The 136,431-nt window shown below is 42.7% G+C and overlaps 4 protein-coding genes across 6 annotated transcripts; 3 read left to right on the top strand and 1 right to left on the bottom strand.

Moving 5' to 3' along the window:
- Window positions 1–7,962: 7,962 nt before the first annotated feature.
- Window positions 7,963–45,919, bottom strand: LOC139330226 (uncharacterized). The gene is made up of 3 exons (XM_070961011.1): window positions 45,900–45,919; window positions 33,237–33,796; window positions 7,963–8,360 (listed from the first exon to the last, which is right to left on the bottom strand). The coding sequence occupies exons 2-3, from the start codon at window positions 33,761–33,763 to the stop codon at window positions 8,063–8,065; spliced, it is 825 nt and encodes a 274-aa protein (XP_070817112.1). The 5' UTR covers window positions 33,764–33,796; window positions 45,900–45,919; the 3' UTR covers window positions 7,963–8,062.
- A 1,297-nt stretch (window positions 45,920–47,216) lies between these two features.
- On the top strand, window positions 47,217–78,883 carry cep350 (centrosomal protein 350). Of its 3 annotated transcripts, none has more exons than XM_070960230.1 (38): window positions 47,217–47,512; window positions 50,062–50,144; window positions 50,332–50,375; window positions 50,524–50,632; window positions 50,726–50,891; window positions 52,341–53,002; window positions 53,117–53,230; window positions 53,893–54,021; window positions 55,662–55,778; window positions 57,160–57,899; window positions 58,046–58,164; window positions 58,920–59,935; window positions 60,118–60,259; window positions 60,487–60,656; window positions 60,821–60,998; window positions 62,634–62,824; window positions 62,980–63,143; window positions 63,588–63,698; window positions 63,876–64,016; window positions 64,177–64,316; window positions 64,489–64,596; window positions 64,703–64,920; window positions 65,126–65,340; window positions 65,519–65,797; window positions 65,907–66,056; window positions 66,273–66,433; window positions 67,786–67,908; window positions 69,951–70,195; window positions 70,327–70,526; window positions 70,899–71,049; window positions 71,590–71,750; window positions 71,839–71,966; window positions 72,080–72,141; window positions 72,242–74,175; window positions 74,648–75,208; window positions 75,752–75,898; window positions 76,289–76,411; window positions 76,814–78,883. In XM_070960230.1, the coding sequence occupies exons 2-38, from the start codon at window positions 50,066–50,068 to the stop codon at window positions 76,979–76,981; spliced, it is 9,666 nt and encodes a 3,221-aa protein (XP_070816331.1). In that variant the 5' UTR covers window positions 47,217–47,512; window positions 50,062–50,065; the 3' UTR covers window positions 76,982–78,883. The 3 variants fall into 3 exon arrangements, with proteins under 3 accessions (XP_070816331.1, XP_070816333.1, XP_070816332.1); XM_070960231.1 differs by lacking the exon at window positions 47,217–47,512 and adding an exon at window positions 48,599–48,614; XM_070960232.1 differs by lacking the exon at window positions 67,786–67,908.
- Window positions 78,884–84,800: 5,917 nt separating this feature from the next.
- Window positions 84,801–111,687, top strand: qsox1 (quiescin Q6 sulfhydryl oxidase 1). Its single transcript, XM_070960233.1, has 13 exons — window positions 84,801–85,165; window positions 86,071–86,171; window positions 87,518–87,566; window positions 87,868–87,970; window positions 89,073–89,163; window positions 89,415–89,560; window positions 93,041–93,175; window positions 93,258–93,387; window positions 100,479–100,601; window positions 101,889–102,027; window positions 103,309–103,485; window positions 109,376–109,537; window positions 109,699–111,687. The coding sequence occupies exons 1-13, from the start codon at window positions 84,874–84,876 to the stop codon at window positions 110,535–110,537; spliced, it is 2,487 nt and encodes an 828-aa protein (XP_070816334.1). The 5' UTR covers window positions 84,801–84,873; the 3' UTR covers window positions 110,538–111,687.
- Window positions 111,688–120,998: 9,311 nt separating this feature from the next.
- lhx4 (LIM homeobox 4) lies at window positions 120,999–131,889 on the top strand. The gene is made up of 6 exons (XM_070960813.1): window positions 120,999–121,077; window positions 124,965–125,136; window positions 126,778–126,980; window positions 127,478–127,632; window positions 128,421–128,592; window positions 129,463–131,889. Exons 1-6 carry the CDS (start codon window positions 120,999–121,001, stop codon window positions 129,849–129,851), a joined length of 1,170 nt encoding a protein of 389 aa, XP_070816914.1. The 3' UTR covers window positions 129,852–131,889.
- The last annotated feature ends 4,542 nt before the right edge of the window (window positions 131,890–136,431 follow it).

Consider the following 136,431-nt stretch of genomic DNA (forward strand, 5'->3'; position numbering starts at 1 on the left):
CTGACCTACGTTGTGTATCTGGTAAAGTATCTTAATTTAAAGGACAGGGCTGGTGATATTCTATACTTTAAACCTTGAAAAGATCAAAAGGTTCATCAATTTCTCCAAACATCTGGGCACTGTAGTTTTGGGCAAACATTACACAAAACAGAGTTAATAATGTTTTTTTAGGGACTATTTCAGCTGCGGGTTTGGCGCAATAGTGAGTATTTACTGGAGTAGGACAGTGCATGTGGGATCAACTCAAAATAAGCAACAGTGCTGATGTTCATGGTAACAAAGGAACATGTCACCCAGTGCACCAATGTGGCTCATGGATGCGTTTAAAAGTTTTTTTCATTCAATAACAATAAAAAAGAAAGAGTATTGCCAGTCTCGCCCTTTAAGTAATGTTTCTAGGCGACACATGGATTGGTCACAGAAAAGCAAAGAGACACAAAGAAAGCTCCAAACAGGTTTTTAGAGGTTTTTAGGCCACAGTCAAGTGTGATGTGTCAATAGTAGTTGATCTTTTAATGATGTCTATATGGAGCACAGAAAGTCTCAGCACTATGAATAGAAAAGATTCAGATACATGATTGGGAAAAATAATTGAGTTAATTACAGTACATCGATCCCAGCGGCACTGCAATTACAGCGTCATGTAAGCACAGACAGACAGGCTGACATCGATTCCTCTGAACGAAACAGAATTAACCTGGCATGTTATAAAGCCCGGGGCCATAGACACAACCAGACACAGGCCCTACCTCATCTGAGGTCAGCTACACACACACACACACACACACACACACACACACACACACACACACACACACACACACACACACACACACACACACACACACATGCACACACACCAACTGCGTTTCCATCACTTTTGGGGACATTGTGTTTTGTCCCCATAAGAAGGGTAAGTCCCCACAATGTGACTGTTTAAAAACAGATTTATGTCCCCACAACATGAGTAATACATGTCCACACATAAACACACACACCAAGGCAACAGAGGGATAATCGAGGTAGGATGAGTGGGTGGGCCTGAGATGTGATCCTATAAACAGGGTCACTCTGACTACAAACTTCTCTGCCTGCGCCGTGGGACCCGCGGTGGTTGTCGGTTCAACTCCAGCCGCTCTGGAGTTGAGCAAAGCCAGCAATGTGCTCTTTATCTAATGCTCCGCGTGGGCAGGCCCCCTTTCTCCTGGTTATGTGCAGAAGAGGTAGGAAGGAAGGGAGCTTAAATTTGCAGAGTGGAGACAGGGAGGGAGGGCGGAAGGAAGAAGGAGGCAGAGATAACAGGCAGGAATGACACAGGAGAAAGTGATAAGGAGGATGAAGGGTGATCAGTGGGGGGGGGGGGATGATGGTTATACTGTATGGAGTCAGATCCCTTTGAAAACCAGTGGGTGAGGAGGAGGCAGACCAAATATGGCTGACATCGATGTTGTGCAGGCAGCTATAGCCAGCAGGGTTACTCAGGGACAAGTGAGTGATGAGAAGCTAAATAAACACAGCAAATACAATCTCACTCCCACCACCCCTTTCTAACTTAGACCAAGGCTGCACACACAGACTGACTCTGTAATTTCAATTTAATCGCTGAGAGGTTTTGGAAAAACAAAACCATAGCAGCCATCAGCAACCAGTAGATGATGAGCATGAAAACAAATTGCAAAAAAGTGGCTTAATTGCAGAGTATCAGCCTCAAGCTGAGGGCTTGTTTTCAAGCCCGTTTTGTTGCCTTTTCAGGAAGTGAAATGTATCCTTTGATTCACTTCTCGACGAGAATCACTTTAGCCTCGCTGAGAGCTCTCAGCAGCAGCCAGCCGCCACACCCTACGTTCACTCAAACACACAACAAACAGGAGGAGGGGGGAGACAAGATGAAGGGAGAGAAGGAGGGGGAGAGAGAGAGAGAGGTAAGAAAGGGGAGGAAAGGGAGAAAATGAAGACAGAAAGACAGAGGTATCCAAGGCAACAGGCCTCTCTTCCAGCCAAAAGTCAATTCTACAAGATGTTTACTGGGCAGTTGAACTATCTCTGCCACACACACACACACACACACACACACACACACACACACAGAGGCGACAGTGTGACTGTTGTAATTTCATTGGGAAAGAAGGAAAACCCTGACCTGTTTATTGTCTATATAGAATTCCAGGTTTAATCACTCTGTTTTGGAAAAATATTGCAAGAAAAGTTTTTACATGCAGCGGTGCACACTCCAATTACCAAACACAGTCTCCCTCTCTCCACAACCTTCTTGAAAAGGTCAGAGTTGCGCATATCCACAAAGCTGTTGATATCTGTCTTTCATGATGCTTAAAAGTATGTGTTTGGCCTTCCAACTCCATCCCAGCCTTGCAGACGTTTGGCTCGGCAATGCAAAGAACTGACTACAAACAGGCAACATACCATGTGTCTCTTATGTCTTTATGTGTTTAACCATGTGTGGTAAAAACCCCAATTGAGACACATATTTGGAATGCACTGCATATATGTCCAAAAATTGCTCCTAAAACCTGAACAATATGAGCACATGTGTTGATCGGAAAATTATCCGAATTTGGAAAATCCAACCGACATGATCTGCATAAGATCTGCCTGCTGCAGCCAAAAATGACACACTGAGAGCGATGAGAGTGAATCAAAATGGCAAAACCATGACAATGAGCTGAAAGATGCTAAAGAGCCCCGCCGAGAAGCCTCCTTTATGCATACAGGGTGATTTTATCGATTGATATTACTGAGTTGACCTTTGCAACCTTTTTGATGCACCCTTATACTCCACAATCACACAAGTGTGTCGACTAATTAGCCCTCAAACAACAGATGGTTTGTTCCTGATACGAATGACATTCCCTGTCTTCTCCTGACATTTTAATAAATTCCCTCCATGTAATAAAACTAGTAAGTAAAACTCGATGTTGCATTCACTGTACATTACACGCTCAACAAGTGTCTTAAACCAGAACCTCTGTGCCGTTCTGGTGTGTGGCGCTGATCAAGGACCGTCTACCAGCTTTAATAGCAAAGCGTCTCGTGAGCAATCCTGTGAGTCACAGTGATGCTGGCACTCTGCCTCGATTCCTCAAACATGCGTGTAAAAATAGACATGGAGACAGAGTGTGATGCCCCGTGCATCTGTGAATGCGCTCAATCCCAGATTGGATCCAAGCCCCTGTGATTATTATTACATGGAGGTGAAAATCAAAATGAGTCACAGGCATCTGAGCCTGGCTTATTGGAAATCTGTGAATTATCAGCAGCCCATGCGTGTATGAATGTGTGTTAAAGGCAGAGAGCAGCATTAAATATACAAAAACAGAGGAGAGCCAGGGGTGTAATCTCCGTTGGAGTAAAATTAACTCTATTTAAACCCGAGGAATGAAAACACTGATACAGTACAGCTCAACTGAGAAGTCAAACTATGTTGCTATTAAAATATGTGTAAGATAAAAGATGCTGTCAGCTGAATGGACTTAACAGACTGCTGCATCACACATAGCTCAATCTTCCTATAATTCCATATCAGCTCCACACCTCAGTGGTCTGCCTGAGCCAGCCGATCAATTTTGAGGATAAATGCGGCCATGGTTCAGTCAGCCCTGCGAGTAAACCATGTCAACTCCAAGCCACAGCCGGCTCTTATAAACACCCCTCTGTCAGAAGGCAGGCGGACGTAAAGCCATCAGAGCAGAGGCCCTGAGGTAAGCGGAGAAGGATTGTGGAACGTACCTACAGAATGGGGACCAGTGCATACTTAAGGCCACAATTACTAATGTAATTTTCTTCAGCTACAGTCACTCTAAAAACTGCTCTCAATAAAGAAGTAAAAAAAAAAGCAAACGATAAGTGGAAAAAATGTTTTTATAATTGGATACGAATAAGAGTTGTTTCATAACCACACTGGAGTCATTTCCCTTCTAATTTTGCATTTCCTTTTTTCATACAAGGATGCAATTCAGTCAGAGGGAAATTAATTGTTCTCAAGTATAAGCTGACCCTAGAGGCATATGCAAAGAATGTACAGAAGAATGCATCTTTAATTAAACTACCACTTGTCTATTTTAAATCCTGGTTAGGTCTCTGAGTGAGAAACCAGAATCTAAAAACATTTTCTGTCTAGTACCTCCAACATTTCTCTGTTTGACTGTTTCATGCTTAAAATCTAACAGTCTGACAACCAGCAAGCACGTGCTTATTTCTGTGTGCCCTGATGAAACAAACTCTATTAAATCCATCAATCAATTATTTAGAGGTGTATCTTCTCAATGGGAAACTTCCCGCTGCGGGGGATCCCAGTGGGGATCAGACAGGAGGAGCAGCTGCCAGTCCTCACCAGGCCTGCCACACTAAACTCAGTCCATGTGCTTAATTAGCCCTGCCTCTTCCCTGCCAGGCCTCACTCAGCCTTCCATCGACCTCAGGCAGGTAAACACGCAGTCAGACACGCACATACACGGACACACGCACTTGACCTCCTATCCGTGAGGTTTCACAGAGGCACATAAGAGAGGATATGTACTCAGATAAATATCAAAACATAGTGTAACACGCTCTCTTAAGCCCACACACACCACTCTGGCTGCTCAACGGCACACACCTCTGGACGAATCCTGAATTGATCATCTGCTGTTAATTGAGCACTCAGAGAAAAAAAGTGCCTCTTACGGTGAGATGACAGCGGCAAGTTGTGCTCCAAACACAAGGCTGACCTTTTACCAGATGTCCTGCAGAGATTGTGTGTGTGCGTTTGTGTGCGTGTGTCTGAGAGCGCTTAGATTTCTATTTCTGTGAGGACCAATTTGAGTTTTACATGATGAGAGCAAGGACGTTTATGGGATGTGAGGAAGTTTAAAGGCCATTTTCACTTCTTCAAAGGGCTGTTTAAGAGTTCAATCTTTCAGGGTTAAAAATAGATTTAGGTTTATGGGAAGTTCAGAGAAAGAGGCACCAAGAGGCAACCGCTGGGCCTGGAAAAAGAAGCCAACGTGGAAGTGGAAAAAAGGTGCAGTTCCTCAAATGGCCACTTGAGGCTGGCTCCAAATGTGAGTCAATCCCCATAGACCTCCATATTAAAATGTTAGCTAGGCTTCAGGAACCAGGCTTCATTCGGCAAATCCACCCACCCCCAGTCGGACACTGCCAAGATGGCGTCTGAGCTTCGCAATGGGTCTTCCGAAACCTATGGGTGACATCATTGACTGTCCATGTTTCATACAGTCTAAGGTTCACACCCACCCCATTATATCAAATTGCTCCTTACGTTCAGTTCTCCATTGCACAGAGGAGAAGTGAAGAAGACTTCGCCAAAATCTCTGATGGTTGCCTGAGTAATAACAAGACTGGAGGGAGTCACTGCTCCTGGCCAACAAACAGTCCAGCAGAAACCCCCTAAAATTATGATGTGTTAATTAGTGAGATTTAGAGGTGTCGTTAAGTGATTTTTCTTTTTTTTACCTTTGCATCAAGCCAGACTAGTTGTTCCCCCTGTTTCCAGTCTTTGAGCTTCGCTAAGCTTATGCTTGATTAACCTACAGAGAGTTATCACCTAAGTCTGCAGCTCGGCTTTATGGAGCTTTAGAGCAAGTATCAGCTCCTCACTTAGCTGTCCAGCCCACAGCTGTTTTGGTTCACTCTCGCTATAGCATCATTGTTGGACACAGCAGGCAGTTGATTTTAACAAAAAAGCTCTGAAAACCCACCATACGCGACCTGCCCAGCACCAAACGACAGACAGACGACTGAGAATTTAGCAGCTGAAGGGCCAGATATTTCTTCAGGAATGGCTGGACACCAAAAACAGAGACTGAGCATTGGACTTGCATTCACTATGTGGCCAGAAACATGACTCCAAATGAATGATAATGTTGCTCAGTAACTGCTGGATGTGTAAATAAGCAACTGCTAACAAGCCGTATTAGCATAAAAGTGCATGATATGTCAATGTCTAAAACTTGTTTCCCTGCTCCCAAATAGGCAAAATAAATAAACAAATAATCGTGTGTGTGTGTGTGTGTGTGTGTGTGTGTGTGTGTGTGTGTGTGTGTGTGTGCATTAACATTGCAGGTAGAGTATGTGTTGTGTATTTACTGTGCATGAACCTTCACAGTCCAAACATGATTCCCATATTAGAGAGAGAGGCACTCATCACAGCCACAGTGGATACTGAGCAGAACACAGCGACACTCAGCTCAGCAACACTCCCTTCAAAACTGTATTAGCAAACAATATAATATAGAATAACTCAGTGAGTAATGACTTGTTGTAATAGCATGTGACACTGCGATTAGACATCATTACATATAATTCCTGTTAATGTCTGTTAATCAGATACAGTAGAGCTCATTAGGTGTAATGAGACACTCCCTCCATTACAGCACATTAACCTGGAGGTTATTCAGTCTGACTTGTTTCCTTTTGGTCTCATACACTATTTTGATTTAAAGCTAAGTGTCTCCTTGATGCAGAGTATAAGATGTGCCTGTGCAATTATACTGTAGTATTGTTAATGTAATGATCCAACAAAATATCTGTAATAAGATAACCAACACACATGCGCTCCAACCCTTTCTCTCCAGCGGTTGATTGAAATTCATCCCATTTCTATTTTTAATCACCTCAATGTGCGGGCAAACCCAGAGAAAACAACAATAGACAGCGATCAACAATAGAAACACACTCATTCTCTTCCCTGGGTATTTAAAATCAGCAGTGGGCCAGTCAGTCAGTCAGGAAGCTGTTGAATGGGGCAGAACAATAGCAGTGAAGAGGCCACACCTGGCCCGGACACCTGGTGAGCTGCACAGCAGCAGCACAAACACACCACCAATGGACATTTGCGTGTGGTCGTCCTCCTCAGTAACAGGCAGAGGAAATAATGCAGTCTCTCCCTTTTCAGTAATAGAGGAGTGACTCATTAGGTTTGAGAAAGCAGCCAAATAACCATTAATGTAATAGCACTGCTGAAAGTTAATAAACATGTTACGCAATACAGATTTGGAAAATGGCAGTCTCTGATTTAATACAAGTATTTAGGCAGAAAGCAGGGGATATGGATGAGTTGTCAGGTTGTGATAAGTGGTTGAGTTTAGTGCTGCAACTCCCCACAACATAACATAAAACAGAAGAAAAATTCACAGCTTCCCATAGTCCAAGAAGAGTCCGATCAACAGCCCAAACTTCAAAGACATTCAGCGGACAGTCATATAAATCAGAGAATAGCGGCAAATCCTCACACTGGAGGAGTTGGAGTGTTTTACTTATTATTCTCAAAATAATAATCATCATCATCATCATCATAACTTATTGTCAAAATATTTTGCCGATTCATTCTCTTTCAACCGACTAATCGACCAATCATCGCAGCTCCAGTTCGGTTTGACATATTTACTGTTCACAACTGGTCAGGAGGGACAGTGGGCTGTCTTCACAGCCGTTTGTTGACAGAAAAGATTCACGGGCATAGACAAAGAAACTCCTGTGTGTTCCTCTAATCCACTTTCCACTGACACCCCCACCCCCTCTGCAGTAGTTTTTGTCCAGATATAGCTATTGTCATAACCTGAGTCAAACTCATATTTAATTCCCACTGCCTGAGCTCCTAATTTCCTCTTTTACAGTCATGTATTTGAGTTAATGAGCCAAAAAAGAATAGAATCACTCAAACAACCCCCAGAATGTACTCAGATCCTCTCTCTCTCTCTTTCTCTCTCTCTCTCTCTCTTTCTCTCTCTCTCTCTCTCTGTGTGTGTGTGTGTGTGTGTGTGTGTGTGTGTTTGGTGCTTGAATTTCTCATGTACTGCTCTATATGTGCTGTCCATGGTGCTGAAATCCCCCGCACAGAGAAACCAAGGGCAGAGCACTGAAGAGAACCTGCTGTTTAAGGACTTCAGTGTCACTGTGCACACTCTTACTCCGTTTGGGGGCCACAGACGGATTATGAAAAACATTTCTGGCCAATGTTTATTTGTGAAACTGGAACACAGTTTACCCACCTTCCCTGCACGACATCCCTGGTGAATGTGTTTGCACATTTCGCTCCTTACCCGCTTCATTTGCACCATGAAGCAGAAAAAGGATATGGCCACTCTGTGATTTTCTTGGCGTACTTCCGCACCACGTTGTCCTCGCCAAAGATGAAGAGGGACCTGTTGACGGTGAAGCAGTTCTCCCTGACCGGGATGGGGTTGTACAAGGCCATGGTGCGGGCACGCTGCGCTTTGGTCTGCTTAAAGGCTGGGGAGATGCCACCTGTGGACACGGCCGCCCCATCGCGGTTCCGGTTGCGCTCGGACCCTCCATCCCCTGAGCTCAACAAGCCCGGGACGTCGTCTCCAAAGCGGGCCATTCTGTCAAAAGCAAACCAAACGGGAGGAAAGACAGTGTGAGAGAGGAGACAGAAGAAGAGGTTATAGTCTCCCAGAAAGCAGGGCGCGGTGCTGCGCTCGGTGTGACGGCAGCGGAGTGGCGAGATCCCGACCAGTTTTAGTCCATCATCAGTTTCACATACATGTTGTTCAACTTAAGCAATTTGTTCAAAACATTCACGGCTTTCTCTCCAGTGAGGATCCCAGTAACAGAAGCACGTCGATTCCCTCCTTTCAAGTGCGCTCTGCGTAATAATGATAAAAAAAAAAGGACACACATCCAAAAAGTAATTCAATCCCGCCTCATTTAACAGTCGGTCGTGTTAAACGAAGCTGGGAAAACGGACTCATTTTGCAGCGTTTTATCCATCCGAACACTAACAGCTTCAAGAAAAGCTGCAACAGGTCACGTCTTCAGCCATCCTCCTCAGTCCCCTGAGCGAAAAGCGGGTTGATCCACGGATTTTTCAAAAAACTAGTCCACTGAGCAATTCAGAGCACATCACTCCTGTCTCCTCTCTCCTCTTCTCTGTTGACCACCTACCACAAGAGCGCTATCCTACTGCATGCGTAAGAGGACGACTGGAAAAAAAAAAAAAAAAAAAAAAACTTCCACGACATTTTCCCCGAAACAACGCCAACAAAACAAGCTGTCAACTACGCGTCACAGGGAGGGAAAGAAAATCCCCAATCCGCCTGGTCTGCAGTGGGATGGTGGAAGGACGTGTCTCCCTTTCCCCCGCACTGGAAGAGCAGGAGGACAGAAGACAAACAGTGTCTCCTAATGCGACAGGATCAATACACCTCTCCTAACCTCTGTCCAACCCCACACATGCCATGCGCGGATCCAGTTAACAAACCAAGTGTGAACAGAAAATGAAGATAAGGGGAAAACAGAGCCATGCATTCAGTTGATAAAGTCACAATGCAATAAAAACACGTTAAATGCCATTGCCTCCATCTTGAAGTGTAGAGATTATGTAAAGCAATTATATTGACAGCATCTGTTATTCCAATATTAACGCTGACTTCAGTGCCAATTCCTGTAAAACAGGCCTACTTTACGTTTACTGCATGGTCACTTTTATGTGCCTGCTCAACTAGCATTTGAAGAGTGGGCCATGCTGTGATATTGGCGTTGACATGTGTTGTTCACCCTGCGTGGTCACTGAATGCTGGTCACGCATCGGATCTGGAGGGGTGTGAACACCTGTTGTGAAATACCCAGAGCCAGCAAGACACTCTGGAGGACAGCAGCAAGCGTCTTTGGGTAATTACAGGGTTCAGAGCCTACTATTGGAAGGCATGATAGTGAGGGGGAGTGGTGCTGTGTGCTGGCTGGAAGCGATCATATCTACTCTCATGAGGATGTTTTCACAATGACGGAGCAGGGGCTGGTGCATGTTGGGTTGGAAGGGTGGAGGTGAAATGTACAAATTGTCAGATATGAGAAATTTGACCAATAATTAAGAGAAATAGCTTTGAAGTACAAGGCCAGAGATACAGTAGCTTCATTCTTTGTGCCAAAGTCCCCCATTATTATGCAACAAGGCTAAGATATAAGAGACATAGCTGTGTCTGACTAGCACTAAACACAAAATGCAGCTGAAGAGGTGACCGTCATTAGCTTTGCAGTAAAATGGTCACAAAACGTCTGACAAATACAAATGCTGACCAGGGCGATAAACAAAATAATCATCTATATAGGTACACCTGCAGCAAAGTTCATGGCAATCCAGCTGATAGTTAAGACATCAGAGTCACAACCTCATGATGGCACATGTGGAAGGATCACCAAAGGATGGAGAACAGGAATTTCTGTTTCTGCCGTTATGATTACTGTAGATGTTGATATTTTGACCTGTTGGTGGCGCTACATGAGAGGAAAGGGGGTCACTGAAGTCAAGTGGGCTTGAGGAGGAGTGCCGCAGACAGTGTAGGTATGGTAAGTCTTGACAGATGGACTAATAAACGTCCTTTAAATGAGACACAGAGGCTGTACTCCAAAAAAAGTCCCAAACGATATATGAGTGGGCAGCAGATGCCTGAAAGAGAGCCTTTATTCTCAAAGAGCATCAAGCTGAGAGAGTCTCTGTGTCATAAAATTCATCTTCTACCATCATGTAATTTCTTAAGCCGAGATAGTAACTTGATGGAGACGGAAACAGAAGACAAAGAAAAGATGAACCACAGGAGAGAGTTAACCACCATGCTGACACTGATGGGTATTTAGTGATGGCGGTTATGACGAAGGCAGTGATCAATGGTGTGTGGCCTCCAACTCATTAGTGCCCTGACACATTATGAGCATTAAAAATAGAACGCATAACAGACAGATTTCTGACGTCTCCTCATTATAAATGGCGAGAAGAGACGTACAAAATGTCCTGTAACCCTCTCATCCAGTTTTACAACGTAAGAATCACATTTTACTTGCTTGTTGTTCTTTCAGTCTCAGCTGAGTGTGATAGAAACGTTACTTGTGCTGCTTCCTCTGTGCAGCAGGAAGGGAGTGACACCACTGCGTTGTTTTCTGCCAGGATGAGAGCGGGCGGCAGAAACAGCTTTCTTGGCTGAGAGGTGAGGGGTGAATTATGGTAATTATGTGTTAGCAACAGGGATGATTAGGGTGGAAAGATGATGGTTCTTTGCTGGAAAAAGCCAGAGAGCGAGTGGTTAAAGCCTCTTTGATTGGTGACTCTAAATTGCCCCTAGGTGTGAGTGTGAATGGTGTGTGTATGTGCCCTGCGATCGGCTGGCGACCGGTCCAGGGTGTACCCCGCCTCTCACCCGTTGACAGCCGAGATAGGCTCCAGCCCCCCGCGACCCCAAAAGGGATAAGCGGCATAGAAAATGGATGGATGGATGTTGCGAAGGAGACTTTACAACAAAGATTAGAAAAATTAAATAAAAAAACACCTTGTGGAGTCAAACCACCAGTTATTGTGCTGAACGACTGTGACTGAACCAAGTGAAACGTGACTTTAGGGTATTTGTTCAAAAGCTCAGAGCAACAAATTACTCAAGCTTTGATTGGAATAGTCAAACCAGTAAAAAACAAGATTAGCTGATACCACTAATAAGGCACCCTCTATGAAGAGCTTGTAACTAATGGCTTCATCAATAAGTACTGCTTTATAGATGAGTTATAAGCCAAGACAATGGCTCCCTTTGTCTAATGTTTGTAGACAAAGGGACAAATGTTAGTAATCCATTAATAAATACTTACAGGTTTCTCACTTTCTAAAAAGCCATAAAGTCTGCAGTTATAAATATCACAAAGTCCAGATTCTCTGCAGCCCTTTTCCACAACGTGGTCAAGCAGTCCATTAAATGTTCTGTTGATGCACCATCTGAAGGCGAAGGTGCTTATAACTGATCAGTGTTTTATTAACCGTTAATAAGGTCATTACTTACAGCTTCTAAAGCTTTTAGGAAGGGTGACGTAGCAGAAGATTGGTGTGAAAATGTGCCGACTTTATTTGAAATTACAAAAGTCCAAATGTTGGACATTGAAGCAAAAAGGTCTTTTTTAATCAAATTAGGCCAGCACTTTAAGTTCCCCTACTTAGCATTTAAAACCAGCATATAAACATTTAAAAAACGGTTTATAACTGACAATAATGTAGTTGTAAGCATATACACGTGCTTAATAATGTCTTTGTTAACAACACTCATGAGTGGAGGCTGCTGTATGAACTTGGTGGACCACAATATAAAACGAAGTTGAAATGATATTAAAAATAATGCATTATATAATAATTTATAGTTTTCCTAAGAAAAGTTTCTGACTGTATATCTCCTTACAGCTGCCTCACAGTGTGTGACAGTGACAACAGTTTCTTAAATGCTTATGTACTGCTATACATGCTGAATAGGGAGACTTAAAGTAAGGAGATCCTCCAAAATAAATTGATATTTCAAAATGAACTGCAAAACACTTAAAAATAACTGATCATATTTCTCATAGAAGTAACAGAAAACCTTATGAGATGTGTAGAAATTTACAGGAAACCTAAAATATTCTAACGTGGAAGCTAAAAGTCCCATAAAGGTTTTGGATGAGAGGCTGAGGGCTAACTGTATTAAAAACATCGTGAACAAAACAATACACTTAAGCCTGATAACATAAAGTTCTGATAAACATTGGTGGAGAACTGACATTTAATTTGACATGGCAGACATGTTGGAACATCTTCTCCAAGCTGTAACAGATGTCTAGCTTGCAAAAATCCAGCCGAGGAACAGCAGTTTTCGAGGTTAGTTGCTGTGATGACAGCAGGTTGACAGCGCTTGCTCTGGTAATGGGACAAGTGCCACGAGACTCAGGACTGAGGTGCGAACAAAGATTTCAATTAAAAAATGGACCGTGTGAACAGAGATGCCTGCTAGGCCTGTATCTGACACCTGGTCATTAACACGCTCATGGCTTAGTAGTCTTCTAACTAAATTGGCTACTCACCCCGAGGGAGAGATAATCATGTGAAAGCCCACATGTGAATTCACAGTGCATGCGTGTTTACTTGTGTGTCATATGTGACTGTTTTAACAGTTTCCATCGTCACCTGCCAACATCTTTCCACCGTGCTCCCACATTCTGGACTCATCAGCTGTTTCTGTGAGAACTTGAACTATTTTCATGCCACAGTGTCGAGTTAACCCAATTTCTGGCCGCACAAACCCAGAGATGAATTGTAACTGTAATAGACACAACCAGGATGTGGCCGGTTCACCGTCTGTGCACGTTTCCTTAAAAAAGAACAGCTGCTGATTTTTCAATTGCTGGGTTTTTGTTTGTTAGTTTTCTCAACCAGGAAAACAGGGCCACTTTGTAAAAGAGCAGCACACATATATCTGAAGCAGATAATTAAAAAACACCCTCAATAACAAGAAAAAAAAAGACACATTCATGTTCAAACACATCTTAAGAAACATTATCTTAAGCTTGTACAGTCTGATCCTATGGAACAAATACTCAGGGACAGACTTGGATTCACACACACATTTGTCTGTTTCTAATTTTTGCTTCTTTGTGGAGCAAAGGGAGGTGAAAAGTGACGGGGAAAGAAAAAGACATGATAATCAGAGACTAAATGACAAGCAGTGTAACAGGAGGAGTGTGAGTGCTGGCAGCTAGTGCAGTGAGTAACACATAGAGCAGAAGACACTTTGTTTACACAGTGCTGGAGACAGACAGACAGAGACGTCAGATAAGGAATCTGTGTGTCTGTCTGAGTAAGACGTGTCAACACATTTTCATCAGCGTGGAGGATGCACTTGTTGACAGCCGTGGGCGGGGCTTGAAATGTGCAGGTATAAAAGAGCAGATCAAAACAGGCACTACGGTGTGAGTTTACTTCGTTTATTCCACTGAACCTCTGCTCTGACTAGATTTCAAAATTTTCAATTTCAGTCTTCTTTTCATGTCGTTAGTAGATCTGAACACGTCAGACAAGAATCCTCACACCAAAGGATCAGAGGAGTTAAAGTTTGCTTGAAAGTTGTTTTTTTTTTACTCTTGCCAAGCGAACATAATTGTTTTCTGCCTGTCAGTATCAGATTAGTCTCTATAGCAACAAGACATCCATGAAGAAATGAGCTTCCGCACACCGCCTTGAATATAATCACAATACATTTTATTTGTATGGTACCTTTCAAAAAAGAGTGTGTCACAACAGCAGAATGAAGGGCAAGGAATAAATTAAGTAAAAGCACATTTTAAAAAGTGCAAATCTGTAATTTATTCCAGAGTGACGGGGCCCTGATGACAAAGTCGGTCCCTGGTTTTCAATCTAGATCCTGGGATCTCTAAAAGGGGCCCAGTGGAGGATCTCAGAATTCACTTTGGCTCAATGGGATTAAATGTTCTCTGATACACTGTCCCATCCAGACCTTAAAAGTGATCATTTAAATCTTCAAATCCAGTCTAAAATGCACAAGTAGCCAGTGAAATGAAGCTAAAGTTGGGGTTGTATGTACTCCTTTGTTAGAATTTGTGATGTCTGGAAAGGTTGTGTTTGCTGAAGCATGAGCAGAGCGAGTTACAGTCGTCTAGACTGGATGAGATGAATGCATGAATGACGATTTCCAGGGTCTTGGGAGATAGAAAGAGATTCGTCTAGCTGGGTAAAACAAACCAATTATCTTAACATGCTGACTGAAATTAAGATTATCATAAAAACTGACACACATACAACACAAAAAATAGTGTCAAATCGATAATTAATACATGTAATACAGGAGCTGGATGTAAAGACATTTGCAAACCTATCATCACTGAACCAAACGTATTATCTAAGCTTTCAGTCACAAAGACATTTGTCAGAGCAAGCTTTCAAAGTGAGCACACACTCACTTGGATTTATCTTAACTCTCACTCTAATTTATCTTTCACAATCACAATTTCACTTTTCACAATCTGAACACAGAGGGTGTCTCAGTTCAGACAGTTATGTGCATCCCTCCCCTTTATTTCTCATGCATTTAAAGAGGACTGCGCTAATAAATGGAGAGGATGGCTGCACACTCTGCAGGATTTACTAGCCTCACTTCACACAGTCTGCAAGAGGCAGCTGCAAATCCAGCAGGTGCATTGACAAGGAAGGTCGTGGTGGGGAAGAGAAGCTTGGACTTACAATCCAATCAGCCAATCGCCAAACAAAGAGGGTCGGTTGTTTTTGAAGTTAAACTTTAAGCTGACACTCATTTGATTTTGAGCTTTTGAAAATACATTACATACGTCCTGGGAATGCATTCACCCTCAGCGGAGAGGCAGCAGCTCGGTGAACATCACATTCAAGTCGAGGATAAATGACCACAGAGCCACGATTCCCTGTCCGCTCTTTGTTTGGTGCTCTAACACAGTCAGATTCTGTGTTCATTTATTATGAGCTCTCTCGGTGCAGGTCTCCAAAGAATTCCAGTTGATTAAATTTGTTTCTTCCCCACCACAACCCTCCTTCATACCTGTGTAAATTTGCACCTGCTCTTTAGAGGCAGAGATTTCAACACACAAAACCGATAGAATGAGAAATAATCTCTTATTTTTCCTTCCTTATTCTTTCCTTATTTTTTCCTTATTAGCATGGTGCTCCCTAAAAACACATGTCGTAATGGGAGGGGTGGACCCTGCAAGGCAACCTTACAGGGACGTGTGTGTGTGTATCAAATCAATCATCATTTCATAGATTTGGCTTAACACACAGTAATCATGGACTGGTGGAAAATATAGAAATGCGTCAGCACGAAAACAATCTGTTCCCACAGTCTGTCCGCACAGCTGATGTGCGTCAACAAACACGTTCATGTGAGTGAAAACATAACCATGCTGGCAAATGTGAAAACAGAATATCTTGAAAACCAGGGACTGTTTTCTCTGTTTTGGAGGTTACCATACCTACATTTTTTGGGGTGTCCTCACTTGTATCAATATTGGAGATGCATCAGGTGATTAAGCAAATCATGGGGGCAGAGCCAGCATTCTTTATACTGGGACAGACTCCAGAGGATACCTAAAATCAGACATTATTCCTTGTAATCTCAGTGGAGGGCAAGTGGAGTTCAACTGGTGCAGTTTACATGTAATTGGAGCCATGCGTACAGATGCAACTGTGATTGTGTGTAAGCGCATGTATTGTGATTGAACTGGTCACAAACTGGTTAGAGATGTTGGTTAGAATGAGATTAACTGGGTGTCTGTGAACTGAACTTACATTTGTTATATGATTTGTGTATCATGTTTGTATATTCACCTCTATATGATTGCATATGTAGATTAAGTGCGAATTACACTTTGACTACAAACACCCACTTAACATATTGTCAGAACTGTATGCGTCATGTGTTGTTTTCTCATTCATCTGCTTGTACAGTATATCAGGTGATGCTCAAATCTCCCCCATAATAACCGCTGTGCTGGGTCAGTGTGCCGTCGGCCAGACCCCGGCGTCCAACATGACACAGATGAGCTCAAGGCAAACACAGAAGGACGGACAGACGACAAAGCCAGACGTATTGATGTGGCGAGATGAAGGGGCCGGGGGGATTGGACTATATTTAGCTTCATTGAGATGGTAATGGTTGGAACATGAGAGGACTTTTGTGTCTGTGTGTGAGTGTGTGCGGTTTGTGTCTGGGTGTGTGTTAATGATGAGCCGAACAAGAACCAACATTTGAATTTCTTTGCTTTACGTTGGGAAAGTGTTTTTGATCATAGAAACAGGAATAATTACCAGACGGATTTGGCAGAATCAATAGTCATCTCTTTGTAATAACACATCGTGGAAATAGCAGCACTGTTGCTCTCTTTCCTGGCCTTGATCAGCGCCCGAAGGAAATATGATGAAACGCATTTACCCTGCGGCACGATTTCTCTGCCTGTCTCTCTGTCTTACCCTCTCTCACCCTCCTCTATCTCCCCAGCTGTCTTACCCTCCCTCTCTCTCTCTGTACCCAACCCAGATTTATGCCTTCCACTGTTGTCTTCCTCTTACTGTTTCCTAGCAACTGAACTGACATGCCCCCTATTCTCAGCCCTGTGAATCTGTCGCCGTAACCCTAGATTTCATGGAATAACCTATATACATCATCGTTCCCTGCAGGGACTTGAGTTATGGCCATCGTCTCCAGACAAACGACCCCTTCCATGAGCATGTGGTTAACCTGGTTTTCCTGACATATTGCAAGTTTTGAGTGGTCAAAGCAACAGTTGGCCAGTGAATGCTGCACCGCAATCATCGACCAGATAACAAAACAAACATGAATGCTGCCATTTATTCAGCTGCTCGATGAAGTTAAGCAACTTCATTTAGAAAGATAAAAAGGAGTGTTTTAGGGTTTTGTGACACTAGTTGCAGGCGACTGTCTTCTTCTTATTCATGTACTAAATCTGCTGTCGTGAACTTACTGACTTGGAGGAGGATTAGCTGTACACTGACCAAATGATTTTGAGAAATTCATTCATATAGGGTTTATGCAGATGTTTGAAGCCCAAGGAAGCTGAGCAGTAGATGAAAACACTGCAATGCAGTCTGTGGCAGCTCGCTGTCCATGTCAAGATGAGCATAGTCATGCCCTAATAATAACCGTGAAGTGGAAAAACATCTGAAACAGCATTTACAGTTCATAAAAGCCCAATCTACAATTTTATGTATATATATAAATATACATAATAAATATATATATATGTAACTGCAGAGCTTGACTTTCGGGGGAAAAACAAGCATTTTATGTTTCCTAATTGGTTTCAATTTAAAATATACAGCTGCTTCACGACTGTGTTTCTAAATATTACTGAGGAAAACAAACCTTTTAAAGCATCAGAAAGCATTAAAAACTTGAATGTAGTTGTTGTCTAATATCCTTTAGCTAAAAAAGAGATTTTAAATATTATTGGGACAACACTTGTTTCAATGTGGATCAAAGATTGCATCTTAAATTAGCTGTGATCTTTTATTACAAGTACACATCACACCAATGATAGAGAAGACTCTGACGAATGTCAAGTCTTTAAATGAATAATAAATTCACAAGACATAATTAAACAGTTAATGGAGATTCAATTGTGCAAAGAAAATTGGATGTCAGGTTTATCAGGCTGTTTAAATGTATGTATCAACAAAGAGGCTCTGTTAGTGTACAGGTGGATGACTTTACCGGCTGATATCTATTTAATAAAATGCCAGTGTCAGCTTCAGATATCAGTCTGACACAAATTTCTATGTGTACTAACATTACTGTCATATTATGCATCTTAAAATCTGTCTAATGCTGCACAACACTTGTATTTAGTCAAGAGTGGTGGGAAATGGAATTACCGAACAATTATCTCCATCTAGTGATAAAATGGTGGTACTACAATATTTGATATTCCATAATTTAATGTCAGAGAAAATTCACCAATGTTCTATTTGGATCATTTGAATAAAAGATGTGATTTCAGCATTTACAAATAGAGAGTTAAACAACAGGAGATGTCAATCAATCAATATTGTCAGACCATCATGTGCATCATGTGCCCGCTACGATCGGATCATCACTATGTGTATTAACGTGTAATTCCCCATGAAAGCAGACATATTTTCAAAAATATCTTAAATTTGTAAGTTGTTTTGATGTTATAACCTATACTTAACCAGATTTAATAATGCAGTGAGATTAAATAAAATTCTAATTGATATCACTGATGAAGAAAAAAGAAAACTTTGGGTTTTGTTTTGTTTTGTTTTACAATGTTTTATATAAACTATTAACCTTAGATATATACTATTTTCACGATGATGATCATTGAGGTGATCTGTTTCTATTCAACAGAAGTAATGTGGAGCGATTTTGAGACTTTCTTAGTCCAAACATTTTAAAAAAATGTGGTGCACATTACAACACATTAAATCCTGATGATGGACATCCATCATAATGTACAGAGAAACGGAAGCAGGAAGGCTAATCAAAAAAAAAAAAAAAAAAAAAAAGAAGTCATGAATAAGGATTTTTCACTGACTGCTCGGCACTGCAGCCATTTACTTTTTAAATTGAACCATCCGGCAGTCCATATATCTATCTGGCTCAAAATTAGAATGAATGAAAGGAGCGTTAATAACCAAACTGGCAGCCTGACAGATCAATATTGTCAACAGGCAGCAATAAATTTATCACAGAGGTGTGCAAAGGCCCACAGAAGGTTGGTAGGCCGGCAGATGGCGAGGAACCAGGAAAAGTAAAAGTACTGTGCAGTTTGCAGAGAGGGTCAAAGCTTCAAGCTGTCTTCCCTGACCTCATAATTCATAACTCTGCTCCAACCAAAGACCATAATGAATATCAGATAACTCAATGATTATGTTTATGTTTTTCTCAGACTTTGCATAGTAAGCCCCCAAAACTCTACAAGGCTAAAATGAAATCTCCAAGACTCAATCCAAGGTTACTACTAAGCCTGTCCCAGCAGCTGCAGACTGGCTATGCTTGATTTTTTACTCCTCATGACAGTATTTCCCCACATCATTACCTAATGGCTTCTTAAGTGGCAGCTGCTCTGATCTGGAAAACATACTGTGCAGACAAGCTCGACTGAAGCAGCAGTGAATCACTAAGACTGCAGATTATGAATATCCTCTGGCAGGCTAAACAATGTTAATTTAACACTCATAGGATCAAATCAAACTTTGGCTTGAAATGAATAGGATGGAAGAATGATTCATCAGTTCTCCATGTGTCTGCAGTCTCAGCCACCGCTTCTCTTTATCAATGTTTCAGCATGCAGAGGGGGGCTCCAGTGTGCCGAGCTTTAAAACTTTAAGTATGTGAGGTGTCACTTTCCTTTTCTCCTTGTACCTCTGAAAAATTCTCAAAGAAATCTATTTTAATTATCCCTGTTCTCCTACAGCTCATTCCAGTTGGATTTTGATACCCATTTAGACACATTTGCTCATTGATTATACAAACAAACGATTGCTTCCCGGGCTAAACACAATCTGTTTGAATGCATGCACGAGCCTGTCTGTGCAGAAAGCAGTTCTCAGCAGCTCCAGTAGGGGTCACAGACATGCTGCTGAAGTTGCAGTTTAAGGCCATATCGGATATTGATGATGGCTCAGTTTGCTTACCCAGCATCCTTCTCCCCATTTGTCAAACCTACTCCATCCCGGAGCAAAATAAGTCACGCAGCTGCAACATTTGGGCTCCCTCTGGTTTTGTGGAGGAAGTGGATGTGATGAATACTTCACAGACTTCACTTTAGATGTGTCTCTGGTTTGTGTCCCTGCACACTAGTCTCAACCGTGTGGATCTAGACGTGGACCACATACTACACAGCCTATCGCTGAACCGTAATCCTAAAACAGGGGCCAAAAAAGGCAACTTAGTTATAGCTAAGTGTCCCTGCTAAGCCCATTTGGCTTGAAAGCAACAGCGGCTGAAAGAAATCCTGCTGAACAACAAAGGTATTATTTGCTCCAGTAAGCTAACAGCATTGAACTCTGAGAGCACGGCACAATCATCTTTGATATTTAAATCAGAAGCTTTGAATCAATGACAGGGCGCACATTGATCTTCCTCAGGGTGTCAGGACTTTAATGTCTAAAGAAGCATGTGACAGCTTGGCTAGTTTCAGCATGTGTGCATGCAACACATAAACACACTGCCTTCCCCCACAAACACACAGCCATTAAAGTACAGCAATTTCTAAAGCTTTGTTCTGTAATGGTGAAATCAGCTCATTGGCAGAATAGAAAGACGCATGGAGGACTACTTATTGCTGCATTTCAGTGGATATATACAAACTTAACTCTGCCATAAAGGTATAATAACTTGCCAAAGAAGCAATTATTTTTAAGAATTATTCCTTCAATAGAAATGGACGTTTCTGAAATAGATGATTTGGTTGCATTTCTTATTTATAACTTGCCATTCTGCAACCTGGACCGCCGACGACCCGAATCACTTCCTTCCACATGTTAGCCGATAGCCTGCTCCTCTTTTAACAAGCGAGGGTTAAAGGTGTCACGTGTCTAGCCAAACACATTTACATGAAAGCCTTTTATTTGTCTGTGTACATGTGTACATGCTGGTGGAACAGGTTGACAGGTCACACTGCTTCCTGTGCTAAATGGTTTCATATCACAGGGCAGAGCGGGAGGTCAATGCAAAGTGCTGCTTTTTCTAGCTGAACCTGAAAAGCAAACCAGCTGCTCAAAAAAAAAAAGATCTCTCCAGCAAATATGTGAAACAGAGAGCAAAGAAATCAAGTAATTATCTAACACGACTCTGTTTTTATTTTGACAGAGGCTGATAGAAGATGCTTTGAGGTCCAGGCATGATGGATTTCTTAATCAAGGCAGGCTTTCTGTTTCGCTTTCCAGAATTTCGACAGTTACACTTCTTACAGCGCACTCACTTACTTAAAAATAGATGTAAATGACATAAAATTCCATCCAGCACAAAGCCTGAAATATCATTTTAAGATATTACTTGCATGAGGTTAGTTATCAGCACATCTACAGCCTTTAATTATTAAACAGATAATAATGTTGATCTATGCAAGTGCCTGCAAACCATATGCAGTTGGATTCACAGCTGCGCAACGTATGTGTGTGTGTGTGTGTGTGTGTGTGTGTGTGTGTGTGTGTGTGTGTGTGTGTGTGTGTGTGTGTGTGTGTGTGTGTGTGTGAGACCTGGTATTTATCACGGTGTGGGGACAAAAAACTGTTTACACAGTCACATTGTGGGGACTCACCTGCCTTATGGGGACAAAATGCAGGTCCCCTTAATGTAAATCATTAAATTTTAGGGTGCAGACTGAGGATAGGGTTACGGGTTAGGTAAGGTTAGATTAGGTTAGGTTTAGGAATAGGCAAATAGTGGTTATGATTATGGTTAGGGTTAGGGTAAGGCTCCAGGAAATGAATGTAAGTCTATGTAATGTCCCCACAAGTGATAAAAACATGTGTGTGTGTGTGTGTGTGTGTGTGTGTGTGTGTGTGTGTGTGTGTGTGTGTGTGTGTGTGTGTGTGTGTGTGTGTGTGTGTGTGTGTGTGTGTGAATGTATAATAGTAAATGAGAGAGCACGCTGCCGTCATATGGTGTTGAATGGGGAGCCCGGAGGCCATATTTCATAGAAGGCTCCCCAGGAGATGTAGCTGGTGTGAGTAAAGCAGGCCAGGAGCCAAGAGATGCATGGTAGTAGTATTTACTGTAAGGCTGTAACACAGGAATGGGGAATGGGGACATGCAGATTATATAGGCCATGTGAGAGTGTTGAGCTCTGAACTAACATCCCTTTTGAATTGAATAACAGTCTGTTGATCCACCACTGTGGTCTCAACAACTACTGGAGGATACAGACGTTCCTGATTCCCTCGTCATTGGTGATCCCCTGACTCTAGAGCCACCATGAGGCTGACAATTGTGGTTCTGAGCGGAAAGCTGGACAACTATTGAATGTTTTGGCATGAATTTTGGGAATCATGCCTCCCTCCAGATGAAATTCGGCCTAATCACTTTGGTGATCCTCTGCTCTGACTTTTCCTCTTGCTTCATCACCAGCTCAAAATTTACATCTGTGCAATAGTTTGGTTTATGATTAAATAGCTACAAAACTAATTAGCGATGTTATTGTGCTAATATGCTAAGCTAAGATGGTGAATATTGTCATCATACCTGCTGAACATCAGCATGTTAGCATTGTCACCGCCATTAGCGTGGCTGCAGACTCTTGTTTTTCAGATTCTTTGTTACCGTTTTTGTCTTTATTGATGTGACAACAGAGACTGACAGATTGTACATTGGGACAGAAAGAGGGAGAGATGACATGGAGCAAATGTCGCCAGCCAGAATCGACTTTTGGACTTTTGGAATAAAATTTTTTATACACTACCTAATTTAATCAATTTTTGCAGAGTCTTCAATCAACAAAACCAAAGAGAACAATGACTATATGGTAATATATTCATTTTGATAATCAGGGATTTTATATAAACCACAAATAACACCCCCAAAAAGTTCATACTACTTCAATCTGTACCCATCTTCCTGCTCTTTGCTGAAGTCCTAAACTCATTCCAATCCCGTCACTGTCCTCATTTTACACCCAAGAGCAACATTTAGTCAAACTCGGACACCATCATCTCCTGACAGATCTCACATCTTGGTAGCTCATGATCTCTCTCCATCTCTGTGATGGTCATCAACAGTGTCAGTTTGAAACATTTTGTGCCATCTAAACGCAGGACGACAGAGAGAGAGAGAGAGAGAGAGAGAGAGAGAGAGAGAGAGAGAGAGCAAAGAAAGAAACTAAATAGGGAGGGTGAGTGTGAGAATGAGTGCAGCAGTATATCATTTTATCATTTAATGACGCCTCCCTAAACGCAGCACAAACAAATACATCCTTGTCATAAAACAAATATACCAGCTTGAATTAAATGAAAACATTATTATAGCTAGCAAACAAACACTTCCACACTTTTCCCTCGACACACATTCTCTCTCAATATCGCCGCCTTCTCCATTCTGCGTATTGTTTGACAGACACATGGTTTTGTGGCGCGGAAAATGGCTTTTCAGCGTGTCATCATTAATAATTCACTTATGACAAACAGCTCTGACATTTACACTGCGCTGGGTGTCTGTCTGACGCTGACAGGGAGACAATAATGAAGGAGAAGAAGGCTGATACAGGCAGAGACAGATTCTCTCTCAGTTGTGTACTGATGAAATTAGAGAGGGTCAGGCCGAATAAAGTGTCAAACCCTCAGTGGGAAAACACTGATGGAAGAAACAAAGCTGCCTGTGATGACCTTTCCATCATCCATTGACCTCAAATTGATTTTAAGTGAGTAACCGTAGCTCAAAGAACAACGGACAATAACCTATGAGTACTATAAAGCCCCTTAAAGCAAAATCTGATATGAATGAGCAAACGTGTTTGCATGACATTTAGATTGCATGCGTTGTTGTCCAATTATGCCTCTGTCTGAAACATCAATCACACATTTTTCAAGAGACAAATGTGAATAAGAAAATGTGTAAATGAGCAGCTGGCAGACTTGCTGAATGACTAAGCGAGGGACTTTGTAAATCCCTATTTTTCCCTCCTGAATATCTGTCTGACTCGCAGCTCAACAGGTTGAGAATAAACCCAATGTGTGAAGCTCTGCAAGGGCAGCAGAGTGCAGACGCTTTCTCACAGCTAATGCTTTGTGGGCTGACTAACACTGAAAGAAGCAGACAGATTGAAACGAGAGGAGGTGTCACTGTTTCCCTTACTAGATTATTGCTTCTGCACTCTGTCGAGCAGCTTCGCGAAACACAAAACAGTTTAATCAAAAGTAAGAAGACATGAAAGCACCAAATTGCTTGGATCAAATTGTGCAGACATTTTTTCTGTAGATGCCAGAGGAGGAGGTCACAAACTGACAGCGTACAACAGTCAAGCCTGTGTTGGCTGAAAAACAGCTTTCTTCAAAAAATGAGGAAGAAATAACAAATATGGAAAGACAGAAAAGTGCTGATAAGTGTGTATTCTGAGGATTTAATATTATGCCTATTTGTCACAGAGATATAGCCAAAATCAATATTCATGCTGAATATCGTTCAATGTCTGAGTGTCTTTCAAGGCTTATAACAAAATTATTTTGACTGAAGTGTTTTCATGAAATGGTGATGGTGACGCTTTGAGCTAAATTCTTACAAATCTTCCCATGCTAACATGGAGTCAAATTTATTTCTCGAGCACATTTATAACAGCATGAGCTGACCAATGTGCTAAACAAAAAAAGGCAAAAGAAAACAAGATCAACAGAGCTGACAACAAGAAGCATGCATAAGCATGTGTAAGTAAAAAATAATGAGACATCCATTATAGAAGCCCATTTAGCAGAGGCAACTTCAGCACATTCAAAAGTTAAAGCAAAGACGTGGGCCTTGAGTGTCACAGCCTCTTACCTGCTGCCATATTCTCTCTCATCTGCTCACATGTCCAGCCAGTACTTTTCCACCTTTTTCACGCCCACCTGCTCACTCACCTGAGTGCACACCTGAGACTCATTGCAATTAGAGCAGTGCTTGAGCTGCTCTCCTACACTCACTCTGTGCCTGATTGTTCTTCACTACATGCAAGACTCTTTCTCGTTACCGGACCTTCCTGCCTCTGCCTCTGACTATGTTTGTTGCCTTGCTCTTCCTGGATTTGTTACTGATTTGAACTGTCAAGTGTTTTGTCTGCCAAACATTTTCTGAAGCTGTCATTCGCTCAGGACGGAGCATCGATCCGACTTCACCTAAGACTCAATGTGACCTCTGCGTTCAGGTAGTGTTGCATTTGGATACTAAACATACCTGTTGCATTGAGCTGTGGAGCAGTTTTTTTTTTTTCCACAGACTGGGGCCTACAACTGAAAAAGAGCAGGCACCCCTGAGCTTAGAGATGAGCCCTAGAGATGATTACAAGTGATTGGTCAGAGGACCTGAGTGTTCTTGGTGGGGTATAAGGAATTAAAAGGTCCAATGGGTGAGAGGGAGCCAATCCGTGAAGTACTTTAAAAACATAAAACTTAAAAATGAACTCTACAGCTGACAGGGAGCCAGTGAAGGGAGGCATGTATGGAGGAAATATGCTCTTGCTTGAATCAATTAAAAACCTAGCAGCAGCATTCTGCACATACTGACGTGAGGCAGAAGACTGCCTGACTCCCATGTACAAGGAGTTATGGTAGTCGAGGTGAGAGGTAATAAAAGCATAGATTATTTTTTCAGAAACGTGTAATGATAAGAAGGGTCTGATTTAAGCTAAGCTTCATCCTGTAAAACGGATGAATAATACAGGTAACACATAAATAATGCTGGTGGATTCAGGAGGACCAGAGAGAACCATCTGAGTTTTCAGTTCATTTAGCATGCAGAGCTTCTGGGACATCCAGTCTTTAATTCCTGGAAACAGTCGAATAGAGGCAGCAATGATTAGCGTTTTAGCAGCAGATTTAGCTGGGTATCATCATCAAAAACAATGGAGTTTCCTAATGAGGGGACCCACTGGTGGCATATACAGAGAGAAGAGAAGGGGTGCAAGAACAGAGCCCAGAGGAACCCCACAGGTAAAGCTTACCGAGGATGAAGAAGCACTCCCTGCACAGACAGAAAAATGTCTGTCTTCTCAATAAGACTTAAACCTATGTATAGCTGTTCATTGGATCCCACCCTACTGTTCAGCTCCAGTCATAAGCAGATTATAATTGGCCACATAGATAGCCCCCATTGTCTGCTGCCGGTCACAAATCATTGTGATTTTTTTTTTTTTTTTTTAAGAGCTGGTTCACATTTTTCATTCTTCAAAAGGGCTGGAGTTGCTGGAAAACAAGTCGTTTTTTTCAATAGGAAACATATTTTTTGGTAAAACTGGAAGCTGACAGATGTCGCCTGAAATTAGATAAACATTAGGGTCCAAGTTGTGTTTCTTAAGGAATGGCTGAATCACTGCCTGTTTAAACCAAGAAGGAAAACAAGCCATGAAAAGGCAACAATTTATGATGGACAGGATGCTGGGGCCCACAATATCACTTCCCACAGAAAGGAGAGAATCACAGGTTGAACCTGATTAAAAACAGACAAGGCTGATCCAACAAAGATCAAGAGGTATTAAAGAGGAACGTGAGATGAGCCTAAAAAGTCGAGGAAATTTTCTGTGAAAGGGTCAGGAATAGTAATGCCAGTTGGGTCAATAACAGCATTTATAGAGCTAAAAACACTTTGAGTCTATGGCAGGTGCTTGATATTAAGTCAGAAGTATCTCGCCCTTGCTGCTTTAACAGTAACCTGGTATTGAATCATGTTTTCAAGCATCTCGAGATTTGTAGCTTGTCTTATTCCCGTTTCCCGGGAATCCCGTTGGACTCAAATAATGATACAGTTTCCTCAGCACTCAGGTGGAGCGGGTACAGGGGGCAGCTGCTTCACCCCTTTACCATTATTGCTAAATGATTTTATTAGTTTAACTCCCGCAAATTGGGGTTGAGCAGCTGCAATGGTGCTATTGAGGTCAGGTGGTGCCAGCGACATCAAAGGTAGCCACATTGGGGTCTTCAAGCCAGGGATTCCCTGCCAGGATAGCCGAGTCCAAAGCACAACTACTGTAAAGCCTACACATTTAGCACAACTAAATGCTAAAACTGTAGCATTCTTCCTCTGGGCACCACGAATGTGTGTACAACAGCTGTTGAGATATTTCAGTCTGGACCAAAGTGGTATTGCTGTTGACAGATCTATGGCACCAGCATGGCTAAGAGCAAAGTCATTTGGTAATGGCCTTACTTCATGCAGTGCTTCGTACAGACTTCAACTAAAATAAGATCCCTGAGGCACTGAAGCAAAAACCGAAGAATCTCTCTGTTTCTTATGCAAGTGGATAAATAATGAGGCTTGTGCTTGGTGTGTGAAGAATGAAAACACGGACACTGCTGTAAACAAGCAATTTTCCAACTGCAGCTGTGAGCAATGAAGCTGGGCAGACGCTTTATGGATAGCCAGCAGCACAGCCAGTGTGCTCCAGTCAGGTTGTGATCAGAAGACACGAAGATCCAAGTCTGTAAACACCCATGCAGAGAACAGAACCAACATGGTTCAACACTGCATAAATAACCACTGAACACACACACACACACACACACACACACACACACACACACACACACACACACACACACACACACACACACACACACACACACACACACACACACACACACAGTAACTACAGCAGTGAGGATGTGCTGGTGTCTTCATCTTTCATCTGTAACCACTGAGGCCTGCAGCATTTACAGAATACATCACCTGTGAAGTATTACATGAATTGTTGATTTGACATCCCCCAACACGTCTTTAACGTGCTGATTTTTATATACGTGCGTGTGTGAATGGCCGGTCAGCATGGCAGCCAAGGCACTTCATCAGCACACACAGCATGACAGCATGTTAGGCCACAAAAACATTGGAAATTCCTGTGATGTGGTGGCGTGTTGACGCAAAGCAGTTTGTGGACGTGTGAATGATTCAACTTAAAAAGTGGTTTCAAAATGCAGCTCTGAGGTTAAGCAGCCAACAGGAGGAGAGAAATGACAGAGCAGTTCCTGCTTTAAGTGGTAGGAATCAGGTGTTTCAATCAGGTGTTGAAAATGTGTCAATGATGCTCCTGAAGCTGGTTCCACCTCACACCCAAAACTTTATCCAATGCCAAGTTAGCAAAGCTAAACAAAACAACACAATGCACTTTCATACATGTAAATGCATGTAAAGTGCAGGTGTATGTGTGAAGAGGAGACAAATGAAGTGACATTTATTCTTCCTTTTTTAAATCTCTTTTTTATTGTCCAATTGAATCACTTGGAGACCGAGGACTACTGCCTTTGTGTCATCACTGCACTCTGCCAATGAAGTCTCATTTGTCCTGCATCCCTTCACTGTAAATGTGCGCCAGCAGAGCTGAGGAGTGTGTAACAGCCCTCATCAGAGGAGTTACTCAGGGCAGAAGATAACAAACACACAAATGCCAGTGTGACATTGGACCCAGAGGGGTGGAAATCGAAGCAAGTCGAGGAACTAATTCAAGACTACAGGCCTACTCCTAGTATACACACACACACACTAGTTGTTCCAAGAATACATTAAAAATCATCCTGGGGTAGAGCCTCATTCAAAGTGCTGTCACATATGGAAACTGTCCTCATGCTAGAGAGCCTTGCCACTCTTTCAGAAGTCTGCTCTGGCTCAATTTCCAAGTTCAGCTTAATGACTCATGGGTTTAGCATATGCTGCCATTAGTTTAACAACTCTAACTGCCTTGAATCTCTGGCTTGCAACATTTAAATTAACCACTTCTCCCACACAGCCAGGAGCTCTTCTTTCACTGCCTCTCTTAACTTCAACAAGAACATTCTGGTTACGGGGCCTCCGATACGAGGGGTCTGTCTTGGGGTCTGAAGAATTATTCTTTAACACCAGGAATCATAGCCAGACTCGCCTTCATTGCGTTGCACAGAAAAATCCCTTTTTATTTAACCTGAAGAATTTGTATTTAGTTTTTTATTTCAGAGTTTTATCCTAAAGCTAGTGGTGATACCAGCGTTTCCATGGATCCCAAATTCAAAGTAATATTCTTGTGCACTGAACATCAAGAACATTTCCACTACCCTAAAAATCATGGCATTTAGGCAGAGCACTCTTGAGTTTCCCTTTTTTCCATCATAAATGGAAACACACACAAACACACACACAAGGGGGTTTTCATCACTTGTGGGGACATTACATAGACTTACATTCATTTCCTGGAGACTTACCCTAACCCTAACCTAACCCTACCCTGTTGACACATGACTATGCCTAAACCAGCACCAGGCCGTCAACCCATGAGTGTGTTTCTATTTTTTTTATTTCCTTTCATTCCTATTCTATTTTCTTATTAACCCATTTTTATCCCATTTCTTAACCACTTTTTTCATTTTCAGTCACTGCTCTCTAGGTTTAATCCACAAACCAACTTTTATCCCGTGTTTGTTTATAGCTTCACAGATTTCCTCTGCAACTTTTAGTGTGTTTTACTGTGCCCTCTCTTGTCTATTGATCCTTGTGATTGCTTTTTATTGTTCTTTGCTTATTGAATTATTTTATTGTGTTTTTTATGGTGCTCCCCTTCCTCTGCTCTGCTCCAACCCCCCCCCCCCCCCCCCCCCCTTTTGTCCCCCCCCTGGGGTGGTGTCAGACCATTCACTATTTCATCTGTGGCAGCGTTTCATCAGCTGAGACCCAAACCTAACTCGAAACCCTATCCTCAGTCTTCCCCCTAAAATGGAATGATTTAACTTGTGTCCCCACATGTGACTGTGTAAACAGATTTTTGTCCCCACAACATGAGTAATACATAAGTACACACACACACACACACACACACACACACACACACACACACACACACACACACACACACACACACACACACACACACAGTGCACCAAGGTCAAACATGACCAAAACATGTTTTAGAGCTCTCCTCTATTTGTGACCCACTTCAATGCCCTTAAAGGCCTGATTGATTCAGCCTGATTACTGTCATTAGAGCTACCTTAATATCAACTCGTAAGTACTGTTATTTCATCAAGCACATCCGAAAGGACGCCTACGCCTTTATCCGGATCGCCATGTGCCAAATGCTACACACACACACACACACACACACACACACACACACACACACACACACACACACACACACACACACGTGCATCTGCAAATACAGACTCAAAAGCAGAGGAAGATACCAGAATTGGAGGCTTTAATTGCTTAAAGCAGTGTTTGCTGCTTCAACATGTCTTTGAAGCAGAGCTCCGTATGTGGCATGCGACTCTTTAAGATGCTCCCATTGGAAGCACAAAAAAACAAGACTAAAAGACTAAATAACAATGGCACATAGAGGTTGTGTTGTTCATTACCATCCACAATACAAAGGGTTCAAAACAAAACAACGCATGATGTTTTCATCATTGTTACACCAAACCAACGGAGGGGCTAAAAATATGCAGACCAGGTCGTGGAAATGCCAGAATCCAACAGAGCAGGAATACACTCAACAAAGGTCATGGCAATCAGACTACAGTGTATATATCTGTGCATGTGGGGTGTAAATATTAATTTTAATGTGAGATAGGTGCAAGAGGAAAGGTTATAGGGCCACTCAAGTCATGAGAGTTCATCCCCTGGGAATATGAAAATCTACAGCAAATTGAACATAAAGCTAACCAGTATTCATCTTGTGTACAACGGTGATAATTTGACACTGGTGTGTGTCACAAGGAAGGTCGCGTAATGGCCAAATTGGACTTCTTGGGGGAATGAATCTAGGAATCTGGCTGGATGATAACACCACAGAAACCACCACTAAGACATAAGAAGCCATCTGGCCATTAGATTTCAAGATACCTTGTCTTGAAGAAAAGTATTGATCATGAGCAAATTTCAATGTGATGGTAGTGCTCTTCGACAGGTCGGGGGGTTACTACAATTTCGGAAATAGTTCACTTGGGATTACGATTATCAATCCAAATGTCATGGCAATCTGGCCAGCAGTTGTTGAGATACCTTGCAGCAGACAAAAGTGAACCAAGGGACAAACTGAGCAATGGACTGAATGAACTCACCATGCTTTAACTCTGTTGATTGCTGGGCCAAAACACCTGCAAGCTTTATTTTTCATAACATATTTCTCTCACATGGTCTGAAATCAGACTAATTTCCTTTGAAAAACAAAAGCAGGTGCACACTTTGGCTCAGGTGCAACATCTCATTTTCCATCCTTCTGTCAGGTGGCTGTGGCTTTGCCGGTAAGTGGCCCTGAGAGGTGGATGTTCATGGTTGTAATGCATCCTGACTCACTCTGGTCATTGTCCTCCCAGCAGCATAAGTGGATATCTGTCATTTAGTATTGTAATAATTATACTAGGCAAGGCAGAGAGTAGTTATCCAGTCCATGACCAAACATCTCTACAGGATGATGAATCAGTATTGAACCACACCAATACTACTGTCACATGGACTCAAATATCAAATGCAAATTAAAGCATTCACTGTCGTCAATCTCCTCTCCACCTCCCATCTACCCTCTCACTGTCTCTCTGCCGCCACGGTCCCCTCTGCCTCTTTATCTATAGACATAGCTCAGCTTGGAATGTGGCATCCTGCACCTGTGGTGAGGAAGGTTGGGGTGCACAGAGGGTGCCAGCACCACTAGAGGTGAAGCCCCAGCTTCAGCAGGGAAACAGGCGGGGGCATCACCGCTATAATCAGCTGGAAATTCCACAGCGCTGCAGGGCAGGAAAACCACTTAATATTGTACATAGACAAAGACACACAAGCACATTCATATCACGCAGGCACGTGGTATGAACATGTGAATGAGCATAGAGTAAACACTCAGACAGTACGCTGCTACAGTAATCACCTAAGTTTGGATCCCATTTAAATTAATAATTTCAACATTTTGTTTGCTTTCAGATGTAGAGATACCATTCTCATGTCTGTGCATTTAGCATGAAGTTACAGCCAGTTAGCTTAGCTTAGCATGACGTTGATGGTAGAGGGAGCAGCTAACGAAATCCACCTACCAGCACATCTAAAGCTCACTGACACTAACATGTCATATCTCATATGTTTAATCTGTACAAAAACTGAAGTTTAAAAATTTGAATTTGCTCTTTTATGGGGGTTTATATTTCCAACTATTTCTTGGCTGTCAGCATTACCTTGCTAGAATCTCCGCTGGCTGCCTCTTAATCGTTAGCAGCCAAGAAATAGTCAAACATTATTTTATCATATTATTTTTAAACCACAAGCTTTTACTGCCAGACTGAAGAAACCCGATATGTTAGTGATGTTAAGAGATGCTGGTAGGTGGATTTTGATACTGTCTGGCAGAGTCAGACTAGCTGGTTCCCCTTGTTTCCAGTCTATGCTAAATTAAGATAAGTGGCTGTATATAGACATGAAAATAGTTTTGGTCATTGAATCTCTCAGCCAGAAAGCGAATAAGCATACTTCCCAAAATGTTCCTTCAAAGCTGCAATCATATCCACTAAACTGTGCTGTGAACATACACAAACCCATTCACTGAATATTGCTGACCATGTTCACATGTGTAACTCCTGTCAACACATCATATTTCTTTGTTTGTTTGACATTACTAATGAGAAAACATTTTTGTATTTCTTACATCTCCTTTTGTAATTGTTCCTCAAAAAGAGAACTCTAAGGCCATGTGTGTGCACTATTTCTCTTCTCTTACTGAGACTTTTTCTGTATTATTAATTGATTTTGTAGAAAATGTACAATATCAGAATAAAATTATTGTGATATGAGATGTTGTCTGACTCAGCAAGCCCTGACCCCTCAGTGAATACTATCACTGGATGACATAAATTGTTACCCAAAGTGTGGCCACAGCAAAGCTGAACATTATATCACTTTTAATTGCATCTCCATAGATTTGCATTGTTCAAAATAAAGTTTTGCCCCAGTTCTGATTTGTAGCCACCGACATGCTGAATATTGTCTTTTTCACAGTGAAGTTAAATAAAACAGTGTAACAGAGAAATTAACTGTACTGTACTTTATTGTAATAACTCTGAATGTGATGTTTAGAAATTATGAAGACGTTATTGTATGCAGCTGTGTTGCTGTGGTCTGTTTCTGAACTCTATACATTTCAGAGCACCTGATTTCAGAAAAACAGCCCTGAAGAAAATCCTATGTTTAGGATAAAGTTCAGGATAATTTAACAGGTAGGAGAAAGACAGAGACAGCCTTCTATATTTATATCAGCATCATACTCACTCCCACTCCTTGCGTCGTGCCTGCGGTGTGCTTTGAATCTTATGAGCCTGGTGGGCTTTGACGATGTCCCTCTGCTCAATCAGGCCGCCCCGACGTCTCTTGATCACATTGGGACTGACCGCCAAATCTCCGTCCACCCCCAGCATTCCCCCTCCCTCAAAAGTCGAGGCCACATCAAGAGACAGGCCGAGACGGTTTGGATGTAGGGGGGGAGTGTGGCCAGACATGTGTGGGACGTACAGTGTGTCATAGCTGGTTGAGAGACTTTGGGGTTCCAGGAGGGAGTGGGACTGAGAAAACAGGCTCGATCCTCCGACCAGTCCTGCACGATGTTTCTGCCAGTTCTCACAGTCCGCTGGGGACGAGGGAAGGATTTGGTGCATGGGGGTGCTGCTTCCACACATGGTCCCCATACCCAAACCAACCGCTGGACACTCCGGTCCCACTGGGGCTCTAGGTAGCCCCAAAGCATTGTGGTCCCCTGTCAGAGACTGAGAGCTGACCGAACAGGAGCCCAGTTCCAGCATGGTGGGAAGGCTGCCCGAGATCTCAGCATAGTGCTGCAGGAAGGAAATGCAAAGAAAAGTGAGACACATCATATTAATGTACAAACTTTAATTGACATGAAAGATTCACAAAACAGCTCATTCTGGAGCTTTCATTTAAGTTTCACTTGACTGGGAATGTAGGAAAAAATTATTATTCTGCCGTCAAAAGAAAATGTGCTTAGATACAAACAACACCTGAATTTGTGACTTGAAAGTAGACAAGAAACTGATGAGCTGCCGTTAGGGAACATCTCAAAAGTGAATGCAAATTGCCCAAAAGAGTTTTTCCCATTTTTGCCAATAGATTTCTGACTTTTTATCACACCAACCATTCATCTGGGCTCCCACAACCTGACATAAAAAAGAATCATGCAAAATGATCCACTGCCATTCTGACTTGTATTTCCTGACTGTTAAAACCTCCTGTTCTATTTCTATTCATTTCCACCTGCACCATAAACAACTGCACAGCAGCTCCACAGACAGCTGTTTAAATCACACAAATCTATCACTGTTCACATGTTGTGAACTTATTAACAGCATCTGTAATGATTGATCAACCAGGCCTGCGTCGCCATGAGCTTTCTCGTTTCATTATAGAATGAAATCAATGAATCAATAGACAGAAATAATGCTGTTTTCTTCCTGTGGAGCCTTCAAGAGCTGCTGCTAACAGGACAGCTGGTTCTGAGGACAGGGGTGGAGGTCAGAGCTGGTGTGGACTGAATGGACCCCACACTTCAATAGCACTTATACACCGTTCTTGTCTTGCTTTTCATGTGAACACAGAATATGAGGCAGTAGGTGATTTCTAACTTCCAATGTCCTGTAAGTCAGTAAACAGCAACACAAATACAGATTTTTTTTTTTAACTAACAACGACAGATAAAGATAGTAGCTTTGCATTACACCCCTCGTGCAGACTTAATGGAGCAACATCGCTCACACTTACAGGTGCCGACACTCAGTTTGTGCTTGGGTATTGGATTATAGCTAATCAGCCAATAAGCCTGAAGAGATCCAGCGTCTGTGAAAGTATGAATTTGTTCTGCTAACTCTCCAAGGCAATTTGCCAATGGCCCAATAGCTCTCACTGTCTTCAGTCAGTTTAAGATATTACCTCTGAGACTCAGAAATAATTAGATAAGCTGTAACGTGGGCCTCAACACAAATAATCATACAATACTGCCAGTGCTGTGCTTAATCGTGCAATTAGGAAGAGGGAAGAGCAAAAGGGAGAGTCATTTTGTCAGCCCATCTTGTCCTTTATCTGGTAGGAAATTTGTGGAATAGTCTGTAGTTTGGAGTACATGCAATGCATCTTATCAAGAGATGTGCTGTGAAAGGCTCTGCTTTTCTACTACTCCTGCTCCAGCTTTATGGAGCCCTCATCATTTTATTTAGCCAAATGATAGATTTCTGGTTTTACAGTCCCTCTGAGAGAAACAGCTATAACAGCAAATAACCTGTGCAGTGAAGATATTGAGCAGTATAAAGGGGATGTTGTACAGTTCTATAGAGCAGATACGAAAGAACAAAAGCTATTCAACTGTCTTGAGTATCTGCTTAAAATCCATCAGACTGCTGAGCCACCTTCAGAGCCATCAATTACACTGCTGTCAATGAGTGTACTAACTGCCATGAATGGACGACTGATGATCAGATTCTCTTCGGTTGATGACGTTGATGGTATCGCTTGTGCAAGAAAGCTGCACCTCCTTGATTGCAAGAGGTCTCCACCTCCACATATTAACATTTTTACACAAACTGAAATAGCTGAATAAGCCTGCGTGATTTGCCACTATCTTGTGAGCACCAAAAAGGATAAAGCCTCTGGAATAACTGAATTTTGAATGAGAAGCTGTAGCACAAAGCCTGTTTTAGCATAAAACAAATGAACAAATATGGCAAAATAAATGTTGTAATTTCATCAACACACTTTTCCTCAGGCTCAGCTCATGAGAGCTGAAGTGACTCAACTGGTGACAGTGCTGGTTTAAGTGTTGCTTTATCAAGGTCAACACATCTCCCGTTTACCATCTTTATACACATTATTTCAGCTTTAACTGCCCACAGCTTTACTGTCTTTAGACCACTCTTATCATCATCTTATTTTAACCTGTTAACAGAGTTAGAAATATGTTCAAGAAACCGTAGCCCAAGTAGAGCTAGTGGCTAGCTTGTGAAGATAGTGTAGCATTTAGCTACTAGCTAAAGAACCATATACTTCCCTCAGGTGTTGTTGGAGACAAAAACTGAGCTAAAATAAGATTAAATGTTGGACTTTTGTCAGGTAACCAAAAACACAACTTCAAATGAACGCTAATGTTGCTCCATGTCTGCTGTATGCCTACATAAGCCACTGCTAGCCAGCACATTCACCACAACAGCTTTACAATTCAGTGTCAGTGTTGTGCTGCCTGGCGCAGCACATAGTGTGCGTGCCTCACAGCAAGAAGATCGCCGGTTCGATCCCCAGGTCGGGCAGGGCCTTTCTGTTTGAAGTTTGCATGTTCTTTCCGTGCATACGTGGGTTTTCTCCGGGCACTCCGGCTTCCTCCCACAGACCAAAAACATTCTCATTAGGTTAATTGGTGACTCTAAAATTGTCCTTAGGTGTGAGTGTGAATGGTTGCATGTCTTTGTATGTTGCAGGGTGTACCCTGCCTCTTGCCTGTTGACAGCTGGGATAGGCTCCAGCCCCCCACAACCCTGAAAAGGGATAGTCAGGTATAGACAATGGATGGATGGATGTTGTGCTGCCCCCAAGTGGCCAAAAATAAATCAATTAATGCAAGTTAAACTGAGCAGATTTAACCCACAAAAATACTACATTTTTTGTTTCACTTTTTTTTTTAAATTTGTGATTGCCTCAGAACACACTCAAACATTATAATAAAAGCCACCAACATTTCCAGAGATTCAATTAAGTTCCAACTGTCATTTTGCAGGGAAATATCATACTCCAATTCTTTTCACAACTGTTTTATAAGTCAAATTAATTTATAATAAGCATAGTAATTAGAGTCAAACAATGAAACAGTCAGACAGCAGTGATTACAAATACAACAGACAACAGGTTCAGTGCCTAGATGAGGCAAATTTTCCACCCTGCCAGTCGTTTTTAATTATTTCTTCTTTTTTTTAAAAATTCCACTTAGGATCCTTACTGATTGGAGTGACCTAACCTGCAAGAAATCAATCTTTTATCAATAAATACATTAAGCACACTTTAACATTTTCTCTATATAAAGCAAAAATCAGTGATGTTTCTAGTGTTTGACTGACCATGAGCATTACTTCTGACACCTTAAATCCCCACTTTCTGCGGGGTTAATGGTATATAATGACAATGCTCCAGCTCTGGAAACAAGAGAGCAATGGGACCGTACGTAAAGTGGCTTTAATTGTAGCTGTTTAATGAACTGCAGTTAGGGCCCTTGCTGATTGGAATGACATAAACCTGGAATAAGCCAATTTATTATGAATAATATATACTTGAAGCACACTTTTACAGTTTCTCTTTTTAAGGCCAACAATTGGTAATGTTTCTAGTGTCTGACTGGCTATGCACATTATTTCTGACACCTTAAATCTCTGCTTTCTGCAGGGTCTGGGAGTTGCTTTTTTCCCCCTCTTCCTCCCTCTTGTTCTCCTTTTTTCTCATCTAAGTAAACAGGGCGCTACTCGTGTGAGATTTGTGCAACCCACAGTCCTCCCGCTCCTGTCCTCCCCATGTTATGTGTCACTGTCTTTTTTATGTTTCTTGGACGGGATGTAACTGAAATGCAATTTCTCCTCCAGGGGACTAATAAAGGCATTCTGATTCTGATTCTGATAATGGTATATAATGACAGTGCTGCTGTTCTAGAATCCAGAGAGCAATGGCACCATAGGTAAAGTGGCTTTAATTGTAGCTGCTTAATGAATACAAGCTGGCCCTCCAACAGAGTCGGAGAACACCTGGAAAACACCAGTCCTGCCCTGTTTTCTCTCTCCCCAGCTTTACTGAGTGCTTCAGAATCGTGCCCATACACAGTGAGGCTCATGCAGATAAGGCTAGTGAAAAATGTAGGTATGAATGTATACATATTTGTCCGTACAATTGTCCATTATGTGGTTGCTGGCAAGGGGAGCTTTGTCTGAGAAATGGAAGGGGAACTTCCATTGATCCGGCACTTCCTGAATCCATTTTGCAAATTATATTTTCAAACTGGCTGAACAGGAATGCCAACACGATTAGCTGATATATAGGGATGTTTGGATCTGGGTATGATATTGCCAGAAAAGCACCAGCCACATGCACAGAAAAAAAGACAGACTCAGAACGCTGCTATATTTATGATCAACAAAAATAAAACAGGCTGGTATAAATATTTAAACATCAAAACCTATTTGCCAGAATTGAAAGGTAGAAGAAGCAATTCTTTGCGACAAATATGGTTAGCAAAGAGCTGAATGACAAACTAGGCTTCTTCCAGAAGATGACATTTACTAAAATAGACACAGACATTGATGTCAGGCAAAAAGTATATATGACTATAAACATTAACTGTGTATTGCCACAAGCACAAGGCTGCTTTTAAACTCCAGTTCTTATCAGTAAACAAGTGCAAATGGCTCATATATGGCACATTTATGTAAAGACAATTTAGACTGCAGTTATATGTGCATGCTGTATACAGCCTATAGTATATTCAGTACTGGAGCACTTAAGTAACTTGTTTATGGTCATCTATCTGCTAGTGAGATGATACAATGAGATTAAAAAAAAAAAGACTATTCAGTCAATATTCTGGTTGGCTCAGGTGTAATTTGTTTGCAACTTACAGAAACACTTGACTTATAAATATACATTTTATTTATGTTGCTGATCATTGGTTCTTTGTATATATATTAATATATGTACCTATTTTGCACATATTTGTACACATAATAGTCATGTCTATTCTTAACCTTCATTTGTTCATCTTTATTGTCCTTGGTCTTAGCTGCTATGTCTATTCGTGTGTAAGTTCACTTTCTTGTATGGGCCCCATAGACTGTTTAAAACATGGATGTAGTCTCCGTAACATCACATATGGATTTCTGAAGAGCCATTGTGAAGACCACTATCGTGTCTGTTCATTACATATAAAGCCACAGCCAGCATCCAGTTAGCTCAACTTAGTATAACAGCTAGTTAGCCCAGCTCTGTCCACCTGCAAGCGCCTCTAAAACTCATTAAGTAACAGCTAACTTTAGCCGTGCTGGTAGACCTTTTTACCTTTTTTTTTTTTACAGCCAACAAAGTGAATATGTATTTCCCCAAACTTCTCACTTGTCCTTTGATATTGTCATGAAAAAGAGGGGGAAAAATTGAAAAGAATGTTTCGTGACCAGGAATGAGGACAAAGTATTGTACTATATCATCAAACAAAGATTACAGCTGAAATTTTAGCAAACATCTTTCTTTATTCCCCCCTCCTTCATGCGACCATTATCATGGCCATTAGTATAAGTTGGCCTATGTCGCCATCCAGACAGACCTTCACCACAGAGCTCCTAAAAACACCCACACTGCAAAACATCAAGGCTCAGCTGCTTCCTGTGCACTCCACTGTGGTCGCTGCACCCAATTATCAAAACCATACTGTCAAGAAAGTTGACTTTGGTTTGATATAATTCTCCTAATTAGCTTTTAAGAGGCTGGTGGTTGATTATCCTTCAACCTCAGTCTTTAGCTTTCGTACTGCCATTACCTGAAATTGTTCACAAACATCTAATGGGTTACTCACAGCTGTGTGGTGACTTTCCAGCTACTGAAGTCAGAAAAAAGCTGGCAAAAGAATGTAAGCCTTTGACAAAATGGGAATCACAATATTAGAACGGCCAAGTTCTTTTTACGTTCTCTGTTGGACAGCCAGGTGTCTGCAAGGTCACTAATGAGGAATGAAGGTGAGGCTGAGGCAGGCGAGGAACCTTCTCACACCTGCTGCTCCCAACAGCCCACACAACTGGCTGATTACACATCGTGTTTCACCACATCCTCCCCTCAACCTGCATGTCAACCTGCTGAATGGCCAAACATGCATCAGGAAGTGTCATGTCACCTGAACCTACCCTAATGGGCGAGGTGTTTGAAAGGAAATCGGGCGGAAAATTTGAGCCAGCTGCAAATAACCATGTTTGCAGCAAGGTGCAGGAGATTCAAATACAATGTAAAGAACTCTTGAGGACAGCTTAAACAGCCCAAAAGGGGAATCAAGCAAATACATTTTGTGTCAGAAATCTGTTCATTTCACTCACCTGCAATCACAAATACCTGTCCTGACTGATTGTAGTTAACGGGACAAATTGCTGTCCTTTTTTCTAGATGCCAACAACATTTCCTATTACTCAAGTTTTTTTAAATGTAATTTAATGAAATGGAAGACAGAGACTCTTAGGGGTTAACACAGGACAAAGAACAATGTTCAGTACACACATACGACTCAAGTGAGTCAACATAAGAGTATTCAGTCATTTCTGGTCACACGGTATGCTGTGGTTTATTTTACAGCTTTGTTTGCTTTGTACGAACAGAAGAACAAATACCAATTAAACTGAACTGAATAGACAGCTCATCCACAAGTCAGGAACAATGACTCTTATAAATACCATAGTGGATTTAAGACATGCTGCAAATGAATGCGTAAGAAGAACGTATATGAGAAGAATGAGAAGTCTAACTGTCTCTCACTCTGCTACCGTCTAACTATGAGCAGTGGCTCTCTCAAAATGCAGCCGCTGCATATTACTGTTCTGTATTATACTGAGTGCATTAAGCAGTGCCAACATCCACATATTAATTTTACAACTCCCTATTATACACTGTGGTGCGTTACAGTGACCAAATGGGAGCAACAAATATGCAAATATATGGATTGCTATGGGCAAATGTACATTAAACATTTCTAGATGTATCATCAAGGTTCAGAAAACAAAAGACAAACCAGATGTTTCTGCACACCACACTAACAAAACTAAAACATATGTAGGGTGAAAGAGCACATGTAGCACAGTGGTGCTAATGAGTTAAATACTGCTTACAGTAACAATGCTAACACGCTGATGCTTAGCTGGTTTACCACAGTCATCATCATACACCAAAGGAGAAATTAAAACTTTGACCTGATGATGGCACTAGAGGAAAAAAAATGAAAAAAGGTACTCTTTTAATGAATCACCAAAGTTATTACAGTTTATTTTGAGACTGTCATGAATGTCCTTACCAAATTTAATGGTAATCCATCTCATGCTTGTTGAGGCATTTAACTCAAAGCCACAGCTGTAAAACTCTTGGTGATGCTAGAGGTAAAGTGAGGGGATCACTAAAGTCATACATCATTTAGAAGGGAGGCCTATCTGTACAATAAATGTTAATATATTTCAGTCTGGACCCGAGTGGGGGCAGACCGACAGCCCAACATTACCATCTCTAGAGCTGTCCCACTAGTGTGGCAATAAATGTCAATGAAACAAGCAAATAGCAAAACAACCCCAAAATGAACCCCTCTGCTTATTGGAACCATCCTCTCTATCAAGCGTAGTCACATTTAGCTAGTCCAACTTCTCATCCAAAACTGATGCACACATGTTTATTTGTTTTGTTTTTTTCCGTTTAGTATTTGCAAGAGGGCATCCCCTCCTCAAAATACAATAATAATCGTTGACGGACATAAGGATAATAAATCAAACCAGCAGAACTTTTCCTCTGCACCTTGCCAGCATGGCAGGCTCTTTTCCACCCACAGCAATGTCCGTCTTCTTACACTGTTGCCTCTGTGTTATTATAATTCCTTTCCTCTGTATGTGGAAAGAATTGAATGTATGACACAGACAACCTACACATTCTGATGTAATGCCTTCTGCAGACGTGTTAACGCTACACAAATCTTGTTCATCCCGTATGTGTGCTATGAATTCCTTTTGTGTTCCTTCCTTCCTCTCATTTTTTGAGTTTTTCTGTGCACGTTTTCATATTTCATATTTTCCATTTCACAGTCTTTATATTCATTTTTTCACAATCCCATTGAGTTTATTTGCACATATATGCTATATACTTTTTCCATAGTTTCCACTCATATATCTGCTTGATACTCCCATTGTGCAGCATGGTGCTGTACTTGCCATTCATGACATGCATCCATTTGTTTCAGTCTAATTTTCATTCCACAATTCTTTGCTCTATTCTTCCATTGTGATATGTTATTCTGTGACAGCGACAACCCAATTTCCCTGCAGGGTTTATTAAAGTTTCATATTATTATTATGTAAGTGTTGTGCCATAAAGACCGAATGGCCTCAGTTTGAATAGATTAGTTCAATCAAGCCTGAGTAACAGACGTGACAGAGAACATAAAGGGGAACTGACCTTGTGGATTAGTTTACAGTGTTGTCTCTTACATTTTGCTTTGCACTACACACCTGCAATCTCAGTGGGAATTTGAAAAGTTTGCCAGTTTGTCATGTTTTCTGCTTCGCATCGGCTTTCTTCAATCCTTGCTTTAGGCATCTAGCAGACATTTTGTTCTAAACTGCAGACAGGTATATCATGACATTCTCAAAGGGATCCTACTGCTGTGATGACCTTCCAAGAAAGACCATTACTTAACACCACTGACACATCAGATCAGTAATGATCAACACTACTAACAGGCAAGCCACACTGGAGGTAAAGTGGCCTCATGGTGAAGGGCTTAAAGATAAGGAACCTTCATATGGTGGTATATGATGCATTTCCCCAGCCCAGTGCTGTAATGATCATTTTAGACATAATCTACTACCTAAACATACGTGAGAAAGTGTAGTAAGACAACAAAATAACATTAGTGGAAATATCTAGTACCCAGTACAGAGCAGGGTAAAAACTCCGCCATTAAAAAGCATTAATCACTCACTTTTGTTTGTTTTTCAGGTCTTGAATTCTGTGCTGAAATAGTGGACAATTTTTCAAACAAGAAATTCTGCAGTGCTCTGGGGGAACAGGGAGGTGAAAAGGTACTGCACACTCTGATGTCCCATATGTGAACGCCTCATAAAGTTTCAATGATGTTTGGTGAACAAGGAAGTCAAGAAAGGTTTTTGACTCAAACCCAGTGTGTGTGAAAACATTCTTGAAATAGTCCATCAAAGTATATCATCATCTTTGTCAGTGGGACCACTATGAGAAAACCCAGTGGTATACTTTGACAGCTATACAATGATACAGGGCCTTAGATGGCAGCTGCCTATAACATCAGAGAGGAGGAGTAGTAGTTTGTTATTGTAGAAAATGAAGCATAGTGTTGTTAAGATGCTTCTAAAATGTGAATCTTTGCATCACAGGCAGGTTCTGATGTCCAGCTCAGCAGCTGCTATATGTAAAAACATGCTTCACTGCTCATTTGGATGATTTTTGTTGCAATCCTGCTTTTCAAGTCGGACAGTCTTACTGTCTTACTCAGAGTTAATTGAATAACACATTGATATAAATATCAACTGATTAAATTTAATGGAATTTGACCGCAGAAGTAATTGAATTCTGTGGAAAGGAATGTCGGAGCATAAAATCGTAGAAAAGGCATTTAGCGCATAATGTCTGCACAATTACATTACAGCATTCCACCCTTATACGTATGATATTAGGAAGAATGTCTTGCACACAAAAATTTAAGCTGTGCACTAATATTTCCACAAGGAACACAAAGCAAAAAGCCCACTGACTTTTTAATTCTTTGCCAAATTTAAATCTGTGGTGAAACAACCCCATACTTCAAACACAGACCCAGTTCATACAAAGTACATAAATGAATGAACACTGATTGTACCTGCTCTGAGATAAAACATGTTAGTACACACACACACACACACACACACACACACACACACACACACACACACACACACACACACACACACACACACACACACACACAGAGCTACACTTAAGTATCTGTTGCATTCATTACTCAGATCAAATGTCAGGCTCAATGTAAAGTCACTACATTATTGCACATGAAATTAAATCACTGTCATGAAATCATTTCCTGCCAAACGGTTTGTTTTCTCAAACAGTAGCACTTGGGGGGAGGGAGCGGCACCCAGCATGTGAAGCAAAGTCATTTGAGAATACCGTCTGTCCCAGATGTGGTCACACCAATTAGCAACAAAACTACATGCCTTCGTTAAGATACCCGTGGTACTCCTAAAGGATTTTTAATGAAAACAAACACGTATCGACATCTGAACAAACTAAGTAGTCTACAAGTCTTTAGACCTCTGACAGACTGTAGGCAGAACTGAATTTCACAGGTTGACAAAATGAGTTAGCATCTCATTTCCAGCAGTTCTGCTTTTGCCTCTCATTGACTGCCTTTTGTTTTCAATGCATGGGATTGTGGACATTCATTACGTGCTTATTTATTTGCCAAGTGTTTCGCAGAATGACTGACAGAATGTATCAGCTAAACATGCATTTAGTGTGCATCTTGACGCCATAAAAGATATGATTAATCGCCCTTGCCTGTGATGAATCACAATTATTCAGTATTTTAAATGTGTATTGTAGGCAGTCAAAGGAACATGCAGCTTGTTTTAGTTCAAGAGGTACAGCCAGGTTCAGATTTATAGAATAGAGGCACTAATTTATACACCAAGAAAACCAATTTGCACTCCTTCCAAGGAGAGTGGTGTTATTCAATCCGAACAATCAGACCACTTGACAAGAAAAGATTAACAAAAGACAATAACAGGAAAATATAGCCAAAGTAGACTAGGGGGGTGGTGAGTGACAAATGTTAATGTGATGAAATAATTAAAAAGACACTCCAGAGAAGCAGGATTGATCCAAGTAATAGTCAATTTTCCCCCATTCAAAAGAAGACCACTCAATCAGCTGTAGCACAAAACTGATCAGCTGCCTACTGAGCCACTAAACGGTAACTGGGTATTGTGGGAGATTGCATGTCTGTGCTTTTAAGGCTCAACTCCAGGAGATAGAGATGTGAAGTGACGAAGTCAACCGGGAACGCAGACGGTTTGCCTCCAGCAGCCTGTCACCCAAAACACAAACACTGATAATTCCAGCTGCCTCTTCCTTTATTGTCAAACTCCCATGACTTGAGAAAACAGGCTGTCGTGCTGCTTCTGATGGATTTGTTTTTCTGAGTACAGTACATCACAACGATGGGTCACTTTTCAAGAAGATAATAAAACAACACACAACATTTGATAGAGCCCTAGGTCTTAGAGATGTAAGGGCAAACAGCCAAGATGACGGATGGACGATACAATCAAATCGTGGCATTTCATTATCTCAGACCTCCATCAGCTCCTTGTCAGACACACACTTCCTTTCAATTCAGTGCAGTAAATGTAGTCTCGATTTTTTTCATCTTTAATTAATTCCTCCCTCCTTGAGGTAATGATCGCTGCCTCTGAGATTGAACTGAGGAGATTTCTTTTCCTGCACCTGAAATTTTGTCATTATCTGCTCTAGGTCCACTTGGTAATTAACATAACCTAATTCAAGTCTGCCTCCAAGTGGCCCTCGACACTGACACCTGCTCTGTCTTCTTGTATCAGCATGAGTCCAAAGACTCAATCTCCTTTCACTGGTAGAAGCCAAAGTGGTAGAGCTTTGTGCTCTCTCCTAGTCTCAGCACATTGCTAATTTTGTCATATTTTGTAGACTAATTAAGTGTACAATAAGCCAAGGTGAGTGCAGCTGCTGCCAGGACCAAACATCTGCCCTCCACAGTCATATCTTAAAGGCAAAAAGTAATACAGAAAAACACCTGATTGAAAAAAATGTACCTGCTGTTGAATTACAGTATCAAAAAACATGTTTTTATACCAGCAAAACTGCAGGCTGTTATGTCACAAGTCACATAAAAGCTTTACAACCCTGCACTTATTTCATAGATAGGCATTATGACAGAAGACTGAAAGAAGACTTCTCAGTATGGATCCCTGTACCCTGCTCCCCTGGGTGGCACCAAGCATAACACCTGCCAAAAAAGCTTTACTTGTCGGGTAGGCGATGAGCTCAACGCAGTCGCGTGTTTTTAACCAAACACCTGTTAGAAAATAGGAATCAGGCAGCATGTCTTACCTAAAAAGAGAGAAGCCCTTTCCATTTCGTCACCTTTCCTCAGAAAATGAAAATGTGGTAGCAGATACGACCACGTACGCCGTACTATCCCCCTGCTGCCAGTACGGAGAGAGAGAGAGAGAGAGAGAGAGAGAGAGAGAGAGAGAGAGAGAGAGAGAGAGAGAGAGAGAGAGAGAGAGAGAGAGAGCCCTGTCAGGTTATTAGCCGGGGGGAATCAGGGGAAATGGAGCAGTTGCCAGTTAAAGCACCTTTTATTGACAGGACCCAGAAAAACAATTAAATCCGCTATTATATGGCCGATTAGAAATCTTTATCAAATTTCGTGGCATGTGTTTAGCTCCACGTGAATGTGAAGCTAATAGAGAGCCCGTAAAAGCGCAGTACAGGTAACCTACTTGTTGTCGTCTGCGTGGTCAAACATGCAGTCATAACCTGGAAACCTGGCTCTCTGGCTCCAGGTTGCACCGCAGTTTATATGTTTATGACACACGCAGCTGTTAACGGTGAGCACACATCCTGCCATCAAAGTAGTTCGCTCATTTTCAAAATGTGCGGTCCATTTGTCGCCATAGGGAAAAAAAATGATAATCCTATCTCTATACACACTAAAAATCAGTCTAATAAAAAATGGAGCAATATCTTGAGATGGAAAATGATCCAGATGAACTGGACTTGACGTTAGTGAATGAAGTTTTGTTTTGTTGAGTGAGTGGAGCGTTCAGTTAATTTATAGCCTATGTGTCCATGTGTGTCTCTGTGTGTGATACACTTTCAGGCCGCTGGGTGGCAGTAAATGCAAATAAATCGTAGTGATAAAGCCGTCTCTGCCCTATGAAGTATTTAGTCTATGGCTCTGACTAACAGTGATTTTTCAGTTCGCCCTGCTTTAACGAAAAAATAAACTCAGCAATGTTTCAAATAACTGTCAAATGTATGTAGCACATTACAGTTATGTTGTACGTATTGAATGTATCTTTATTCTATCATAATTCTACACAAATATATGGTTTTATTTTACATAGTTTTATTTTCTTTTTACTGATGCTTTAATTCATTGAGTAATTTCCCTAATTATTTGACAAATTATTTGACTGTTTGAGCCTTCCTTTGTATCTACCTCATGGAAATACAGTGCAGTCATAAGGCAAATATGCCAGTATAATTGATGTGGTTGTGCGCGCGCGCGCGAGGAAGGGGGATAGTGGTGTCAGCGGTTGACGTGATCTAACGCTCGCGATATTTCAGTCCCAGTTACCTACCCGTCTTGGATACCTCAGTTTCAGTGTTGAGAAACATCAACATAGTAACCCGGGAAAGGCAACCTCAGAAGCGGGGTAGCGACATTTCTTTTTCGGAATCTCACCGCTGACCAGGATATTCGGTTGCATGGACAAACGCTGAGACAACAATAATGGGTTCATGCCGCTAGAAAAAGTTGCTAGCTTAGTTGGCACAACTGTTAGCTAACATTGGTTTGCTAACGTTAGCTGGCTGACGTTAGCAAACAGACAGCTGAACGAAACTGAAGAAGTCCGGAGAAGTTTGGATTATCTTAACACGAGGAAGTCAGCATGAATATGGCCATCTAGACACATCGGACCGTTTCCCTAAAGGTATATTTTCTGTCTCTCCAAAGAGGTGTTTATCTAAATTAATTCATGACTTTCCTGTTAGCTAGCGGTAACATTAACTCTCTCGAGTTGGCGGCTCCGACTATTCCCTGGACCACAGACATTTCGAAATAAGTCATCTTGAAGTAAAGTGTTAGAGTGAGTTGTAGACATAATATTTAGATTTACAATGATTGTGCTAGAAAACCAATCACGGTTCTTTACGAGTGGATGGCATTTTATTAATAGTTAGGTTTTATGAAACAGTACTACCCTGATAGTTAGTTCACACCCGAAAGTAGATAAGCGATGGCTTGTTTTGTCCGGTCGCAAGGACGAGTAATTCCTGGACAGGGTGTTTCAGTCGTATTCTTGACAGGTCTTCTCTCGACTGTAACGTGTGGAGTCATATGGCTATTAGTTGTGGTTTCATTTTGTATTTTTATGGTTTATCATATTCACTAATAAAAGCACTGTCATTAGCAACAACGGCAACTTGCTTTTGGATAGCCCTTGTACAAGTTCCCATGTACTATCAGTGTGAAGCCACCTATTTCACGCTCTCGATGTAGTACAAAATAATCTTACAAATATTAAGTCACTGGCTTGAAGTTTAAACTCCCAGCGACCTATCCGGGGACTAAAAGGCGATACCAGGTGGATGTAAAATAATACAATCACGACTTATTACGGTGGAGTGAGGGTGATTAAAGTTCAAGTCAATACAACCCATGTAGAGTCAAAGATGGCACATTCATTCTTCCTCACCTAGTGGCTGGAGTGTTGGTAGGCAACCTTTAGCACAATTGTGACAGTAGTGGTCGGAAGCTATATCGCAACAGTCTTTATGTACATAGATGAGTGTTTTTGCGAAGTAAGCGTCCAGCCATCAGTGGCAGCACCGAGCGACTACTGCCGAGCAACGCTGCAGTCGTAAGCGAAGAAGAAGTTATGCGCCATCTTGGATTTCCACTGGTTTTATTTGCTTTCATGGAAATCACCCGCACTCGATTGTGGAAATTATGTGTTTGTCACTTATAGCTGGCCCGACACTGTCTTTACTTGTCCTGATAGGTCACTGATGGACACACCTTCCATCCGACGAGTGTGGTTTTTTAATTTGCTTTCGTTAACGAACTTTATAAGCTCTAAATGCATGGACTGTGTGTGTTCACACTGGCTGCGATGCAGGACGGGTATACAGTATTATAATCTTGGATCGAGCCTGCCGTTTGTATACTCTTTGGTTGTCAGCTTGAATGAATCAGCTTGAAATCAGTAGTAAGTTTGTCTACAAACGTTAATTACTGACGCTAATTTAGCTTCGAACAGGGAACTGTTTTATGTAATGCTGGCGTGTGCACTTTTCAGCTCATGTCACAACTTTGCCAGAAGTAGCTAACGTCAGCTTATTTCGATAGTCAAAATAACAACCTGAAAACCTTCGTTCCTTGTTTGAATATTCTAACATTACATATAGTTAACAGTATAGCATTTTATAAGCCCTTGGCCCTCTTACCGCAAGTTTTGGATTCAGTCCCATCTGGACTGCAGATATCAGGAAAGACACAGACTACTGTCTGGTCTGATAAACATAATGTAATTCACACTGTCTGCTATGTTAATTTGAGTTTAAAGTCACGGTCTTGACTGTATGGCTATCTAATAATGGGAAGTGCTTTTACTAAGAAATTCTGATGACTTACAAGCGGAGATTAATGTTCTTTTTTTCCTTTTTATTCAGTGAGTCTGCCGTGGTGGCCTCAGGGTTGTGTCACGTGATCGTTATGAGTAAAATGCATGACTTATGAAGGAAGTCTTATGATTCGGGGAGTGTTAAATATCAGTACAAAACATGTGTTAACTAACTGTGTTGGATTTGCTTTTAGATCCATGGCACAATAAATTTATACATTTAAGTGACCACTATTGTCTCAGGAAGATGGTTCCTTATTCAGAAATTGAGAAGAAAACTCTTTAACATAATTTTGCTGTTGCCTTAATCAGAGTATACCCAAGTAGGACCAGACATCTGTGCTCTAGCATTACAGGTGTTTAAAGTAAACATTACAGAGCTGACATGTGACAAGTTCTGCTTTACTTCCCTCATGGAAATCTTTTGAGGAATGTGTTGTTGTAGAACCTGTTTTAAAAGGCAGGGTGACATTAGTCTGCTGTTGACAAGCTGACGTAATACTTACATATGCTATGCAAAGAATTAATTTGGCTATACACAGTTGTTATCATGTTGCGCATGTATTGCAGTTCCTTGTAAAGGCTTGTATCTCTAAGCCTTGTTTCTGTTGGAGTCATTTTCTTGTTTGACAGTGTTTGATCATTCTGTTTCTGGATGTCATTCTTTGTTTTGGTTTCAGTTAATGTTTTTGGTTTTTACTGCCAGTTTGCTGAGATGTTGCTCAGATTGTGTATATGGTATAAGAGTACAAGAGCATATGTTTTCAATGATGTTTTGTGTTGATCTCATTTATATCAGTTTTACCTCTGCTCAGTATTGGTTTTTATTATTTGCTCATGTCTAATCTTGGCTGCAGGCGAATGGGAGAGATGAGGAGCAGCAGGAGGACTGAGGTGTCTCCCACTGCTCAGCAGCTCACAGATCACAATACTGGAACAGGTGTGTTTTTCAAAACAAACAAAAATGCAGTTCAGTTGTAATTGTGCTTATTTCAAAGTTGGTATAGTGTTCTCAATATCAGTATATTTGAATTCTGAAATTCATAATCTAAATATGTCATATGGCTTGTTTACATAGCAAGAGAATCTGTATCACCGGCTTTAATCAATTTTGCTCTCTTTGTCAGAGTTGACAAATGCATGGAAGAGTTTTGCTCAAACCAAAGCTGCTGTAAGTATGCCTGGAGTAGTTTTGAGATCAAATTACCATTTGTAAAAGTAGTGAAATACAGTCTGAAATATCCAGTGAAGATGGATGATGACTTCCTTTCATCTTCACATAAGTCAGAAGTCTGACAATGTATATTCGCCCTCTGTAGTTGCGGCATATAGAAAATCGTCTAGAGGCAGCTCCAGGGACCGGGGTTCTCCTGGAATCTGTCATGGACCCACCCAAGAAGAAATCCTCCAGGACGGTCCGTTGCAGGGGTGAGTTACAAAGCTACATTTTGCAATAATCATTGTCATTACTTAAATTATACACTTAAACTGTAACTATTTTAACTTTGCTGTCTATCACAGATGGACAACAAGCTGATGGCAGTGGAGGGTCTTCGAAGCGCAGGGGACATAGTCAGCGGAGTCCAGAAAAGAGCAGCTCACGCAGCCCTCTGAGAAATACCACCCAGGACAGCAATGTCCGCAGGAACAATAGTGTGGAGTTCAGGGAACCACTGGCCTCCTACAGGTACAAATACTGCACTTAAACACATTCATGAAATGTTCTTAGCCACCTCTTACTATATTTGGATAGGAGGGTATTTTAGTTCATACTCAGGAATGGATTTAGGAATAGATTTATAAAAATCGGCACGTTCGCTAGCATTATAAATATTTTTCACAGTGCCTAAGTTGAATTTTACTTAACATATATACCAAAATAATTGAATTAATATTAATATTTTTGATTATATGAAAACGATAGTAACTAGTCAAGTTGTATAGTGTGTGTGTTCTGAGGAGTTACAACAGAATGAGATGTGTTTATTCCCCACCTGGGCTGTGGTAGTTTAATTGTAATAATTGTGTCACCTCAATGTTTTAACTTGATACATCAGGAGAGCTCTTTCACCTACATAGCAGTCAGCCCCCAACGCTCTTTACTCCTCAAGACCCCCATTCAGAGCCCGGATGTTCTTGACATCTCCTCTGAATAGCTGGCAGCGGAGTAGCTCACAGATACTTAAGTAGCTTAAGGCTCCATTGTTTGCAGTGATATTGAAAAAACCTGAAGTTTTGTTTGTAGTATTGTCACTCAGTGAAACAGAACTACAAATTTTCAAACGTGAATATGTTGCACATTTACAGTAAATGGTATTTGTTGCATACCATGTGTTGTATGTTTTTTGCTAACAATATACATATTTGAATTTCAACTAAAGAGTTTATTGGAGATATTTTATATATTAACAATGTATGAAATGAGAGTGTGAAGAACTTAAAATATTGTAACTTGCATCTGCATCTGAGCTGAGTTTCAGCTCATTGTTCAGCTGTCAGGCCAGTAACTTTACTGTTGGTTCACTCGCACCACTCTCGTTGTATCGCTTTCGCCTGCAACAGGCAAATGTTTTCAGTGAAAAGGCTCTAACAGGCACAGCAGACAGAGTGAGCGACAAGTCGGTGAACATAGTGGAGCACTCAGCAGCTGAAGAACCAGATATTTCCCTATGAAGCTGATAGAGACTGAAAGCGGAGATAAAGGAGAATGAGAGTAAACAGTTTAGTGACAGCAGTTAAAACGTTTTTGTTAAGCAAGAAAAGTCTTGGAAATGAAATTCAGGGTTTTTTTTTTTAATATATATTTTGCTATTACTTGCAAATGCACAGAATTGTAGATTATATTCAGATGACTTTCTGATGTTATTTGACATAGAGAGCCACCAGTATCTTTTTCTGCAGTCATGTCTGTGAAGGCAGCAAATTTCAGAATTCCACCCCTTCTTGTCATTCTTGTCATACATTTTTAATATGTTTCATTGTTAAACTACAGTGATGTTTTGAGTGACTGTGTCACTCCCTCTATATGCTTTGACCACCCATAAATGTGCACTTCTGTACACTCAGTTAGTGGTAAATTAAGAGTGAATCATCTTAAATCTCTTTCCTGATCCCATGTAATCTGGTTTGTCTCCAGAGAGGCCACCCCTCCACCACATCCCTCTGCTCAGCGGGAGGCCTACAGTCTGCAGTCAGTGCCAGGGTCTTTGTACCCATCCTCTCCACCTCCCTCAGATCCTCTGCTCAGCCAGCTGGTCTACCAGAGAGACACCAGGGACAAACAGACAGACAGGGACCTGGACAGCACACACTCCTCAGCTCTGGAGAGCACTGAGGTCCACTACCTCAATGACCAGGCAGCCCTGGTCACCCTGAGGACTGCTGGAAACCAGTCACATTTCACAGGTGGAAGAGTCCCTGCAAGCGACGGGCCAGAGGAGGAAAGCACTCCCAAAGCACAACTTGGCATGGATAGCAAAGAGTCTGGCCCATGTCTAGCTCCAGCCGCAGGCTCCATACACCGAGGGGAAAGCACACCCTCCACCAGTCCTGGCTCAGTTTCCCAGCGGTTGGAGAACCTAAGGCGACATCAGCCTGACGATAAGCTGGAGAAGCTCAAAGAACGTATTCGCAGGCAGAGACAGCATCTGGAAGAGGCTGCAGAGAGAGAGAAGCTGCTGGGTTATCTGGAACAGCCTGTTATGGCAGCCATGGGGAGAAACAATGCTGATACTAGTAACGTGCCCACAGCCAAAATACGGAAAGTTGCAGCTGCACCGCCTGCACCTATATACAAAGGTACCATCATTGTAGAAATGTATCCCAAACTCTGCCTTTGTTGATTGTTTGATCTTAGCCATATAGTAGGAAAGAGGATGAAACGACTTACATCTTCAGTCCTTTTCCTCTCAGGTTTTAACAGCACTGAGACAAAGATCCGGACTCCTGATGGGAAAGTTTGGAAGGAAGAAGAGTTTCATAACCTCAGCAGAGAAATATACCGAGACCTGTCACAAAAGTTTGCTGGTAAGAATACGACACAAACATTGGTATGATTCCTTACTTGTTACATTTTCTTCTACGGTCAGGATTTCACAGATTTTTGAAGTACTCGTGTTTTGACCTGGGCTTGGAGTTGCGATTCTGAACAGAGTTTTGTGTGATAAATGGTAGTGATTAGTGATCTCTGACAGGCTTGGGTCCTTGTACTGTATGTTCCTGGGCTTTGGTCCAGGTTTTAAGACCATGTGGCATCAAATATCAAGAGCTGTCTGAAAAACTGCATAAGCAAGCGAATGATTGCACCTGGTTTGGATGTGCTGCACAAGTAAATTCTGTATCAGGAAACAGTTGGAGTTGTATTGATCTGTGAGATGCACAAACCAATACTGTAGCTGCTGTTTTCCATAGTGGAGTTACGTATACCACATGTTACATAAACACACATGATTCATGCCAATAGTCTTTGGTTTCTAACATCAGAGATTTTTCACCCCGGGCACAGGGCTTGTGTTTTTCAGCAAACTTGGATCTTTTAATTTAAATAAGAAAATTTTGGCAGCCTGTGTCACTTGGTGGCTTATGTCTGTGAAGATTCTCATTCATCCAGGTCATGCTACTTCTGAGTGCTTAAAAAGCCAACTGGATTTGGTTGTGGCTTATTCTCTGGATATTTCTTCTGTGCACAGAGACCACCAGATACACGCATCAGCAGCAGAGGGAACAGAGAGCAGACAGGTCCAAAGAGAAGAGGCCTCCCAAGCCAGTCAGGAAGGTCCACAGAGCTGCCCCTTCCTCTGACCTAAATGCAAAACCAGGTATAATAATTCCTCTTTTATGTAAGAGGGCCAACCCACCCTCTGATCTATTTTTAATTAGTGACACTAGGAAAGCTAAGCGTGTGAAACAATCCTGACAGGAGTTAATCAATGGTCATAACACATGGTCCAAAACCAAGAACCTCAAACGCTGAACTGTCAGTGTGGTTAAAAGGGTTTTCTCAGCTGGCTTTGCGCTCTCGTGTCTGTGCCTTTTAATTCAGCTGTGTTTCTTATCTGCCTTTTATTCCTCGGTTTATTTCTGTGTACATCTTATTTTATCCTACACATGCTCTTGCAAATGTCAGTTCAATAACGACTGGGCTGCTATTATGTCTTTGTCTTTTGGCAAGTGTATACACAATGATTGTAATAGTCTTATTAACTTTTGTTTAAATGCATCATAACAAAATAATCCAAATATGAATTCTCTCATTTGAATCCAAATGAGTTCATGTCATAAATGCCCCAGAAAAACTGTAGAAACTAGTATTCAGACTACACAGTTTGTTGTGCTCTTCCCATCTCCTCAGTTGTCCCGTATCAGACCTGTGCGTATGTTCCAATACATGAACCTGGGATATTGCAGGCCTTTGAGGCAGTGTAAAGACTTTAATCCCTGAAGAAATGTTCAATATGTGTGGCATGTAGTTTGTGACCAGCACGTAGCATACAGACACCTACATGAAGGACCTGTAACCACAAACTGTTGTGCTGTAAACTGGGCATAGCAGACTCTTGACAGCTGATAAAACTCTCCTTACTGGCAAAGATGATTCCAAATGCACATACCTAAACACGATAGCTAACTGTCTTCATCTCCGTGTCAGTGTGGGCCTGGACACAAGGAAAGATATTCATTACATATACAATGATGTTGTTTGATATATCATGTCAATGAATGATTAAGTCTCATTGCAAAAACTGTTGACGATAAAACGTCTGCTTGTGTTTCTTCCAACTTTTTGTGTTGTCTCTTGAGTCTGGCTGGTCTCTGCCTCATGCTGGCACAGCACTATAAATAGCCCTCTGAAATCTGTGGCTAGGTTCAGTTGGCTCATCCACTCAGTACAAACAGCTGCTTGGGTAGTGGATGTACAGCTTCACTACCAGGAACTGCCCTTTAGTAGAATACAGTCATAGTGAAAGTGATTTAGAGATTAGTTCAAGTAAACAGGCTGTTTTTGAAATGTAATTTCCCTTTGCTCTGAACACCACAAATGAAGCTCTACTCACACTTGTTGTACTGGGCTAGTGGCAGAAAACTGAGCAGAGGGACAAAGCTGTGTGTGGGGAAAAAAATTATCTGCCAGGTAGTTACTTGGGGCAAGGGTAACATAACAGTAACATAGTAAACATAGAGAGCTAGTCGATGCCTCCATGCCTTTTTTTTAAATGTTACTAGGTTTGGGTTAAATGACGTTTGAAATTTGTGCCACTAAAGCAGTTTCTTTTCTTTCTCTTTTGTTTGATAAGCTGTGTGTATATTTATGTTCAAGTGAGTCTGCTCTGGTGGCGGTATGTCTGCATATACATGCTAACACATGCAGTCATGGAACATTGCATCAACATGGACTGTACTGAATTGCATTGCTTTTCACTGGCATCATCTAAGGTGTTAATTTTCTGTTTCTCTGCAGCGATAAGTCCTGCATCATGGCGAGAGGGCCAAAAACTGGTTAAGATATTACTGGGTCCAGTTCCCAATCTGCCCGTGGAGGACAGGCCCAAGCTAGCTGATGGCCTGAGCAGAACAGGTGGGACCTAGAGCCTTGCTGAATGACTATACATGCCATGACACCCCTGCTTTGTATTACTATGTTGGCCCTTTTCATGACACTGTGATATACCATGTAGTATCAATGTGTCATGATACATTTTCATGAACAGCCAACTTAGTTACCAATAACTCAGTCATCTCTGCTGTAACCATTTCTCCAATGCTTTTCTTGCACCTCTTCACATACTGTCATTAACCAGTGTGTCAGAAGGTAGAAGGACAGAAAGTGAGATTTGCAGTCTGCTGGACTTCAAAGATCTACTCAAAATGTGCCAGCTTTACTCCAAATGATTTCACTGCATTATTTACATCCAGTGGAATGTAGGACAAGACTTAATCACCAAAGTGTAAATTAGGTTTTACTTTTGACTTTCTACCCACCTCCTGACCCTTCTTTCAGACATCTTGTGTCCTCGCTCTACTTCTACCCGTTTTCTCATGTTGCTATTGAACTTTCACCCATAAAATTAAACACACAAGTCTTCACTGGCTGTTATTACCTGTGATGTAGTTTATTCATGCAAATGGAAGATGTTATAGATATTTCTGACAGATATTTTACCTGTCTGGGACACAGTTACAGACGGCAGACTGACAACAGAGCCAGCCAAAAATATCAATAAATAAAGGCTCTTTGGCTGCTGCTGCTGCTTCACACACACTGCCATAGACTCTGTCTTACACTCTCTCATACTCTCATGCACTAACTGCATCTTTGCTGGCTGCATCTGTAGTAGCTACCACTGACCGTGAGGAATAGAGATTGACTGGTTGTTCTGGTTGGGTGCACAATTAGACATGGCCTCATTTCCAGAGGTTACCCCCAGTGCATGTACCCTGGAGAATGGCAGAGTGGAGCAGGGAGATCATGCAGTGAGGCTCACTGTAACCATGCTCTGAGGAAAAAAAAGGAAAAAAGTCCTGGTCTGGATTAGATACTGACTGTAAAATCTAGATGGGAATTTCCAATTTGGCCTAGATTAGAGTTGCCATGGCAAGCTTGTCCCACATCCTCATTTAGTATGTGTGTTCTGTCTGGTAATTGTGCTTCAGCTTTGGAGTGTTTTTTTAATCTGGTGCAGTCACTTGCTGGAAAAGCATCCAGTATTTTTTGAGCTGTGACAAACCTGTTTATTACAGATATTCATTATAAAAAAACATTTTTTTTTTAGGATTTTGTAGCCTGCCACTAATTAAAAATTTTAAGACTGGTCACAGACTCATACCTCTAATTAAATATGAATTGTGAGAGCAAATTCTAAAAGTTTAATGTTTCATCAGTCTCGCTTCCACTTAATTGATAAATTGATTACCAGTTGCTAACTGTAACATTTTACCTCTCTTTAAATGTCCACCAGCTTCCCGTCACCGCTCCAGTTCAGACCCACGCTCAGAATCAAAACCACGGTCTCGCCCTAACAGCACAGAGAGGCCTCGTAGTGGATTTCGGGGGCAGTCCAAAAGCCACTCAACAACCACATCTACCCCTTCATCTGCAGATCGGGACAAGGTCCCAGTGGGTGTAAGCACGGACCGGTTGTCAGCAGACATCCAGGGGATACTTGATGACCTTCAGCTTGAGTGCAAAGCAGCTGAGGAGGAGAGGGCCCGTCAAAGGTCCCGGAGTGGAAGCAGTGGTAGGAGGGGGAGAGGGGGATCGGGGTCACGAACAAGGACTCCCGTCTCTGTTTGGGGAACTTCTTTGGCAACAGGTAGCTCTTCAAGAGGCTGTCGCAGCGCCAGTCCTACTACACACCAACCAGAGACTGCCAACACAACTGACACAAGGCACAAAAAGCGACACTATGATGCTGATAGTGTTCGCCAGTACATTTCCAGGCAACAAGAGGAGAGAAAGAGGCGTCAAGCAGAAGAGAAGAGGGCACTGAGGGAGGAGGCAGAGAGGAGAAACCAGAGATTGCAGGAGCTCTACAGGAAGCAAAGAGAAGTGGCTAAAACAGTGGCCTTTCCCAGTGAGGCACCTGTGGCCCCTGTACAAAAGAGACTACAGGAGACCTACAATAAACTTCTGCTTGAGGAGGCCCAGCTGGGCAAGGAGGCCACACAGACGCAACCTGCTGCTCCTTCTAGTCAAATGGTATTGTACATGCGCCACCTTATTTATATATGAGAGCGTTAATGGGTAGAATGAGTAACTAAGTGAAATGAATTAATGAAATTGGCTCATATGTAAGAAAGAAATGATGATTTTTTTGATGTGTGTCTTAACGTGTTCTGCCACAGAGACCGATGTACCAGCCCTCAGGGGAGTCGGATAAAGAGAACAAAAGACTAGAGGCACCACAGAGCCCTTCAAGCAGTGATAGGTCTTTGAATGATCAGGCACCTCCTCCATTATCCCGGTACGCACACATTAACAAAACTACACTCAGATTTATTGACCCCAACAACTCTCAGTACAGTACACATAGTCTGGTATTTCCTGGAAATAATGTTCGGGCGATGAATTCTCGGGAATCACCTGACTGTTCCAAACAGAGGAACTGCTTGTGCCCAGATGGTTGGTTTTCATAAACACACCTTGCAAGTGCCCCAGAAGCGTTATTGTTGTGCATTTTTGAAGAAGATTAAATAAAACTTTTATGGTCACTGATGGTCCTATTATAGATGCATGAAAGAACATCTCAGATAATTGACTAGAAATAAAGATGCGGGTGTATATTGATTTTACTGGTGAAACAGATAATCATAATGATCTTTCTGTTTACTTTGAGTGATTACTTTTATTCTGATTATTTTTTTTTAGTTTTCTATCCAGTTACAGTACATGACTATCCTGTTCATTATGTTCTCTACCAATAACCAAAGTAACAGTTATTGAAAAACTATAGCTTTATAGAAAACATTCAGCAATACATATAGGTGTTTGTTTTTGCAGCAGAGTGTAGACCGAAATGTCAAAGAAATGTTTTTACAGTACTCTGAATGCCCAGAATGGCTGTAAATGGCTCATCTGTGGACCTTGTGGATACTCACAATGACGATTCCCTTGTTTTCTTTCTATAGTAGCATGCATTATGAATACACTTACATATATTTACTTTGAGTATTGTTTTAAAGCATGCTCTTCTATTTTTTGTTATTGTCCCTATTGCAGGAATGATCTGGATGTTGGAGTTGCCCCTTTGCTTCCGCCTGACCATCTGAGCCCAGCTATGACTGGTCCCAGCAGCAGTGCCCCTTTTGGTGAGCATCTCCTCTCTCAGCTTCTCAGGCTGGAGACTGCAGTGGCAGCTAGTGATGTCCAGCACACCCTGCGGCCAGCCACAGCACCTTCCAACAGATCGCGGTCCAAGATGTCCCGCATTGAGGCCCTCAAGGCCACAGCTGCATCCCTCTCCAACCGCATAGAGAGTGAGGCACGGAAGCTTGCTGGGGAGGGGATCAACTATGGTACAGCAACCTCACTGGATGTGGATACTATTTTGGCTCCTGGTCCCTCTCAAGCTAATCTTGACGATGGATGCTGGGCAGAAATGGCTGCCACAGAAAATGATGATGTGCCGTCGAGGATCCAGAGGATTTTGACTAGCGCAGGTCATAGTTCATACAATGGCACAGCTCTTCCAGGAGCAGGCAATCTACATGCCCTCAGGAGACAGAAAGAAACAAAGGCTACGCACACCAATCCACAAACAACCCCTGCTGATGTAACAGGGCCCATTCTCAACAGCTCCACGCATGAAAGGAGGAAGCTGGTCAATGGCTTGGAAAAGGTAGAGAGAATGGATCAAGTGGCACAAAGGAAAGGATATGGATTGATAGAGGATAAGAATCGGACAGATCTCCATGACTCAAGTGCTGGTTCCATCAGTGAGGGTCCTCTTCTGAGTGAGGAGAGTTTTTCTGAGGATGAGACAAGCCCTCCTCACCCCTCCAGCAATCATGTGCCAAGACCAGCAGACCGCCTGGAGGCAGTGGACTACTGTGCCGGTCAAAGAAAGGATAACCAACGGTTGTCAGAGTTCCAGAGGGAGGCAGCAAGGTGTTCGGCCCTCAGCTCACCCTTTGCAGAGCATGACGGCAGCAAAGCAGCCTGGGAGGAGCTGAACAAAGGAAGCCCTCTAAGCGTTATCAATATTTTTACTAAGAACCTTCATGGCCATGTTCGAGGTGAGTTGTGTGGAAAGATGGTGAGAGCATTGTTGCTACTTACTATCTATGGGTAAATGTCAAATGAAATGTAACATAAGTGCTACACAGAATGCTGCCAACGCATAGAAAGTGCAGTCAGTCAGAAAGCAACATCATAACTATTTCTCCTTTGTGTGTTGTGTCTCCACCTTGGCCTATAGCGAGTGAGAGGAACTCTCCCTCTGCCCATTCTTTGCACTCTGGAAATGGCCCCATGGACGCAGCAGTGTATGAAGATGACTTTGTGTCATCCCATAGCAGCGGAGCCAGTGGCCAGTTAAAGAGAGGCTCCAATTCACACAGGTAAGAGAAATAAAATGCACAGTAGTGTTTAAAGTGACCACTGGATGGCACCCATGTTACACAAATAGAAAGCTTGTGCATCCCTGTTCTCTCAGACAGATTAACCCTGCTGTTTATCCATGTTCAGTAGACGTAATGTTTTCTACTTATTAATTTTTAGTGTTAGTGAGATTCAGAATTTAATTTAAATGGGCTTTGATGATGCATCTTTCTCTCTTCTCTGTTAGTGTGAACAGTCATTTTGAGGAGCTGATGAGGAGGTCTCCTTATGAGAAAAGTATCGGAGGCATCAGTTCACACCACTCATCCTTTCACTCATCTGTTCACTCACCGCATCGTTCCTCTGGTTCACCATCTGGCTCCTCACCCTTCTCCAAGAACTCTGCAAGAAAAAGAGGTGAGATTTAATACTTTTGCATAATTTCCTGTTATGACTGCATTTTGAAGATTTTTTTTATTAGAAAGGGAAAGAAGGAAAATGGTTTCTCTATGGTCAGATGCTTTGTTTTTGCAGTTACAAATCCCTCTGTTGCACAATATAACTACTCCATTCCTCTGTAGGCACAGCATCAGACCAGAGTGATGGCACTCTGGTGGAAGAGCAGAGGAGCTCCTGTTCACCTCCCTCAGAGGCGTTATCCTCTAACTCCAGGAAGAGGGGCTCAGACAAAAGCTCTGCTCATAGCCAGGCCAAGAGTGTCCAGTCTAATGACGCTTTAGGGGAAACTTCTCACCAAAGGTAATGATCTTCAGCAGACTACATTAAAGGGGGGGTTTGTTGCCTGTGGTTTAGTCAAGGGTTGCAGAACTTTCCACCTGCAACGTTCCGCTATGAGCGTTTTTCAGTTAAGAACATCTCTCAGTTATCAAATTGAAGAGACTGTGCAGTGGTGGATGAAGGATGCATGGTTCCCACAAGTTTAAATTACCCATACATTCAGTGGCCTCTGTTTTTCCCTTCCTCTCTGGTTTTAGTCAGCTTCAGTGCCACACTGCTCTGTAGGAATGTGTTGTGCTGTTGAGTTACACTGATAGTAGGATACAGATGTCTCCTTTAGGGTCACAGCATGATTGTGTTTCTTGATGTCCTGCAGCTTATTGAAAAGCTACACTGTTTCCTTCCCTAAGGATTTCCAAACTAAACTAAAATGGAATTTAACTATCTACATGCACTCAGAAATGAATGGAATCCTTTCAGCACTGGGTCATCTCAGTTGTTACTATTACAATCACTCTGAAACCTCTGCTTGGTATATACTGTAATTACCCAAAGGTTAATTTATCTGGGCATGACTAATTGCTGAACAATGCTAAGAGAGCCCTAGTTGAGGTTGCCAGTCTAAACAGTCTTGTGGCTTCCTGTTCTGTTGAAGGCCTGAGGGTCTAAGCAGCTGTGTAGTGCCCAGCAATAGGAGGAGGCTGCAGTGCAGCCCAAGACAGAACACACTGGTTGTTTTGTTTTGGGGCCCCGCAGGGTGGTTGGTTGGGTCAGCCAGCTTCACCACAGCTTGGGCCTACTGCCAAAGGAAAGGAGTGAGTTCTTTTTCTTTTAATCTCAGTGCCCAGTAGTGACATTTGAGCCATCGAATGGTGCTCTCAAGCCCAGTTAGCAGATTCCTGCCACTCCGTGAAGCCTGTGTGTCTTACAATAAAAGCAAAACATTCAGACAGGATTGCGTCCTTCTTTGTACCATTTACAAGGCATATTACTGGGACAGAAACAGTCTAAAAAATTGTTTTTCATGGACAGCGCATGTAGATCTCAATGAGCTCTGTAAGCTTTAGCAGATTGCAGTCACATCTGAGTCTGTTTGTGTGACAGCTTGCTGTTTAAGCATGGAGATCATGATAATGCTGTATTATGCTATATTAATTTAGTCTGTCAACCTTGGAGAAAAAAGGTGCCACTGTCTACTATCCTTAATGGGAAAGCAGAGTGTATCCTGATCTCTTTAGGCATCACCCTTGTAATCATCCCTGAGCAGTACAATATAGCCATTCATAGTGCTGGCCTCTCACAGCAGGGTTATGCTGCCTCAGTCGGGTTTAGGGTTTGCATTGGGTTCTGGCCACTATGTGGCTGCCAGAGCCGATTGCTGCAATTCTAGACAATGTTTGTGATTCCACCAGAAGTGCCACAGCATGTTTCAGAAGAGTCCCAGAAACAAATTGTGGTGAAGTATGGTATGGTTATTTTAACCATTTTAAATTGAATATACATAACAATTACAAGACTGTGATTAAAAAAAAAATTGGACACCCCTAATGTGCAGTGTCAAATGTCTCAATGTATGATTTAAAAATATCTTGAAAAGTGATACCTATGCAGCAAAGGCCCTCAACTTTTTTTTTCTTTTTCTAAATTAATTTCCAGGTTGGCACTTGACAGCAAGAAGTCTTCATCAGCTAGGCCCAAACAGGCTTCCCCTTTTGGCTCTCCAGACTCTGGTTCTCCTCCAGGAGTAGATTCTCCCAGTGAGCCTGTGAGAAGTGGTTCTCTGGGGGCAAATAATCCAAACGCAGGCACCACAGCTTGCAGTGGTAGAGCAGAGACCAAGACCACAGGTAAATAGAACTTGTATTAATATAATAAACAACAGATCTTATGTGAAGCAGAACTCAGTTAGAAAAAAATTGGATAGCATGTTCAATGATGTTTCCTACACTCCACTAGCATTCCAGTTTATAAATATCTCTCATTTGCTCTTCCCCTCCCACAGGTGAACTACAATATTCACCTGCTGTCTTGCAGCAGTGTATGGCAGCAGAGCTTCAGTACCTGGAGTCCATTGAGGAGTCTGTTCGACAGCTGGGGGACATGGAGAGGCTGATGGGTGTGTCCATGGCTCAGCAGGAGAGCGCGTCATTAGCCCAGATGCTCAAGGTGAAGACGGGGTTTGTTGCTGAAGAGTAAAAAAATGTGTAGATGAAGACTACACATTTGTACATACACATATCAGAAGTTATTTTAAACAATTGAATTTAAATCACACTATTCTTGATTTGACATACTGTATATAGATTGTTTTGACAATTTCATGTAGACAGCACATTCTCTAAGATGTGTTTTTATAGATAAATGTGGTATGAGGTACAACATCTGTTATTGACATAATGTACCATGCAAATGTGAATTATGTGTTGTTAAGTATCTCCCAATAATTGCATTTATCTGGAATTTCAATGAATAATTGATGCTGCATAACATCTACATGATAAATACTTTATGGAGCTTTTTTGGCCTCCATAAATGGCAGTGTCTTACTTCCTCACTAATGTCTGTATTGATGCCCTGTGTTGACCTGCTCTCTGAATTTTGACCCTGCAGGCCAAGCAGCAACGCCATGAGCGTGACCTCTACGAGCTGAAGATCAAGGCTGAAAGGGAAGCCCTGGAGACACAGCTACAGCTGGAGGAAAACAGGCAGAGAATGGCCAGGGTACAACTGCACACACATACACACAGTTCATCATTTTGTTTATTCTCACCAACAACATGTACAGTATGTGCATTTGTAGATGGCAGATTTAATGTTTGCTTCCTCACCTTCTGAATTCTAAGGTATGAGTACTTTTATTTTTCTGTGTGTGTGATGTCCATGCTTGATTTTGTCCAGGCTCATATAGAACTGCAGGAAAGCTTGGCAGGAACTCAAAAAGAGACTTTGGAGGGTCTCCAGGAGGCAACTATGAAGATGATGAGTCAACAGGCTGAGGCAGCACGGTACACAGCTGACACTGCCCGACACATCAAGGAGGTTAGTAATCACTGCCTTCCTATGCCTGGAAAGCAGCCCGCTTCTTTTTGTAACAAAAGCTGATTGATTGTTGAATTTCAGTAAAAACATAACAGCACAGAGGAGGACAGCATAATAAAAATCAACTATTTGAACTGTATGCTGTATCCTTGTCTGTCAGATGACAGAACTGGCGCGGTCGCAGGTAGCGGGAGCTTTGGTTGTCCCTGCTGTTGCTGCTGAATCCTCCATGTTGAATGAGCGAGAAGAACAGCAGAGCTCCTCCTCAAAGAAGCGACAGGACAAAATTGATTCTGACAGGTAAACTTCAAACATCTGCATACTGTAATGTTTTGTAAGTAGATTTTAACATCTCTAAACCACACTTGTGTAGTGAGTTAAGTTCATGACTTCGCCCAATGACAGAGGGCCTCTTTGTAGGTGACAGTATATGAGCAGTTACCCATGTTGTGTTTAAATCTCTTCTGCACAGCTTCCAGAGTGAGGTGTCAAGCAGAAGGATCAGGTCAGAAGAACCCCTGTCTTCACTGAACAGCCTTAGTCACTCTGACTCCCTATCCTTCAGAAGACCCAACCTCAGGTACCAGTCAGGCCTCTCATGTATCACTAGTGTCGCTGTTTTCTGTTTGATTTGATGAAGAGAAATTGAAAGAGACACTGTATCTGTCCTTTGCCCTTTTCCTCAGTGGAGCAGACTCCAGCAGCCACCACAGCCCCTCGCATGTCTCCTCAGACCACAGAGATCAGATGGAAAAAGATGCAGTAGAGGGGAAATGGAGGAAGGGAGGAGCTGAAGAGAAGACAGAGAGGGAAGCAGGCAGCAGCTCCATAGAGGAGGAAGTCTTTACAGCAGCAAATGACTCCCTCCGCAGTGACAGCATCCCCTCTATAGTGGAAGAGAAAGGTATTGGACGGCAATCATGGCTCTTTGTATAAAAGTCAACATTATAACACAACTTTTTACATATTCACACTCCAGTACTCACTGGTGTACTACTGTTAGAAAAAATGTGAAAACTTTTCTGCCTTTTTTGCTCAAACAGGTACATAAAAATTGCAATTGAAAAGCTACAGTGTACACTGAGCTTGTCTCTTTTTCCACTCTCCAGGAGACAGTACATCAGTGGCAACAGAGTACTCTCTCAAGTTTGATGAGTCCATGACTGAGGATGAAATAGAGGAGCGCTCCTTTCGCTCTCTGCTGCCGTCTGAGGCGCACCGCCGTGGAACTAAGGAGAAGAAGTCTCGCCACCAGGAGGAATCAGAGGATGATGGAGCCAGTCGCAATACGACATTGGTTTCAGGGGCACACAATATCTTAAAGGTGACTTTGGAATATGAGTTTAACTACTGCCAGTACAGTTTGTCCCCAGAAAAGTGTGACTGTTTATTGAGCATGTGGTTTGTGCCCCCATTTTTCCTCTCATACATAATTACTTCTCATTACCTCAACCTTGTCAACCCAGTCTAACCTCAGCCTTTTCACCTTTGCTCTCCTGCAGTCTCAGGATGCAAACATGGCCTTTTCAGGTGGACAAGACAGCTTTTCCCAGTTCACCATGGACATGGTGCGTCAGTACATGAAGGACGAGGAGGTAAGACTGCAGCACCAGAGCTCTCTGCTTCGACTTCGCCAGAAAGCCCTCAAAGAGAAGACCAGAACTGAGCTGGCTTGGCTAGAGCACCAGAAAAAGAGGCTGAGGGACAAGGGAGAGGATGATAAAATGCCACCCATCAGGAAGAAACAGAGGGGACTTCTGATGAAACTACAGCAGGAGCAGGTACGTGGAAACATGATGGCATTAAGTGACAGTTGAGCTTTGGGACGTACTGTGATCTTAACCATTATTGACTAACCATCTTTCTCTCCCACTATACTCATGTTCCCAGGCTGAGATCAAGCGACTTCAGGAGGCCAACAAAGCAGCCAGGAAGGAAAGGCAGCTGTTGATGAAGCAACAGGAGGAGATTGAGCGGATGAGAAACTCTACACTCAGGCTGAAGGAGCGTCTCAAGTGTGCTGGGGGTGAAGCCCCACCTGTAAGTAGTACAACAGCCTCTAATCACCTTCACAGCGTGTACGGAGGACCAGATAGACCGTATTTTTTGTTCCACAGAAGTATTATGTTACTGGAATCAAGAAAGAAAACATACGTTCAACAATAGAACATGGTGCTATGTTCATCTTAAGCTTTTTATTTTTAATGGCTTAACTAATATGTGACCTGTCTGCATGTCCATCCATCCATCCTCCAGGAGACTCCTGTGTCAGAAACCCCTGTGTCTGAGGCAGCCTTCCCCAACATGAGACATGCTGAAGATGTCCGCAGCCCTTCTCCCCCGCTCTCCATCTCTGGAAGTGAGACCAGTAGCATCATGCAGAAGCTCAAGAAGATGCGTTCTCACATGGACGAGAAGTAAAGACTTACATTTCATTTTTCATACTTTAACTGGATTCTCTCTGCTTGCTGACAATTTGAAGTCCCGCTGTCTTATCAGAGTTTTTAACAGTGCTTACTGTAGGTATGTCCTGCTGCCTTTTCCTTTGAGGTTTGCTTCTTTTGCATCCTTTAACTCTCAATATGTGTTGATACAGGCTGCAGTTGGTTATTACTATTTTCTTGCATCACACCTGCACAGTTTATATTTAGTAGAGAAATTGGCAAAGCAGTTTAGATTTGTTTTACAGCTGAGTGGTAGTAAACTGTGCTATTTGTAAGACTTTTTTGGGGGGTCATTCTACCATGACAAGTAATAAGAATCAAGTTCTAATTCTCTACATAGGGTCTTTACTTTAACTAGCAGCTAACCTAATTAAAACTAAGCAGTACTTGCCACCTTTGTTTGCTGTGGATATGTGAATGTGTGGATGTGAAGATAAGCATGCTCCATGTTCTCCCTCTTAAGTAGACAACAATCCACAGTATCCCCTTAACTTCAGATTAAACAACATATAATAGTACGTCAAGAAAGCATCAGACAATATACATCAGTCTTAAATCATCCTAACGACATATAATGGTAATACTGTGACTTTCAGTTACAGAGGCATAATTATTTTCCAGTGAAGACGAACATAGGTTGTGCATTGCATCATTTTTATTACACCCTCTTCGCCCACTTGTGTTGACAAGAAACTACATGTGCTTGGAGGTCCTGTTGGTCCTCTAGGGTTTTAGGCTTGGCTTCCAGCTTTGGTCAGGTGATTGGAGAGCCTCTCATGACCGGGTAGCTCCAATAAGTGGCTGAATTGTTCTGGGGTTTAGGATTTATAACTCGGCTATAAATCACAGGCCAGTCTTCCATGGAAAAACTTCAACAAGTTTTAGGTCTATATTTGTTTCAGTTTATACTACAAAATCTCCATATAATAAGGTTAGATCACTGCAAACTAAAACGATTAAGAGGATCTAACAAAAGCATAAAATTGTTTAGATACCCCCCTCCCCCCACGCTAATGTTCATATTCCCCCCCCCCCCAAAAAAAAAAAAAAAAATATATATATATATATTTTAAAGTAACCATTTTGTAACATAAACCTGACAGACTGACTGACACCTTGGGTGCAATAAAACCACATTTGCTCATATCGCTCTTCTCTCTCCCTTTCTCTCTACTTGTCGTTCCCTCTGTGTTTTTAATGTGTTCTCCCTCTTACATTTTGTGTGCGTGTGGACATGTGTGTGCGTGTATGTTTGTTTGTTTGTTTCCATACCCATGTTTGTGTGACTCTTTTGACTTTGTCTGTTGCGTGCTTGTGTGTTGTAGACACTGTTCTCCTGTCCACTACTTCTTCTCTGTGTTCACGGCCCACCACTGGGCCTCCCTCAGTGTCTGTCTTCCCAACCTCCACCCTAAATTCCAGCTCTTTATCTACAACCAGTTGGTCAGGTACTGTACAGTGCTCCGTACCTCTTCCCCAGCACCTCCACCTAGCCCTGCCCTGCCTTACCCCACCCCACCCCATGGAACATGCTTGTGTTCATCCACTGGCACTGGGACCTTGTAGGGGCGGGACAGTGAATGATGACTGATCTGTTGGGTTTTTTGAGGGCTTTTGTTTTGTTGTAATTTCCTGGATGGAATTTGTGTGGGAGACATTTGAGTGAAAGCTTGAAGAGTGGCCAAAGAAAGTTGCCTTGCTGAAATAAGCTAACCTTTTGACAAATTCACTTTGAACTTAAGTTTTAAGTATTTTTTTTATTTTGTATTTTTTTTCAGTATTTGTGTCATCAGTCAGGTGCTGAAATTATTTCCATTTTTGTATGTGTTTAAGTCCAGATGAAGCAGCATTTTGAGAGTATCTAGCTTCCAAAATTGTGAGGTATTTCTGAGCAAAACAGGATTGGCAGGTGTTACACATCATTGGTAGAAATTTGATTTGAATGTTGAAAAGTCATAACAAACATGGATAGCAGCATCTGTCAGGGAGAGAGAGACAAATCCCATCCCGTAAGATCCATGTAGTTGCTGAAGCAGTCCTCTGTAAAATGCCCTGCACGTAATCTGGAGCTGTCCCTGATACCACTTTCCTTGAAGAGAATAAATAATATATGATTTATTGTTTAATAGTTACGCAATCTGAGCCGGGATTTGATCTAAAGGGTGAAAGGGGTTTCTGGCTTCATCTCGACTTTGAAGAACACTGATTGCATTAATTTTAAACAAAAAAAAATAGGATAAATTCAACTTTGTGAAGGTCAAAGGTTATGTTTATTTTAATAGGAGCTTTCCTTGTTGAATGGGAATCTCACACTCAATGCTGGGATTTCTGTGGTATTGAATCTTTCTTTCTTTCTTTCTTTCTTTCTTTCTTTCTTGAACACAATTCTCTTCAGTATTGTGGCTCCAGCCCAGTCATTAATACGAAATGTTTGAGATTAAACCACACTATGACATGGAGGTAAAGGACTTTTGCAGAGAACAGACCAGAGACAGAGTGGTCTTTCTCTTTAATGAGCCCAGTAAATCTTAACTAGCTCTCTTCATTAGGTAACTGTTGCATTGGATGGGCTAATAAGTACAGATGGCCATTTGCTATAATAGAGTTTGGGAGGGACTAAAAGAACCCCCCAGTCTGGTTTCTCACTATCTGGCTTACCATCAGTATACATTAGGTCAAGAGAAAGGCCTCTAAATTAGATCAAGGCTAAATAATACCACACTGTAATGGCACCCATAGCTGTGGGAAACCACATTACACAACAGCTATACCTGATATCTGCATCTGCAGATGTATGTTTTAGAGAAGTTGGATTTTAGAATTGCAAATTCTGCTGGTTTTGCAAGGCAACAGAACCTTGTGTTTAAGACTTGTTATCCTCGTTGGTCAGGAGAGTGCAGGTGTTTGAGTTATGTGTGACTGCACCCAATCAGTGTTGAACCCCTGGGTTTCAGTCTGATGCATGAGTTTGACATCCTCACTGTTATTTTCCTACTCCTGTCTTCTCCTGACTGACATTTCATCACTTTATGCTTGCTTGTGCGATGGGTGCTAATACACTTCTTTATTTGAATGACTATTTCAGGGAAAGAAATAAGTAAAGCATGTATTGTGTGTGTGTGTGTGTGTGTGTGTGTGTGCGTGCGTGCGTGCGTGCGTGCGTGCGTGCGTGCGTGCGTGTGTGTGTGTGTTGGCTTCTGAGTGTTGGACAGAGGTTTGAGGTGAGTTTGCAGTGTTAACTGGATGTTCAGGTGATTTGGGTCTGCTTGCTTCTGCGATGTCATTTTTAACATTCCTGATGGTAAATGTCTTTGTCCTCCTTCTCTTCCCTCCCTCATACTTTACCGTATTCCTGTCTCTTGCCTCATTTCCCCATTTCTTCACCTTTCTTCTCACTATCATCTACAATCTCCATTTTCTGTCTCTTCTTCCACTCCTTCCTCATCTCTCCATTCCCCTCTCCCTTCATTCTTACCATCTGCTTCTCCAGGTTCCTGACAAAGCGGGAGCAGCAGCTGATGCAGAGGCGTCATCATGCTGAGGAGCTGCTGCAATGGAAACAGCGGCTGGACCAGGAGGAGGCAGAGGTCCGTAGGATGGAAAAGGAGGCCCTGGCTGTATGGGACAGACAAACACCTCAGGACAAGGACATGGCAGAGAGTCAGAAAAAAGAGCTCTCCGACATCAACTCTAGTCACCATCGAAGCTCAGAGCCTAGAACTGACAGTGAGAAAGGTAAACCAACCACATCATACCTGGTTTTTGTCAAGTTTAGAGTCAAAGTATGTTGTGGTTTGGGAGTGAGGTCAAAATCAATCTGGACAAATAAAGATGACCTCATGGTTATCTGTTCTACATGTTTTCAGAGTATGTGAGCGAAGCTGACTCTTCCTCTGCGACACATGAGTCCAGTATACACACAGAGGGACTGGGGTCCCAGCAACCAGGAAGCCCATCTTCAGTACAACCTGCATCGATTCCTGAAACACCTTTGCTGTCCATCCAGAGCAGCCCTGCAAATTACACCCAAGACTTTACTTCTGCTTCCCCGTCACCTAGCAGACAGGTGGGCAGAAATGTGGTTGTCTTTCCTTTTTGTATTTCAGGGTTTCATCCCATCTCTTTGATGGTGGCTGAATTCATTTTGAGTCTAAATAATAGCTACTCCAAAATCGACCTCACATGTGTGAGAGAGTAAAATTTTCTATTGTGAGTAAGTTTTGATGTCCAAAAGAATTCTGTTCTGTAGAGTAAAGAGTTATTTCTCTTATTGTGTGAGGAACATGCAAGAGGGTAACTACGCATTTGTTAGATTAGTGTACATGTCCAGTATGAGTCCATGCATACCTCTCTTAGTCCATCTGAGGGCGTTGGTATATCCTGAAGTAATATTCCTTTTTCTTCCCCTCCTCCTCCTCCTGCTCCTCATCCTGATTAGTCTCTTCAGTCTCCATTCAAAGGCAGCCACAGCCCTGCTGCCTCTCCTTCAGATGGTAGCAGCAAAACCAAGATGCAGCTTCGCTCCTCCTCCCGGACCGCCAACCAGGCCTGCACTCAGCCTCCTGATTCCCCCATGGCTACGCAGACTGGTGAGTTAGCCAATGACTCAATACACATACACTGAATATTTAACATTTTTGGAGTACATAATCGTTCTTGATAGTTCTCAGATAAGATAGAAGGGGAGAAACAGAGAGTGGACATAATGCAGCTATATTACTGGCACCGTGTAGTCAGGCATAATGTAATGCTGCCAGGAAAACATTATGCAAGCACTTCCCTGATACCTAACCTGCTTAGCTGTGTGATAGAGGGAGAGAACAGTTTGCATTGCGCTTAGTTATCACACAAGCAAAAACAGGTTTGCTGGCCTAGTATTCTAGCTGAATGTGTTTTATTCATATTCAGGCCACAGTTTAGACCCTTAATCTTTGTAATACTGTTTGTTCATTAAGTACCGATCCGAAGCAACGTGCACAAAAATGAACTGGATGCATTCTTGGTAAAGAAAATGTACACTAATCTCCAAAGAATTGGGTTTGAGTTTGAGTGGGCACAAAGTTGGATTACTCCTTGCTAATGAGAGGTCTGGCACTGGTTTCACATTCTAACTCTAAATTTTCTTTCAGAACCCATGTCAGACCAGAGTGATATAGAGAGCCGTATCAAGGCACTGAAGGAAGAGCTCAGAAAACGAAAGTTTATGGCCTACCAGCTGAGGAAAGAGCAGAAGAAGAGGCACAAAGAGCGTCTGAAGGCACAGGAGGCTAGCCTGCTGAAGCAGCTGGAGGTAAATATGTGTCTTTGTGCATTAGTCCATGTACTATATATGCAGATTTCTTCATATCTTAACTGTTATTCTCCCATTTTACTTTCAGAGCTATGACAACTTCATCAAGAAAACTAAAGCAGAATTGAACAAGGAGCCGGACTCAACAACTGATGTAAAGTCCCAGATCAACGATTCCACCTCAGTCGCATCCACTGTTAAACCACCTGGTCACAGGTATCAAAGATAGCTGTAAACATGACACTCTGGTGCAAGCATATAGTATCTTATAGTGTAATAAGAGGTAGAAAAGATTGCTGTGTAATTTAAAGCAAATCCCTCTTTCTCAGGTCTGAATCCAGAAAAATCTCTGACTGCGAAAGGATGCAAACTGATGCTTCTTTAGATCACAGTGAGTGACGTACCCATCATAACAAATATATACATAAGGTACAGTATTTAGTTTTGACACAGAAGTTTCAATAATAATGTGAACTCTTCTATTATGACAGGTGCAGTTCCTCAGCCTGATCATAGTAGATCCACCTCAGTACCTGAAGAACTGTCTGATGAAGACCCACCAACAGTCACTCCAACCCCAGTGTATGGCAGCCCAGAGTGTCCAACCTCAGGACCAAGGAGCCTGAACCAAGGAGCTCTGTCCACAGATGGTCTTTTAAGACCTTCCTCTAAGGAAGCCCAGGCACAGATGATTGAGTCAGGGGATGAGAACATCGAGTCTTATCAAAGATCTGACATTCAGGAGGAACTGGAAGTGGAAGCGAGCTTCAAATCTGAGGATCAACAATCTGAATTTCTTCTCAAACTAGAAAAGGGAGACAGAATGGACTCCCAGGAAAAGCTGTCTACATCTAAAAACGTTTCCTCTTCCATGAATGAAGAACATCGATATTCTCCATCTGTTAGTCCAGAACCAGATAAACAAATAAAGACAAGGGAAACCTCCGAAGCTGAGGAAGCTGTAAAATCTAATATTATCACCTCGAGTAAGTCACATTCAGCTGCAACTGACCTTAAAACCTCACCACATCCAAGTTACAGCTCCTCATCCCGTGACCATTCTTTCTCCCCTGACTCAGTTGCCTTCTCTTCAAAGAAGGAGGCACCCATAAAGGATGTTGAGGCGTCTTCTCCCACAGCAGATGGCTATCATGATGACTTTGATTCATCAGTGTATTCTTCACCCAGGGAGGAACATCACAGTTCCAAGGCTGCCTCTCACATCTCGGTTTCCCCTACAGAGATCAAGGACCCAAGAAAGGACTCCCCTAGCAGAGCCACACTGTATGACAAGGAGGAGGTAGAGGAGGAAATAGCTGAAGAACTGAGTCCCCATTCAGGGATGAGTGGAGCAAGCCACAAATCTGGACAACTGCTAGATCTTCATGACAAAACCAAAGACTCCAAACATGACAGCAAGGACGTTGCTAATTCCACTCACTCACCACCCATCTCTCCTTTGCAGACCCCTCTCTCTCCTGTCAGAGATGAAATGTCAAGTTTTAACATTGGAGATCGGGTTCTTGTCGGTGGTGTTCAGCCTGGAACGCTGAGATTCAAAGGTCCAACCAGCTTTGCTAATGGCTTCTGGGCTGGTGTGGAGTTAGATAAGTCTGAGGGGAGCAACAATGGGACTTATGATGGGGTGGTATACTTTGAGTGTGATGAGAGCCACGGTATCTTCGCTCCTCCAGACAAGATCACACACCTGCCAGACAAGTTTGAGATCGACGCAGACACCACAGAGGATGAGGACTCCTTCTTTGATGATCTGTCAGATAAAGGTGGAGATAGGCGTAAAACAGATGAGGATAAATCCCAAAAAGAAGGAAATCTGAAGAATAAAAATGAACAAACATCTCATAAAGTCTATGGGTCCAGAGATAAAAAGACTACAGATGAGTCTGAACACAAGGACGGATCCCACCTCAACTCACAGCACTACAATGACTCCAAGCATCCCATCGCTAATGGCAACAATAGGGACATAACTTTGGAATTTGAAGATGCACCAACCACTCTACTCATCTCTGATTTGGACAAGATTGGCCTGGGGAAGCAGAGTCTGAAGGAGATAGCTACCCTTGATGAGAAAGAAGACGTAGACTCACAGCACAAGTTGACTCCTGAGGGTCTTTCCACAGATATCAGGGGTGATAGAGGAGAACAGAGGGACTTACTGGACACATTTGCAGACAAGCTCCTCAACAACTTTGTAAAAGACACTGTGAAGCAGTTAGCTGATATTAAAAAAGCTAAAGAGAAGAAGATAGAAGCTGCTAACCAAATGAACGGACACCTGTTTGGTGAAAATGTTGAAGAAGAAGAAGAGTGGTTCTCTTCAGTGGAACAAAAAGATGGTCTACCCTTCTTCCTACCTGCAGAAAAAGAGGAGCTGTCATCACCGGAGCTGTGTAACCGACCGGTGAGGGCATATTTCCAATTCTTGATCAAATTTCAAGATATAAATTTTTGTCTCCATGTTTTTTGTAATATCAAAGATGTAAATCAAAATGAAAAACAGATAGTGTTTAAATGTGATAGTGCTGTATATGATTGAACTGTGGAATATTCATTGTGGGGAAACACCAGTAATCCCGTTATGAAGTCAATGACAAACAGTGCTTGTTGATTTGAACTGAGGAACCCTTGTTTTTGCTGTGTGTCCAGCCAAAGTCCAACTTTATATTGACAGACTTTGTTGAATTTGGTGCTCTTTGCTGAAAACTTGTCTGAAACACTAGAAAGAAAAGGTACTCTTTTAAGATTAGATCAAAAGTGTAAACCCATGATTTATAATGGGACTTGTTCTGTCATGGTGCGGTGAGATATTCATACATCTGGAAGATTCTAATCCATAAGTAAATTTGTTTTTTCCTGTTTTTCTGTCACAACAGGAGAGTCCAGTGTTGGGAGCCAGTGGTCAAGAGGAGCTTGCCAAGCGACTAGCAGAGCTGGAACTGAGCCGTGAACTGCTAGATGAGCTAGGTGACGATCAGGACTGGTTTGATGAGGACTTTGGCCTCAGCTCCCGCAGAGAACAGCAGAGACTCAAACAGAAACAGAGAGAGGAAGAGGAAGAGGCAAGGCTGGGAGGAGGAGGAGGAGGAGGAGGAGGACTGACGAGGTCTGGCTCATCAGCTGGAGCAGCCCTGGGGGGGCTGGTCTCATCACCTGGTGGGGAACAGCAGGTGAAGACCCCACCTAGACCTGAACTACCACTACCGCTGCCCCCCAAACTCCCTGAGCAGCCTGCCATGGTGGTGCCCCACTCAGCCACAGAGGTGGAGAAGATGGTCCACACCGCCACTCAGGAGATCTGGGACAGCTGTGGTCTGGGGAAGGAGGGAACACTGACCCTTGCACAATTGCCAAACCCCAAACCTTCACAAGAATATCTGGGTAAAGAGGCCAGCAGCCAGGACCCGGAGGCCATCAGCATCCGCAGCTACAGAAAGGTGAAAAGGACAGCTTTCAAAACATCCAAAAAGAAGTCTCTATAACAAAGACAAACATACAGATTACTCAGTGAAAAATGTCAAAACCACAATTTGTTAAATTGAAGAGAAGGAAGTTAAGTATCCTTTACTTCCTTTTCATCCACCCAACCAGTCATGCTGGTGCTAATAAGCTTAAAACCGTCCTACTTCAGTTGTACTAAACCAACAACAGCTGGACATGCAGTGTAGCCTTCAAGATAGCACTTACGCTGAGTGAGTTCACTGAGGTTAAATGCCAGGCAACTTCCCATTATCACCATTAGCAACTTAACATTTCCAGACTACACAGTTATTTCAGGTGCCTTTGACTTCAGGCTCTTGCTCCAGATATTGCCTCAGTTGCTCAGATATGCTGCTCTGAATGCGAACACTTGAGTTTTTCAGCAGTAAAAACATTTTGACATGTTATTCAACTCATTTATGTTCATCTAACATAGGGTTAAGATCAGTTGTATTTAATAATACTTACTTAAGTGTTTCATTACCCTCCCCGTCCTCTAGGCTGTGTATGACCTGACATGGGAGATACTTCAGGAGATCTATGCTGAGGAGCCCGACGCTGATCAGCCTCAGTGGGTCAAACCACGTCGAGTCAAGTCCTCCTTCTTCCATAGAGTAAAGACAGCAGGAGACATCACCAAAATCCAGGTACAGTGCTGCAGGACAACCACTACACCAATGGAAAGAGACGCTACATTTATGTCTGAAAAGTACCAACTTAAGCCGAACAGCCGCACTGTTTACTTCTTCCTGCTATAGTTTAAAATTCTAATTGCTTGACTTCAAAGACAACTAGGTTTTTAAAATATAGTTGGACCTTCAGTCCTTTATCCTCTACTCATCCAAAGTGAGTGGCAGTATTAACAAACGTCACCATGTAGCTTCAGTTCACCTTGGTTATCAGCACATTTGATATAGTGCAGTAAAAACTTCTTAACATTTACATACAGTTGCACAAATTCAAATGCAGTGCCATGTCTTTTTCACCCGTGCTGACATGGTGTGTGTGTGTGTGTTTTCTTTTACGATGTGAACCAGGAGTTCATCACTTCAGAAGTACTGAAACTGTACGGCCTGACAAAAGATCAGAGCCAGAAGACCGACTGGCAGAAAATGCTCAAATTCGGCAGAAAGAAGCGGGACAGAGTCGATCACATACTGGTAGGTCTCAAAATGAAATGTTCGGGGGGTTTTAAAGGACATCAATTTTATTTGTCACCCGGACCGAACACCTGATACAATAGGTCTTCCTAACCCACATGTTCAAGATCACTATTACTTATTGCTTGTAGAATTTTCACATAAATAAAAGCAAATCAAATTTGTATTGTAAATTTCAAAGTCGTGTGTGACTGGATAGTATCAGAACGAGTTTGCTTATTTCCTCTGGATGGCAACAACAGTTTTATAAAATGTTCATATTTTGACCCATTTGAATTTAGGGTTACAGTATTTAATACTGAATCAGTTATATGAATTAGAACTTAAACTGACTAAAATGACTCTTTGATATTTTACCTACAGCCAGTAGCCAGACAGTAGTTAAGCCTGTTTGTCTTTCAGGTTCAGGAACTCCATGAGGAGGAAGCCCAGTGGGTCAACTATGACGAGGACGAGCTGCTTGTCAAGATGCAGCTGGCAGACAGCATTTTTGATGCTCTGCTGAAGGACACTGCAAACGTGCTGACCCTAGTCTATGAGAAAAGGGCCAAAAGAGACACCCTCTCCTGACTGGTTTCCTGTTTAGATTTTAAACTACAACCTCTAGCTCAACCCCAGTCTCCCCTCACCCCAGCGAACTCCAGCCAACCTCCCGCTGCTCGGTCTTCCACCAGCTGATGTGCCAACAGCAGCCCTTAAATGCCTTCGGTCCCAGCGTTACCTCTCAACTAAACAACTCCTACTTATTTCTGTGACATTAATTTGCTGAATTTATGTCAGCTATTTATAGTGGTTCTATAATTTGTTCGACACACAAAACGCCTCTTGAGCAATCCAGCCTTCGTAAACCTGAACACCATCTAGTCTCAGTTCTCACCATCTGGACTGGCCCTTTTTGTAAATGCCAGTTGGAGAATGAGTAGATGTTTTGAGGATGGACTGTGCCATTTGTTAGCATTTAAAGTCCATTGATGCTGCTAAGTTGATTGTTCCACACGGGACTGTAATATAAGATCCACCTGGAACAAAAGTAGGTTGTTATATTTTGTATTGAATCTTAAAATAGATCTATATATATATATATATATATGCATTCAAAAATTGTACTAGAGTAGCAGAAAAAGAATATACTTTGTAGTCTATAAGTGATTTGACAGTGACATGTTACTGTGTTGGCTTTGTAATGCAGCACATTGAAATTACGCGATGACGATGGGTGTTTGAGGGTGATCAGTGATCAGCCTCTGTGCGTGATTAACAGACAGTGGCAAACATCACAGCCATCTTCAGCTGTTGCTTGTTTCTGGGACTTTTTGTCTGCAGTCTGGTCTTCAACAAGTACAACACATGCTCAGTTTAACTGAGGTCAGAGGACTCAACCGGTCACTGTTCAGCCCTAAAAACTCTGTGTCTGCTTTGGCTGTATGTTTAGCATCTTTGCCCTGCTGCATTGTCTTAAAATTGGGAGACTGTTTTGAGAAAAAAAATTCCATTACTGTTTATCCACTTTGGATATGAACACCCTGAAACAACCTTAAAGCTGGGAGTCAGCACTTTAACTTTACAATCATTGTCCAATTTCAAATCCAGGGTGCTGGAGGAGAGCTGCAACACGCACGAAACATGTCACCAATCAAATACCATCAGACTGCGCTGTATGGGAACGTCACTGATATCAGATATTGTATGAAACATTTTGCCTCCATAATTATATTATTTATTGTGTGAAAATGTTTGATTAGAGGAGTAAGGAACATTTTGAAGTGCAAACGATCTTGTCAACATATAGAGAGCAGATTGTAACATCGAATGAAATTGTAAAAAAGCACAAACAGAAATGTGAACTTGAACATTGCAATATATTATGTAGGAGGTTTAAAGAATGCTATCGAAACAAACAAAACGTGGGAGGGGAGGGGGTTTAATATTTAAACGTAGTGTTAATAATTAATTGAAACTGTTCTGAATGACTCTTATTGTGGCCACAACTGTCCAGTTGGTCAACACAATCGCTGTGTCCCGCTTTCGTACGATACATTAATATTTTGAAGCAAACAGTGTGTACTAGTGTTAACACTTCTTTACTGTGCTGTAGCTGAAGATTTTGCAGCCCATTCAACATTGTTTTGGTTTTTATATGTTGACGTCCATCAACGCTATGTTCAGAAATCAAATAATTTTAGTATCTGTGCTGGCATTTTTGGAAAAGTCAGTTCATTTTTTGTTTTCTTTTTAAACACTCTACATACTCGGACATACACAGACTGAGTATATAGTATGTAAGTGGGACACAACAGACAGGCCGCTGTGACTTGATATTTTTGGAACTGCATCATAGGACAGTACTGAAATGCTGGATTTGAGCCTTACTTACCCTACAGTGTGTTTACTTTACATGACCCGAGAGCCCCTGTGGTTGTCTTGTCTCTTTATCAGTCACCCTGGTAAAGCTTGCTAGCTGAACCTTTGCCCCCCCCCCCCCCCCCCCCCTTCAAAAAAAACATCTAGTCATGTAGCAGCATGGTTGTACTGTATGCTCCACTTGGTGCTGTTAGACATTTTATTCTACAGCAGTCAGCAAGTTGAAACCAGCCATCAGAATGTAGCTTGCCGATGTAGTTTGACAACAGAGGTCTTCCTCAACATTCAGGTCAAGTGCCTCTTTAGTTTAGTTGTAGATTTATAACAAATTTTGTTGATGTCTCAACATCCTCTGGACCTATTTCTTTGAATGTCTCGTTCAACTGCTGTATTCTACCATTTTGTAAATGATCCTTAAATGACTGCTCTTTCCTCTTACCGGTTTGCCAATACTTCAGTTTCTGCCTTAACAATCTTTCTGTACCGAAGCGTAGCTGAGGACGTTTTTTAATCTGTCTGATTTCCGGTGCCTCGGCCAGAGGAAATGTTTGTAGTGCTAACAGAATCAATGAGTCACTCTAAAATGTCACCTGCTTCTTGTCCATGCCACCCTGGCATCTGTGCATATTGACACAGTTGAGTCATTTTATTGATAAACTGTTTTGGGAACTAGTTTGTGGACACTCTACACACAAACACACAGTGGCTCCAGCTCATTGGCTGCACTGTGTGAGGCAGAGAGCTGACGAGGCTGAGCGTGTACTGTAGGACTATATCTAAGGGCTTACTTTGGTCCTCTCTGTCAGCGCTGCTTTGATCCAACAGACTGTGCACAAACTCATTGTGGCATGTGTGACAGAGCTTGTTAACCTTCACTGACTGTTGGGAGCTAAAGTGACCTTAAACTAAGTACTAAGTCTTTTTTTTTTCTACTGTCAGTGTTTTAAAAAGTTGCTATGGTGTATGTGGAAACTGTAAATTAAATAATGCAGAAAAAGACCAAAAACATTTGACACCAACCTCTCCCTGCTGTATGACTTGTATGTTTGGTCTGTAGGTATATGTAACTGTAATGGTGACATGATTAGTAACCTTAGAAACACTTTCTGTAAGGCTTTATTGCAAACCCACTAGGATTGTCCTCTTGAATTGATTGTACGTGGGAGGAAGTTAGGTTCCCCTCTGTAACTATGCAGTACTTGGTCTTATGCATTGCTTTATATGTATGGACCAAACAGCAAAGACTTCTGCTGTAGATTAATATAAACCTTCAAGAAGCTTGAAGCTGTTTGGTATATTGTTAAGTTGATCTGAATGACTGAATTGGCACAAAAGATTTGATTATTAAATTAACCCAGTCAGATGAGATTTCCCTGTTCATCTTTTGAAATGTTAATGAGTATTTATAATAATGTGCTGTGAGTGCACGTCAAGTGCACTTGAAGACTTGTACAATTCTTTTATGGGTGTAAATATACTGTATATCCAATCTGACCCACTGTTACTGTAACCTGATTGTTGTAAAATAAACACTGTTTGCAAATATGTGCATAGTATATATTTGTTAGCTAAGTGAACTTTGAAATTGTAAATAAAGCTTTCATTGTTTCTAAAGTAACGCTGACTTGACGTGTTTAGAATATGCAGTGGCTACCTCACAGTGTTGTTGTAGCACTGACAGCATGCAGAAGGACTGTCACCGTTCAGGTGTGACAAAAGGCAGATGTTAAGATTTGTCTGCAAATGTAGGATTTATGTGTTTGTATGTGGTGGTGTGAGACTGACTCTTTAAAAAAAAAACATAATGTGGGAGATTAAATTGACACAAATTACATTTGTGGAGTTTTGTGGGGATTTTTTTAATACACTGAAATTTTTACCTTTTTTCTAGTGGCTTGGCAAAAATGTCTTTGGTGGATGGGGTTGTAGGGGAAATTTGGACTTATCACCTCTTTTAATACAAAGGTAGGGCCTAATATTAACTATGGCTAAGGTAACCGTTTACATTAAAAAAAAAAAAAAAAAAAAAAGTGTTACAAGACAAAATACCATCCATCCATCCATCCATTATCTTCCGCTTATCCGGGGCCGGGTTGCGGGGGGAGCAGTCTGAGCAGGGACGCCCAGACTTCCCTCTCCCCGGACACTTCCTCCAACTCTTCCGGGGGGATCCCGAGGCGTTCCCAGGCCAGCCGAGTGACGTAGTCACCCCAGCGTGTCCTGGGTCTTCCCCGGGGCCTCCTCCCGGTGGGACATGCCTGGAACACCTCCCTAGGGAGGCGTCCAGGGGGCATCCGATAGAGATGCCCGAGCCACCTCAGCTGACTCCTCTCGATGCGGAGGAGCAGCGACTCTACTCTGAGCTCCTCCCGGGTGACAGAGCTCCTCACCCTATCTCTAAGGGAGCGCTCCGCCACCCTGCGGAGGAAACTCATTTCAGCCGCTTGTATCCGGGACCTCGTTCTTTCGGTCATGACCCAAAGTTCATGACCATAGGTGAGGGTAGGAACGTAGATTGACCGGTAAATCGAGAGCTTCGCCTTTCGGCTCAGCTCCTTCTTTACCACGACAGACCGATACAGCGACCGCATTACTGCAGCCGCTGCACCGATCCGCCTGTCAATCTCACGTTCCATCCTTCCCTCACTCGTGAACAGGATCCCAAGATACTTAAACTCCTCCACTTGAGGCAGGAACTCTCCTCCAACCTGAAGGGAGCAAGCCACCTTTTTCCGGTCGAGAACCATGGCCTCGGACTTGGAGGTGCTAACTCTCATCCCAGCTGCTTCACACTCGGCTGCGAACCGCCCCAGCGCATGCTGAAGGTCCTGGCTCGAGGAAGCCAACAAGACAACATCATCCGCGAAAAGCAGAGACGAAATCTGCCGGCCCCCGAACCGAACCCCCTCCGGCCCCTGGCTGCGCCTAGAAATCCTGTCCATAAAAATGATGAACAGAACCGGTGACATAGGGCAGCCCTGCCGGAGTCCAACATGCACTGGGAACAGGTCCGACTTACTGCCGGCAATGCGGACCAAGCTCCTGCTCCGGTTGTACAGGGACTGTACAGCCCTCAACAGAGGGCCTCCAACCCCATACTCCTGGAGCACCTCCCACAGAATGACGCGAGGGACACGGTCGAATGCCTTCTCCAAGTCCACGAAGCACATGTGGACTGTTTGGGCAAACTCCCATGAACCCTCAAGCACCCTGTGGAGGGTATAGAGCTGGTCCAGTGTTCCACGGCCAGGACGAAAACCGCATTGTTCCTCTTGAATCCGGGGTTCGACTATCGGCCGGATTCTCCTCTCCAGTACCCTGGAATAGACTTTACCAGGGAGGCTGAGGAGTGTGATCCCCCGATAGTTGGAACACACCCTCCGGTCCCCCTTTTTAAAAAGAGGGACCACCACCCCAGTCTGCCAGTCCAGAGGCACTGTCCCCGTCTGCCACGCGATGCTGCAGAGGCGTGTCAACCAAGACAGTCCTACAACATCCAGAGACTTGAGGTACTCAGGGCGGATCTCATCCACCCCCGGCGCTTTGCCACCGAGGAGCTTGCGAACTGCCTCAGTGACTTCAGCCCCGGTGATGAATGAATCGACCTCCAAGTCCCCAGTCTCTGCTTCCTCTACGGAAGACATGACAGAGGGATTGAGGAGATCCTCGAAGTATTCCTTCCACCGCCCGACAATATCCCCAGTCGAGGTCAACAGCTCCCCACCTCCACTGTAAACAGTGTTGACAGAAAGCTGCTTCCCCCTCCTGAGGCGCCGAACGGTTTGCCAGAATTTCCTCGAGGCCAACCGGTAGTCCTCCTCCATGGCCTCCCCGAACTCCTCCCAGACCCGAGTTTTTGCTTCTACAACCGCCCGAGCTGCCGCACGCTTGGTCTGCCGGTACCCATCAGCTGCCTCAGGAGTCCTATGAGCCAACCAGGCCCGATAGGACTCCTTCTTCAGCTTGACGGCATCCCTTACTTCCGGTGTCCACCACCGGGTTCGGGGGTTGCCGCCACGACAGGCACCGCCGACTTTACGGCCACAGCTATGGACGGCTGCATCAACAATGGAAGTGGAGAACATGGTCCATTCGGACTCAATGTCTCCAACCTCCCTCGGGATCTGGTTGAAGCTCTCCCGGAGGTGGGAGTTGAAAACTTCCCTGACAGCGGGTTCCGCCAGACGTTCCCAACAGACCCTCACGGTACGTTTGGGTCTGCCAAGTCTGTCCCGCTTCTTCCCCTGCCAGCGAATCCAACTCACCACCAGGTGGTGATCAGTTGACAGCTCAGCCCCTCTCTTTACCCGAGTGTCCAAGACATACCGCCGAAGGTCAGATGATACGACTACAAAGTCGATCATTGACCTCCGGCCTAGGGTGTCCTGGTGCCACGTGCACTGATGGACACCCTTATGCTCGAACATGGTGTTCGTTATGGACAAACTGTGACTAGCACAGAAATCCAATAACAGAACACCACTCGGGTTCAGATCGGGGAGGCCGTTCCTCCCAATCACTCCCCTCCAGGTGTCACTGTCGCTGCCCACGTGAGCATTGAAGTCTCCCAGCAGAACAATGGAGTCCCCGGTTGGAGCACTTTCCAGTACCCCTCCCAGGGACTCCAAGAAGGCCGGGTACTCTACGCTACTGTTCGGCCCGTAGGCCGAAACAATAGTGAGAGACCTATCCCCAACCCGAAGGCGCAGGGAAGCGACCCTCTCGCTCAGCGGGGAGAACTCCAACACATGGCGGCTGAGCTGGGGGGCTATAAGCAAGCCCACACCAGCTCGCCGCCTCTCACCGCGGGCAACTCCAGAGTAGAAGAGAGTCCAGCCTCTCTCAAGGAGTTGGGTTCCCGAGCCCAGACTGTGCGTGGAGGTGAGCCCGACTATCTCTAGCCGGTACCGCTCAACCTCCCGCACTAGCTCAGGCTCTTTCCCCCACAGTGAGGTGACATTCCATGTCCCCATAGCCAGAGTCGTTGTCCAGGATTTGGGTCGTCGGGGCCCCCGCCCACGACTGCTACCCATTCCACATAGCACCGGCCCCTTCTGATCCTTCCTGCGGGTGGTGGGCCTACGGGAAGGCGGGCCCACGTCGCTCCTTCGGGCTGTGCCCGGCCGGGTCCCGTGGGCAAAGACCCGGCCACCAGGCGCTCGCCTGCGAGCCCCAACCCCAGGCCTGGCTCCAGGGCGGGGCCCCGGTGACGCCAATCCGGGCGACGTACGCTTCCTTGCTTTAATTTCTTTCATAAGGGGCTTCTTGAACTGCTCTTAGTCTGACCCGTCACCTAGAACCTGTTTGCCTTGGGAGACCCTACCAGGGGCATTAAGCCCCGGACAACATAGCCTCTAGGATCATTCGGGTACTCAAACTCCTCCACCACGATAAGGTGGCAGTTCAAGGAGGAGAAGACAAAATACCTTGCCAGAAATATCAGTTATGAAACTCAATGGCTTCTTTTTCTTTCTTGACTTTCTTTCTTCTTTCATACCAAAGAAAAGTACTTTTTTTTTTTTTTTTTTTTTTTTTTTAAATTCAGGGTCCAAATACCAGCTTTTTCCTGAGATTTCAACCTCATTTCATGGCCTTCCTCATCTGTTGAGGAGGCCAGTTAGATGCGTTTGAAGCCCCAGAAAAAGTCAGCAAGTAGACCTTGGCTAAAGGTTTTATTTATTCATTCATTTATTTGTCAGTCAGACTCATGGCCAAGGTCAGGGATGAACTAGCTAATAGTTTTTATGATAAAAAATTTAAGAGTACATGATATTAATATTAATTCAGCGGTATTTCCTGTATGAGAGTCGTGTAGGGTCAAAAAACTATCCGTTTTATCCTCGCGCTCACTTTATCGTCTATTATCGTCATTTCATGTTCATATCAGTGAGTTTTCCGGAGAGTTAGACGTGTTTGTGGAGGGTGTGTTATTTTGTTGTGTGAGAGGTGTTTTTGTGAGGCGCTGGGAGCTCGACAGGGGGAGGACCCATGAAGCCTGCTGACCGGGAAAAGCAGAAGGAGAGAAAGTTGTGAGAAGTTTTGAGAGCCGGAGGTGGAAACGCTCGGACCGACGGTTAGCGGCAGCAGCTCGGACGGGGAAGATGGCGCGGCGCTACGGCCGTGCCACGTCTCGGTTTGCTGGAGAAATACAGATATATTCCAGAAAGATAGCAACGTCTGCGGTTTGGCTCTGTTTTTGTCTTCTTTTCCCCTCTGCCGCGGAGGCTGGACTGTACTCTACTTCTGACCAAGTCATCTTGCTAACACCGGAAAATGTGGAGTCGGTTTTGATCAACTCCTCCGCTGCTATAGTTGCCGAGTTTTATGCTTCGTGGTGCGGACACTGTGTCGCCTTTTCTCCGGTGTACAAAAGTCTGGCCAGAGACATTAAAGGTTGGTGAGGATTTGCTCCAAGTCACGTAGCTGAAGCTGTTTACAACGGCGATGAAGTTTGCGTTGTAGTCCTGTCATTCATCATTTACTCTGCGTTGTTTTGTTGATAGTTTTACACCGCCGAGCTTGTTTTATTCACACGGTACTCCAGTGTTTTAGGAGTGATAATCTATTATTAATCTGTCGCTATCTTGAATGTTGCCAAAGCTACACCTCCCTGTATCTTCTATCATCTGCATGGAAACAGTGAGACAGTGAGCTGTTGTGTCTGTCTGTGAATTAGAGCATATGATCTAATGAATGTGTTTTTATTCTGCTCAGCACTGTTTCTCTTCATCACATCCTCCAACAGTTTCTGTAGCTCGTGAGCCAAAAGAAATATCACACAGCCGCGAGAATAAATATAATTAGGCTGATAGTCAAGTGCAAAGTTTCTGATGATGGCGGGAGGCCTGACACTGTCATGGGGTATTTCAGTCTCATCAAGTGCCTGTGGAGTTAGGAGGGTTATCCAGCTGGTGTTTAATGGAAAGTAGGATCACATGCAGATAACATCATGACAAACCTCCATTTTTGCATGTCTCTCAGCTACAATAAACCTCTAGATGACAAGCAAAATGGAAGTCAGTCTGCACAGGCCCGCCACTGACAGTGCATGGGATGAGTTCACCGCCTTCCTTCGCAGATTAAAAAGTAATATGAAAAGTGGAAAGTAAGGATGTCTACTCATGATTTTTGTTTCACTTCTCAATCAGGGCGCACAGACCTCTTGTGGAAGTTCACACTGGCACACACAGGGACAACACAGTGCCCCATCCAGTGTCAGTAGAGTGTACATGGCGCAGTAGACAGTACACTAAATATTTACCGTGGCTCTCTCAATCTGTTTGATGTCTGTTCTTCAGAGTGGAAGCCTGCTGTGGACCTGGCAGCCATTGACTGTGCTGCAGAGGCGAACAGGAAGGTCTGCGCTGGCTTCAGCATCACAGGATATCCCTCGATAAAGGTATTATAAAGCATACGAACTGTTCTCCCTTCTTAATGATGGCTGCTGATGACCAGGGACAGGTGTGATGAGGAGACCACTGTGTCTACTGTTGCAGACTTTACAGACTGTGAGAGCAATGAAGTGTTGGAGTAAGTCTTAAGCTAATTTTCGTCTTACTGTTAATTATTCAAGTAATTCTTGATGAGGGAAGTAATCACTTGTTGCAGCTCTGGTTTGGTGAGGTAATGTTTATTTTTTCTTAATTATAAAGGAGAGAAGGTGCTGTCCTGTAGTCCATGATGTGTAAAAAGGAATACATTAGAAGTACACCAGACTGCGTTAAGATACATCCCATTTCTGGTCTCTTCAGTTCCATGCTGCATTCACTGACCGGACCATAAAATCAGGAATGTTAACAGTTTTGTTTGAATGTGCGTGTGAGCTCCCCTTTTCAGCTCTGATACTGTTTGGTTTTAATTACCATGTTGTGTAGAATGTGCATGTGTGGAAACACAATACTCCTTTGCAGGTACAAGAGCTGCACTGTTCTGCCTAAATGACCAGGCTCCGTCTATCCTATCTATGAGTGTTTGAGTTGTTAACTACTTTCTTAAAAGGAGTTGGATAAATTATAAATAAACACCGAAATTTCCCCAGAAATTTCAATAGTTTCTGTGTTTTTGAAAAAATGTAATGTTCTGTTGTATAACAAAAATAACCTTTTTGGAGGGCAGTCTGTCATTAAGTAACTTGAAAATCTAAAACATCTACTGTGGAAAGTTGTTATTCAGTCAACAAGGAACTTTTCTCCTCGTCTCAGCAGTATTATTAGAATTCAGTGTAATTTGTGTGTAAGAGCAGGGGTTTATATATCATTTTTGATGGATGTTTGAAGCTCTGAGAACATGACAGATTGAGTTAGATACTGTAGATGCAAAACTCTTTTCCCGGTAGAGTTAACTTTTGCCTGATCAGCAGCTACACGACAAAAACGCTCCAGCATCAAACATCTGCATTTGTATTTGTAGCATATGTGAACAGTCAGCAGCAGTGTGCGTATAAGGCTCTCTCGCTCTCACTCTTTATCGCTGTCATCCAGTGAAAGCCGCCGAAACAAAGAGCTACCTCTGTTTAAACACCCAACATCTGCTACTCATTTTAACCAGGAAGCATTTAAGGGTCAAGGTGTGCAGAGGGGAGAGCTGCTCTCAACCGCCACCACCCCCACCGCCCACCCACCAAATATTACACAAGATCGCCTCACTTCTCTCGTGGCTGTGTGAGGGCCGTCTCATCTGATATCACTTCTCTCTTTCACTCAACTTCCTTCATAACCCGAACCTTCTCTCTCTTTCACTTTGCAGTTCTTCCATGCTTATTCTAAGGCTGGTTCTAAAGGACAGTCTTTTCAAGGTACTACTGCACACACGCAAGAATTCAGGCCAATAAAAACAAGTAGTCTTTCATAGAGAACATGCAGTTTCAATCAGTCACGTCAGAGTAGGAGTATGCATACTGATCATGGTGTTGTCAGCCTTTTGCCTGATATTTTATTTTTGGTTTAGATCACCTCGTGCAGACACTTATGTAATATTGCAGTGAGTTAGTTGTTTATATGCACGCTCAGGTCATTATTGTGTTGTAGTGAATGATAATCCTGCATGAGGGCTAACAGCGATGTATAATGTTCTCCTGATGCTCTTTGGCCTTCCAGGTTTCCCTCGTGATGTTCGGGGGCTCCGTCACAGGATCATAGACAGACTGGAAACCCATGAAGAGCCCTGGCCCCCCGCCTGCCCCCCACTGGAGCCCACTAGGTAAATACACACATGCATGGCCATTTTTATTGTAGGAATTTAATGGTAAGATTCTTTGGATTGATTTTTATTGAGTGACGAGTAGTTGTGAACTTAATGTCAGTTTATCTGTTTTTCAGGTTTGTCACAATCTTTAAACGTGTACTTATATATACAATAAGGACTCAGTGAGTCCACATTCAAACCCACACCTACCTATTTTACACTTCTATTGAAATGTGCTGAGTTTATGCTTCCTTATATTCATGTAATCCCACAGTTTTGTGAATTATAGTTGCAGGTTTAGCTACAGTATTTCCTCTGTCCTTTATTGCAGGCCTGTGCTTTGCTGCTGCAGAAACCCATTTTATCTGATCTCATTTGCACTCTTATTTGTTAGTTACAGAATCATTTGACAAATTACCAGAGATAAAGTGATTATTGCTTGGTTTACTGTGGCATCACTGCTAGGCCACAGCTCTGTGACCACACACACTGCCTTGCATGTATTCAGACACTGCTTACACAGTTTATTTTACTGGTGGTGCAGGAAAAGGAAGCAGGAAGTCATGTTTATTTCTCTTTTTAACTTTAAAGGGAACGTACCATTACTGCTGTCAGAATTGTGAGGTTTTCTTCTTCTTTTTGTTATTTTAGATAGAAAATAATAAATGTATGTGAGCCATCATGCTTTCTTGCGTCATGCAGAAATTCCAAATTGTTCTTGTATCAACCAAAAGAACTGTTTAAAGTGGAAATAAGACACTTGAGAGCAAATATCATGCTGGAGTACAGTAGTTGTAATGTTTAGAGATGTGGGTGTCTGTGCTTTTCAAATAAACATAGTCCTGTGCAGCGATGAAGGAGATCCAAAGCAAAATCAGACAAAAGACCAAATGAAATACAGCCTTCTTAATTTCATTTTAGGATGCCCCCCCTTTTTTCTTTTAGATAAAATGTGTCCATAAAATTCTGCATTTGTTTTATTCTTCCTTTTAATTTCTCCTCGATCAATAGCTGATCCCCCCACGATTTACTGATGTTTGGAGGTTCTTCAAGGCTTAGTGTAACTTGGGTGCAAGGAGCCACTTTTACATGTTTTCTTCTTCTCTTCTCTCTTCAGCCAAGCAGAGATTGACAGCTTCTTTGAGACCAACAACGTTCAGCACCTGGCTCTGATCTTCGAGGATGGTAAATCCTACATCGGCCGAGAGGTAAGAGGTTTCCATCAGCCTTAGATATGTGTTTCTCTCCTCTCTAGAATACGATTCGCTTTTTTTTTTTTTAAACAGACAGGGAAAGTAATGTTTGGTTGTAAAGAAATCCTTTATCCACATGGTCTTTGGTTGGAAATGACACACAGTTATACATGACATATACTAACTATAAGTCAGTATGTTGAAATATAACATGGCTAAATGTTTGTTTAATTGTGTGCATGTGTGTGTGCACTTCTTCCCCTCAGGTCACTCTGGACCTGTTGCAGTTTGAGAACGTTGCAGTGCGGAGAGTCCTGAGCACTGAGGAGGGTCTGGTAACCAAACTGGGAGTGACTGAGTTTCCATCCTGCTACCTTTACTATCCTGGAGGCAACTTCACGAGGCTCCAAGTGTGAGTATCTGCACAGTATTTCACTTCCACTGCACAACACAGAGCTGTGCAATTTATATTTTCAAATTATCATCCTGATGATGTTTGGCAGCTTTACCTTTCACAACCCCAAAACAACTGCAAAAAAGTTGTGATTCTGTGTAAAACATAAACAGAATGTGATAATTGGCTTTTTTTTTTTTTTTGGCATACACTCAGTTGAAAACAGTACAAAAACAATATATTTAATGTTTGACCTCATTAGCTTCATTGTGAAAATACAATTTCCACCACAGAAAGATTTCATGTCACATAAACATAAAGTATCATGTAGACCTTTATGATAATGATAACAGTAATAATAATTGTTTTAATTATACATGAATATTTGATGGTAATACAATAAAATATGGATTTTTTATGCCAGTTTATAAAAGCTTTTCAATTTACTTTTGCAAACACTCCTGTAGGTTTGTCTCTGCTTAAGGATGTGATGTGTTTACAGTTCAGACATCAACTGTAACAGTTGATACAAGTAACAGTTGTTTTTTTAGACAGTTTACAAAGACTGCACACAGCATTAAGGCTGATACTCAAACAGCTCCCTACTCAGTAGCCCTTCACCATAGAGCATAATCACACAGGTTTTGGGGGACTGACTACATTAAGGGGGAGGGTATCAAATAGGAAGTAAACTCTGTGACACATCCATTTCTCTCTATAAGCTAAACATTTAAACATATGTCTTCACGGATATGCCTTACTTAACTTTTTAGTAATATTTCATACTTTTAAAAAGAGGGCTTGTTCTCTATTGATTAGTTTACAACAAAGGGATGTTCTTTTAATTTAAAGGTCCACCTGCACTGGTCCTTCAACTCTTAGACCTCGTCTGAGGCGTTTACATACTGTGCTTGATTTACGTCTGTCTGATCCCCATGATTGTTTCTTGCATTGTGCAAACCATATTGAAATTTGCTTCCCAGTGGTTTCCATGGGGGACTCTGCTGAACCTCCACCTGAGCAGAGGTCTAATTAGCCAGAATAAGAGGAAACACCTGTGTGGGTGTGCAGGACTACTGTGTTTTGTGAGGCAGTTTAAGGACAATGTCCCAAAGGGTTAAGATACAGACATGTCCAATATTGTATTTGAAAGACAGAACATGAATTTATACAGTGTTTCTACTATTCTTTGTCATCGAGTAAGGGGCGCAGGTGAATGAAGTCAGTGCCTGTGCAGACTCGCTGTCTAAATGTTTTGTTGTCCTTTCCACAGTAACTAAGCACCACCTCCTACAGGATGTAACAATGAGCTGAAACTTGAGCAAATAGCAGAATGGCTGATTGTCATCTGTGATGTGAAGGGTAGTGCACGGGTACGAAGTGGAAAAAGAATGCTGGTACTGTTCTGCGTGTGTGTTTGTGTGTGCATCGAGCTTTGTCTGCAAGCACCACACAGCGTACAATTGTTTATTGTCTGAAGTCATCAAAAATGCAGCAGGCTGCTTTTACAAATGGCACACAAAGCTTGAACTACTAGATTTTCAACATTATTATTAAACTGAAGAAAGGACAAGACCTAGTTTTAAGAAATAATATTTCTTCATTTTTATTAGGAACATTTAGACATGCAGGATACGCCAGTGAGCCACAGCAACGTTAACAGTTTAATTCATATTGAGTGTGTGGATGTGATTGGAAGGTGTGAGGTGCACATAAGCTATTTTGTATACATCTCAATAACATCTCAAACTTTTTCCAGTAATTTCCATTCAGCTTGATCTGAAATACACAAACACCAAGTTTACTTCCCTTCGGTTGCTATTGTTCCACAAGCAACAACTTTGCTTTCCATGTGAAAACCTTCATCGCGTGCTCATTATCTGAACCCTATTCATGAGAATACTTTTAAACATCTGGCCTCTTAATGGGATCAGAGCATCAAAATCGCTCCCATTATTCACTATCATAAAGCGGCGCTGATCATTCTTCACCCTGCAAATTCATCTGCTGTTTCTGCCTCTTTGTTTGGCTGTTTCAATAACTTGGCATGCAAAGAGGACTCTTTTTAGTTGACAAATGCAAAAAGGAAATGATTTATTGCTGATTTATTTATTCACCCTCCATCTCTCCCCTTCCAACCCCCCTCATCTCCATCACTGTACAGAGGGGAGGTTTTTTAATTTCTTGCATGAAAACAATGCCATTGCTTTTCTGGCTTCACCTGCCAAACAAGCCCCAGCCGCACACGGCGACAGATGGCCTCCCATCATCACTGAATATCTGATTGATCCTGGGAGAGCAGCGTGTGTGTGTGTGTGTGTGTGTGTGTGTGTGTGTGTGTGTGTGTGTGTGTGTGTGTGTGTGTGTGTGTGTGTGTGTGTGTGTGTGTGTGTGTGTGTGTGTGTGTGCGCGAGCGTGCGGGGGCGTCTCACATTCGTCATGCATGTAATGTGTGCTGGTCCCAGGTGAATGCCCCCCCCCCCCAGCTCACCCTGATGCCTGCCTGCACGTCGGCCCAGGGAATCGCTGGATGAATGGCTCTCCCTCCACATCTGTACACTCCCACCACACACACAGGCGTAATTGAGTCCTGGGCTGGTGTGAGTGAGCGTGGGCCCAGAGTATCCATCCTCCTTATTACCATCCTATTCCAGTTTCACAGTTCTCTCTCTTTCTCTCTCTCTCTCTCTCTCTCTCTTTCTCTCTCCCCCCTTTCCTGACAAGGGGAGAAAGCAAATGAGAGGAGGATATGAGGGGTGGAGGGAGAGAGAGAAAGCACATTAATGTCTGTGGTTCCAGTTGCAGGGTTATCACATGGCTTAATGATCAGCGATCTCTCTTTCTCTCTCTCTCTCTCTCTCTCTCTCTCTCTCTCTCAGTTCCACGCTACTCTGGCACCATCTGCTCAGTATCTGAAATGCATTCCCGTAAGTGTGTTAAATATATGGCCACAAAAAAAATACAGGTCATAAAACATTTTTTTATGGGGCTGGACTGCAGAAACAAAGGGTTGAAATTAAAAAAACAAAACAAAATAAACAGTGCATTTATTTGAGGTTCCTTGCAGGATTAGAGCATGCCCTGGACTCATGGCTCTAAAAACTGGGCCGACGATATGGCCAAAAGAGTGTGGACAGACAAACATTACACCAGCATGCGACTATTGAGCATCTCATTCCAAAATCACAGGCTTTAATACTCTGTTATAACAGCGTCCACTCTTCTTTGAAGGCTTTATGTATGATTTTTCCTGGCTGCAAGCATTTGGTCCCATTCAGCCCCAAGAGCATCAGTGTGGTTCAGCACTGATGTTGGGTGAGAAGGTATGACTTGCAGTTGGTGTTGCAGTTCATCCCAGAAGTGGTGGGTGATGGTGAAGAACATTTCTTTTACTCTCTCTTTGTGCGTGGAGTCATTGTCTTGTTGAAACAGAGAAGGGCTTTTATCAAACTGGTGCCAAAGGACCTGAGAGATCTTCTCTGTCTTCCTCTCCCACAGCAACATCCAGGCTCGTGCTTTCTACTCATACGCCCTCCAGAGGCTGCCAGGGGTGGTGCGGTCAGGGAAGCCTCCACCAGTGGCCACAGAGGTCCGCATCAACACCACAGAGGAGCCCTGGAGACCCTTCAATGGGTATGAACAGCACGTACAGCACAACACCGCCGTCCTGTGCTCATTCTTATCATTCGTTGACATGCTGCGTTCGTGCCCACAGGTCCAGGGTGTACATGGCAGACCTGGAGTCAACCCTGCACTACTCTCTGCGCGTGGAGCTGGCTTCTCATGCTGTCATCAAAAGAGAGGCCCTGGTTTCTCTCAAGAAGTACATCTCTGTCATGGCAAAGGTGAAGTTAGAGCACTGCATAGACGGATACAGTTCACACACACACAATATGTAAACCAAATGAGTGAATATAAATATCTGGTAAATTATCTGATTTCAAAAACAGCATACTGTATTTGAGTAATTAATTTTTCAGAAGGACTCTTTTGCATAATAAGCAGCTCAGTCGCTTTTTCCTCATTTTACTCCTCACTTTCGATTATCAGAGACATTTTCCTCTCCTTGTCATCAGGGAGCAGACGAGTGTTTACTGTAAACTGTGGTAATGAGGAAAGACAACACCTTCCTGATACATAGAGACACAACATCTGAGTGAAAATCTGCTCAAACTATTTTGTCTCTATAAAAAGAAGCCCTAAGGATATAATGAACGTGCAGTTAACAGAAATGTGTAGTTACAGTGGGTCACCACTAGATGGAGAATGAGACAGCAGAATGTTTGTTCATTCTGTAGATTTGAGCTGTTGTTTTGCAGCGTGTAGCTTACAGTTTCCTCTTCATGACATGTTTTTTTTTAATCCTTTAGAATCCATTAGATTGTTTAGAAAATTTACCTTATTAATTGTTCTGTCAAATGTAGTTTTGTTTTTCACCACAGACACATGCACACTTACACACATTACTGAAAACAGTAGTGGATGCCATTGACAAGAACAGAAGCACAAACACTCTCTTGGGTATTGTTGACCCTCTTGATGTTGGCTCCCAGGAGGATTGAAGCGTGGCTGCCAACCACTGGCCGCCCACAGGCCTTACACAGACACAGCCCGATTATGAGCAAGCCTCCCTGGGATACCCCAACCGCCCCTCGTGCAGTATTCCTGCTTGTGGTTTCACTCAGGCATCTCTGTAAATACTTGTGAACGTGCAAATCCTCTGTGGTTCACCAAAACAGCCTCCTCCCCCTCCCACTTTTTTTCAGCTGTCTTCCATATTTCACCTGAAAGGATAAAGATTTATTTTCATATTTTTGTCCATCTTTGTCTGTATATAATTTTCCCGCTTTTGGCTGTTTTCTTCCAGCTCTTTACATTACTTATCAAATGCTTCCTCGTTGCCTTTTTTCCTCCTTCCTCACTGAAGTGTGCCAGCGAGGCAAACATGTTGTGATGATGAGGCCTGACCTGCAAGCCCTGTCCCTATTGGCTACGCACCAGGCTGTCTCACTGCCCTAGTCTGCCACCAATCTCTCTGATTATATCTCACTCTCTAGGGAGGCGTTGTAGCAACCTAGTGTGTATCAGTGTATGAGTGTGTGCGGGGGAGCAGAGCACTGTGGCCTCCATTAGCTCCAGTTTGTTTAGTCAATAGCGGGAAGTCCCAGTGGTATTTTTAGCCTGTCCCCCTACCAGAGTGGACCAGCCGCTCAGCAGGGCTTTGTGTGGCTGAGGAGGCCGTCATTGTTGCGGCTGACCGCGGCTTGTGACAGTCCTTATTGTCGTTTGACTGAGCGATCTCGCTACAAAGAGGCGGAATCCTTTCAGTCAGTCAGCTTGTTAGGAGCAGTTAATGTACGACAAGCAAGTAGATTGGGAAGCTGGAATTGAAGGACATATGGAATGAGACTGGATGGTACTTTTAGTGGTCAGAAATGCTCATGATCCAAGCAAACACATGTTTAATGACTACATTTTTATATTAGGTTTTATATAAAGCAGTTCATATGGTAAATATCAGATAATTAAGCATATTAGTGTAGAAGAATCCTTCATTTCTTCTCGTCTTTTCCTCACTGTTAAACCCTTTTGTCTTCCTGATTACCAGCACAATATGTACAAATCTGACACCTGAACTCCCCGCGTGAGTCATGTGATTAGATTGGAGTGAAAGTGACTCACGATGTCCTGACGACAGTGTGAGTGTCACAGTTTCACACTGGTGACACATTTCTTCAATCACGACACATGTTTTAATTTTTCCCAAAAGAAATGATTAGCGGGAAGTGCATTTGCATACGTGAGGGCGTGTATTTGCATGGGTCATATTGCCATTGTGCATGTGTGTAGGGGCTGCAATCATTTACTATTTTCATTATAGATTGTCTCGATTAATTGATTAATAATATTATAATATCCTGGAGTCTAGTCATACATGTTAAGATTGCTTTTTTTTGGCCAATTAAGTCTGAAACCCAAACATACTCAGGTTACTATGATGACAGACAAGAAAAAACTCCCTTTTGAGAAGCAGGAACATTTAATATGTCAAAGCATTTTTGCTTGAAAATGACTTAAAAACCAAAATTGTTGCCTATAGATATTCTGTCAGTTGATTAATCTTCTAATCTTTCTTCTGTACGTCTTTAGGACGAGTCTGAATGAAAATGTATTCATCTCCTTTATCTATTAGTTTCATGTAAATCTCTGTTCTGTCCAAGAATTGTAATTCCATGAATTGTTTGTTTCTTTTCAGTCCACAATCATCCCATCATCGCATCTCCTCATCCAAACACGTAAACATGGCGGTTGTTTGATTTTTATTTATTTCTTTTTTGTACACCCAGGCATAATATTACTAGATTTACTGTCTTGTCAGGCTGGAGCCGGATTTATGAATCCTCTACATGTATATGAGGATTAAAAAGGTGGATCTTAGGAAGCATGAGAGCATTACAGAGAGGTTTTTAAGGATTACACCTCTATCCTGCTTTTCTTGAAAGAAGCCCTTCAGCCCAGAGGGGCAGGGAAATAAAACAAAGAATTAAGAAGGGGGCTTTGGTCTAAAGGGATGCAGGCTTCGCCCTTCTCACGCCAGGACTCAGGATATAATGTTCCATAGATACACAAGATCTCTGTTTTTCTTAAAACCAGCTGTCAGTGTAATTATGGATCATATTACTGTTACATAAGGAATTTGTACAAATGATTGTGGATTCCCCTCAGTGACTGTGGAACACAAGAGTGTGTGTGTGTGTGTGTGTGTGTGTGTGTGTGTGTGTGTGTGTGTGTGTGTGTGTGTGTGTGTGTGTGTGTGTGTGTGTGTGTGTGTGTGTGTGTGTGTGTGAAAAGATGAGGCCGCTCTTTGGCTGGTTGACTGCACATGTCTGCAGCATCCCCCCGTGCCTCCCCGGGTGGATTGAAGTTAGATTATTACCAAGGGGCTTCACCCCTGTCCTCTTCCTCGGGCCTGGCCTGGTCTGCCCTGTTGCAGCCAACAGATGCCTCCCTCTTGAGACCCTCACCACAAGGTTTCTCAAGTGCTGCTGATACTAATCGGATCAGGGATGACATATTGCGGGGGTGAAGTGGATTGTCATGGTCCAACTGGGATGGGGGCAGGAGGATACAGGGTTAGAGGAGGGCTCGTGTGTGTGTGTGTGTGTGTGTGTTTTCTCAATACAGAGAGACAAAATGTAGAGGGAGATGAATCCATTCCAGTTGATGATCAGTAGTCACAAGGTGTTCCTAACACTTAATTTTATTTTGTACTCAATTAAATGGTTATCTCAGCAGACATTTGATTGGATAATACTCAGTGTCTGGTTTCAGAGACTGACAGGGAGGTTAAGAAAAAGAGGAATCAATGTAAAATACTACAAATAGTGATAAAGCATAGAAAGATGACTCTGAACTCTAAATACTGTTTGTGCAAAAGTTGAACATGAGAAACATTTTAGTCTTAAGGTGGTCTCCAGACCCATGGCCCATGAATAGTGTTGCTTTGGCGATGTTGACTTAAGCCCATTAGTGGGAAGCACCTGCGTTTTCTCCTCTGGTTAAATTCATATGGCTGTTTAATGAGCTTTTCTGACTGGTTGGCATTCAGACCTAAACCTATTATATCACTCCCCCACCACTGAGAAGCACCCATCAGAGGCCTTTGTCTGCTCTTTACATCCCACCTTTAGATTTTAGTTTTTTTTTGTGTGTGTATATGTACCCATGTGTTACTCATCACGGTCACATCGTGGTGACTTGCCTTACTTGCGGGGACAAATGCAGGTCCCCATCATGTAAATCACAAAATCTTAGGGTGAAGAGTTGGGTTAAGGTTAAGGTAAGGGTCAGGGTTAGGCAAGTAGTGGTTATGGTGAGGGTAAGTCTCCAGGAAGTGAATGCAAGTCTATGTAATGTTTCCAAAAGTGATAAGTGATGAAGGCCTTGTGTGTCACTCACCCAAAAAAGTTGAGACGCTGTGTAAAACATGAAACTGAATGTGATGATTTTCTAATCCTTTCTTAAAGATACTTAATTGAAAACAGCATAAAATATATTTAATGTTTGACCTCATCAGCTTCATTGACTTTTGTAAGTGTATGTTTGCTCTGAATTTGATGCAGCAACACGTTTCAAACAAGTTGTGACAGCAAAAGACTAAGAAGGATGTGGAACGCTAAAAAAAAACCTGTTTGGATCATTCCACAGGTAAACAGGCTCATTGGTAACAGGTGATAGTATCATGATTGGTATGAAAGGGGCATCCTGGAAAGGCTCAGTCGTTCACAAGCGAGGATGGAGGGAGGTTCACCACTTTGTGAACACATGATTGTATAAAGGAGGTTACTACATGAGCTCAGGAGCACTTTGTAAAACTGTTGATTGTATTCATTTATATTTTACACAGCATCCTTTTTTTGGAATCAGGATTTTATCAGATAGGGTCGTTTTGTCTTTTTATGTTGAAGTTTATCTGTTTGTGCACTGTGACACAGTTCACTTCTCTGTAGGCCAGTTTGATGAAAGGTGAGAGGTGCTGCATGGAGTCAGGAGTGCTCTGGTGCAGAGGGAGGGCACAGGAAAGAGCAGGACTCTGTTAGACTTTGACAAGGAGGTTTAAACAGATCACTGGGGGTCTGGTTAAGTGGCCAGAGCATAACACACAGATCCTGTTAGAGGAGGGTGAACAGACGGCTGAGCCATGGACTGAAAGGCGTGTGTCGCTGAGATTGTCAGTGTGTGCAGGTGTATGTAGCTGAACAAACAGTGGAGGCCAAATTAAAAAGACGCAGCCATGCAGATCATAAAAGGTCCAGATGTTTAGCTCTCTCTGTCATCTGCTTCCTCTATGTTTCTTCTGTTTGTTCTCTCAGATTCACCACAACTCTGTACAAATCTATTGTCCACATAAACTTAAACAATAATTATTACTCAAAATGTAGTTGAGTGATGCCCTTAGCTCATTCTGTTGTTAAAGAGCCAGAAAGTTTCTCAAAAAGCTCAAAAATGGAAGTAGACCAACGACAATTAATCAGTCAGTCAATTAAACAACTACTTTGATAATGAAATAATAGTTTTAGTCATTTTGTCAGACTCGATCCAGCTTTTCAAATACTTTTATTTGTGATGCATAATAGTAAGCAGAATAGACTGTTTGTTCACAGTTTTCTACATTTTATCGACAACATGATTTAGCTATTCAATAATAATGAAAATAATCTTTAATGTAGTCGCAGGCCTTAATGAACGTTACCATGGAAGTAGTCTATTTGCCTGTTGTTTAAGTCTTGGAAAACACTTTATCCCTTCATTGTGTCTGAGAAACAGGACCATTATCATAAACTGAGAGGCTTACAGTAAGAACAGGAAGCACTGAAATTTGCACTGAAGTGCCCTTCACTCTTTTACAGTCTGAACATTCAAGGCATCAGCTGTTTCTATTGTCAGTGTCATATGTGTGAAGACATGTTTGTCTGTGTGTGTGTGATCACTCTGTCATCGCTGGTCTCAGACACCCATCAGCTGGATTTCCGCTTTCCCCTCACAAACCGTCTTCTGCTAGTTACAGTATCATGTTTCCTCCCAGTTGTGGTGGTAACCATGGCGGTTTGAAAGGCTGTAAGTACACAGCTGGAGAAAGCACTGAGTAGACAGTGGCTGAGTGGTTGTTAGTGGCTTAGGAAATGGATCTTAATGAAGGAACAGGCTTAAGCTTGGCTCCTGCCACTCTTGTGGGTTTCTTTTAAAGGAAAAACACTCAAACCACAACTTCTGTGCAGCATCGAAACCTTGTGCACAACATTGCTCAACATGAGATGGCAACTGATAATCCAGACATATTTCTGCTCGGTACATAGTATTTGTAGGACAAAAATGCTGTTGACGTAAGGTGAAGATGTTAACTTGAACGGCTCATTTTAAGGGCTATGTTATAGCCATATAAAACAACACGGTCCTAAAGCTTTTATAAATAGAAGATAAATCAATAAAAACATTAGCACAGTCTGTATTTTAAAGCTGTTGTGTGGTTGAAACTGTCATTTAAATGTTCGTGTGCTGACTAAAACATACTTATAGATGATAGATTATATGATCTGTACTTTGTTAGTGAAGATTCATTAGGGCATCAATTAGTCTAATGGTAATCTACAGATATATCATTACAAGGAACTAACAGTGCGCAGGATTTTTGGTTTCTTCTCAGTATATTATATTTACACTTCAAGCTAAAACAATTAGTTGATGAACAACTTAATAATAACTCAGCTGACAGATTTGTGCTCGAATGTGACTATATAGTTTTCTGTCATAATAAATTGAATGTCGAACAAAACAAGCAGCCTGAAGACGTCACTCTGGGAAAATGTGATGGGCATGGGTGGGAAAATATGATTTCTCACTGTTTCTCAGCATTTTATAGACTAAATCACTAATGGTTTAATAAAACATATTGACAGATTAATCCATCCATCCATCCATCCATTTTCTATACCGACTATCCCTTTCGGGGTTGCAGGGGGGCTGGAGCCTATCCCAGCTGTCAACAGGCGAGAGGCGGGGTACACCCTGAACCGGTCGCCAGTCGATCGCAGGGCAACATACAAAGACAGACAACCATTCACGCTTACACTCACACCTAAGGACAATTTATAGTCACCAATTAACCTAATGAGCATGTTTTTGGTCTGTGGGAGGAAGCCGGAGTGCCCGGAGAGAACCCATGCATGCACCGGAAGAACATGCAAACTTCACACAGAAAGGCCCCGCCCGACACGGGGATCTAACTGGTGACCTTCTTGCTGTGAGGCATGCGCACTACCTGCTGCTTCACCATGCCGGACAGATTAATCAATAATGAAAATAGTGGTTAATTACAGCCCCTCTTACATCTCATCTGCTCCAAAATCAAAATTTTGTGCCTCTTTTATGTCTGCAGTACTTTCCAGGCCGTCCAGTGGTGATGAACCTTTTGAAGTCTGTGAACTCTTGGCTGCAGAACCAGACTGGTGATGAGATTTCCTATGAGGCACTCAGAGAGGTACTGGATAACTCAGCACAGGTGAGCCAAAACAGAGCTGTGTAGACAAATATCCAATAAGTTTTGACTTTGTGCATCAGTATCACGATGAACTTGGGCCTTCTTATTCATCCTTGTCGGTCAAGCCAACTTCCATCTTTGGTATTCAGTGGATTCGGAAGTGGTCTGCCCATTACAGACTGCATCGAGGAAGTACATGAATGCAAAATGAGAAAAAAGACAGACTTTTGAGAGCTTGAACAGGCAGGCATCTACACGGAAAAGAAGGGAGAGGAGGACAGAGCAGACAGATAAGCAGCTGCTGGGGGAGCGGAGTGCAGGGCATCACAAAATGCACCCAGACTGATGTGAGGACGTCTGTCTGGGAGTAGCCTTGTTCCTCTGAGACACCAAGGTCACTTGTCAGTCCGGACACTTAATCAGTTCAAATCCTTGTCAGAGGCGCCAAAGTGATGCCTGTTCTGTCAAAGAAATGTCAAAATGTGATCTCGATCATTTCTCTAAAAACACACGGTATGAGTAGATTAAAAATATTTTGGGAATATCCAGATATCTCAATATGTGCTTTGTCCTTGTGTCAGTGCCAGCACATACAGCTGAGGATCTATGTGATGTTGTCTTTGGAATGAAGCCTGCATGCCTCCGCCCCTCGCAAATTGAAAGAGTCACTTACTTACATCATTAGCTTTTAGCAGGCAAATCAATGGATCAATGAATCAATGGGAAGGTATGAATAGACTTTGCCTGAGAGGAAATGGACTCTGTACAGACACACGCATACACACAGACCAAATCATTACTATTGACATGCGAGTAACCCTGTCAATCATGCCAGCGATGGCGATGCAGTGCGGTGAGAGAAACGACTTTATGTCAGAGAAAATATGTTATTGGATTCAACTGTGGCTCGTGGGTAGAGATCTGGATAGCCTCTGTTCATTAGCGGAGGGCTTAGCCATTAACCTGAGATTGACTTCTTATTGATCAAGAAAACTACGTGGAACAGCTTTCATTAAGTTGAACAGGTTGGGAGATGCTGAAGAGGCTCCACTTTTTGGAGACTCTTTGATATTTAGTCTCATTTAAAGGATGAAGCTGGTCTTTTTTCTTATTGTCAACAAGTCCCATTAAAACGGCAAAAACATTGATGTGTGTCTCAAAACTTTCTAATTTCCAAGTCTATCTGTGGCAGAAAAATGTAGAATATCACCAGTTAGTAGTTTGTCTTCTGAGCTTTTGTCTTTGTTTCCTTCCCCCCATTTGTCTGCAGTTGGTGTTTGTGTGTTTATTTGTCTTCCTCTCTCTCAGTCTGCAGACACTGCTTTGCCTGAAGGAGTCAGGTGGGTGGGCTGTCAGGGTTCACAACCCCACTTCAGACGTTACCCTTGCGGGGTGTGGACTCTCTTCCATGTTCTCACTGTCCAGGCAAAGAAGACTGGAGGCACAGGTACACACACGCACACACACACACACACACACACTGCGTTTTTATTGCTGTGAATGAAAAGGGCCACTGAAAGTTCACAAAGACGGGGCTGGACTGAGGACGAGGGCTTTGTCAGGCTTTGTAAACAAATTAGCCCAGGAATGTTTGGCGCTCTGCTTCTCTTTCACGCTGACCTTATTTAACGTCACACAGAGAAAAGACTGAACACACACTTAGAAACACAAACACATATCATGGGGAAGTTTTGTCCAGAATTCTTTGAGGTTTTCATCCTTTGTTTTGCCATTTTGTCACAGCTAAAATTGAGCCTAATTGTGACTGTGTGGAAAGGGATTATGTTAGATTAGTGGAATGTGAGTGGTTAATAAAACAGGCAGATGACCAGAGGCTCCACTCCTGGCAGCTACTTTAATCTCCCTTCAACTCACACACACATACATGCACACACATACACACACTCACACTCACACAGAGGTTAATCCCAAGGTTTAGGGACCATCATGTGACCTGCAGATGGACTGGCCAAAAGGGGGTGTCCATCTGGCCCCCCACAGACCACCAGCTTAATGGGGGATACACACACACACATACTGTACAGTTTTGACCGTAACATAAAACTCCATTGCTCCATGCTCCATTTCATACAGTGTACAGATTCTTAAAGGTGTGAACACATTAGTAAAGGTCTGAACACATGCCTAACACAAGCCCAACCTTAACACACACACACACACACACACATTCCCACTGTCAGTACGGTTCATCTGAAGGTCCCACTAAGCTGAGAACAAAAGCAAACAACTCCAGGAAAATATGTTTGTGGCCTGTTGATGTCCTGAGACAACAGCCTGGCCACCATTCACACAGCGGGTTAAGTGTATTTAATCTCCAGATTGAGTTATCCCATTCACATAGATAATTCATCTCAATATGGGGTTAACCCAGCTCTCTGACTCCTGGCCCACATAACCGTGGGAATCCAGGAAGCCATGCACACACACTGCTATCAGCAAGCTTTTAGGCTACAGCACAGGTTAACGGTACATTATGAAGAGGACCAGCTTTACAGGGCAGGTGACTGCTTTACATTACCGATAATGACTGAATTCTCCTTGTTGAGAGGAGGTAATCCATGAGGTTTTGCATTTACTTTTCCTGTTTAAAGTAACAAAATCCAGATGCAGAACAAAGTTGGCGTTTGAAGTGAACTTTGTAGGAATTTGTGATGCTGTTTTTATTGTGACATGCAGCATTAACCAAACTCGTGCCATTCCCCTCCAGATCCGCAGGAGGTGTTGAGTGCGATGAGAAGCTACGTCCGCAGCTTCTTTGGCTGCAGGCCGTGTGCCGAGCATTTTGAGAACATGGCAAGGGAGAGTATGGTGGAGGTGAACACGATGTCGTCAGCGGTCCTGTGGCTTTGGTCCAGACACAACCGCGTCAACAACAGACTGGCAGGTAGGAATCAGGACATCTGTCACTAGTTTGCAGAATCTCTTTTGTGAAAATAAGAGGTGATTCTTCTTTTATTCCAGCTGTGGTACACTTTTTGTAGTGTTCTCAAAATTACAGCGAATTAGCAGTCATAGCATCTTTAGCTTCCGTAATGTCACGTATTTCAGATCGTTCAGATGTGTTTGAATCGTTCCATAGTGACGGTAGCGCAGCGAATACGGAGGAATACAGCACTGTTGGCCTCCATCTACACCTCCCTGACCTGCGTTGTTAGGTCAGGAGAAGTAAATTCGAGGATAAATGAGAGCATAACCAGGTTTCTTTGACATTCAAACAAAGTATTTGTCAAGTTACATCAAAACACACAACTCTGACCGTTAGTGTGTTTTGATGTAACTCATCTGTTTTGATGTAACTTGACATCTGCGACAGGCTGTAACATACAGGGTGGATCCCAGTTTAGGGTTCTAACCACCTTGGTTATCTTGTTTTTGGGGTCTTTTTGATGCTACGGATTTCAGGATTTGATGCTTTTCTGTACTTAATCCAACTGAAAACTGAATACCTTTGGGTTTTGAATTGTTGGTCAGACAAAACAAGCAATTTAAAGATGTTAGGGTGGTTTTTGGGAAATTCCAATCAGCATTTCTCACATTTTACGGACAAAAACAACAGAGTCGATTAGCTGAGAAGATAATTGGCAGATTACTTGATGATGAAATTGTTAATTGCAGCCCTAATGCAAGAGCAAAGGGGATGTTTGCTTTCTGCATTCAACACTATACAGGAGATGCAGTCTGTGATGAAGATAATTGTTGTGAAACCGACTTAAGTCCATCTCATTGTAAGTTCATGTTATACACCTCAGTGTGCTAATCCATCCCTGTCACTCCCACTCTTTCCGTCCCACTTTTTCTTCTTTCCACACACCTCTTTTCTGTGTCTACCTATCTACATCATGGCATCTCAAGCATTACTTTTCTCAGTTCTGGGGAAGATTTTCAGTTCCAGTTTCCTCTAATGGTCAGTCTTTGTAATACGACTAAGAGGGTGCGGGGAGGAGGAAGAATGGATCCTCAGATCAGACACCAGCTGTCACCCTGTCTTAGCCCCCCAAGTATCATCTGCTGCCACCTCACCCATTTTCTCCTGACCCCCCTCTGCCATCGACCATCCTTCTCACACCCTTACTCTGATTCTCTCACACAGCCCACTGTCTGACCACTATCGCCTTACCAGTCATCAACCATTTCTTACATATCTGTCATATCTCCTCCAGACTTAGTTCCCCAAACCTTGCTCTTGAAGCTTTTCCTCATGCGTTTGTACAACAAACTACCAGGAATTTCTATCCATGTAAACTCTTGTTATTAAGTTTTATTAGGCCATACACAGAAATTTTTCCTGCATTTTCAGTTCTCCTCCAATCCTCAGTCCACACTTCTGTTTTTCTTGCTCTGTATGTAAATGTTTGAAGTTTTCTCTCTTTTTGACTGTGCTGTATTGGCATATTCCGCTTCTGCACATCAGTCAGAGCATTAAACAGCTCCTCGTCGTCCCTCCTCCCTTGCCTGTGTTCATATGATTTTATTAGGCACAGGGCTGTCATTAACAGCCCACTTTGTTAAATCACTATCTTTTGTTTGTGTTGACTGCCCCCTCTTCTATCTCAGGGACACCTTGTGTCCTGAACAGCAGGGGCCAGAAGGACACTCATCCCTGCGTGTGTCTGCTCCCCAGACACTTAAACACTATTCAACCCACCACCATCATCCATCCGTCTTCCCTCTCTTCCTCTGTTCCTGTGGCAGTCTTTCTCTCTTTCCACTCAGCATCCCCTGAGACTCATATCCTCCGCTTGACAAGTAATAGCACAGCATCCTCACAGGATGGGTCCCCCAGGAACCAGCCCTCTTTGCCCACACACACACAAACACACAATTCCCAAGGTATTGTGTGACAGCAGGTGGCAAACACCACGACACAAGCCACACGCGCTCCCTCCCCACTCCTTTCCTCCCCCTCCCTAACACACACACGCACATACACGCAGCCTCTTCAAGCATGGGTCAAGTTGTGGCGTGTGGCAGGGGGAGTTAGTCATGGTGGAGGGTGAGTCGGGGTCCACAGGGGATAAGTCGGGTGAATCAGGGGAGAGAGGGAGGAGTGGAGGGTTTAGCTGTGTTTGTAGCAATGAGTGGCAGCGTCTCCCCGAGGAGAGCACACTCTGTCCCTCCATCCACTCAACCCCTCCTGTCTCCTTTGCCAAAAGGGGAGCTCTTTAGCAGGCCTCCCCGCCCCTCCTTTCAGGAGCAGCCATGCATGAAAGAGCAGCTATTTGTAAAGCGGCCGAACAATTAATTTAGCTGGCAACAAAGAGGCCCCAGGGCCCTCGGCCTCCTCGCAGCAGCAGAATTGAGACCGGTGGCAGCTCAGTCCTGTTGCTGCTTGTCAACAGGCTGAGACTGACTCACATTTCTGCAGACAAAACAGCTGCTGCAGCGGCCTGGCTGCCAGATGTGGATGACATTGCCTTAAAATATTATCAAGGTTGTGCAGAAGTTTCTCTTTACTTAAAAAAAAAAAAAAGTGAATAATAGTTTGTCTAATTCAGTTGTTGAGGCACACAGTTGTCTATGGCATATTTACTTTTGTATGTTTGACTTGCATGATTTTTGTTGATGATTTAATTGTGTTTTTTGCATTCTGTTGGAAATGTGTGTTGGACTTGATTTTAGCAACCCTGAAATTTTTGTCATCATGTTTAATGTAACATGCTCTCATAAACTGAAGTAGTAAACTAAAGATTTAATACCAGTTTTTGGTACTTGACAGTTCTACATTATTTGGAAATGTGCTCTGGACACATTTACGTCAGCATGAATAAAAATGTCAGCTCTGTCATGCAGTAAACAGAATTCCCAGTTTAGGTTTTGTCTGGATTATTTAAATGAGCATAAAATGTCTGACATCAGCCCAGCAGCCATAATGGCTCAGTATGCCGTTCGGTGTAGGTGATCCTCACTTACAGAATTAGTGCTGAGGAAGCTAGTTTGACGTGCTGAACAATACATATTTATACCTGATGAATATGTATGCGCAGCGGCGATGACATCTCCGTGACAGGCCATTGTGGCAATCTCAATATGGCTGGTATGGCTAAAGTCACCCTGGCCGCAAACGTGGCAAGCTGATTAGAATAAGGAAAGAGATCTGAGGCATCTGGGCTGTGTGTGTGCGTGTGCATGTGTGCCTGCATGCTCTCACCTGCTGAAATGTATAAAAGCCCACACACACACCCGCAGGCTGCAGCCCATCCAGGACACAGTAAAATTGATGTATCCTTTATGTAAAGTACTGTATGCAGAGTACATACACACATGCATATGACTGAGATTAATCTTGAGCGGTGGAGAGGAGGAGGAGGGAGCAGGGACAGAGGTGGTGGAGGATGTAAATTGACAGTGCTGTAAAGTGACAGACCTGCTGCTGCTCTGCTTTTTTTTTTTTCTCTCTTCACACATGCACACACACATACACAATGGCCTGCTGGTGACAACAAGCAATTTATTACTGGATGCTGCTCTGTGTGTGTTTGTGCAGAGTGTGTCTGTTGCATATGAGCATGTGTATGTTGTGTGTGCATGCTTGTTCCTCTGCCGCTCTATTTGCATGGATGCAGTGTTGTGCGTGAGTGACGAGGGGGAGCGAGAGAGAAAACACGTTAAAGGAGAAAGTTTCTAATTCATTAGAAGGACAGCTCCCCTCGGAGGTTTCGGTTGCTCTCATGTTCAATTTGGAGATTGGACCCTTTCAAAGGGGTCTGAAGGGACAACACAGGTGCTCCAGAGCACCGAGGTCTGCTGCCTGAAAACTGTGTGTGTATGTGTGTGTGCGCACCCACGTGTAGGGAAGCTGTCCACTTTGGCCACATCTATTATCTCACCTCCCCTCCCACTGGGACATCCCAGAAGCCCATTGATCATTGTTAAACCCTGTCACACTCTCTCTCTCTCTCTCTCTCTCTCTCTCACTCTCACACACACACAAATATCAATCCCTAGATTACATGCACACAAACACGCACAGATGATTTACATATACACACTTAAACACATACGTACACATATGCATATAGGCACTTAGTTTTTACGAGCACTGTGACAAGATCAAATGGGTTCAGCACAGATTGCATCCAGTCTTCAAAGCACTTTACATCCTCAAGTCAATGCACCAACGAGGAGAATAAAAGAAACAACAATGGATGAAGCAGCTGACTGTGCGCTTTATGTTGCGTGATTCTTATATGTGGCAATGAATCTGGATCCATGCAGCGTTTTCTGACCTTGTATATCATCAGCTGTAAGTTAGGGGAGGTACTTATTAGTTTGTTACTGTGAAAGACTTTGGAAAAGTAGTAGTCATTGAAGAAATAGGCCTATTTGATTAAACAGAGCATTAGCAGCTGCCAGCATGCTTAAGTATCACAAACAAAGGTAGTTCATATGCAGAACTAGGGCTGGGCGATAAAAACGATAGCGATATGTCTCGCGATAGACACGTCATCAATATCAATAAAAAATGCGTTCGATAAAACATTTGATTTTTTTTTTTTTTTTCTTCGTCGGAAGAAACCTGAAGTTGCGAAGCAAGGTTGGTTGCATGAACAAAGGCACTCGCTCTCAGGTAACCGAGCAACGTGGGGAGTAATCGCTAATCAGTGAGAGAGACACACTAACACACCAATCATGTAACATTATCAAGTTCGGTTGCGAGCGCTGCAGCGAGCAAAGAAATTGTCGATAAAACAGGGAAAGTCAGCTTGCCAGTATGGAGTTTTTTGGATTTTATAAGTCGGACCATAGTCAGACCAATGTGGTCTGTAACTTATGCAAGACTGTCGTCCCCACCAAGACCGGTAATACCACAAACTTATTAAACCACCTTAGCCGCGCTCACTCTTTGGAGCGCAGCCGTGTCCGCCAACGTCCGCCAACCGCAGCACCACCACACAAGCAGCTGACCACCATGCAGAGGTATCTGCTTCATTGCCTGATGACAAATCATCTAAAAGGCACGAAGACGTAACGGAGGCAGCGGCATATCATATAGCTAAAGACATGCTTCACTGAGCACTGAGGAGAAGCCAGGTTATAAACATTTCTTCATGCTTTTTTTTTTTTTTTTTTTTTTTTTTTTAAACACACTTGCAATGAAAATATAATTGAATAGTTCATGTATGTTTAGAGTAAGAAGAGTGACTGAAGTTGTTCATATGTCTAGGCTGGTTTTATAGTTCAGTCAAGTCCACCTCAGTTTCTGCTATGTTTAAAAAACACTGCACATATCTGAAAACATTTTATTCAGCAGAAGGTGAATCAGCTTGTGAACTTCCTGCACTAAATCTGCAGAAAAAAAGTTCTCAGGTTTCTCTCTGTTTACATTTTTATATTTTTTTTACATTTATTATTTGAGTGTTTTCCATGGTTGTGTTGACATTTCCTTTCCTTTCTGCCTTGATAGCTGAGGGGATTATAATCAGAGGAAGGTTCAATTTAAAATAAAAATGTTTAAATTGAATGGATTTTTCTCCCGGTCCTTATTTTAAATAGGTCATAAAAAATATCAATAATTATCGATATCGACCGATATAAAACACTTATATTGTGATAGAGTTTTCAGCCATATCGCCCAGCCCTACCCTGCAGAACTATTGTTTTATTGTTTATTGTTTAATTCTGTGGCTCTCACAATGCATGATTTTTACTCTTCAAACACCCAGCAGTCCTTTTATGGTCACACTTCATCCTTTTCCACCCTATGCTGCTGTTTGCTTGATCTTATTTCACTAATAGAGTGATCAGGAGCGCTGTGTCTGCATTTATTTCTCCAGGTGCTTTGAGTGAAGACCCCAACTTCCCAAAGATCCAGTGGCCTTCACCAGAAATGTGTCCAGCCTGCCATATGGTGAAGGATAACTTGGAGCACAGGTGGAACAATGAGCAGGTTCTCTCCTTCATCCTGTCCTACTTCTCGTCCAGCGGCATCCTCACAGGTACAAGGTTTATTTTCTGAAAAGCTCCCATCTCATTAATTCAAGGGTTTTACCAAACGACACAAATGTGTTTCTTCCATCTACCTGTACAATAAGCCCAATAAGCATGAAATCCATCAGCGTCTAATGTGCCCGTGTCTTTGTTTTCCTCGCCTCGTCAGACTACCTCGAAGATGAAAGCCAGGTCCTGGCAAAGCAGAGGGAAAAACATGCGAGTCAGCAGCGAGCTATAGAGGCTCAGAAGCATGTCGAGAGAAAAGCCAGGGAGGCCATGGACTCCTTGACACATCCCCAGCCGCTGGAACCCAATGTGCAAGAAGAGGAGGAAGGAGAGGAGGAGGAGGAGGAGGAGGGGGAGGAGGAAGAGGGGCCTCAGGATGAAGCTGTGGCAGATGAAGAAGAGGAGCGTGGGGAAGGAGCAGCAGCAGCAGCAGATGAGATGGGGGGTAAGACATCGGAGCCGACCCCCTGGGCCAAACCTGAAATGGAGGTGGGCCGAGGCCGGCGGCCGGCCCGCAGGAGGCCGAGCATTGTGGGTATGAGGATGAGAGAGCTGCAGGAGGACATCGTGGATCTCGACTCCTTTGTCAACCAGCACTACAAGGCCAAGGCGCTGCGGGTGGCGGCCTCCAGCCGGGTCAAGCAGCGCACCCTGCAGAGGAAGGAGGAGCAGGAGCCCGGGCCTGTGTTTGGGCTCGGCATGGAGCTGGACGCAGGCCTCGGGATGGTGGGCCTGCAGCCTTTAGAAGACTTTGAGCTGGATGTGGGGCAGCAGAGAAAGCGGCTGCAGAAGCGAGAACTGACAGGCCAGTACTTTGTCGAGGAGGCCGAGTTGAGCCGCAGGGGACGCTGGATGTCTGTGCTGAGCATTGGATTCTCCAAAGTGGACATCAGCCTGTGTGTCATTCTTTATTTCCTGTCCTCACTGTGTCTTCTGGCCATGTACCTTTTCTTCAAAAACCGTCTCAGACTACGGCGGGCTAAAGTAGCCCTGCCCTGAACCAAAGTGCCTCCGAATTCGACCTGATACAGCAATGATTCACGTTCATTGGGTTCACGTAGGCTCAGGTTGGGGTTAGTCTAAGGGGATGTCAAGATCAGTGCCGCCTTAGGTGGTCCACTGCACTGTTATCTACAACCGGAGCAGGCAACAGAGCATTTTACCTGGAATGTCCTGCATGTGTTACGTCTACCTGTGGAGGCAGAGGAGAAGGGAAAATTAGCAGATTTGAAAATGGGGTCAGTAATTCAACCTGACATTTAATCTGGCCTCCAGAGCTTTCCAGGTGACGCCTCAGCTGTGGACGATCTGTGCATGTAGATGTGTATTTCCAGACAAGGGTTTCTGTTTGGAGTGTGTGTCTGAGTTAGATAATCAACTGTGTTTGTGATTCTGTTTGACCACTTACGAAGGACGAAGGTAAAACCAATAAGAGATGAATGGATTTTTTTTTTTTTTTTGTATGAAGTAAATGTGACTAATGTGGGTTTTTGTTTGTTTCTTTGTTTTTGTTGCCTTGCTGACATTCCTGTCATTTGTCCCAGTAATTAGTGATTTATTTTGTTAATCTCTCACAGTAGGGCAGAGACCTCCTGCATCCCTGTGTTCTATGACCAAGTACATTTGATTTCGTCGCAGTTTTTCTATATTTACACTGAAAAATATTGAAATCATCTGTGATTCCTCAGTGATTTGTGAAATTTTTTCTGCTGTATCTTGCATTTCCCTCCAACCAATCACTGAGATTTTTGTGTTTATCAAGACTGCATCTCAGCCTTGTCCTTAAATGCTTGTGTGGGTTTTTGCCATTTGCTGAAGGTTTTGATAGTTGCATCATATTGTTGAATATTGTGTCTGGACCTGCAGGTCCCTTTCACCAGAGAGCAGATTGGCTCGTGTACGTTACACCGAGGGTTATGTCACATCTTTGAATATTACATCACACTGCTGAGTCCACATAACGGCTACTCTGGTTGTTTATGAAGTGTTGTAGGGCGACGCATATGTTCACACTGGACAAGGTTTTAGAATAAGCAGGATTTGTTTTTGGCTTGAGTCCACCATGTAAAGCTTTGGCTGGTCATCTCAAAAACACTGTGTTGTCTCTCTTAGCTTCTGTCCAAATCAATAAAATTATTTTTGATAAGGACTCATCGCTTCTTCAGTGTTCTGTAAGTGAAACTTTCTTTTGTTGAGGTAAGTCTAATCACACTTTCTTTTTACCATAAAACAGGAATCTGCAGGGACGGGGTCCATGCGTTCTGTGTTGTCTCAGAAGTCAAAATTTACAAGGCCTCCCAGATGTTTTCTATCGCAGGTTTGGCAAAAACAAACTTCTGTGTTTGTTTTTGTTTTGATCAAGAGCACCAGGACATGAGGCAAGGAGGACTCGGGGTGTTGTAGAAATGGGGGGTTACAGCATTCAAGGTTGAAGGAAAAAGCCTGTTGCCATCTGCTGTGCAGCGCAAGCTAAATCCTAACAATTTCATTGGGATTATAGCAAGTGAGTAATCCAGCTTTCCTTTAGGACTCGAGGGGAGAGATTACCCTTGAGGATTAGCTCCCTGCAGATAATAAACTTTATTAAAACGCAATCGGCTTTTGTGGGGCTTCTTCCCTCACACACTTGGAGGTGTGCTCTGTGGGGGGGCGGGCAGCAGCAGACCCTCAGGGAGGGTAACACGGGTTAGCTGGTCGGGTGAGGTGGATGGTGTGTGTGTGTGCGTGTGCGTGTGCATATGCGTGCGCAAGGGATAAATGGATGGATGGACGGATGGAGAACGAGGGTTTGATGTCGTCCGGATTACAACAAGCCCATCTGAGGGACAGCCGATGCTTGATCTTGAGCTTTGTGTTTCCTGGAACGTTGGCTTGAATTCCCTTGACTCCTGCCCCCTTACCTTCACCCTCAACCTGCTTCTCTCTCTCTCTCTCTCTCTCTCTCTCTCTCTCTCTCTGTGTCACACACACACACACACACACACACACACACACACACACACACACACACACACACACACACACACACACACACTCTGATGTCACTGGAAACCCCACTCCATCTCTATCCAAACCACGTTTTCAGCATCAGCAGTATGACAGGTTTTGATGGTGAATTAGTTGAGTTAAAGCAGTTGATTCCTCTAACAACACACACACACACACACACACACACACACACACACTCACATACACAAAAGGCTGATTAATAGCCATACATTAAAGCAGAGGAGCATCAAGGCTGAGCAGCTGTGGTTCTGAGACTTAATCAAACTCTCAGATACTTTGAATGAGACCCTCAATGACACATTATGATTGCCAGAATGGATTGAGAAAAGCACAGTTTGTCACAGGGAAGCTTCTGCATGTTATTTATTCCTTTTTCAAACATTGTGCAATTAATCATCTGACACATTTTAATACCAGGGTGGGCTGTTTGTGTTTTTTGTTTTTTTGTTTGTTTTTTTTACTTTGGAAACTGTCAAACTAAAGGAGAAATTATGTCCTCAAACTTTTTTGTGTCATTTGTAGCTATTTGTTTTGTCACATCTGGCATGTAATGCACTCTCTTTACCTTTGCTCATTCGAACACATAAAGGAATACATTTATTAGCGTGTTTGATTAAATCATGACTTGTCTTTTAGTTTAAACACTTTTCTCGCACACATCTGATCTGTTAATCTGTTTAAATGTTTACCTGTGTCTGTTATAGGATTGGAGTCAGCAGTGCTTCGTGCTGCTTACTCTACAGAAGCCTTTTATCAGGCGCCCTGAGCCTCAGTGAGCTGCAAGCGTTATGCTGGTTCAGACTAATGATGGTTAATGAGGAAGTTGGCAGCAATGTCATATCTTGGCAGCTTTGCCAAGGCTGAGGTGAGCGGTTCACACTGAGGACAGAGGCTTCAAATCTAAGGCAAGACACATTCAGAGCCGTATGTGCTCTTCATCCGAATTCAGAATCAGTTTTATCACATTTATATGCCGAAATTTGATATGAGGGTTGTTCCTGCAGATGAAATGAAACATAGAACAACAGGACAGTATTTAATAAGATATTCATAAACCTTTCAGACAGTCAGATTAATGACAAATTAAAGGAATAATCTACGTGAAGTGTCTCTGCTGGGCCACTCCTCTGCCTTACTGTGTGAAGGTGCACAGCCACACAGTGAGATAAACACACTTCCTATAAAGGTTGAAGACAGCAGTTGGCATTTAAAGTGTTCATGGGAGCAACTGTGAAACTGAAAACACAATTGAACATAAAATGAAATGATAGGGATTACAGATAGTACAAAAAGGTCATGCCATGATCAGCAGAGGTATTGTAAAAATAAATAAAAAGAACATATTTTCCAAAAGTGCCTCTTGTGCCAGGAAGGAACATAGGGGTGACAGATCAACATGAAATAGGCCGATATGAAGTATAACACAGGAATTCATAGTAAAAAATGCACATGTGCTCAAATTGACAAGGAGTAAAAGGCCTCAACAGCTAGCCAGTGACTTAGCATTAAAGGTTATTTAAAACCTGTACTAGCAGCACATTAGCCTCAGACGGCTAATGCAATGCTCACTTGATTAGCAGCAAACTGATCCCAGAAAAATTCAAAATCACAAAATTTGTTACATGTTTTTATTCTTTTTTTGCTGTTTCAATATTAAAGTGATGTAAAAAATTAATTTATCAGTAATTATAATACAATAATATAATACATATTATTCTGCAATGAAGCTCATCATTGTGCTTTTACTTTTAGTGCTTTTACTATATTTGTAAATATACAAACTTGTGTGGACTTACTTGAATGCACTACTTTGCCTTGAACAGAGTATTTGCACACTGTGGTTCTTGCTTCTTTTACTGAAGTAAAAGTTCTTCCACTGCTGCTGCAAAATAAGTTAAAAGGCCATATATATATGCTTTATGGAGGCATGTGCATTTGTTGGGTTTCTCCACTCATTCAGTTTTTCCCTTTTGTATGTCTCTCATATGTGTGTGATAAAGAAGATTAAAGGTTTCTGTCTTTGTCTGAGTTGAAGAAGTTTTAGTCTGCATTCTCACAGATACTTTGATCACAACTCATGCTTTTGTCAGCTGCTGTTTCCAAGGTCAAGAACAAACTTTGAAGTCCTTCACAAGTGCAAAAATAAAAGTGACAGTTCTATAACAACTGGACAAACTCCATCTGCTCATGAAGCTCGTGTAATCTGACCGAACCCTCCAGAACAGACTGACAGTTCCTTGCAAGAAAAGTTGCCATTTTACAGAAATTGTCAAGTTTATCATCTCTCCTGTTGGTACACTATGAGCCGCTCCCTCATAAAGGCCTGATTACTTTCCTCAAAACTTTACATTTTATTTTATTTTTTTGCTGTTTGCGAAACAAAATGTTGTGCACTGAGACACTGTTGTGTTATGAAAGCACAGACTGAAGGGTAAAAACCTCACCTTGCTGCCCTGTTGTTGTCTTCCATAAATTAGACAATGTAGGGTTTTATAGTCGCTCCTCTCCTGTATGCTCTCTGCCTCAATGTTTATTACCCCTCTAGTATTGATATTAAAATGCAGGAGGGGCTTGATGCATTTTTCTGTCATCTCTCTTTCTGACTTTAATAATACTATAAAGCTTCCTGCTGTGGACAGAGGGAGAAGGAGGGAGAAGGAGGGAGGTGGGTGTATAAATTATGAAAAAAAGGTTAATATATGATATTGGTATATATCACATCCAAACTAAGCCAGATCCCCTTTCGGGTTTAAACATTCAGCCTTTTAAGGGAAGGAGTCAAGTAGGGTCAGATCCATCTCATTTTACTGCCACCCCCCCCTTCATGTGGACGGAGCTCATCTGCTGATCTCTCAAACATCTCATCTCACCATCAGTGTGTTGGGATGGTTTTTGAGAACAGGAGGAGACTGTCACTTTGCTGCCCTGCCGTTTACTTCACCTGTCTGATCCTGAACAATCACAATCTGTCTGGTTGCGTAACCTCTTGCCCTCTCACGTTACAGTATTGGTGTGTGTGGTTCTGTGTTCTGAACCACTGGAGGAGCCGAATCTTTGATTTTACACTGGAACCGGAAACTGGAAGCCCCTGCAGCTCTGCACACAGCCGAGAGTGCAGAGGAAGTGTGGACAGGAGGGAGGGGAAGCCCCGAGAATCAATAACCTCCTACTATCAACTGCATTTAGGCCTTTATAATATGCTCCACTGCACTATTTTAATGTCAGCATAAACCTGACCTTTACTTCTTCTGTTCTGCTCTGCCTCTGTTCTTTTATGTTCTGGTCTCACTCACTCCTCCAGAGTTAGCTTACAGGAAATGTAGATAATGAAGCTGGAGAAGATCCAACACTTGTCAGTCACTTTGCTTTAATAATTCACTCAGCTGACACTGCTCCCGTCACCCAAGTGAGAAGATTCACTTCTCACTTCCAACGGAAAATCCTGACTTTATGAAAAGGGCCTTAGTAAGTTCAGTTTAATGTTTAATTTGTTAGCAAAATTTGGGCTTTGGCTCATCAGATATTAATCTTTATCTTGAATATATATAACAAAATGTAGCTCTTTAGCAAATGATATTTTAACAACAATCAAGATGTATAATTCATTCAGGTTCATAGCAGTAAATGTAAATAAAAATTAGGTGGCAGGCACATTTTAAGTGAGATGTAGCCCACTGTGTGCAAACTGAATTAGCAGCATGGTCTAAAAATTCAGGTGTCCTTTGGGGGACAGTGTGACCCTCAAGTCGAGGGCCCTGAAGGAAATCCTCATCAGACCGTAATCTTACAGAAAAACACACAAACAGCTGCTGATTTGACTTGTATTTTAAAGCCTAGTTCAGTAATGCCTTTTTTAGAGATGTCTATTTGTGCTGTAGTTTAGGATGCACACTCAGTCACATTCAGACATTACAGCTTGCAGGGCGTCAGATCGACATTCGAGCTGATGACAAGATCAAAACTTTCCATGCAAAGTTTTGCATCCAGGCTCTCATTCATTCATTCATTCATTCATTCATTCATTCATTCATTCATTCATTCATTCATTCATTCATTTATTCATTCATTCATTCATTCTCTTACCTGATGAGGGTGATGAGGGTCTGGAGTCTATCCCAGCATGCATTGGGCAGCGTGGATGCAGGCAGGCACCTTGGGCAGAAGCCAGTGAATCATCGCAGGACTTCAAATTAAACCCAATAATCTACCTGAATTATGTCTTGGCTGTGCAGAGAGATACAGAAATACCTCCTCCACCTCCTCAGTGCAGGTCTTCATCTAAGCAAAAAGGGTCAGCTGGGATCTGCTCTAAAACGTTCCCTCATATCAAATTTAATAAGAAGAATTTAACAATACATTCCTACAGGTACTATTTGTGACTATAGTGCAGCCTTTATAAGCCTCGTCAATGTGTTTTGAAAAGAATAAAACACCTCTGAGATTATTTTTTTTTAAAGTCTCAATCCAGTCTTTCAGCAGGCTGCCTGGGCTGGACAGCTGTATTTGAGTCAAATGAGCCTATTACCGCCTCGTCTTAGCGCCACAGGGTCAGGTTCAATCAGGGAATTGGAAAATATCATTTCTGACGGGAATGGATTTCGTTTGTTCAAACAATCTCTTCTACTAATTACCCAAATGGACAGGAGCTGTCAGGAGACAATAACTATTCCCTAATAGAATTTGCCCCCAAGTGCAATTTAATTTTCTCCTCCGTGCTCTCTCCTAAGGTTTCCCCCTCGCTTTCTGCCTCTCTCCCTCTCTCTGCTCCTCTCCTGCTTTCGGACCAAATGCTTGGGGACACGGTGCCATTGCTACCTAATGTTGTTTTGTCAGTGGATGCCGGAGAAAGTGTGGACTGACTGATGCTGCTTCTCTGCGAGCTTCGGCTCATCCTGCTGGGGCGGGGGAAAAAAAACTCTCGGTGGCATGGAGGAGAAGAGGAGAAGGAAGAGGAGGCAGCCTCACAATCACCGGCGAGCTGCCGTGAGTCGGTAGGTCTGATGGCACATGTTCGTCTAGTTGGCTAAAACGTGCATCTGAGATAGAATGCATTTTGTTTTTATTGATCACAGCCGTCACAGTGAATTGCCGGTGCTGGTTTGCATGTTGTCATTTGCACACAATAGACCATTAACGTCATTCATGAAGTGTTTTGGTGCTCATGTGCTCATTTAATATTTTCTTTCTGTTTGTCTGACCTCTGTAAAACTGGAAACCTGCATCCACACGCTTAAAAATAATAAATCCAGTCCATTAAAAACGTGGTGTTTGGGCTCACGGTGAAGCAGGCCTGCTGCAGTGACTCATGTGTGACAGCACAGGGTGACACACACCTGTATCCTGCGCCATTATAAGCCCGCTCACCCTGCACAGATGGATGTGTTTCTGTATTTCTGACCTCCTGCTCAGTAAGATGGATCTGTGAATCGCAGATGTCAATGAACTCGTCCACTGAAATATTAGATCTAATTAGAGGTGGCTGGGTCAACGGCGGTGGCAAAGGAGTCGCCCTCTGCTTGAATTATTGCCCGAGAGCTGCTTCCTCTGCAGCTTCTTTATTTCTTACAGTAACGCCAAGATAAGCCATTCAACCTCTCTCAGAAAGGGCATTATTGTCATTATCTAATACTTATTTTTCCTCCTACACTTGCTTGCACTGTATTTGAGTGCGTTGTTTAAGGATAAAAAGAGGATTTATGCGTGAGTGTAAACAACTGGACGTGTTTTTGTCACAAATAGAAATAGATTTTTGGAGCCTCATTTTTCCGCTTCATCTTTGAAGTATTCTTGTCTTCTTGTGCAGTATAAATATTCCAGATGTGGATGGTTTGGCGGTTCATTTAGCCATCCCCGCGTTTTGTTGCCATAACGCTGAAAAAGCGCGCCCCGTCATTTAGTGTCCCACTAAACCAGATGTGCGCTCTCACATCTTTTTTCTTTCTGCATTCTGCGTCCGTCAATTATTCTAATTGTGTTGCCCTTTGCTGACAGGTTAAGAGCATTTTTATCTGCATTGTTTTCCGGGGCAGCTAAAGGGTCTCGATACCAACAATCAGAGTAATTGAATAGTTGAATAAATTGAATGATCTTGAGGGGAAAAGTGTGTAATGAAAATAAAGTAAGACCAGATGATTCCCACATGCACGCCGTGGATGGATGGATGGATGGATGGATGGATGGATGGATGGATGGATGGACACCTGGGCTGCAGACTGCAGCTTTGAATCGGCTGGATAAAATTCCTGTAATATCCCAGCCTCTTTTTTTAATCAGCTTGATGTGCGTTTTCATTTTACTAAATTACATTTGAAACATTACCCACACAGGCGAGCGGCTTATGGGATTCTGGGTCCCTGCAGTATATAAACGCTGTGCGACAATAGAATAAACAGTCCGTCGATTGAAAAGGTCTGTACGGGAAGAGAAACGCGGACAAATCAGCATAATGTGGCAGAGAAAGATTCTGGCTGCGTTAGGTTACTGGTTTAAATTGGAAACGCGAAATAACACAAGGCAGAAAACCAGAGTTTTCAACACAAATTATTATTTGTAATTTTCTGCATGTTGATCAGTTTTCATTAAATTGTATTTTTTTATATATAGAGAATTTAGTGGAAATATTTTTTTCCACGACAAACAAGATTTTTTTTAACCTTAGATTGTATGAGGTCAACACAAAATCAAAAGCCTATTATTATTATTATTATTATTATTATTATTATTATTATTATTATTATTATTATTATTATTATTATTATTATGCTATAGAATTGTGTTGAATTGATACAATTATAATTCTAACATTTAAGAAGCTGGAAAAATCACCGTAGGCTAATTAAATTATATTAGGATTAAACTGAATAAAATCAAACAACATAAAACCTAATTTCTTGTTCAACATAAAATCAGTGCTGTTGTCATAGTTAACCGTGCGTCCCAGGTGCGTCTGGCCAGATGTTTCAGGCAGAGCCGCGCGCGCTCACCTGGGCGCTGCAGACGGACTCACTGCTGCTGGGAGCAGCCTGCGTTGGTTTGGAGGAGGACCGGCGGGGAAAGCGCCACTGTGCGCTTTTCTTTCCACGCTTGAGGTAAATTGGAAGCGAAGATTGAGTTCATCTAGCTTGAACTAGCAGCCCTCCGGGGGGAATATCTTATCCGGGAGAGCAGTCTCAGACGATGGGGTTTGAAATGAACAGTGTCAGGAGGACTGCGCCCAGACTCCTAATCCCACCTGTCACTGAGAGGGATCCAGCTGCATGGGCGCCGGCGCTCACTGCCGGGGAAGAGTGCAGCTCGTACAGGTGAAGGTGCCGTGGATTTGACTCAGACATGTGTCCGATCATATCACTCCTGTGGCGTGCCTTCACCTTTGCTCCCACGACAGTTTGCATCTTTTCACCCTGAAAACATACTTAAACTAATCTAAGAGGGCCTTGTTCATGAAAAACGTGTGAATGAACACCTGGAGAAACATTGGTTTTATTTCTCGCTGACACCTTGCCCACATACCTTCCTCAGACAGATATCAATGGAAAAACAATATTTATTCTTAAAATAATAGTCATTTTTCAATCCCGGAAAGGCAGGATTTGTGGCGTGGCCTCCGGCCTGAACTCAAACTCGCACCTTGATGGCAAAGACTCAGCATTAACAGTGACGTGCATGTTCTGCCAGGTGTGCTGCTTCGCTGCATCCCCGCCCTCGAGCTGATATTCTCTAAAACTTCTATTTATTGCTGCATTTGTCTAACGAACCTGCTTGTTAGAGAAAATTCTTCAGACCAGCACACACTGAGTGAAATCTACGAGGACAACTCTCTCTCTCTCTTTTTTTAAAGAAATCGTTAACTGCTAAAAAATAAAAGTGAATCGGAACTACTCCTCATTTTCCTGGCTGCATGGGACCCCGCTCCTCCTCCTCCTCCTCTCCAGAAGGAGCCCTGTGGCCCGGGGCACCTCGGGGAGCCACTGCAGTGAGCTATTTATGGTCTCCACGAGAACAAGGTCCCGCCTCTCCGGAGACATTTTCATATACCACGTTAGACGCCTCTCCTCCTCTGCTTTCTCCTCCTCTCGTGTACACCTATGGAGGATGCTTTCCGCCCTCGGGGGCCTCCTCTTCCTGCGCTCCCATTGGCCCCCGCTGAGCCTCTGCCGCGGTGACGTCAGGCCCCGCCGCCCCTGCAGCGCTGAATGGACCGAGCAGCCTGTCTGATTCACTCCAAAACAGCTCGGCACGGCACGGCACGGACATCATCCACGGGAATAGAGACATAACGGGGATAGAGGCTTGCCGGGACAGCGAGGAGGGAGCTCAGCCTGCACAGAGGAGAGAGGCCTCAACATCAGCACCATCCTACTTTTTTTTTTCTCTCCACAAGACAGGACGGGGGAGTGCGCCCACCGTGTTGCGGGTGTATGTGCGTGCGTTTGTCTCCCGGTTTGGATCACGATGATGCAAAGTGCGGCGGTCCTACCGACAGAGAGTCCTGTAAAGAGTTTACCGGAGATTCTCGGGGTGCCACTGCAACGTAAGACATCTTTTTTTACCCTCCCTTTTCCCGTCGATTATTAGTCTGGAACCCGGTTGTTGAGCGCACCCTGTGCTGCGGGGTTTCACTGTAAGGAGAGGGGTTTAGGGACAGTAACTCGACCGAGGATGAGGATGAGGAGGCTGAACCTCTTAGACTGTCACGTACAGGCCAATGACGTGTCATGCTGCTTATATTTCAACGAGATTTGAGACGCCTTAAATAATGCTGATTATTGGCCTCAAAGCCAAGCAATGACCAACCCGCATGTCCAATTAATCTTTGCAGCCTCACGGGGCTGTGGGCTGTATTCTGCAATAAGCTGCAACACCACTTTGGGTATTCATCCCATCCCTCGAAGAGGAGGAAGGATCATTAATGTTATTTTCCAGTTTGGCCTCAAACTTTGCTCCATCCTCCGCCAGGCTGTTGCTCTTCCAGGCTTCTCGGGCAGCTGTTAATTTGTAAACGAGTCCGGTCAAGAGATCAGACGCGGTTGTCATCACCTATCAGACAAATATAGGCAACACCCTGACTTTGACTGACTCTCGTGACTGGGTCAAATTAATGCATGATATTTATTATTATTATAATTATTATTATTACTTCGTTTTCGTCTCTGAGGCAAGGCCCAGATGTTAGATTGTGTTTTCATATTTTGCAATTTAGGCTCATTATTATTGACAGTGAGACCGACTTTTCACCTCAGCTGTTTCATAGCATCTTATTGCCTTGTCTACCTTCCAGCATCAAAGGCCAGAATTACTTTACATCTGTTGGCCCCGGTGTGTTAATCTGTGCCAGGCCCTTCATAATCTGATCGTGCAATCGAGATCGAAGTGCAATGGGATACATGTCTGCTCTGACCTAATTATTCATAAGCGAGTTAGTAAAATGTACAGATGGACAGTCTAATAGGCTACCCCCCCCCCCCCCCCCCCCAAAAAAAATAAAATCCACAACAAAATGGGATAATTCAGTTAGATAATTAGCGCTCCTTGATTTTAAAACAATGAGAATAAAACGTTTTGTGCTTTCACGCACTTGGCTCTAAATATTAAGGGTCAAATCTAACATACAAATTTCCAAAAAATCAAAATCTAAATATTAGTCTTATGCTCTCTGTAGCAGCATTATTGTCGCATGTTTACTGCAAACCAGCTGCAAACAAAAGCACAGGTGAAGCAGGATCAGTGTGTGAGTCCCCGCAGTCTGTCCAGCAAAGTATTAAAACGTGACTGAAGGAAAAAGAGACTATATGTGTTCGGCTTATGCTCTTTAATTTTATAAATCGGGGCAGATTAAAAGATTGGATAAAGATCCTGCCACTCAGCCCCCTGCAGCACCAGCATCCATCCTGGATTTAAACCTGGATTATTCCAGGAATAAAAAGCAACGGAGAATTTATCTAAACAATGTTTTATACCACGGACAGAGTGCTCTGCTGACTCAGGGCGATTACACCCAAACCTTAACCTGCAGGCTATTAGTCTGGGATATAAAGTGTTTACTTCACGTTTAATTACCACAAATCATTTGACAATTGAAAGCCGGAGAGGCTGCCAGACTGCACTTCTTCTTCTATTAAGAAAAAAAAAAAAAAACGCGTTAAAGCAAAATGTGTCACTTCCTGTGAAATGACGGAGGTGATGAGACTGAATGCAGTGAAGAGTGGAGGCAACAGATATCAAGATATGAAGCCCTCCTGAATACACGAGGTCGCTCTCTCTCTCTCTCTTACTCACACACACACACACACACACACACACACACACACACACACACACACACACACACACACACACACACACACACACACACACACACACACACTGAAGCTGGACGGTGGACGCACTGTCGTTGCCAAGATCGTGCTGCTTTCCTTTCAGCACCACTTCTCCTCGCTCAGCTTCATCCACCCACCACTTATCCCCACACATTTAAAACGCCCCTAATTCATCTTCGTTTTTTTTCTTTAAAGCCAAGGCGCAGATTCAGGTTCAGTCCTTTCAAAATAATTTCTTTCCATTTCCTCTATCCCTCTGAGATGAAAGCAAACCAGCTCGACCTACAATCCTCGTCTGTGTCTTGGCAGCAGTGCTGCTCTGTATTGTGTAAACCGCTTTCTTTTGGTGGTTTAATATCATAATAATCATAATAAATATCTCTTCTTTACACACACATAATTGGTGCATTGAACGTATTTAATTTTAAACCAGTTTTTCAAGATTTGAGCATGCATTTTAGAATACTGCCTTGACCTCCGCGTTGCATAAGCTTGGTATTTTTGCAGATGTGCGCACGCTGTGGTGACATTAAGCATAAAGCATCTTGAGCTTTAGACGGTTATTGTGAGATGATTTCACGGCCGAGACGTTTTCTCTGGATGGTGAAAATCCCCGCTGCCGCAGCCCGTGTGTGTGTGTGTGTGTGTGTGTGTGTGTGTGTGTGTGTGTGTGTGTGTGTGTGTGTGTGTGTGTGTGTGTGTGTGTTCATATAGTGGTGTTTGTTCTGCTCGATATTGATTTTTCATTATCGGATATCATGTGGGTGTTTGACTAAGCGAAGCTGCAAAAGAAAATTTTGTAAAATTGCACAGCTAGTTGCTGAATAATTGAGGAAAATGAAGAGTATTGGTCAGTGTTTTGGGTTTTAAGATGAAGACGAGGCCTCTTTCACAACACCATTAGTTCTCTGATTTAAAAAAATGTTGGAAAGGATACATTTAATTATGATCAAAGACTATAAAATAAACCTGCTCCTGCACATGGGTAACATATCTAGGGTTAGCCTAAATAGATTTTCCACTTTGGTTGTTTACTAATCGTCAGCTTTTAGAGCAAAAATGCGTTTTGTTATGGATGATCATTTGACTTTCTCTTTAATTTCTCAATTTAAAGTCACTTTATTGAAATCTGCAGCTCACTGTAGATCATCAATGCTCCATCAATGCAGACTTTAATAACATTAAGGGTTTTCGGGGTTTAATACCGCATGATCCCCATTTCTGCACGTGCACATGCGGTCTGCTGCTGCTTCCCACGTGGAGCTGAGTGATTCACATCCTGCAGCCACATCGCCTGCTGACACTGTACCTCTTGGAAATGCATCTAGAGAGATGATCAGATCAGACTTTAGAGGGACAGAACTGGTTAACAAAATGTAAAGAAAAAAACAAAAATGAATTCAATATGGTTGTCAAGAAGTAGGCCAACTCTGCCCTGCTGGGAAACAGCTCCGAGTTCAGCACCTTGGACAGAGACGGTCAGATTCACAAAGCAAAGTAAACGGACAATTTATCACTAATTTACTCTGTTTGGTATCCTGTTATTATTATTATTTTTTAAGTTAAATAAATTATTATTATTACTATTATTATTATTATTATTATTATTAGTAGTAGTAGTGGTAGTAGTAGTAGTATCAAATCACTGAGAAAAAAGTGGGTCAAAAACAATTAAATAACCTCTAAAAAAACAAATAAAAATGTCACAGGGTTTGTCAGACAATTGGAAGACTAGACTGATATAAAGCATTTCTACACAATGAGCTAACATATAAATGGTATAATTAATTTGATATAATAATAAAATTACTTGACCAGTCAGTTTTAATGTGGAGAGAAATTACGCAGCCACCCTGTCTGATAAGAGATATTGTTATTTTCAAGACTGAACTGAAAAAAGTGACACGATGGAGGGACAACCACCTGTTTTTATGCGCAAAGCTCAGATTTGAATTTATCTTCTTCACCGCTGAAAGCACGTGTGAAATCATTGCTGTGATAGGAAAATGAACACTCGCCTGAAATCTCTGTGGACCACCCGGGTTTCCTCTCCGTCTCCCCGCTGACTTGTGTGTGCCCTTGTGCTCTTGTGTGGCCGCAGAGATCCCTCAGTGTGCCGGCTGCAGTCAGCACATCCTGGACAAGTTCATCCTGAAGGTGCTGGACAGACACTGGCACTCCAAGTGCCTCAAGTGCGCCGACTGTCAGACTCCGCTGGCGGACAAATGTTTCTCCCGGGCAGGAAGCGTCTACTGCAAGGAGGATTTCTTCAAGTGAGTTGGCTTTTTCTCCGTCGCTATCTTATATTTTATTTTTCCTCAAAGGTAGAGTTAAATCTATTTATTTTGTTGCCCAAGCTTTCTTTTATAAGAACCGAGTTGGATTTCCTCGCTTTAGCTGTGTTGGCTCCAAATTGCACCGAGAAAAAGTGATATTTTGCTCAGTTTCGCTGTAATTGGGGTTTTGTGAGTGAAAAAATGACTAATTCTGACGGAAATATGGTTTTGAATATATTTGTTATTTACAAAGCAACTTATAGGTTTACATTATATCTTGGTAAAATAAAAATGTTAGCAACATTAGCTTAAATAGTTAGCTTACTTTATTCGAAGCTGCTGTTCACGTATTAGCATAAATCCAGTGTTTCTCGTTATCTCTTGTTTCGGATTTTATAGTCACCTTTACATTTATTGGAAGCCATAATATAATGAAAGAAAATAATGAGTTTAGTCCACGTCTGTTATTTTTACAGAAATGTTTTTATCAGTTTCCGTTTAGGCTGTTTCTCAACCAAAACAACCACACAGGAAGCGAACAGAAAAACCTTTGGTGAATAATTGTTAATCGTCCGACTGGAATTAATAATTATTTTTGGCTAATTGTTATTTGATTGTGTATTAAACATCTTTCACATAGCAGGTCAGTCATAAATGGATGTTATTGTTCACATTTTTACAGGCCGTTTTTTGCAGCTAACGAGAGAAAAAAAATTCAAAATAAGGCCTCAAAAACCTCTTTTCTGCTCCTTTTTGCCATTTCTCCCTTTTCTTTCTGTCAAACGATTTGATTTCCGAGGCTTTACAGAAGAAAATTGAGTTTGACACTTAGCCAGAACAGGATCAGCAGATCCGGGCTTTTTACTAAATCATGTTTGAAAGGTTTTAATGCTCGAAGCTTGAAAGAGACCTAAAGAGCTCTGGAGACTCACCGAGAGAGAGCTAACTGTGTTAGCTGACCCGGCTGGGGGGGCGGCAGGGGGCTGTCTGCATGTTCAGACTGCGGTTAGGGGAGAACACACACATGCATAAACACAGAAACACACATGTGCATAGATACACAGATCCCAGCAGTGATTTGGAGGCTTCACCTTGCTCTTTTTATGTCTGTGGGCTGGTTGTGTGATTTAAAGCCTCTCCTGAGTCAGTGTTTTATTGGTTCTCCTCAGGGTGTGTTTACTGTGAACACCCCTCCTCCTCTTCCTCTTTTCCCTTTTCCTCCTCTTCCTCTTCCTTCACCTCCTCCTCCTCCTCAGCTCTCAGTACTTCATCTACAAACACATAAACATGCAAACACGCTCACACACACACACAGATAGTGTACACACACCACACGGTGCATTGATCCTCTCCATCCATCAGCCTGCGGACAGGTCTATCGTTAACAGAAATGCAATCCAACGCTGATTTTTCCCTCTACAACAGCTGGAGCTTCTATTAATACAGACACTGTGCCATCATTCTTGGCTGCAGTAGAAGAAAAAGCTGTCTAGCATGTGAAATTTTAATCTGGGCAGGTCTCGCTCTCTCCATCAGCCTGTAAAATGGGTATAAATAGGAGAAGGATGTCAGTCCACCTTGCTAGTGTTTTGCATGAAACTGCCTAACAGCAGCTCTCTTCTTCATGTTTTCCCACAGGCGTTTTGGAACAAAATGTGCATCATGCCAACAGGGGATCCCTCCGACGCAGGTTGTGCGGAAGGCGCAGGACTTTGTGTATCACCTGCACTGCTTTGCCTGCATCATGTGCAGCCGGCAACTGGCCACCGGGGACGAGTTTTACCTCATGGAGGACGGGAGGCTGGTGTGCAAGGTGGATTATGAGACTGCAAAACAAAACGGTAGGTCTGCATGCATACAAAATGTTAAGCAATACCTGATACTTACAGAAAAATACAGGTTGAAACTTCATTTAAAAAGATCTGCTTCAACAATCATGACTTTATCCATAGAAAAAGATCAAGCTATGTCCACTGTGTAATGCAGTGAAATGAGTACTGACTGTGCTGTTTGTCGTCTGGGTGTGGATGCTGTCTCTCTCTCTCCCTCCCTCTCTTCAGAGATTCCATGCATCTCTGATTGATTATGTAAAGTGAAGCAACGCTCTTATATGGTGTGGCCCCAATAACGCCGCTCCTCTGGCACTCTGGCTGCGTAGATTTATGTCCTCTGCTGTGCGAGTGGGACAGATGCACAAGGACAATAATGCACTTCCATACATGACCATTCACTTCATTTAACGCACATGTACTCCACGCAAAGGCCGAGGGCCACTGCCTGTTAAGGCAGCGTGACAAATGTAAGTAGAAGTCACTCACACTTGTAATGATGTTTTCAGATGATTCAGAGGCGGGGACCAAGCGACCGAGGACCACCATCACGGCCAAGCAGCTAGAGACCCTCAAAAGTGCCTACAAAAACTCACCGAAGCCGGCACGCCATGTCAGAGAGCAGCTGTCTTCAGAGACGGGGCTGGACATGAGAGTAGTGCAGGTAGAGGCTTCGGTCTTTTCTCATTCAGGCTGTCTGTTACCTCCAACCTGCACAAAATGCAGCAGCTTGGTTACTCACTACAGAAAAAAGACATCCAGCATCTTAAGACGAGTAGCGTAAGACGAGCTACCATTTTTAATAATTCAACTTAATCACTAATGCAAAACAAGCACTTGGGCCTTTATTATCAGGCCTTCAGGCTTTGGAACAACCATCCCAAAGAGCTACAACGATTGCATTTTATCTTAAAGATAATGCAAAGACACAATATAAACACCTCTCAAAATCTGTTGGTATTTTTACTTTAATGCTGTGACTTTAATTGCTTTGCTGCCTTTTCTTACGTTCTTTCTACTTTAATATTTTTGCTAGGATTTTCTTCCCTTTTCTGTTGATTTAACTTAATTTTAAGTTTTGAATATTTAATTTTGAATAATTCTCTAAGAGAGCAACAATATTTTTCTGTTTTTTGTAGTTTATTTTCATGAGTTAACTTATACTTATACTAAGTTGTTCTACATGTATTCCAATGAGAACTAAACTTCACAATTATTCAGTAAAATGCATGTTATTCTCATTTAAACATGATGCTTTGAGGAGTTTAAGATTTAAAATATCACCAAAACAAATAAGTCAGATTAAACTGAAATTTGTTTCCATTTATGATAAATTCTATGATATTATTTATGATTATGGTTATCATTAGTTTGAGTGCTATTTAATTGTTTGAATAATTGCGGTGTCGATTCTTATTTTCAATTCATGCTAACTATTATGATCTCTGTCAGGTGTGGTTCCAGAACCGGCGAGCAAAGGAAAAACGTCTGAAGAAAGATGCAGGACGACATCGCTGGACTCAGTTTTATAAAAGTGTCAAACGCAGCCGAGGAGGAACTAAAGTGGAGAAAGAAAGCTCGGCCGACGATGCAGGACTCAGCGACAGTGAGCTGAGCTTCAGAGGTACGTAGCGTGTGGATAACTTCAGCCGAGCACATGTCTGTTACTGCTTAAGAGAGAGATTCCTGAAAGGGAATTGTCAGTCATGCTGTCTTGCTAATGGGATTAAGGGACCCTACAAGCTGCTAAATGACACGGTTGAGTGTCATTGAGTGCCGCAACGATTGAATGTGTCTTTGTGGCTTTTCATTTGTTTTCTTGCGTTGTTCAGTGCACGGTGTCAGGCAAATCCAAATTCTCATTTCACATTCCCCTCACACCTCCCCGCAGCCGCTGACGCATCCCCCTGCCTCCGTTTGCTGCCATGATGGAGCTTATTGGAAAAGAGAGAGGGTCCTTAGTGGGATGCAAACGACATTTTAGACATCCTTGTGTTATTTAATGTTTGCAAAGCCCGTTTTGGGTAGTCATAAAAGTCTTCAAGCCACTTTTAAAAAGAAGGCCATTTTTATGAGAAATGAAAACATGGTGACAGAAACTCTATAAAGTATGTGAGGCTTTTAGTCAATTAGAAAGAAAGCGCTGTGAGGCTTTGTTGTTATTGAAGCCACTCGGGGGAGAGATTGAGATGGAAACAAATATTTTGTGCTGCAGTAATTGCACACACACAGACCTCCTTTGTTAGAGAACAACATAAAGCACCTCATTTCTCACCAACAAAACTCAAATGCTTATCAAATATTTCAGTGGCTCAGTCGTCCACTTACTGTACGTTTGTGAAATCCACATAACGTTGCCACCATAAATCTCACTCATAAAAGCACTTAACTGTATTGAAACATAACAACTATATAATGCTCTTGCGGTTGACAGCGCTGTTGGTGTGTCAAGTTTTTACACCCCTCGTGCTAAGTGATGGTATCTCCCCCACAGATGACCAGGTCCTGTCAGATCTTGGCCACGCCAACGGGCTTTATGGGAGTGTTGGTGACGTGACCAACAGCGCGGTGCTCAACGGCAGCTTCTCTGTCGATGCGGCGGGGCAACCCTACCACGACATCAGAGCAGGAAGCCCCTACGGTCTCCCTCAGTCGCCCTCCTCCATCACCTCCCTGCCCGGCCACACCCCTCTCCTCAACAACCTGGGCTTCAACATGGACAGTCTGGTGGTGCAGGGCGGGCCGGGTGGCGTGGGACAGGCCCTGAGGGCCATGGCAGGAGGCCCGACCTCAGACCTCTCCACAGGCAGCAGTACGGGTTACCCCGACTTCCCAACCAGCCCTGCCTCGTGGCTTGACGAGATGGACCATTCCCAGTTTTGAGTCTTGAAGGCGGGGGAAGATTGCTGTGCTGATACGACAAAAAACAGACTCACAAAGCTTTTTACATTTCTTTCTATCGCCCTCCAAGACTGGTATTTTTTGTGATTTTGGGTGAAGAGGAGAAGGAAGAGAGGAAATGTGACTCTCAGTCCCTCAGCAGTCATAACAGTGAGGTAACAACCGTGGTCGGGATGTGCAGTCCGGATAAAAGCAGTGAAGAACACCTCCACCCCGCTGAATGTTCAATCTCAACACTGTCTTACAGTTTTTGTTATCACCTGACTTTACTTTGTTCTTTCACCCTGAAAATGAGACTGGATTTCCAATAAGTCGGTGGATTTTGCTCACAGGGGAGGTGATATTGCCTCGTCTCCCAAATAAACCATCCCTGTCTAACAGCTACAACAATAGGGCTACAATCTCGATCAAAGTCCCTATGAGACCCAGGAGGCACCTGCATGCTCCTTGACTGATAATGAGTAGGACTGCTGTCTGGCCATATCAAAGCCTTTACATTGGCGATGCACTTTACTCTCCTCTTCTTTTTCTACACATATGGACAGGAATGCAGACAGAGGAGGAGGAGAGAAAAAGAGGAGAGACATATGCACAAGGCAAAAACAGTGTTTCATTGGGAGAGAAATTTACAAGAACAGTGGCACAAGTGTGAATTTTGAACCATGCTGATGTTTTTTAATGTATTGCTGAAGCTTACACGTTATTAGGAAGTAGATGGCCGTTGGTCTGTCCGTCCGTCTGTCTGTCCGTCCGTAGAAACTGATGTCTCCTCTGTTTGAGTGAGGGCGAACACCGTTTGCTACACAGCAGGTCTCTCTTCTATATTTCTAGGTGCTTGACTTGTTCTTGTCTGTGTAAAAGCTGTCTGCGAGCGGACGCCTGTCAGTATTAAATGATCTGTTTCCAGACATCAAAGCTTACGTGTTGGAGGACAGTCAAGAAGTTTAGACGTTTTGGAGAAACTCCGATCATCCTAGTGATATGTCGCGCATCTGAATTATTAATTTATTTTTTTTGAATGCACAGATATAAGACAAGGAGATATCCAATTTATAAGACATGCAGATTCTTTTGCAGATATTATTGAGCAAATGAAATGGCTACACACACAAACCAAACATCCATTTGACATTCAAAACACCGACGAGTATTTGCAGAACCACTGGTATAAACTTGCTTTGTGTTGGCTCTTCTGTTTCTGATCCAGGCTTCTCTTGGTAATCTACTCAGTCCAGCAGAGCTCTGGCTTTGCCTGCTATCAACCTACTTACTGACCCCCAGATGTGTTGTCAGTCTGTTCTCCCTCCTGGCCTCCATGTCAGAGGGATTATCACAGAGCCCCCCACTATCAGGGCTGATACTCTGCAGGAGCTTCAGTGCTGGACTGATGTGTTTCTTACAGTTCAGGCCATATCAGCTACATCTTAAAGCCCCCCGTGACAACTTAGATTGAAGGCTGATTCACTAAAAGTGCAACCCCTGTGTCCGATTCTCTTCAAATGCAAACTTTCTCTCAGCAGTAAGAACCACTAACAGTCTGATTTGACCTGTTGAGCATCAAAACCAGTGGCTCTTTCGATCTGAGGGACAGCTCGCTTAAAAACACATCTGTACTTCTATTTCTGTTTTGTCAAAAGAAGAAAAAAATCAAATCTCATCTTTGCCAAGTCCTTTTTTTATTTTTAACCAGTGCATCCTATTCAAGAGCCATAAAGCAAATCAACAAACAGAAAGTGACACCATTAAGAAAATCCGGTAAGATTTTAGGTTACAGCCTACAAACTGCAGCATAATTATCCAGCAAATATGTGGTTTTAATGAAATACTTACTGTGTAACTGTACAGGGATTAATATGTATGTACAGTGGAAGAAGTCAGCAGGTTACAGAATAAAGGGATTTGTATTAAGGTGGGCTAATATTACTTAAATGACGACTTGAATGACGCATTTTTAATTTTCAAAATTATACTTTGGGAAGTAACAATATAAAAGGGATTAAAATATGAAATATAGTGTACATTATTGACCAGTCAGTACCCAGTGAGTGCTTCATTGGTACCTCATATGTACAATATAATAACAGTGTAATTTGTGGGCTGTAATTTAAAGTGCTAAGTGAAAATCATCTCACATTTACTGTTTTGTTAGATCTATGTTGCCTCAGAAGTTTGCATCTTAATTGTTGTAAATTTTGTACAGTTTGAAAACGTGTTGATCGTCTTGTTTCATGAGCGCTATTTATTATTGCCATGTGTCTTTGAAAAAGATGTAAAAGAGAGCACTGAATTTATTCATTTATGCCTTCTGTGTAATGGTATGAACCGTGTACAGTCAAATCTATATGAGGAAAATAAAGCTGAATTGTCTTTGGGTTACCCTCGAGTGCATTTCTCCTCAGCAGAGCCGGCCTGCAGTGATGAATGTGGGAGTTAAGATTTTCAGCCGAACTTTGTTTTCAATATATCAAAAGAAAAATATCTGCTGTAGGTGTTTTTATTATTTTTGCCTTATCTAAACGCTCTTAGAGCGAGTTAACCCGCAAATTCATTTACCCATTGAGAGCATTTACCACACACTTAGGCCTCTATTCAATTGTGGAGATCCATTTAGTACCACCAACAGACAGTGGTCAGTCAGTTAACAGTGATTGATGCTGCTTTCCTCTCTCGCTCTCGGGGTGGGGGTGACAAGAAAGATGCATGAAGAGAGAGAAGAAAGAGAGAAAAAATAAAACAAGTGGAGAAACAGATGCTTGGCTGCGTTCACTGATCCTCTCAGTGCTAAAGAGGCACAGCAGCAGATTGCTGCGCTGCACTGTCAAATCTATCCTTAATCCCTGTGCTGTTAACTAATTGTAGAGTGCTTTGTGAAATATGGTCAAATATGCTTTGTGGTCAGGCAAAGAGGGAATATGGCCCATATGCAGGCAGTTAGCTTGTATGTCAATATGTCAAGCTGGTAAGTAGACTATATGCAGGGCTGTAGCCAGGATTTTAACCACTGAGGTCATGAGTCCCATTTCCCTAACACACCCTTACCAACTAAAGAAGTTTTCTCAACTTTTTACCTCCATTATTGATAATCTAATGGCTATTTTATGTTTGTTTTCATCATCATTCTGCATGTTGATGCAGGCATACTGTAGTTTACCATGTTCACCATCTTAGGTTAGCGTGTTAGCATGCTAACATTTCCTATTAGCATTCAACATGAAGTATGGATGAGACTGATGGGAATGTGAATAGTTTCTGCAGGTTTCTCATCATAAACTATTGGGCAAAATAAAAAATAACTGACCTCATGGTGGCACAAGGTGAAGAGTTGTGGGACCACCAATCCATCATCAGGGGGACATGAATATTTGTATTCATATTTCATGGCAAATAATCAAACAGTTGGCAAGATGTTTCAGTCTAGACCAAAGTGGTGGACTGACCAACCAGTCACACTGCTAGCATAGCTAAAAGTATCTGAATCAGACTTCAAAAAACCATTAACCACAACATCACTGGTTCACGCCGAGCTGGGAGCCTTTATTTCCATTCATTTCCTGCCATCTCTCTACTGTTGGCTTTGTAAGTATAAAGTACCACAAAAGACAAATAAAAAACAACCAAATTTATTTTGCAGAATGAAAAATCCTGCTCATGTTTTTTTTTTAAAAAACCCAATTTTCCTAAATATGGAGGATGTGAGCTAAGCTATGGCCCTGACTGACTGTTTGTGTGTGTGTGTGTGTGTGTGTGTGTGTGTGTGCTGCTGCTGCTCAGCCTTTGTTCTTAGTTGCAGTCGCTGCACTGCTAAAACCTCTGAGGTTACAGTGGATTTATTCCCTGTAACTATGGTGTTGGCTAACTATGCATAGAATTATAATGAAATTACACCACAGTGTACATCTGTATGAAACTCATTTGTATGCAGCAATGTGCAGCACTCATCTGAGAGCAGGCCAACCTAACCCAAACTTAAGTGTTATCGATTCCTTTGTGTTTAGCTATTCCTGTTACATTATAAAAACAAAAAGCAAAGAGTCAGCCTGGTTTGAGTTTGCACGTTTGCATAAAACGCCACAAATTGAGCTGATTTTTATTTAAGCATTGATTGGCTGGGCTATGGGCAATAATGGATAGGCTCTAATAGTACTGCCTTACAAAGATAAAAAGCCACACAGACAGTTAGGATAATTTACACGCCACTTACAGCACTAGTATACAAATAAATCTGTGGAAACTCCACCACTGTTGCTTTTGCGAAGATGACAAACACAAGCACAAATGCCATTATCATTGATCGCAAGGCTTTTATTACAAACTTCCTGAAGGAAACTGTTTTTTTTTTCATCCGAAGCAAAAGGGAATAAATTAACATGCAAAATAGATAAGATTTGTTTTGCCCCGAAAGTCAATCTTGCAGCACGAAGACAGGGCATTTTTCTCCCCAAACGACTCCATCCGGCCTGCAGTGAACAATGATCCGCAGGATGACTGAGTGAGTCTTAAAGAGGGGCTGGAGTCAAACAGAGGCCTCTCAATGACACCCTCAAGGTTGTGAGCTCAATGCTGTTTTAATGTGGAACTGGGCCTTTTGCAGTCAATAATGACCGTGCTGCACATATTGGATAGATGACAGGTAACCAAAGGAGGAGGGTTCACGACCCAAAGGAAACCAAGACAAATACCACAGTGATGATAATATGTTTGCTGTGTTGAAAGCCTTCTTCTCTGGTATATTTCTCTAGTGGCTTTCATGTTTGTATCTGAGCGCAAACAAGACTCTTCACTGTTTGTTGGCTTATCTGAACTATGAAAGCTCAGATCTTTGGTGTTGGGGGGACAGAAGAAACACTTCTTCATGACCATAAACTACACAGAAAGCTTCAGAGATGAGCCTTGGAGTCTCTCTCACACACACAAACACACACAGTCCTCAATACCATGAGCCTCTGATATTAGTGTTTCAGCAGCAGAGGGATTTCTGCTTACTGTTGTGCTGCAGCGTGCAGAGTAGATGAGGAGGAAAGGGTGGGGGGGTGGGGGTAAAGGGTTGCATTAAGAGCTGGCCAAAGCAGCGACATGGTATTGCTTTTACAGGGGAGAGAAAGGAGTGTGGAGGTAAAAGACGAGAGAGCCAGTGTGCGGCGCGCACACACACACACACACGCAAATGCATCACAGGTTCCTGACAGCAAACACGCCCATCAACAACAGGGCAAAATACTTTCACTCTTGTCTCTGAATGAGAACATTTGCTATCACAAAGCATCCCAGTTTTGAGTCTTATTCTGGTTTTATCATATTGGGGATTTACTGTCCACCTGAAGCCTTGTTACTCACACACCTGCACACATTATTGTAGCAGTATCCAGGAGTCTGATCACCTGCCTGCATGTGTACCTCAATTCCACCTAAACATTTAATTTCTTCACCTCAACAGTTGAGAATGAACACATTGTGGTTTCTGCCGACCTGACCTGACAGAAGACTGCATTTAGTCCTGTTCATTTGTTGTGTGAAATGTGTTGTACTGACACTTACTAGCCTCTTGAAATGTTGCTCTGTTTTGCACCTTGGGGATGCTGTAAAGAATTACTGGGGAATAAAAAGCCCCACTGAAGTTCCTTCCAAAATAAGATGCAGTAAAAAGTATAAAGTTGCACAAAATGGAAGCACTCAAAGTACTGGTAACTGAAAACGGTACTTAACTTTCCTACTGGAGTAAATGTAGTTTATTACTTTTCACCTCTAAAAAATGCATAAATATTCAAAATGGCTTAACAGCATTGGGCCTGGGGGGTGGTGAGTCTGCGGTTTGGAGAAGGAGGGAGCTGCAGTGTCAAAAGTGAAAAGCTCAGAGGAAAATTGAAGCCCCATAATGGAAGCATAATGGGCTTAGTGTCAGAGTCTCGCAGACGAGCCGGAGGGGGAAGCACGACTGCCGTCACCCTCTCTTACTTCAAGCCAGCATAACGGGGTTTAGGAAGCAACGAGGAGACAACACTGGGCCCCAAACAGGCTTTAGAGATACACCAACAGCCTAATGGCTGGATGTGGATGGAATTCATAACAATAAGATGGTCACTGGTTGCCTCTTTGTGGGATTGTAGCGCGTCATGTCTCAGACTCAGGTTGAATACTCAAAAGGTTTCCTCTCGACTTATGCAGGAGTTCCTCCTAAAAATTCATCAGGGGAGACGCAGGAAATGTCATTGAGGAAGGCTCTACGGCTGGAGTCTTCAAAAGTGAATGATGATAGTTTTAGGAAAAAATACTCTGGGCCCTCTTCTTCCGTGTGATTTGTACAGGAGGGAAGAGCAGCGCATGGATGCAGATATAGACATTAGGTGGAGGGAATTTAATTCACCTCATGTGTAGCAAAGCTCACTTGCATCTCAATTCACTGCAGTAACTGTACAACAGCTGTCAAGACAAAAATTGAATTTGAAGCGGTGTCCCTGGTGATGACTACCAATGCGGAGTAGACCATCTACTGCTGTCAAAGATCTGCGAGTGACTGACAGGCTGCAAGCAGACATGTTGAGACGGTTATCTAACGCCTTGTGTC

This window comes from Chaetodon trifascialis, chromosome 4 (assembly GCF_039877785.1).
Source record: "Chaetodon trifascialis isolate fChaTrf1 chromosome 4, fChaTrf1.hap1, whole genome shotgun sequence".
Lineage (NCBI taxonomy): Eukaryota > Metazoa > Chordata > Actinopteri > Chaetodontiformes > Chaetodontidae > Chaetodon > Chaetodon trifascialis.

What these genes read in the sequence shown, in the direction of transcription:
- qsox1 (XM_070960233.1), top strand. Translation starts at nt 84,874, where the DNA reads ATGGCGCGGCGCTACGGCCGTGCCACGTCTCGGTTTGCTGGAGAAATA. An exon ending in CAGGATATCCCTCGATAAAG is followed by an intron (nt 86,172 to 87,517) that starts GTATTATAAAGC and finishes TTCACTTTGCAG; the next exon opens with TTCTTCCATGCTTATTCTAA. An exon ending in GTCCAGCGGCATCCTCACAG is followed by an intron (nt 109,538 to 109,698) that starts GTACAAGGTTTA and finishes TCGCCTCGTCAG; the next exon opens with ACTACCTCGAAGATGAAAGC.
- LOC139330226 (XM_070961011.1), bottom strand. Translation starts at nt 33,763, where the DNA reads ATGCTGGAACTGGGCTCCTGTTCGGTCAGCTCTCAGTCTCTGACAGGG. An exon ending in GCACGACGCAAGGAGTGGGA is followed by an intron (nt 8,361 to 33,236) that starts GTGAGTATGATG and finishes TGCTTTTGACAG; the next exon opens with AATGGCCCGCTTTGGAGACG.
- cep350 (XM_070960230.1), top strand. Translation starts at nt 50,066, where the DNA reads ATGGGAGAGATGAGGAGCAGCAGGAGGACTGAGGTGTCTCCCACTGCT. An exon ending in CCTGTCACAAAAGTTTGCTG is followed by an intron (nt 53,231 to 53,892) that starts GTAAGAATACGA and finishes TTCTGTGCACAG; the next exon opens with AGACCACCAGATACACGCAT. An exon ending in AGAGGCTCCAATTCACACAG is followed by an intron (nt 60,260 to 60,486) that starts GTAAGAGAAATA and finishes CTTCTCTGTTAG; the next exon opens with TGTGAACAGTCATTTTGAGG.
- lhx4 (XM_070960813.1), top strand. Translation starts at nt 120,999, where the DNA reads ATGATGCAAAGTGCGGCGGTCCTACCGACAGAGAGTCCTGTAAAGAGT. An exon ending in TGCAAGGAGGATTTCTTCAA is followed by an intron (nt 125,137 to 126,777) that starts GTGAGTTGGCTT and finishes GTTTTCCCACAG; the next exon opens with GCGTTTTGGAACAAAATGTG. An exon ending in CAGTGAGCTGAGCTTCAGAG is followed by an intron (nt 128,593 to 129,462) that starts GTACGTAGCGTG and finishes TCTCCCCCACAG; the next exon opens with ATGACCAGGTCCTGTCAGAT.